The sequence below is a fragment of the Lissotriton helveticus genome, chromosome 12, assembly GCF_964261635.1.
Source record: "Lissotriton helveticus chromosome 12, aLisHel1.1, whole genome shotgun sequence".
NCBI lineage: Eukaryota > Metazoa > Chordata > Amphibia > Caudata > Salamandridae > Lissotriton > Lissotriton helveticus.
Genome location: NC_136073.1, coordinates 764446721 through 764590899, shown reverse-complemented (window position 1 = coordinate 764590899; position 144179 = coordinate 764446721). Strand labels below are relative to the sequence as shown.

At 44.7% G+C, this 144179-nt stretch overlaps 1 protein-coding gene across 1 annotated transcript; it reads right to left on the bottom strand.

Moving 5' to 3' along the window:
• Positions 1-57099: 57099 nt before the first annotated feature.
• On the bottom strand, positions 57100-127733 carry TMEM79 (transmembrane protein 79). Its single transcript, XM_078670757.1, has 4 exons — positions 127597-127733; positions 96257-97204; positions 82118-82331; positions 57100-61031 (listed from the first exon to the last, which is right to left on the bottom strand). Exons 2-4 carry the CDS (start codon positions 97077-97079, stop codon positions 60818-60820), a joined length of 1251 nt encoding a protein of 416 aa, XP_078526883.1. The 5' UTR covers positions 97080-97204; positions 127597-127733; the 3' UTR covers positions 57100-60817.
• Positions 127734-144179: the final 16446 nt, after the last annotated feature.

Below are 144179 nucleotides of genomic sequence, written 5' to 3'. Positions count from 1 at the left end.
TGCAACGAAAAAGGTGTGCAGCAGTGGGTAAAAGGTGTTGGATTTAACTCCAACACCTTCCCTACTGTTGCACACGCTGGAGTTAAAATAGAAAATTAATCTATTCCAACTTCCAGCGCTCCCCCGACAGAAAGTCAGGGTAAAGTTTGGCATTGCAACGGCATGCGATGTAATGGCATGGTTGTAACGTTACTTTTCTGTATATACTAGCGGTGGGATTGTTTTTTTTTTTTAAAAAGGTGTGTTTACTACCCGCCAAAATTGAGACACATCGTTCCTGGCACAGGCGGCAGTTGATTACTCCCAGCCCTCTTTTCTAAACTTCTCTTTCCTTACCCTAACAGCGTCCTTATAAAGTTTTCTGCAGGCTCTAATTTCCGTCGTATCCCTAGGTGACCTGTTGACTGCCCGTATCAGACTACTATATGCTTGTGAACAAGATTTGTCAAACCATTTTATGCACTTGGGAGCATGCCACGGCTGTGCTGCCTCCAAACGCTCAGTTACCCTCTTGCAAATTTCGGTAAAAGCCCCCAATACCGGGAAACATCCTTTACAACGCAACTTTTACCACGCAGTGCCTTTACGACGCAACTATTGTAACACATGTCATTACAACGCATTGCGCTGGGGGGCGCTGTAGGATAGGTAATAGTTTAATTTACTATCCAACACCTTCCCTACTATCCACGGGGACTGGAGTTGGAATAGTAAATTAAACTATTCACTATCCAGCACCCCTAAGCGTTATGCGTTGTAACAGCATGCGTTGTAAAAACTGCGTTGTAAAGGCATGCGTGGTAAAAGCATGCGTTGTAATGTCATACATCCCCAATACCACCAATGAATCGGGCTGAACACTTAAACATAGCTCAAACCGCTCCCTCTTTTCTTCTAGAAGTGGAGATAAGATCGCCTCAGAGTCAATAGCCCACCATTTGAGCCTTTACACCTCAATTTCTGGTGTACTCCATCGGGGGAACCACAACACTACAAACCGATGTTGATAGCCCTATGTAGAGGTCCAGAACCATTGGATTGAGACCACTCATAGGACTCCTCATGATTGAAAACGTCGCACCCTCCTTGTCCATACCTTTGATAATGCCATATAATCAATCAAAAACCCAGTACTCATTCCCGTATATGTTACCTGCCTAGTATCCTCATTGGGAGGCAGGTCTAGACTGAGGATCTATTGTGGGTCACAAACAGTTTGTTTAACATATCCCCACAAAGATTATGAGCAAAGTGTGAGTAATTTGGTGATTCCTTTTCTCCTGTCCCACATACAAGGTCTTTGGCAATGGGGCACAGTCTAGAATTGAAATGCCCCCCCCCATAATATAACATAGTCTTCACTCAACCCCGCCAACAACTTGCCAAGCGCATGAAAAAGTGACTCTATATTTAAAACATTTTTGCTGCCGAAATGTTTGTAATAAGATTGAATCAGGACAATAAGCTATAGCCCAACAAATGACACTCAGATTATCTGGAAATGAACAGAGTCCAAATAAGTTTTGGATACCTTGGCTGGCTTGATGGCACTTAATAGGCCATCACTGAGGAGCTCTGATGTCGACGGGGTGGCAGGAGTAAAGACCAAATAAAAAACATTTACATGTGTATTTGTCTGGGACTATGTCTCTTGTACGCACACAACCGGTGGTCAGCTATCCCAGTTATTGTCATGTTTGCTTGCAGTTCTGGCAACATTCCAGAATAGTAGACTCAGATCGGAAGCTACAGTGTCATTGCTTATTCCACATGTCAAAACTGTTCCTTAGTTGGGAAATTGAGCAGGGGCTCTAAGCCAGATACCTTCAATCTGTGGGGCGTGACCCCCAGGGGGGCTGTGGCCTCCTGGGAAGGGGGTCGCGGATTCACAGGACTAACTTCTTCCTGGTATACATAACGTGCCATTCATTTTGGACAAAGAAAACCGTGATCGTTAAAATGCTTCAGCTGATCCCCTTCCCCTTCCCCTCTTCTCTTCTCTCCTTTTCTTTTCTTGTTTTCTTCTCTCTTCTCCCCATTTTTCTTTCTTCTTACTCCTTACTTTTAAAATGTTTTATTCCATTACCACCTGTTTTAACACCTTAGGAGCTTGTAAATAAACCTCCCCAGTGCTGCGCTGTCCATTATCCAGTGCTGAACTGGACGTCCAGCGGTCGCACGCAGCACTGGGGAGGTAGTGCCCGTGACGACCGTTGGCCGACGGCAGCACTTAAAGGGTTAATATGTACCCAAACTATTCTTACTCATTTTCTCATTCATAAGATGGTTTCTTTACCCCTTTTTCTCATTATCTCTGTATCAGATTGTTCCTTGCTATAATATCTTTTGATGATATACGTTGTATCACTCTACTGTTCCATCTTATGTTTTTCTGTTAACTTTGGTACTTTATTGTTATACCAATAAAAATTGTTTTAAAAAAAATGCTTCAGCTGAAGTAAGTTGAGTATCATGTGCTATAAAAAGAAGAGGCAGAGCAGACAGGTAAAACAATCCTTCAAACAAGCCTTCTTTCCAGGGTTCCTGCTTGTCTGAATGAAATGCAGATGTGTGCTAGGCATTAATCTGCAAATGCAAAGGATGCTTGGGAGGGGTTCTGGCTTTAATTGCTCGAATTTCTCCGAGCATTGTGATGGCAAAGATGTGTTTTTTTTTATATTGTGGTTAACAAATGGGATGTGAAGTGTGTCTTTTTAATCATAACTGTATTTACACAGTGCTTAGGACCCCTGAGGAGGAGTTGAGGGACAGTTATGCAAAAATAAATCCATTACTTATGGTCTGACATTACTCAAATCTACCTTTTTGACGCTCCATTTTATCCTAAAACTATTGCACAGTTTGTATCGGTCTATCTTTTAACATGTGTAATGCAAGTATAAAATAATGACTTATACATTCACAGTGCTTTCTGTCACAGGCTGTGACCTCATATCAGTAAAAATACAAAAGTCACTATTCTCCACTGCACCAACCAAATGTAATTCTGTGGCTATCTGGTTACACACAGACCTCCGCAGTGCATTAACCCCTTCGACGCTCATGACGAGCTGGGCTCGTCATGAGGTAGCCTCCTCGCACGCTCATGACGAGCCCAGCTCGTCATGTAACATGCTCTTTCGCAAAATCCAGCGTACGGGGGGGAATCATGCCGCACGCATGCGGTTAAATAAAAGAGGTTTCATAATGTACTATATAGTAACAACTTTTAAAATGTATTTTTCATTTAAACTACCCATTATTTTATATATATATAGCTACCTAATGGTGAAAGACCTACAAAACGAACAAAATATTTTTGGGGCGGATTTATGAGAGGCTTGCACCACTGGAGCGTCACTTTTTTAAAGCTTTGGCAGCACAACCATCCCAGCCATATCTATGAGGTGAGGCAAAGTCACCCTGCATGGCTTTACATGGCCTCATAGGTATGGAGTAAGACAATGCAGCGCAAGTCGCTGTGTTGCCTTACTCTATGTCAAGTTTGCGTTCCATAGGCATTGCAGTGGGTGTTCCCACGCAACACCCATGGATTCTGACGCTGCCCCTGATTTGAAAACCATGTAAACCTGGGGCAGCGCCGAAACAATATGCCTCTCCACAACCGGCGTAATGAGAAATGGGGCATCGCCTTATTCCATCAGAAACAGTCTGTGGCCTTAGGGATGGGTTATATTGCTTCAAACTCCCGTCTTCTGTAGTGACTGCACTGGGCTTGTTATTAGGGGAGCAACATTTATTTTGAAAAGCTTAGAGGGCAAATAATCCATATGGTTATCAGCACTATCAATAGACAAAATACATTGGTCTAAACTGTCATGGCCTGCAAGGAAGGATAAGTATTTATGTTAGGAATGGCACAGTCTTGTCCATGGCATCATCAAGTAATCTTTGACTACTGATGACATTACAAGGTTGACTTCTTGTCCCATCTTTAGCTCTTCAACAACCTCCTATTTGCAGCTGAGGGTCAATTGGAGGAGCTCTTACAGCCCTGTTTACTTCATGTTCCAGCAGCTGCTGTCAAGGCAGCCGAGACCATGGGTAACAAAAGGTAAGCCTGGGGAAACAGCTAACTTGACCACTTTATTTTTTAACACTTCTTTGTATCCATTTTATAGTAAAACAAGCATTGGAAATGCCAATAGGTCTGGCTTTAAAGGATTATAGCATGGTAATGTGAAGCACTACAAGTAAATGGAATGGGAATGGGTATTTATTTGTGTGGAAGCACAGAACTGTAGAGTACTATTGGTGGAGGTTAAAAGGTCAGATGACAGTTTCACTGTCAAGCCAAGCCTAAATATCCTTGCTGGTTAATAACTGCCCTCCTCGTATCTGTGCAGCTATCAGGGAAAACATTATAAATTACCTAGTTATCTAAGGCACTTTATTAGCATTGCAATGGCATGTGTGTGCCCCTGAAAGTTCAAGCTCAAATAGCTGGATAAGTAAACAAATGATCACAGATGTGTGTAGGGCAAGACTTTGTTTCTGGAAGTACACAACTTCTGCCCAATAAAAACATACTCCTGGCTCCCAATGTATGGGTGGAGCCATAGCCCCTCTCCTGGTAACTCTCCAATAATTGTCAAGTGGCGGCTGCACTGTCAAGCCGAACCATAAAAACCTCTGCACTCTAGTATGGCGACTAATCACTACCCACAAAATAGAAATTAACTCATGAATAAGTTGGGCTTAGTGGTTGCTTTACTCTCCTACCACAAGGGGGTGGTATTGTAAAGTAACTTCAACTGCGATTCACAGGAAAAAGTACTAAGGGTCAGATGTACAAACATTAGGAATACCGATTTCCTAATAGTGATTCTCCCAGAATCTTTGGAAATCGGTATTCCTAATGTATAAAACTCATTGAGTTTCATTTAGGGATTCCTTGCTGGTCACAAATTGACCTACCACATGAATCAGACCACCATGTTTGTGATTGCTTTTTAATAAAGCAATCTTTTTTTTCAATGCAACTCATTTTCCTTATAGGAAGCTTTTCATCCTTCTGAGGATGTTGTATGCAATGAGTACTTTCGAGTTGGGTAACAATAAACATCTGTTATTCAGCGCCAACACACCTACGGGTAAACGTGTGGTTTACAAATACACATGTTATGTTCCTTTTGTAAATACTGGCCTCATCTGCTGCCAAACTTTTAACACTTTAGTTATTTTTCCCATTCTGGCTTCCTCTTCCCTGAATTGTGTTCTTTTGTTTGGAATATCTTTATTCGGCAATTTATCACCATAAAAGAATACATATACATAACATTTCAAAATACCAATAAAAGATTACAAAATACAGTAAAAGCATGGACACCTCATTCGTCAATTTACTAGCAGTAAATTCGTCCTCAGCTTGTGGAACCTCCGGAGTGTAATTTCAGTAAGCGGGAACGTGTCATCCACGCACTTCCCAAAAATTTAGCCACCCCACAGATCATACTGGCAGATGAAGAATCTGTAGAGAGGACACGTAGTGCCTGGCTATGGCACCTCAGCCCTAATTCCCTACAGACGGGTTTCAACCAGAATTTCCGCGCCCCTTTATAGGCTGGGCAGGCAAAAAACAAGTGAGCCACCGATTCCTTAGGGGCCGCACAGCCAGGGCATGCACGCGAGCGGGCATCTGTATTCGACCATCTCACCGTAAAGTCATGAACCGGGAGCGTCCCATATCGCAATTTTAGGTACAGCGCTCGATCCAATGGTTTAGTTATTAAGTCGAGAAAGGGTTCCAATTTTCGCACACACTTAATTGTCAAAAATTGGTCAGTAAGTGAGCCCACATTCGTAAGCCTCGTAGCGTTACTCTGTACCCAATCCCAGTATAGTTTTTTTATAACATCTTTGGGTGGTGGTGATTGCAACTCCCATGCCTCTCTTAGACCCAAGCTGAAAGCCAATTCTTTCAGTTTATTTAGCCATCCTATTTTTTTACATGTGTCCAGTAGTAGTAGTTCATCCAGCCCTTCTGCATACTTAGCGAGCTCCTCAGTTCTTCTTAGGCGGGACCAGAATAGCAACGGGCGTAGCCTCACCAAGTCCTTTACTGTTTTTCTGCCCAGATCTAATCTTAGTGGGATCATTGGGGTGGAAGCGGGAAGAGCTACCACTTTCCTTAAAAAATTGTTTTCCGCTCGCATCAAGTCCAAAACCCCTTCGAACCCCCAAAGTTCGGAGCCATAAAGTGCTGCGGGAAGAATCTGGCCCTCATAGATGGTCATAGCTGGGGAGACCGGTTTACTGGTTGATTCACGGATCTCCTTCAGCGTCACCCCGGATACTCTTCGATGGTTTAATAACATTTTGGAAAGATGATCCTTCCAGGTCATGCGGCTGTTGATCCTGACACCAAGATAGTCAAAAGACTCGACCAGCTCGAGGGGGGCGTTGTTGAGCACAAAATTATTTTTAAATCTTTTTGAGGGTGCAAAAGCCATCAATTTGGTTTTTGATGTATTGATTGTTAAGCCTCGGATAGTGCAGAAGGAGCTAAACCGATTCAAGAGTTTTTGTAAGCCCACCGGGGATTTGGAAATTAATAGGGTGTCGTCAGCGAAGAGAAGTGTGGGGATTCTCTCCCCCGCCAAGGATGGGGCATCCGACTCCTCCCCCTTTAGATGGTCAACCACTCCGTTTACGAATAAGGAGAAGAGGGTCGGAGCCATGACACAGCCCTGACGTACTCCTCTCCGCACTGGGATCCTGTCTGTTAGTTGCCCCTGGGATCCCCATCTAACCCTTGCATAGTTCCCCTCATGCAGCTTTACGATTAGGCTCAGAAGACCACTGGGAAAACCCATCTCTCCTAGAATTTCTCAAAGTTTTGTATGAGGGACCAGGTCGAATGCAGTTTTGAGATCGATGAAGGCCATGTACAAACTGCCTTTCATGATGGTAACCGCCTTCCAATAGATGGCAAAAAGACGAAAGACCTGGTCCATCGTGCCTACCTTCCTTCTGAACCCCGCTTGTAAGTGGGAGAGGATACTAGCCTCCTCTATCCAGTCGCCTACTCTTGAAATGATGACCCTGCCAACCACTTTCTGGATTATGTCTATCAAACTGATGGGTCTGTAGTTCGCAGGGTCATCTCTAGCCCCCTTCTTATACACAGTAACTACCTCGGCCCCTTTCCAGGAGTCTGGAACCTGGTGTCCCCTCGTGATCAGATTCATTATTATCGCAATTAGTTTGGCCCAGGCCTCTGGCTCCGCCATCAACAGATCTCCAGGGATCCCATCCTGCCCGGCGGCTTTCTTAGGGGTTAGGTGACTAATCGCCATCACTACTTCTGCGGTTGAAAATAAAAGGACATTATCATCTACGGGGTCCCCTTCACCCAGGCTATTCACCCCAGGACTAGTTGTTTCCTCCGAGTCTCCATATAGGGATGAAAAATGAGTAAACCATTGCTGGCAAGTTATATGATCAGCCAATGGTTGCGATTTGCTCTGCCTTGTTCTATTAACCAATTCCCAAAAAAGGTTCGTGTTCCTACTGCTCACAGCCTTGGAGAGATCCTGCCAATGCTGTTCCTCCCACTCCCGTTTGGCCAATGATAATGCTTTCAGATAATCCTTCCTGGCCGCTCTAACCAGTAAAGGGTCCCCTGAGAGCAGAGCTTTTGTCAATTTTTTCCTTTTGCTCTTACAATGATCATTATACCATGATTTACAAAGAGTAGAGGGTATAGCAGGAGCCCTATTACATTTCCCCTTCGAGATAAAAAATTGGCCAATTTGATCGATTGTGGTTTTATAGGCAGAGTCAAGGGAGGGTAGTTGGCAATTGACGGTCCGATTTTCACCAACCCAGATTTCTAAGTTGGAAGACAAACCCTCAACCATCGCTTTGATGCTTCCTATATCGCCCTCATTAAGCTTAGCCTTATCCCATTTCAGTCTACGGTTATTGTTAAATGGGATAGCTTCTTTAGTTAATTTTAAGGTGACAATTGCTCGCCTGTCATTCAGAACACCCCAATTGAACTTGCAACACAGGGGATTGTGGTCACTATCCTGGCTTGGGACGACCTCCATATCAATTAGGTCCGGCCAGAATCCAACATCCATTAGGATGTAATCGATTCGGGACGGCCCTGAGAGTCTATTAAAGGTCAATGCCCCTGACTGATCAGATATGGTCCTGCCATTAAGGGCTCTTAATTTGTGGTCCCTTGTCAGTGCATTAATTTGTATGGCCCTAGGTGACCACTTCCTAATAGGGGGCAGGGAGAGAGTTGGGATGAACCATTTTGAGTCCTCCTCTTCAATTCCTAAGGGGTCGTCTCCGAGGAGGGGTTCAAATGTACAATTAAAATCACCCCCCACAAGAATTTTAGCTGAACAGGGGCAATTGGCTAAGGCCGAATCCAGGGCTGTTAAGGTCAAAGAGGGAGAGTCACCCTGTGTCCCTCTCGCATAAACATTAAAAAGGTCAAGCCTGACGACATCCTCCCGTCCTCTTGCTGAAAGGTGGAGTATATCATTACACTCCACAATATGGCTAGTGACCACCCAGTTCAGATCTATTTTTATCCAAACTATGAGACCGCCCGATGGTCTGCCCTTTCCCTTACTTACTGCGGGCACAGAATGGGTGGAATACCCCGATTTATGTAGAGGAACAAGACTCCATGTCTCCTGGAACAGGCAAACATCGAACTGCTCAATGAGTGTGTGCCACTCCGGAATTTCTAGCTTCCTCTTTAGCCCAGCAATATTCCACGAGAGGAGGTTTATTACCCGCCTTCCTCTAGGCATAGAAGTGTAACCCACCTTGGGCAAACTCTCGTTAACCACCCTAGTCAAAGGGCTCCCCCCCTCCTGGGCCAATGAAATGGGGGTTGGGAGGCAGCCAACCATACTCATCACGGGCCCAGCTAGCCTAGAATCCTCAGTTATGTCATTGGTGGTCGCCATATGGTCTGCGGGTAGACTAACTTCTTCAGTATATATGCTACCCCAAGGTGGACGAGGATCCTCATCCCCAGGAAGTTCAATATCATTTCCCCCCCCCCCCCCCTGCCCCCAACTTCAATCGCAGTCTTCCAGCCCTGACAGCTGGGAAAACCGATTGTAGGTATCCAACGGGGTAAAGGGTCTCAGGTGGTTCATACTGGGGCCCTGGTTCAGCCTATGTCCATGGGGGACCATGGACCAGGCGGAGTGTAGATCAGGCACCCTGGTGAACTGATGCCCATACTGGGAATGATTATTAATATAGGGTAGTGTGAAGGGCGGCCTATAAGATTGTGGTCTGTTTGAATATTTAGAGTTAGTGACTTCTGACCTGGGGTAGAAGTATGTTAAAGCCCGTGGGATAATACAGGTTTCCCCATTTCCAGGTGGCCAATTTAGGATGTAATCAACTGCCCGAGGGTCTCTAAAATTGACCACCACTAGGTCCCCCTCGATATCTTTAGATCTACTCCCCAGCCAGTTGATCCGTCTAACAAGAGCTATGTCCCCATCGATGTTAGGTGCTATCGGCCTGTGCAACCGCAACCAATGGATAATTTTGTTCTTGAGGTCGGCATATCCCTCCTTCTTATTTTCTGTTAACTGCGGGACCCCCGTTAAAATCACCACGTAGGGCACAGCTTCTGGGGGAATCTCTACTTGTGGGACCCTTTTATGAGGTATTCTACTTTTTCCACCATCCCCATGTGCGATCTGATTGTTGCTCGTCGAGGCCTTTAGGGATAATTTGGTGGGGCCCGCTCCCAATTCAGTGGCTGGTGCTTTTGGTTGTATAGGCGGCGGTGTGTTGTGAGTTGGGGGCACAGCTCCACCCGGAGGCTGGCGAGTTTGCTTAGTCAGAGCGGGGGTAGAAGGAATTTTAGATTTCCTTTGTGGTGTAGTAGGAGGGGGTGTGGAATGCACCGCCCCACTTCCTTTATTTTTGGTAAGGGTAGACATACTAGTTATGGCGGCTTCCAATATGGTTAATCTAATTTCCACCTTTTTAATAGACTCATTGATGGGTAAAAGGAGAGTTCTCAACAAAAATTCCAAGTTCCCTAACACTGTGGGGGGAAGTAGTGGTGAAGTAATAGGTGGGGTGGCTCTATTGTTGTTATCAGAAACCTCATCTTGAGTGGTTGCTAAAGATGGACAGTGAACCGGTGAGACAGCTACCTGTGGTGTATAATCCTGCTCTACTACTGGAGGAGTCTCAGTTGTAATCGGAGTTTTTGTCCCTTTACCGAAATCAGCGTGCGATGTTTTGGCTTTACCTGATACCACCCTTTGTTTCCTCCTTTTTTTACTAGGGGGAGGGTGGTGGGTCTGGGCTGCAGGAAAAAACTTAACTTTCTGCTCCCTAGATTTAGATGTGTCAGCCACACGACTACAACTAGGAGTGGGTGAAACAATTATAATATTATCTGAGGGCAAACAAGGAGTGGCTACAAAATCACGAAACAATAGGGGGACTCCATCTTGACTTACGTTATCCTCACTTAGGACATTCGAATCACCCTCCCGGTTCAATTCAAGTAGACTATCAGTGAGGGGTCTATGTTTCATATTCTCAACGGAGCGACGCCGCTCTGCCCTGCGCTCTGCTAGAATGGAATCCTTTTCTCCCTCGCTCCTCTTGGGAAAGTAATTCTCCAGGGAACCGTTACGTAATCTGGATTTTTTACCCGGGGTTTCTTCTTCTGTTGCCATATCCATAATGTAATGAACAATGTCCTCCGGACTGCAAAGAAAGAGGTCAGGCCCAGCCCGGCCTCCTCCGGCCCCGGACGGCCACAGACGGTCCCGCCCTTGTCCCGGGCTTCTCCCGCGCGCTCCCGCGCAGCGGGAAAGACTGCTCTTTTTAAAGATGTGCAAAGGTGATCTAGGGGGCGTGGCCGGCAGGGAGAGGAGCCCAGCTGACACGGGCGCGCGGGGACTCCTGGAACTTAGAGTCCACCCGCTCTACCCTCGCAGCCCTGCCGGTGTCCCAACAAGCCCCAGGCAAAATTCCCCACAACTGCTAAGACCGCGAAGCGGGACCCGCGCAGCGGGTCCGGCGAGCAGCAGCGGCTTAGCAGGCAGGATTCAGCAGCAGAGGTCCGTGGCGTGGCGAGAGTCCAGGTCAGTTTCCCGCTAGTGTGGGGGCTGGAGATGATTAAATGCAGCTGTGATGGGGGCACGGCCGGCAGGGAGAGGAGCCCAGCTGACACGGGCGCGCGGGGACTCCTGGAACTTAGAGTCCACCCGCTCTACCCTCGCAGCCCTGCCGGTGTCCCAACAAGCCCCAGGCAAAATTCCCCACAACTGCTAAGACCGCGAAGCGGGACCCGCGCAGCGGGTCCGGCGAGCAGCAGCGGCTTAGCAGGCAGGATTCAGCAGCAGAGGTCCGTGGCGTGGCGAGAGTCCAGGTCAGTTTCCCGCTAGTGTGGGGGCTGGAGATGATTAAATGCAGCTGTGATGGGGGCGCGGCCGGCAGGGAGAGGAGCCCAGCTGACACGGGCGCGCGGGGACTCCTGGAACTTAGAGTCCACCCGCTCTACCCTCGCAGCCCTGCCGGTGTCCCAACAAGCCCCAGGCAAAATTCCCCACAACTGCTAAGACCGCGAAGCGGGACCCGCGCAGCGGGTCCGGCGAGCAGCAGCGGCTTAGCAGGCAGGATTCAGCAGCAGAGGTCCGTGGCGTGGCGAGAGTCCAGGTCAGTTTCCCCTAATTGTGTTCTTACCTCAGATTATATTGTGCACAGAACCCTACCTTTCATGGTCAGTAACTGAAGGATATTGGATCAGTTCCTTCACTGAATAGGCTGAATCACTTCATTTCTCTGTCTCATCTAGTGCTCAGAAGTAACCAGAAAGAGCCATTTAGCACTTTCTAAAACAAACTTTAAAAAATGAGTGTTATATTCCCTGTAGCCCCTGGAGGTGAAGGTGTAGTAATAGCACTTGGGATAGTTCCTTGGCACCCAAGGTGCCAGGCAGTTTCAGTTTGTTTTGCTGATGATCAGTTTAATTAATAATCTATAATCTGACGTCAGATTAAGTGCTACAGAAATGCTAAATACCACTAATCTGACTAAAGGCCTTTATCAGCGGTTCTTGACCGGGTGTCCGCAATGCTGACGCAGCGGTCCATGAATGTTTAGAAAATGAAATAATATTAGCAGATTAAAAAAGTATATATACTTACTAAAGGAAAAATGTAAAACTGAAAATTATAAAGCACTATGTAAATGTGAAATTATCTGAAATTCGAGGCAAAAAATTAAATTGGTTTCCTTAGCTTGAGTTCTGGAAGCTGTAAAGGTTCAGCAAACGGAATCTAGCATCGATGATTGGTGGCCTCAATTTAAGAACTGGTATGTGATGAGAAAAAGGGTCAAATATTAGAAAAATAAAAGACAAAGCGATATGTAGAATCTAGCATTTTACTGCATATTGTAGAAATAAAACAACATTTTGAAATGCGCCAACTTTTCCTTTAAAATTAAAATTTTGATGTTAGTATTTTTGTTTTGCTTGTGAATTAAAAAAAATTACATAATTTCTATATGCACTTGATGTTTACTTCTTTCTGGACCTCACTGATTCCTTTTGATTGTGCAAAAGTGTCTGAGTTCATACTCAAGTGCAGCCTCTTCATTTTACAGTAATTAGTATGGCGGGCATGGGAAATGGGACCGCCCGCAATGCGAGCGGAGGTCCCGCACATCCCATTAGGATACGCCCGCCACACTGACAGGTGCATTCCACATTTCTAACATTGCGGAGCACCGCCCACTGCAATGCCAGAAATGCAAGTTGTGCATTTGACAGTACAATGTGACAGGCACCGTGCGGTGCCTGCCACGTTGTACTGTCAAATGCCAGGGGGTACCATAGGTACGCCCCACGTGCACCCTCAACCCCGAGAATCCCTGGGGGCCCGCTACGGGCCCCCAATGTTGAGAACCGCATGCCTTTCCCGCCACGGAAAGGCAAAACCCCATATGCATCTTAATATGGATGGCGGTGTCTACTAGACACCGCCACCATATTAACAGCTTTTACGCCCCTTCGACTCATCAACCAGGCAGAAAACCGGTGGACGTTTTTTTCCGTCCGCCGGGGTCCACCCCACCATAGTAATATGGCAGGGGTAATTGGCATGTGGGCGGGCAAAAATGTCGGGCAGATCGCCACTGCCATGCGAGCGGTGCCGATCTGCCCAACATTCTAATGGGCCCCTAAGTTTGGGTCCTGAGGTGTGGCGCAGCGGCCAGGGCTGCTTTCTCCGATGGTCGGGCCTCACGGTTTGATTTCCGGCGCTGGCGGCAGCTCAGACCAGCACCCTGTGACTCTGGGCAATAGCTCACTTAATTTCCCCGACGGGCCCCATCGGCTTGAGAGCCTTAAGGGTGATTAGTTTGCGCTTTACAAATAAGAGGTTTTACTTTTTTGCAGAGGCTTATTTCCCATGTTAAAGATTTCACCCGTAGCAAGATCGAGAGAAAGGCAGAAAAGGAAGTTTGAAAAACAGTGAAAAAGTGAGAAAGCAGTGATAAAAAAGAACTTTCAAATTGGAAATGAAGAGACCAGAAGAGTAAGGTTGTGAAAGAAAGGGGAACTTGTAACCTGCAAGTGTGAAAGACCATAAATGATGGGTGGGAAAAGAAAGAAGCATGTGTTGGCATTAAAATTAGACCGCAATGATATTGGCAGCAGCTGCCACTGTCTCCGTAGAGCCCATACACGTATTTGTGTTCAATTTATAAATTAAGCCTTGCCACGAATTATTGCCTGCCCTACAAAACTACCAACAGTGGCCACGAGGGGGCGGAGTTGCGATAATATAGGATTTAATGCACAGGGTTAACATAGTTTTCTTCTTCTCTTTACCAAGATTAGAATGAAAATAATGCATTTCACTGTATAAAAGAATTCTGATCACTGATGTATATATTGGAGTGTGATTATTTAGGATGTAGTCCATTCTGTTTGAAAATAAAGCTTTAACATCAGCATTTTTACTACATTTTCTATTTCAACATACAACTTTTGATGGGGCCTATTTAGGTAAAAATACATTTGCAAAACAAAATACTATACACCCCTGAGATGCAAAGATACAACAACAAGAATTGACAAAGGGAATGGAACAGGTGACAAATTGATTAAGAATGAATAAGAGTAGGAGAGGATGGTAGAAAGGAGGAGTGATTTATTTAAAATAACAGTATTTGGCGTAGGACATAAAGCAAAAAGAATAAAGGCGAGTTAAGATAGCCTTCAAGGATTTTTTATTTATTTAGGAATTGTGTTAGCCAAGACCACTTGAATTTACTAAAAGTATATGTATAATATACTTATTAGGGCTTTTAGCCAGCGATCTTCCTCCATTGGTCCATTGTAGCTAGTGGTCAGAGCTGAGGGGATCTGAGGGCCATTACGTGCCCATACCTTTTTAATGTTAGAAAAACTCTTTTTGTGAAAAGACAACAATGAGTAGCGACAGAAAACTTTTTCATCAATTTAGAATAAGAACGCTACCACTGAGATCGTTCACACATAAATGGAAGGGCGGGTCTGGGAACTTGTGTCCATGGTGTAAAGATCAGGAGGAATCTGTGGACACTTCTTTTTTGTCTGTCCTGCATATGCCGCCCCACGGGAAAAATGGCTGAAACTAATTTGTAGAAAGCTAAATACTAGAGGGGGCAATGAGGCCTTACGGTTGTTAGGGACGGTAACATCACTCCCAGTGGCCATAGCAGTAGCTACATTTTTAGGCTGGTCTTGGGTCATTAGAGCTAGGTATCCACAGCGCTAGTCTTTGAATATCCTATGAGTGAGGTTTCTCCCTCATTTTTATATGCATATTGTTAGACGGGGACATCTCCGCTAGCTTGCACTCGTGTTCGTATGCCAGTCTTTTTTCTTCGAGTTCTCTCTGTCTCTGCTTTTCCTCTCGCTCTTCTTGGAGCCGTAAGTGTTCTAAGTTCATCTTTTGTTCTGCCAGTTTCAATTCTCCGTCTAATTTGAGCCGTGCCAGCTCTAACTCGTGTAGTCTATTTTTCTCTCGTTCTCGGATCTCTTCCCGGGAGAGATCCGTTCTCCTTTCTTCCGTCAGAGTGGTGTTTGTTTCCGGGGCTTCGGGGTCCCGGGGTCCGGCGATATTTGTCTCTGCCCAGGATTCTAGGGCGTGTTTGAAGTCCTCTTTCGTGCTCAGACCGGTGGTGGCAATGCCTAGTTCTATGCAAAATTGTTTTAGCTCTCGGTGGTTGTACTCTTCCAGTTTTTCCATCTGGAATTTCTCTGCAGATCCGCTCTCTCTGGTCGTCATTGTGGATTAGTCGTAGGGTGAGTTACTCTCTGTACGGTTACGCGTTGGTTCGGATCGCGCCGCTGGCCACCAATGTTAGACGGGGACCTGGAGGGTCGGCCGAGCACAAGGGGAGAGGCCTCCGGTGAGGGCCGTCTCCAGCGATCGTACAGACAAGTAACTTCCCCCCCCCACAGATGGACACCACACGAAGATCAGATTAACACCTTTTATAGGCAGTTCTTGAAGTAAGGTAGTACGATACAAGGAGATCAGGACACGATGATCCTCTCAATTCTAGTCTCTAGCAGGGGAAGGGGGTAGCGGGACAGTCTTGGTACCTACGGGTACTGAGGTGAAACGGCGGTAGCTCACAATCCTCGAGCTCGGTGGTCGGACGGGTCGGACCGCGGCAGCGCCAGCAGGTCCCGAAGAGATCGTAGGTGGCAACGGGCCGCGGCAGCGCCAGCAGGTCCCAACGAGGATGGAAGGTACAACGGGCCGCGGCAGCGCCAGCAGGTCCCAACGAGGATGGAAGGTACAACGGGCCGCGGCAGCGCCAGCAGGTCCCACGAGGATGAAGGTTGCAGAAGGCCGCGGCAGCGCCAGCAGGCAGGACGATAGTTCACAAGGCAGGGCTGCGGCAGCGCCAGCAGTCCGTCAAGGATGAGTTCTTCTCGGTGTCTCTCGACTCCAGGATACAACTGCCTTCCTGCTCTGGGGCTGCCTCGGTTATAGGTCTGGCGCCCTTTGATGTCCGGACCCTCGCACTGGGAGGTCGGGAGGTCCGGGATGAGGGAGTCCAGACACCCAGCAGGGGGGTGGAGCCAGCACCCGGGGAGGCTGGGGGCGATCGGCACCTGGCGGGGGAGGCTCATCGACACTTCTTTCTCCCATTAGCCTGCCAAGTGGTCCGTTCACCTCCTGGATGGATGGTGGTGCCGGGATGGCGGGGCCTGGCCGGGCCCAGGGTTGGGGTCGAGCTGAGGCCACGCGGCCGCGTGGTGCAGTGTCCAAGATGGCGGCTGGGCCGGGCAATGGGGCTGACGGGGGCCCGGGCCCGCGACACAGAGATATCCGGGAGCAGGCGTCCCGGAGGGGACGGGTTGCGGGTTGCTTCTGCGGGTAGCCCCCGGAGAGCCGGTGTCTGGGCCCTGTCGTGCGGGGAGGGAGCGAGCCCTTCGTGGGGCCTGTCCAACACATATATATATATATTATTTTTTTTATTCTAGGGTTATTATATGTACGTCTTTTTGATAAAATTTAATTAGAGTTTTTTAAATAAATCCTTTGGTTAAATACAATCAGACAGTTTCCATCCAAAATAAGGTCTATGATGTGATCTTGTATTATGTAATTTATGTATTGTGTTTTCTTCTTCTTTTTTTTAACGTTTTAACTGTATTTTTGTGATGTCTTTTATGGTGAATTTTACCGAAATAAAGACGTATGAAACTGAAAAAAAACTGAAAAGACAACCACACAGTTAATTCCAACAGTTTAAATGCTGCAGCTGTAGTGTAAGATTAGTAGCCTCCTATGCTGGGAAACCGAGAGAGGGGCAGATAGTTAAACAGGCCTTCTTGCCATGGTGCCTGCTTCCCTGAAAGAAATGTAAATGTGCGCAAATGGTTAATCTGCAAATGTAAAGGGTTCTTGGAAGCGGGTATTGACTTTACTTGATGCAATCACTTGAAGTTTCCTGATGGCACACATTCATTCTTATTGAGAGGTAGAGTAATGTAGCTACCAGCTAAGATGTGAAGTGTGTGCCTTAAAAAGACAGTTACAAATAAAATGTGCACTACATACAGTCTGGATAATACTAACGGATGTACGACGGTACGACGCATGGTTTTACCACGCGTACCGTTACAACGCGTTTTTTACAACGCAAGTCGTTACCACGACTTGCGTTGTAGGGGTGCGGACGTAGGAATTTTTTAATTTACTATTCCAACACCAGCCTACGTACAGTAGGGAAGGTGTTAGATAGTAAATTAAATTATTCCTTGTCCTGTAGCGCCCTCCAGCGCAAGTCGTGGTTACGACTTGCGTTGTAAAAGACGCGTTGAAAGGGTACTGCGGTGTAAAATCCGCTTCGTAAAGGATGTTCCCCAATACTAACATCTTTATTTTGGAAGCATATTTTTCTCTTAATCCTTTCTGTACATTTTGTAGCAGCCTATATTTTACTGTGTGTAATGCAAGTTTAAAATAATGACTTACATGTTCACAGTGCTTCCTGTCACAGAGTGGGACCTCGTAGCACTAAACATACACAAGTCACTATTCTCCACTGCACCAACCAGGATTTAATTCTGTGGCTTTCTGGCACAGTGCATTAACTAATAAAGGTTTCATAATGTACAATAGTGCTTTTCTGACATGACTTGAATATAATTTTCATTTAAATTGTGCTTTATATTATATGTAGTTACCTGAAGGTGAAAGACTGAAAAAAGTGACATAATTATTTTTTTTAGCCAAGCCTTTGACCACGCCCCCACACTCACCCTGCCCCAATGGCATGAACATCACAATTTCCTTCCTTTTTGTATTGCACTTCAACCACTGGTTGTAGTGCAATTCCCATTTTTCTTCTCTGCATTAAACCATATATTATGAGCCCACTTAAGATATTGGCTAAGTTCAAGGTAAATGATGGAATACTGCCCTTTAACAAGAAACACATCCGAAACCAAGTAATTGCCTTCCATTACTACAGACTACTATGGTAACATATGTTTTTGAGATCAAAAAATATTTTTGCTGATCGTAAATGTATGTTTTTGAGATCCACAAATATATGTTTGCTTCTTTTAGCCAATGTTTGTTTCTTTTTTTAATTGATGAGGTCCCTGCAGCTTTCCCCAAAGGTTTGCAAAAATAAACAAACCAAAACAAAAAAGGCGTTGACAAAGCCAGAAGGCTGGCAGCCAACTTCACGCTGAGGTACAGATGTACGAGGAAGTGGCGGAGTGAGGCGTTAGCCGTCATGGCTTAAAACTTCACACTACCAGTTCAGAAACGCAAGCCTGCGCCATGTATACAAGGACATGGTGCAGCCTTGTGATCCCCCTGCGCTGGCTCTACACTTAGCAGTGTAGTGCCAACGCAGGCACCCTTGCACCATAGTGCAAGGGTGTCTGCGTGCAGGGGAGGATTGTTTATGTGTAGGAAGGTGTCCTTTCCTGCACGTAAACCATCTTAAAATGCCATTTTGTCACTTCTATATGTGCTGCTTAATGCAGCCCACATGAAAGTTAGAACATTTCTTTTTTTTTTAAGGATTGGTTATGTGCAGGAAGGGTCACCTTCCTACACATAAACAATCCAAGGCTTTTTTGCATTTTCCATGTGTGCTGCACAAGGCAGCACATGTGGAAAAAGCAAAAACAAGAAGAAATAAAGCATTTCTCCTGGTTTCGCCAACTTAATACCAGGTTTTCCCTGGTCTTAAATTTTGGTGCTGCCTTCTATTTACGCTGCCCTTGTACATAGGGAGCAGCGTCAAAATTAGTGGGTGTTGCAGTGGAACGCCCACCGCAACACCCACTGCCCACCCCTTTCACGCTAAGCATTGCATGAATGGAGGCCTTATTTACAAGGCAGCGTTAAGCCACGTTAAGTGGCTTAACACTGCCTTGTAAATAAGGCAAGGTCCCTTTCGCCACAGGAAAGTCACAAAAAGTGACACTCTCGTGGCGATAGCGGCTTGTACGTATGCCCCAGAGTTGCTTTGACAATGCTTGTATTAGTGTTGCTCTCGGACTTCACTGGAGACGCAGAGGACCTGGAGCGGTGTTTTGTCGGTCATCAGCATATGTAGAGTGCTTTCAGACTCCAGGAACTCTTTCCAGAGTGTTCTAGAGTTCACATCGACCTGTCTTTGTTTAATGAAGTTTGGTCTGCCCAATGCTTTGGTTATAATGGCTCGTACAGGTTAATGTGGAAAACAAGATGTGTCAGATTCTGTTAGAGAAATTTGCATTGGGCTATATAAAAAAAAGGGAAATATATATGGCTCAATCCTTCTCAGGCCATGCAGCTAGAATTTGGAACTCCCTTCCTCCAATCCACCGCCTCTATCCGGACTTTCAAAACAGATCTTAAAACAGTTCTCTTCCAAAGACACTTCCAGGAATAATTCAACCCATTTCATGACCCCCACAGCCGCTTGGCAATCACTTGACTCAACTTTGTAAAAATGTATTCTATACCTGTATTAATCTAATTTTGCCACCTTTATTTTTGTAATAATCCCGGTTGTATATCTAACTTGTTAGTGTGTAAATCTCCTTATGTAACTTACTTGGGGGCATATCCGCAAGGGCCTGCGAAAATTATCGCTCATCGCTTTTAACGCGAGGATAATTATCGCAGGCTAACGCTGTATTCTATCGCGGAGATAGCGTGCTATCACCAACGCTTATCTCCCAAGCGATAGGAATCCATGCGTTAGCTGTAAAACAGTGGGATTATCAATCGCACTGCGACCGGCGATACCTTGCTGATAGGGCAGGGAGGCCTTAGCCATGTAATCCACCTCCAATTGGATTACATGGCTAAATCAGATTACAAGCAGGCGTAAGGAAAGTAGCGATAACAGTGGTTAGCGCTACTTTTCTTATCGCTCTGCTTGTTTGCGTGCAGCTTGATAATTGGAGAAATGTCGGTTAGCGACATTTCTCCAGTTATTTTGGCACGGAACGCCCACTTTGCATCTCGCAAAGCTGGGCATTAGTGTAAGGGGCGCTAAATCAGCAAAAAATGCGATAGCGTGTCTTTGCTGATAAGGCGATGAAATTAATGCCGCTTTTCGCCAGAAACAGACGCAAAAGCTGCGATAATTTCATTGCGCCGCCTTGCTGATATGCCCCTTGGTTCTATTGTAAAGCGCTCTGACACCTTTGGGTAAAGTCCGCGCTATATAAAACTGCATTAATTATGAACAGCTGCAAGCTCCGAGGGACTTCGTCTTTCGTTTCTTTTCACAGGGATGAATAGTCAGCCTGCTGCCAGATTGTGTAAACTGCTGTCATCCATATCCAAGTAATCTCTTGGGTGAAATGCTGTTGACACGAGGGTGTGGTTTGTTGTAGCTACCTGTTTCTAAACGGTTGTGAGATGTTTGTGACGTGTCCAAGGAGTGCTCCGTCGAGGCATTAGAGCCGCTCTGAAGAAGCGATATTCTACCACGTGCGCCTAGGCAATTGCGTGAGATTTGTTGCAGCACGTTGGTGCCCTCTGCTGGTATGCATGCAGTATTACCTTGTTTTGACCCCATCCTTTATCTGCCTGTGACAGGTGATTTAAAAGTTCACCTGATCGGCATCTTTGTTCAAGAGAACCACACAGTACTCTGTTTTTAATGGCAAAAACACTCTCTTTTAAAGAATCTTTGATTTTCAATACCGCAACAAGGACCATGGAAGTATAGTAAGAATGTATTGAGCCCCCTGTTCCTAACATTTAGACGTAGGTGTTTGAAGTTTGAAAGCTACGAGGGAGATCAGACTGAGTCCACATAACATACAGAAAAGACTAGAATGGCAGATTTATTTAAATGTTTTCGATAGTACTATTTTCAGTAATGACCTTCTATGAAGAAGTTGAGAGTTCGTACGCCCCCCCCCCGGAATGGGGAATAACAAATGGATTTGGGCACATTAGATCCAATTTCGCATATTTTGCAGCCTTACAGTGAGAATTACCATACCCAGGGCTTTAAGTGGGCAGGGTCCTGCTGGTCCTGAAGGCAGGTTGCTGAGACGGGTCTCTATCGGGCTCCCCATTTTTGCCCTCATCATGAAAAAAAAATCTTAACTCTGCAACAGAACCACCCATCACTGCCTTTGATGTAACCAGGGCTCGAGTCGGGGTACTACGCGGGTGGACGGTGTCACCCCACTTATTTTACCGGGGGGACGCCGTCCCCCCTGCCAAATAGCTGGACTTCACTCTTTGGCCTCTCTGGGACGAGGAGGTCGGCACCTTTCATGATGTCACTTCCTGTCGTGATGTCACTTCCTATCGTGACATCATTTCCAGTGACAGCGTCCCCCCACTTCTTTTTGTGCAACTTGTGCCCTGGATGTAACTTCAGAGACTCGTTTAGTTCTTTCACAGTCTGATCATTTCAGAACTGAAGCATTAATAATATTCTTTATGACAAAGCCATAGTTGTTGCTTATTTATCTTGTGCCACTGGCATAACGAAAATTGAGGGGGCCTCCCTGCAAGGTATGTAGAGGGACCCCTTCCGGGCTTAATTAGGAGCTCTCTGGACAGAGTGCAGTGTCGAGGGGGGCCCCTGGAGCTTCGAGCCCCCCCCGCACCACATGGGCTGTGGGGCCCTGTGTTACGCCCCTGTCTTGTGCAACTAACAACCATTGTCAAAGACAATAGCCCTGGCTTGTTGTAGGTGTAATGTTTACTTGTTGTCTTGTATAAATGTATGCAGTGACAGGAGCAGCAAAAATGCCAGTCAGGTGGCACACTATGCTAAACCAAGATTTTCAGTTTCTGTGTTTTAAGCCAGGCCCTTAATTACATCAGCCACACCCCTTAAAGAGACCCCCGCCCAGTTTTTTAATCTCACTTAAAGTCCTGACCATACCCACACATAATTAGCAGTAGCACCTGCTTGGCATTGATGATACATGTTTGTGGAGGTTCTATTTCAGTCGTTGTGCAAAGTGGGGCTGGGCAGTGAAGCGGCAGAGAGGGTTTATATTCAGTTGGAGAGCTTTTTCTGCACACCGCATACAGCAGCAGGCACGCAAAGCCCATAGGGTTAACCCGTTTACCGCAGGTGTTATTTTGGCGCAGTGCGGGCGTTTTAAGGAGTGGGCAGGGCCGCGTCGGCCGTTGGCCATTCGCAGCACCAGCCAGGTAGTGCTCGCGATGGCCAACGGCCGACGGGAGCACGGAAGTGGTTAAAAGGGCTTCAGCACCCCCCTCACCCCCCTGGTCGTGTGTCTTAGCCCGGGCTACTGCAGCTCGAACTGCTGTGGACTTGGCTAGGCAGTGTCTGGAGTCTTATCTACAGCAAGCCGGAGTTTTTCACAGGTCTTTAAAGACCATTTTCATATTTTCATACCTTTGTAAACTGGTTACTGAGGCTTAGTTTTATTTTCTGGTTCCAGTACCCCCTGGGTCCCCACTCTGCTTATTCCTTACTTTTCTTTTTACATTTACCCCCGTAGTGTGAGAATGCATTTCATGAAAAGGAATATAAAGAAGGGTTGGCAAAAGAAAAATGTCAGCCAAGTGTTTGAAGAGCCTGCAAAGCTCTTGTCTTGACACTAAATAGGTTATAAATAAAAAAAGTATTTATTCATTTGTAATGTGACTTTTTGTCTTTGTACCCTTTCAATATCAGTCATAGGTCATTCAGACAGCCGTAGAACACAATTAAAAGTGCCTTCTATTTATATTTGCTGTTCTAAGTATGCACAGATAAAAGCTGAAAATAGGCTTTCAGTGACTGTTTATTTTTGTACCGTGTGGGACATCAATATAATGAGCTGGCAACCCTAATCATAAGATTAGAAGTTTGTTGCAGGATCAGCACATTATTTATTTCCTCTACCCTCAATCCCAGATTAATGCCATAATAGCAATAGTTTAACTTACATCTGAAACCCTACGCCGCCGTCAATAACACACTGAGCTACTTCAATTGTCTGGGAATGCACCCTGCATTCATACAGCTCACTCCTCATTCTCGACCTTCACTTTTACACTCACCCTGTACTCACAGCGATCACAATGCACTCACACTGATCACCATGCACTCACACCATTCACCCTCTGACACTGCACTCACAGTGATCGCTCTGCACTCACAATGCACTTGTTCTATTCATCCTGTACCTCAGCCTGCAGTCACACAAGCACACTACACATCCTGCAACCGTGACACTTCAGTCACCTGTTCCTTTCACTGCTCAATCTGCAACCTCAGTCAAATAAGCCCATCACTAACCATGCATTTGTTCATCCCACTCTGCACTTACATCTGCACCCAAAATCATATGGTCACCTCAATCACCCTGCAGTCACTCCTCTTACCCTACTCTCACACTGGTGCATCACTTACCATGCACTCACATGGGCACTCCTGCCACCCACACAGTGCAGAGGGTTAATGTGCCTGCTACAAAGAACGTGTACCATGCAGATCAAAGCACCGAGTGTGAGTAAACTATGAGCAGCGCTATAAAAAACTGAAATGTTTGTCAGAAAGGTGTTATAGAGAGATGAGGTGTGTTGTTGGTGAGTGGTAGTGAGGGAATTCATGGAGAAGGAGGAAATGGGGGAGGGGGTGTCATGAAGGCTGTTTTGCACCGTGTGCGACCAGTGCTAGGGCAGCCCTGGCGAGGAGTGTTAGTCTCCCCCCCCAAGTTCGGGTCTGGTTGCGCCCCTGTACAGCAGTAAGAATGCGCTGGGGGGGGGGGCAGGGTTTGTGGACCTGACAATCCCCGGCCCAGAGACACCACAACCACACTAAGAATGGCCTGGGGCTCTTCTCCAGACCACACGTAATAGGGCCCTCGATGCCTGTCTCCAATGCTTCCCTATGAGGCATCATTTTTTTTCTTCATACATTTTAATCTCTTCATTTGATTTCCTTCATTTTGCGACACTTTTCTTAATAAAACGCTTGCATTTTTTAATGTCTGGTTAGTGCCGTTTAAGTTTCTTATTCCTAACAGTATTGTTGCTGCATACATGCTACATGTATGTTCTAAAGGAGAGGCTTGCTTCCAGAGCCATGTTACCGAAGGTATGCCTGAAATCTTTGCAGAAACCAATTTAGCTTTAAGGGTCATATTGTATGGGCCTTGTGTGTGCCATAATATCCAAGTCAAAGGTCTTTATTTTGGCTCAATGGCCATAAAAGAGCACATTAAAGCACTGAAGATAAAATAAACAAAACAATATAATAATTTCAGACTAACTTCCAATTCATATAGTCTGACATACAAATTAGACTAGATGCATGTTGTAAAAATCCAATTTGTACAATAAAAAAAACTGTAGCACGATAAAATTACATTTCAACATTTGAATTAAAAACAGAAGAAAAACCCAAGTCATCAGCTAAGTAACCTTTTCTAAGTCTCTACATGTGCATCAAAAACCAAGGCAGCAAATGCAAAGCAATGCATTGTCTAGTATCGCTTCTTAGTATTCTAAACGCAAGCTTACGATTCCTGAAACCCATATTATTATCGCTTAATTCAGTTAAAATTTTAAAATCATAAAAACATGCTGGAGACAGGAATCAGAGCCTGGAGTGGGAGTAGGGAAAGGCAGAGTGGAATTAGGAGAGGTAGGGGGTGGTGAAGCACGTAATGAGAGTGTGGGTGAGTGTCTGTTATTGGTCAGCGGATAGGAGACAGCAACTAGGTCTGGGCCCTGCAATTACCAGCATTATTGAAATCTACCATTAGACTCTAACAATTTTCTCTTAAAACAATTATAAAGACCCATCTAAACTTAAAATACCCTTGTCTTTCATATCCCTGCTCAGTTACTGCTCACACCAAAACTGTCACCTCTTGCTCCTTCACCCAAAGACTCAGATACCCACACTTCAAGATGCGCTTTTAGACTTTCTAGATCAGGTGAATTTTTTAGAGCGAAGAGGTTTCGATATGGGATCAGTCCTGCCAGGCAGAGCTACCCTTCATATACCACAGATCTTACAGTCTCTGGCAGGTCCGTGAGAGATTTTAGAAGTCCAGGCTTTAGTTGATGTCATTGGGTCGCAAAGATCATATAGGCTCAGACTGTAGAGTTACGCAATGATATGGGACTTTTCAGGCTTTGGAAGACAAACATATCTTGTCAGAATAGGTCTTACAGGTTAGGGCCTCAGACAGAAAAGTTATCATTCAGGTTATAAAGCTCTCACAGGCTAGGTTACAGCAATGGTAGGGGCTGAGGACCCGCGGTTGCTCCTCGAGCTACAGTGCTTGTACAAGTTCATTATTTCCTATAGCTGAGCTATCCAATGTGCCACTATTTCCCAGGTTCCATACAGCAAACCTACCCTTCAGATGATGGAAATCTTAGTGTCAAAGGATGTTTACTGAAGAACTATCCATCACGTTCTACAGACCTCACGAGCTTAGCTGCCCCGCAGTTCCCCGCACACATACATCCTTCAATGGTAGTCCCTCAGGTTAGAAAGATCTGATAAGCTTGGAACTGTCCTTCAGGCTGAAGAACTAGCAAAAGTTCAGTCCTCAGGGAGAGGAGCCATCTTAAAAGTTATACGTTCCTCCCAAGGTTTACAACAAATACAATCCGAAAATAATGGTGATCTTACAGGATAAGGTTTCCTAAAAACAAAAGATCTGTGAAGTTACCCAGATTTCATAAGCTCCGGCTTCAGAGAGCTGAACTACCCCTAGTTTATAAGAACCAAATTTGCACAGATTTAGGATAGCAAAGTCGACTTTCAGGTTGCATCTCTTAAAAGCTCCCGCCAGAGAGGTATTAAAGGCTCAGCCATATGACAGCAAAGTTATCCCTCAGACTAAGATTTTACATGTTCTTGATCAGCAGCAGGGCCATCTCTCAAGGTACAGAGCTCTTATATCCTTGTGCTTCTGAAAGCAAATGCAAAGTAAAGGGGCCCCCTGATACTGATGAGAAGTACACCTAGACAGGGAAAGTACAATAATATAAATACTCTAGGGCTACTTCAAACCTTTAAATCCCTCAAATCAGAAGAACAACAATAGTGACACTAGAAATTTAGAACAATATAAAAAAAATGTTTATTTATTAATTATCTTTATCTTTTTGGGGGGTAAATATAAAAACATCTTAGAAAAAGATTAATTCATATAGAGACTGGCAAATACACAACATTCTGACCACATTCATTCACAACCACAAACATACCACATACACATAATCATATTGATATATGTGATCTTTTTGTCAATCATGATAGGATCTATAACGGATGTAGCGAAAAAACAGCAACCTCACATTGATGAATGATTGGCTCTTTTGGGTGGTATCCAAAATGACTTCTGAAAGCAAAGCCATCCTCGAAGTTCCCAAGATTTACAAAACTTTCTAATGAATTAGGCAGTACTTGTCAAAGTCTGATTGCAAAGCTATCTCTCAGGTTATACACACATTCCAGGCTTGGGCCTAACATAGGACAGCAGAGCTATGCATTGGTTATGACATAGTACATCATTACTCTGAGGTTACACAGATGTTGCAGCCTCCGGATCTTTACAGCAAACCTGTCCTTCAGTGTCTCAGACAGATCACCTCCATCATGTGAGAAGGATTTCACATGCTACAGATCTTCACATTTATAAATTTGGGAACAGATTTGTTTAAGACCCAGTAGCTAACAGGAAAGTTGCTCTCAGGTTACAGTACTCTTACACTCTCAGGTCTGTGACAGAAAAGCTATCCATCGTGTTCAATAATCTCACATGCTCAGGCTTCTGAGAACAGTGAAAGTGCAGGTACAAGCAGAGACCTGGTTACCTTCTGGATGCGGCTCCTGAATGGCTCCAGTACAGTGTTTCCCAAACTGTGGGTCGCGAGTCAATTTGTGGTGAATTGGGAATGTCCAAGCTTTGCATAAAGATGCCTTTAAATTCTGTGTTTATCTTGTTACATGTGCTGGTGCTTTAGGGACAGAGGTCAAATGTCAAACTGTGTATTCTGACTAATTGCTGCTTATTCTTTTAACATCAGATTGATATTTACTTTTATTTCTCTGACTGCAAAGTAGGACGAGTTTTTAAAGTAAATTATGTGACAATCTTGCTGGAATACAGGAAGTGTGAAAGAAAACAACATTGTTTTTTGCAACACACACTAAGATGTAAATACCTGTAGGTGAACTGTATGCATTCAGCAGTTAGTGAAGCAAAAACTAAGCAAATTCTTTAGTAATTCTGAAGTACCCTGGAAACAGAGATTTAAATAGGACTAAAACAAAGAAACTTTACTTGGTGATGCACAAATGAAGTACATTGACTGAACATCCGATTTCCACACATTATCATTTGTGTGCAATATAGTTTTATCAGTAAAACTGTAGGTCTGTGCATATTTCACTGGAAAATGTGCTGCCTGTAAATGAAAACGTGCTACCACACGCCCCATCTCATGTGGTAGTGGGTCACAAAAGTTTGTTGTTCTAAAAAGTGGGTCACGATTCTAAAATGTTTGGGAACCAGTGCTCTAGTGAAAAAGACAACCTCTGCCTTAGTCAAAGACAGGAAACAAGAAACCTCCACCCCCGAAAAACAAAGGCCTACTTGTTACAGGGAATGTCTGACATTTCTACAGCCTTAGAGTGTGTAGTGAAAATGCTCTAGCACATACAATGTACACAGGGACCAAACACAACAAAGAGAATCTCACTTGAATAAAAGGTGTTATGGATACCCAAACTCTTCAAACAAACTCAGAGTAAAGAGAGAGTTGATTGTACCTAAATACTATGCAAGCTGAACACTGTAGGAGGAGGTCTGTAATCTAAACTATTTATGGCGTTTTAGCACTTTTGACAATTCAGTCAAATGATCAATTTATATTTTATGGCACATATGGAAGTTAAAGCGCGCCCAGGACAGTGCCACAATTGTGACAATTGACTAGCTCCTGACCTTCTGTATGTAGCTCATTACCAAGTTAAAAGTATATCAGTGCAATGCCAAGCTCTGGCTTCTGCATACCTTAGATGCACATGGGATCATTATTCATGTACAGCTGCATAAAGGCACAGTTTTCATACAGTGTTTGCTTGAGCAGAATATTTGGTTTTGTAGCACAACAAACAAATGCTCCTCATCATTTCTATTGAGGTTGCTCAGTGGATTTACGCACCTGCTGCATAGATTCATGTGTAATCTTTAAGTTACAAAGCTGCACCCCGGTGGAGCCAACTCTAGCTTTCACCCTTAAATTAAATTTGATTCATATGCTATATGTAGAATTACTAAGCCCAGGTGGTAAAACAGCAATTGCTATGTGAAATAATGCTGCATTCTTGCATAAGTGGCAGTCTAAGTTTTCCAATGGCCCATCAGGCATTGTCCTCCATGTAAACTGACTTTGCTTCACAGACAGTTTTCCTTTGTCTCAGCTAGGTAGTACATTGACATTTGTTGTATTTATTAGGAATAAAACAAGGTCTCTTTCAGAGAAACTGGGCAGACCTGTTACCTAGAATAACCTTGTTTAGAGACTTTTAAAACATACCTTTAGTATGCTTTAATGTCAAATTATTGTTTGTGTTTTAAATATATTTAGAATGACATTCCTGCACGATTTATACATTGTTAACCACTTTTTTCCTGCTAATTATAAATGTTACAACTGGTTTTAATCAAAATTATGGCTTTGCAACACTATTGTGCTCCATCACCTGGCATCTGAAAATATATTTTTTTATTTTCAGGCACTAGAAGTCCTGTTTATTTGATAATGAACCTGTTTATGTGAATGCACCTGCAGGAGAAAACAATCACAAAGTTATCAGCAGGTCATAAAAAATAGAAAACCAACATAAAACAAGACTTGAGGTAACCTAGTTCTCTATTCATCATCATCATCATCATCTTTATTCGGTCATATTAGAAAATAACCATAAAAGCACATACAATTCGATCTATAAAAAAATGTTGTTACAAAATATCATTTAAAATTCTGAATATTTCTTCACAATCTTAAGCTGAGATGGGAGTGTATAAAAGACTAAAAAGAGATTAAAAAAATATAGGAAAAACATTTCATATCATGGGTCTATTTACATTGAGATTGCTAATCAAACTCAATTTACTGCATATCATCCCCTTCCTTTTTCTCATGCAAGCCCATAGGAAAGTTGCTACAGAGAAGCAAACCAAAGGACCTTGGAGTGTTTTTAAAAAGGATAGTGCTACCCTACACTGCCTAAAGCCTATTTTCTTTAAAATTGGCTTCAAGTAGGCCTTCCGTTCACTCTCGTAGAGTTTGCAAAATAAAACCAAATGCAGTTCAGTCTGAAGGAATACGTTATCACACAGTCACAAACTTAGATTAGAGTGGTTATACATTTTTTCAGGATAGCCAAGCATTAGGGGAATCAAGTTGGTACGGAATCTTAACAATAAGAATCTATGTTGTGAACGGTTTATGTTGACCAGGTAAGAGAAATCTCCCTCCATTGACGGTGGGTTAAGATAATAGACCTGTGCTACATGTTTCTCTTTATGGTATTCCCTAGGCTTATATTCAGCCATCAACATAAACATAGCAATAACTTTCTGCTTGGACACCCTCTTACGGACCACTTTATTATTGGGGAAACCAGAGAAATAGCCTTAAAAACCAAGACACAGGGGTCAGGCTCAACACCATCTGATGTATTTGATGCGACAGCGTTCACCCAGGGAGGAATACACAGATCGCTAGTTCCCTGTGCTGCGATTAACCTTAACAAGAAGGCCACAGAGGCCACCACAACCTCAAAGATGAAGCTTGTGCACTTTACCCCTATCCATTAACAATTATACCTACATCTACAGCAAAGGATAGCAATAAGGACAGTGGCATCAGCAAGGGCGGTATTCCTAAATCAGTAAAGAAAGCATCAATAGCTCATTACTTTAATAAAAACCATCCCAGGCAGTCCAGCCTCACACCCCAGACTCAAACTGGTCCGGGGTCATAGTTGATACAATTTCTTTTTAATTATTTCGCATTATTAGCTTCATTATTTTGTTAGTATAAAAAGTGTGGTGCGCCAATTTAACTTTCAAGTGGTGGGTGCTGAGGGCTTGTTTGTACTGTCCTTTGCTGGAGGCACTGTATTCTTTCCGCCAGGCACGTTCAAGTTTTTTTTACAAAATGTACTCTCATCTGCAAATTCCCTAGTGAACCAGGGAGCAGAGGGAATGGCTCTGGTGGTCCTGTTGGTGGCATTGGGGGCGGCTATAGGCGGCCTTATGAAGCCAGTTATTAACCCTGCTTACGCCAGCCGTAGTGTGACCAATAAGAGTAGGCCTGGTACCAACCAAGCACGATTAGTGGTCAGAAGATACTTCCCAGCCTGATTTCCCAGGCCCAGGACCAAGAAAATGGTAGAAAAAAAGTGATCAGACCATGTAGCCTCTTTTGGATTCTCTAGGACCATAGAGCGGAGTTTGTAAAGATGGCATCAATTGTGTGGCCAGCTTTATGTGTGGGCAGTGTGTGGTCGTGAGATCTGCATCAGACTAGACAATCCTAAGGACTAATAGAGGCAATCTCTATTAGTCTTTAGGATTGTCTAGTTGGACAGTAAAGTCGCCCAAGATAGTAAAGTTAATGTAATGAGTAGTTTTAAGGCCAAGTGCAATGGGATTCGAGTTGAGGAATTCTCCTGCATAGCCTAGGGGGCAATATTCAAGAACACCAGAAAAGGCACATTAGGCATCGGGTGAGATAATTAAGCCTAATTCTCCAGTGCCAACTAACTCCTGAAAGGTGGTACATTTGAGGTAGCTTTTAAACGCAATTGCCACTCCACCACCTCCCCTGCCTGTGCAATCTATATGTAGGCAAGAGTAATCAGGGGCAGTGCTAGATGGAGGTCAGGACAAGAGTCTTCGTTCAGCCAGGTTTCTGTTATGAAGAGGGAATCGAGTTGGTCTTCATCTATCAAATTATAAATGTCAAGGACGTGCTAGGGTAGTGAGCGGGCATTGATAAGTACGGCTTTGAGAGGCATTAATGAATAATTATCCCAAATGAAAATATTATTTTACTAATGTAAACCACATGCATATTTTCCATATATTTAGGAGTTGATTTTAGGAATGAGTCAAAATGATATTTTAAAACAAGTGGGCACTCTTGAAGTAAATGTTATGCCTTGAATGCACACACGCCAACATGTTACAAGCAGAATGTGGGAGGTTTTGAAAAACAAATCAAGAGATGTATTATCCTCATTGCCATACATTGAAATGGAGGCAATGTTAGGCAGAAGACAGCTGAAATAAAGCCATTTCGACTTAACCCCTTCCATGCTCATGACGAGCTCAGCTCGTCATGCAGAACACTGCTCGTGTGCTCATGACGAGCTGAGCTCGTCATGAACCATGGAAACCTGAAAAGTTCAGCACCCAGGAAAATCTCCTGCAGCATTGAAGGTGTTAAATAATGTGTAGTCTCCCTTCTGAAATGGGTCTGTTGGCATGTATTTGAATGTGGTTATGCTTGGGCGTTAAGGGTATAAGGGCTGGCTCTTAATTGCAGAATTATAGCTCTCTGACACCGCATTGCAATCAGCTTTAATAATGCTGATCACTCTTTCACACCTTATGACGTCTTTCTGCATGAGCCTCGCGCACATTCAACCAGTACACAATGTGAAAGGTCCTTGCCCAACCCTTGGGCACCACCGTACAGGTAGGGCCATGTTTCACAAACCCTTAAAACCTGGCATCTAGGCCTGGTGCCTCATCTTTTGGCAGACACATTGGTTTGTTTGCTTCTGCAAGGATTTGATGTGATTATCCACACAGCAGGACTGCACAAGGAGCAACAAGTATACACACACTCTTCTCTCCGTCTGCATGCCCAGAGCTGGCATGTGCTCCGTGAGCGGCCTGGTTGAAACCAAATATGGCGCCCTCTCCCAGTTGTCCTACTTAACTGTTTGTGTGTTGAAAAAATATGGGAGGGGTTGGTGGAAAGTCACGAGAAAGAAGAGCTAGAAGAAAACAAGCATTTGCAATGCAATTGGTCTTGCATTAGTGAAAGTTAGAGCTATAGGCGCTGCAAATGACGTTTCTAAGGGCCAGTTGTAGGTGATCTCAATTTAACTATTCTTAAATACCGAATTTTACCGATTCGGTATTTAAGAATAGGTAACTGGGATGTAGATAATTTTCTGTAAAAATTACCGAATCTGTAAGATACCGATTCAGTAATGGAGGCCCATAGGAATGAATGGGAATGACTGATTCGGTAAATACCGAATCGGTAATAGGGGGAACCCTTTCAAGGGAGGCAGGGTGTCACATGGACACCCTGTTGCACCCCTGAATAGTGCATGGGTGCACATGTGGCACACATACATGCCAAGGGCATGTATGTCTGCCACATGGCATTGAATAAAAAGCAAAAAATTGCTTTTTAAAGGGAATTCGTCATTTACCACCAACTAATAGTTGGTGGTAAATAACGAATCCTTAAATGTAAGAAGCACTCACTTGAGAGCTCCCTACATTTCAGGATTCGGTAATTTACCGAATCGGTATTTTAAGAATTCGGTAATTTACCGATTTCTTAAATTACTGATTCGGTAAATTACTGAATCCTGAAATGTGGCCTCCTACATCTGAAAAGCCTAATACCGGTCGGTAACGGCCGAAATTCGGTAATTTCGGCCGTTACCTACCGGTATTGGGCTTCCTACATCTGGCCCCTAATTATGTTTTTTTGCAAAAAAATATCCCAGCAGTAGCATGAGCAATAAAAGAAAATCCAAGAAGCAAGGAAAGGGTGCAGTAGCACACACTGTTACTAGGTACCCCTCTGAAGTTCTAAAGGGACCTCTATTAGCCAAATAAGGTACTGCAACCTTAATGCAGCCTTCTAAAGGATGTTGTTTCGGCACTTTTTTCTGTTGAATGCAGTATCATCATTTCAATCTTTATTCGGTTTAAAAAACCTTATAAGATACAATATATTCAAACATAATACATCATATCACAATTTAAATAATAAGAAGGTTGCGGGTGGCTAAAAATATAAACACACTTCCTTTGCATATATACATAGAATTCAGTTCATTTCCCAGTTTTTTCCACTTAGGGGTGACTTGATCTTAGTTGGCCCCACTATGTACAAGAACACTGAATAAATATACGTGATAATAAAACAATAAATTAAACATCTGTTTTTGTTAAAAAGTACACCAGAACAGTAGAGCAGGCAGCACTTTAGCAATTAGCAAATGACTCAGTAACATGAAAAAAGCTAGCCTATTTCCTTACGTTTTTTGATCTTTCGTTTTCCTAATCAAGGCCACGCATAAAAGGAAACGGCTCAGGCTGAACACAATTGGTTGGGCAGTGTCTCCCTTGAAAATTCTTAATCCAACCTTGATTTGACGAAAGCCTAACTTTTTACAGATTGGCTTTAACCATTTTTTCCTGGCTTTAAGATATGCTGGGCATATAAATAAGACATGGGACACATCCTCTTTCAGCCCCATCTCACAAAGCTCACATATATCGGAACCAACGGCCCCGACCAACCCCTTATTGCAATTCCAGCTAGATGTCCTTTCTTTTAGTTGCAAAATACCATACCGGAACTTTAGGTATAAGGTTTTGGCCAGTGGAGGGTAAATTTCATCCATGAGGAGCTCTAATTGCATTGTCACCTTAGATTCAAAAAATTTCGAGGTTAGAGTCCCTGTTCTGGGGTTTGATAGCACTGAATCTCTAATATAATCCCAGTACCTTTGTTTCAAGATTCTTTTTGAGCTATTTGTGAGAGAGTCAGGGTCAAACCAAAAGTCACTTAACCCTAGTTTTTCTAGCCATTTTTTGACGTACTCTAACCATGGCAAATGCGTAATATTCCTTATGGTTAATATCTCTTTCAGTGCTTCTCTATAATCAGTCAGCTCCTCAATGGACCATAAACGGACCCAATAGAGCAGCGGGCGAAGAGAAGCATAGTCATCTGTACGTCGAAAGTTAAGGTCCCATAATACGGGTGTCATTGGTGTTGACCCCGGTATCCCTAAAAGTTGTCTAATAAAGGAATTTTCCCTCACTCGGAAAGTATCCTTTGAAGCATAAGCCCAGAGATCCGCGCCGTAAAGTGAGGATGATTGCACTTTATACTTAAATAGTTCAATGGCTGGTGAGACTGCTTTAAAGTGGCTATTCTTATGCCTCTTTATAATCGGACACTGGTTTTGAGTCAACCTTAGTTTTGAGCTCTCCAATTGTGTTTTCCATGTGACTTTACTATCTAAAATAATACCCAGGTATTTAAAATTGGGGACTTCTTCAATAGGTTCATTATTTATCTTAAAAACTTTGCTAAAACTTTTGTGAGGGTTGATTGTCATAACTTTTGTTTTTGAGGAATTAATTTCTAATTCCTTGTCATGACAATACAAACTAAATTTATTTAAAAGATTTTGAAGCCCCCTAGGTGTCTGAGAAATTAAAATAGTATCGTCTGCAAACAATAGTGCCGGAACGGCTTGCCCACTCAATTTGGGAGAGTCATGCTCGCAGCCCAAAAGAGTGTCGGGGATGTCATTAACGTATAAGGAGAATAAGGTAGGTGCCATTACGCACCCTTGCCTTACCCCTTTCGCTATTTTTATCTTCTCACTGACTTCTCCATTTGGTCCCCATCTAACTCGTGCATAATTATTCTCGTGGAGTTTAATTAGAATTTGAAGGATGTTTCCGGGGACGCCCATCTTGTTTAATGTCTTCCATAGTGCTACCCTCGGAACCATGTCAAAAGCTGCCTTCAAATCAACAAAAGCCACGTATATATGGGAGCTTCTTATAATCGTATATTTCCAGACTAAACATAAAAATCTAAAAACCTGGTCTATAGTGCTTATCCTTGATCTAAAACCTGCCTGGTATTTTGTATAGATAGAGTGTTCTTCAATCCAAGTGGAAAGCCTGTTGAGAACTTGGCGGGCAAAATTTTTTTGCAACACGTCAATTAAGCTGATAGGCCGATAATGCGAAGGATTTGACCTGTCACCCTTCTTGAACAGTGTTACAATCTCTGCCCCCTTCCAGGTTTCTGGGACGGGAGCTCCTCTAGCAATATCATTTGATAATAAATTGATATAAGGAGCCCAAATATAGTTCTCGTGCTTCCAAAGATCACCTGGTATACCGTCAGGGCCTGGCGCTTTCCCCGACTTAACTGCCTTGATTGCTAGAATTGTTTCTGCCAAGGAGAAGACAAGAGGTATATCATGTGCAGCAAAGAGAGACTGCAAGCTGTCCCGGCCTTCAATCTCACCAGAGCTTCCGCTAGCATATAATAAAGTAAAATGCTTGACCCAAATTTCCTCCTCTAAGAATCTATCTTTGCATTCAGTCGCCCCCCTGGTGCCTCTAGCAATGAGGCTCCAAAAGGAGGTCTGGTCTTTACACTTACATGCATCCAACAAATCTGACCAAACCCTTTCGTCCCACTCTTTTTTGGCCATTATTAGTATTCTTTTGTACTGGGCTCTCTTGGTTCTCACAATGTCCGCTGAATCCCCCCTAACTGCTGTAATTAAATCTGTTTTAGCTCTCCGGCATTCCTGATTATACCAGGTGATCCCTGTTTGTTTATTCTTTTGGGCGTTATGTGATCTTTTTACAGCCCTGGTTAGGATCTCGCTAAGTTGATCAATTAAATGATCATGGGATTCTATCAGACAAGGATTTTCAGTGACAGTACTATTACCTAAAAGAGGGGACATGTGCCTCACAAATACATTATAGATTTGACTGATGGTTGTTATGTTACCTAAAACCACTGGCCACTTCAGGGATCTACGATTGTTTGCCACTAGAGGGTCCTGTGGTGAGGCAACAGTGCTTTTGGCACTTTTGACAGGGGTTTTAAAGATCTGAGTCTGGACGGATAAGATCAATGGGTAATGGTCACTTTCCGTGCGGTCATCCACCATTAGATCGATAATCAAGGGCCATAATTTCAGAGAAACTATAAAATAATCTAAATGACTAGAGGTCGCCCCCCTGGTAAAGGTTGGTTTTCTGGGGCAATCTGAGGGCAACCGCCCATTGCACGCACGAAGGCCTAGCTCGAGAGTCAAATTCAATAATTGTAGAGCACTCACTGTACAAGGTACTTTATAATTTGAGTCAACCAAGGGGATATTATTGGCGCTATCCTCGTCCTTATGGATGTCTTCTAGGCCTATTATAGGTTCGAAACCTCTATTAAAGTCACCGCCTATAATCATTGTTGCATTTTGAGCAAACCCCGCCACAATATTACTCAAATGGGTTACAGCTGATGATTCTTTACACGATTGATGTGGTCTACTGTAAATATTAATCACGTAAATGCTACAACCCTTAGTATTTTTTAACTCAAGTAATAAAATGTCGGGATTGTTTGTATCGATTTGCTTAAAAGACAGGCCACTTGTAATTTTCACCCATGTTACTAGGCCGCCAGAAGGTCTTCCCCCATTTGTGTTGACTGCGGGGATGAAAAAAGATCTATAATCGACCTTGAAGTAATTCTCGAGCCCCCATGTTTCCTGAAACATGATTAAATCCCCCCCTGCCAGATAATCATGCCATGCCGGGTCTGAAAGGTTTTTTTTCAAACCTGCAATATTCCAACAGATTATTTTTGTTATTTCTGGAACATCTGGTATCCCTGTTACCTGCTGTTGTGTAATAGACCCATTTGTATCTAAATGTGGTGTTTGTGCCATTATATCAACATAGTGTGTTAACTGTTCAGAATTTTTAACAGGTGCAATCTGCTTTGGTACAGCTTTGAGATGCGAACTAGGGTATGTGTATTCTATGCCACATGACATTGCCAAGGCCCCACCATCAAGTCAATCACAGTCAGCTAAACCCGCCAGGGCCTCGAACCTATTTGAGGTGCTAACTCCCCAATTATAAGATGGGGCCCCAAGACCCCAACCATTTGCTGGTGCATTCCATCTAGGTGCAGGCGTAATAGGATATGCTGTATTCAGGTGGGCACCCAACCATTCTCCATTTTGATTCCCATTGCCTATGGGTGCAGGAGTGATAGGATATAATACATTCTGCTGCACCCCTGGCCACCCTCCGTTGTAGTTGCCATTACCTAATACCCCATAGTTGTTAGCAGATATGCCCGGCCCTCGTCTGCCCATTAAATTCCAATTTTGCCCTGGAGTGGTGGAACAGGGGATGTTATGTTGAATAGCTTGCCATGGACCAGTCCTATTATTAACAGTATAGTTTGTATCATACATTTTAGGTCCCCCACCCCATCCATTATTTCTTGCTAACCAAGCTGGCTTCAGGGGCTTATGACTATTGGCTTTTTGCGACTCATTGTAGAAAAATTCTAATGTAAGGGGGATTATAGAACTACTTCTTCTTTGTGGTGGAAAAATATTGGATAGAATATCGGGAAGAGCAGCTGGGTTTGAAAGATTTAATATCACACAGTCGCCCTTCCATTTTTTTGCTTATTTCCTATCCGTCTAACCCTCCTTGCCATTTTGATTTCATCAGCCAGCCGCTGTTCACCCTCCTGTGCTGTCCGCATATTGTTTGACAGCCAATGTAATGCCTTGCTTTTTAGAGACGATGTTGACTCGGTTTGACCCGGTTATAGGGTTGGTGTATTAGCTAAAACTAACACCAATGGCGATGCTTCAACTACGAATTGTGTTGGGTCTTCTTCAGAACTAGAGGGCACTGTAACATGTAGTGAATCAATTTGTTGAGCAATTGGGGCATTTAATGGCAAATCATTGATAATGGGGCCAGTTTGCAGAGATTCCGGGAAGGTTGGCCCTGGTGGAGTAACATCTGGTGTTAACCCAGATTCGTTGTTTTCCTTTGAACAATCGTGGCCCTTGTTAACATTGCTTAAGACATTTCCTATCGCATCTGCTAATGCATTTTGTGTACCTCCCAATTTCTTTATGTCCGCAGAAAGTTTATCAATTTTACTAATAAGGGGCTTAATAAGAGTCTGAATTTTTATTTCTAGCAGCTCTGCAATTCTTGATAATAGGTCCTCATCCAATATCTCCCTCGAGTTGTTCTCCTCATGGCTCTGGCGAGTATTTTTTATCTTTGGTGGTGACATAACCTTGTTTTTCCCGGAGCGAACCCCCCCACGTTTGTTTTGTATTCTACGACAGGCTCTGATTGCCCTCGTGGTCTGCTTTGCGGGTGGTTCGTCCTCCAACTCTTCTTTTTCTTCAACCATAATGATAGCCTGTGCATCTAAATCATTGTCTACATGTGGCTCAGTATCCGCCATGTTTGCTGCACTGGTAACGATACTGACATTTACTGGGGAGTTTGTTTCCTGAACATCATTATCAGAGTCTAATAACAAAGACTCATTTGTTTGCAGGGGAGTAAGTGGACTCCCAGGAGGGAGAATAGGTGACTGGGACAGTCCCAACGACTGTCTACGCTCACTGTTTATTTTGGTAACCACTTGAACAAGATAGTTTTCCATGGTGTTCTTTGGTGTTTCAGATCCCATATGATTGTTTTTTTTTGGCTTAATTATACAAAGGGGTGTGATCGTCTTATAGTCACAACTTAATAAAATAACAAAGTATAATTCTCAAAGTTTTAAAAGCAAATATCTTTCTACAGTGCCTTGAACAGGTATCCAGCGCACTTCTTTTCCTATTTCGTAGTGGTGTTTGTGTGTGCTATCACTTCTCACCGAAGGCGCCCTCCTCTTCCCAGGCTCCTGGGCGATTCGGTGGCAGCTTGTACAGACTGCTTACCGACTCCCATCTGGTAACTAGGACTTGGGAGGCGGTCAACCAGAGGCGTTAACACATCCACTGACGATGAGCTAGCTAGCAATAATCCCTGGGGCACAAAGGAAGTTTTTAGGGAGGTGGCCTAGCCTGGCCTAATCGTGCCGAAGAGGGCCGTAGAGGGCCCGCCCTTTGCCCAGGCTTCGCTCCGGGCGTCCCGCGAGACGGGGGTGACGCTCTATTTCTGCGCCTCCTGGCGCGCAAATGACGCGGCGTTCGCCGCTAGGGATGCTGGGTCACGTAGTTTTTGCCCTCGAACCGCGCTCCGTCCAACCGCCAAACTCGAGGATGTCAAGGGAGTCGGGCGGCGGCAGGCGGGAGGGCTGGCACTCACAATCAAGAAAGTTCCCAATCAGGCAAGTAACAGCCAAGTTTCCTGCAGCAAGCGTCTCTCACTGGCATAGATCTCCCCCACTCGACCGGGGTGACGCTCTATTTCTGCGCCTCCTGGCGCGCAAATGACGCGGCATTCGCCGCTAGGGATGCTGGGTCACGTAGTTTTTGCCCTCGAACCGCGCTCCGTCCAACCGCCAAACTCGAGGATGTCAAGGGAGTCGGGCGGCGGCAGGCGGGAGGGCTGGCACTCACAATCAAGAAAGTTCCCAATCAGGCAAGTAACAGCCAAGTTTCCTGCAGCAAGCGTCTCTCACTGGCATAGATCTCCCCCACTCGACCGGGGTGACGCTCTATTTCTGCGCCTCCTGGCGCGCAAATGACGCGGCGTTCGCCGCTAGGGATGCTGGGTCACGTAGTTTTTGCCCTCGAACCGCGCTCCGTCCAACCGCCAAACTCGAGGATGTCAAGGGAGTCGGGCGGCGGCAGGCGGGAGGGCTGGCACTCACAATCAAGAAAGTTCCCAATCAGGCAAGTCACAGCCAAGTTTCCTGCAGCAAGCGTCTCTCACTGGCATAGATCTGCAGTATCAGAGGTGCAATGCTTGTAATGTATCTCTTAAACAACACTCATGCACATTATTGGAGCCACGCATATTACCTCCCTGGTTCTGCTAATGTGATTTAAAGCTCAACATGCAATGCTTTAATGCAGCGGAAGCATGGAAGGTGCCCCCGACAAAGCAACTGAGAGAGCGCCATTTAAAGTGAAATTTGTAGGGGTGCAGCATATGTACAAGTAGTCAGCACCCGCATATGTAGAGGCCTGTTAATCATGTTTAGATGCAATGTATGAGAGAATACTAAAGTAAATTGGTATCAGAAAACGTGCAGAGCCAACGTTACAAGGTGCAATTCATGCTTGCTGAAACAGATGCTTTTAAAATGAAACCTTTTCTTATGCAACGTGTGTTTAACAATGCAATTGAACTTGAGATCCGCTTTATATGAAACGTTACGGTCCACTTACCATATATATATATTGATTTGCTTAAAGTAGAAAATGCATTTGCTGTTTAAGGTTGGAGGCCTAGCGAGCTGAGAAGGAGGAATGCAATGTAAAACGTTGGGCCTATAAAACAAGCAGTGGCTTAGTTCCTTTGGAATTGGGGTAGGCCTATTTGAGAATGCCTAGCTTGACATATAACTGTAGAAATGATTTATAACTGACCTTTATAAAATGTTGCAATATCCGTAGACTGTGAGCTGCTTACGTATATTCCTTTGCAGGCGCCTCATCGAGCAGATAGTAGAGTAGAAGGGCCCATTGTGTGTGTATGTTAGGATTCTAGACCCAGACATGGAGGAGTAGACCAGGAATTCAAGGAGGCAACTTGAAAGGATGAAGAGCCTGAGACCCAAGGACGGCCGAATGGACGAAGAGGGACCCACGCCATATGGAATTTTACAGACCCCAACGCCTTCTAGAGGGGCGTTCCTATAGGCGTGTCGTTAACATTGTGGGGTTTTGTATTAGGGACAGTACCCCGAGGGTGGAGACAGAGCAGATGGCTGAGGAGCTAGAGAGAGCAGTCGCATGGGCAAGGAGCTTAGCATCAAAGATGGAAATTCTAGTCTAAGAGAGAAGGTGGCGAACTTCTTAGGAAGTCACCACGGCTGACACCTTTTGGTTAGGTTGGACTATGGTTGAGTAGGGATGTCATCTAGCATAGTGTAGGGACAGACTAATCCGAATTTATGTCTTATATCTTGATGAGTACCAGAACTCAAGTCATAGCTATTCTGTTTAGTTTAATGATTTTGGAATTGATTCTCGTTCTGTTCATTAGCCGGTTGAGACTTTTCCGTAGGATTATGTTTGTATTAGTACCTGTTTATCTTCTGAACCTCTTGCTGAGGTGCCTGTATCTCCAGTTATTTTTGGTTATGTAATAAACCTTTTAAACTCAGTCTTTAGTCAGTGGTTCTTTGGGGGAAGTAATTTGGCCTGTAGGAAATTGAACTGTTTAGTGTGATTAGATTACCTATTTTCTCTATGACAGGTAAAAAGGTCCAGTCGACCTGTGACGGGATTCTGGAGAATGGTAAGCAGACTCTAGAGGTGAAATCCCGCCTTTTCAGTTGGTAGCAGAGGATGGTTTATCTTCTGGAGTAAGGGTAATCTAGAAGTAGGTTGAGATTTCCCCGAGGCCCATAGATAACAAAATGGAGAGCGTCCAGAGAATCACAGACGGAGGATGGCGTTCCACGGAAACTGACGGAGAGTAACAGTGCGGCAGAAAGCAGCAGGTCGGAGGAGAGTGAGTATGAAAAGTGTCATGCGTTGCTAGATTGCGGTGTTATGTTGTGTCATTGTGTTGAAATGTCTTGCGGAGCTGAATGCCTGTAGTGTGAAAGGAGATCAGGTTGTGAGTGCGCGCAACCGGTGAAAATCTTAAACTCAAAAAGAGCTTAAGTGGTTCGGGTGTATCGAACATCCAAAGTAATTGTCAAATGTTGTGAAAGGGGGTCATGAGGTACCATTGATCGCCCGAAGGAGTGTGTAGGTAACGGACGCTGGTCGGAAGTTACCGGGTGACAGTTGAGGTAATTGTCTGTTCGCTCGCGGACAGGCATTTGCCGGGAAAGGTGACAATTACAGTTAGACTGTGGCCGTACAGTCAAAGAAGTGGTTGCTTGGTCGGAAGTAATAATTTCTAGTGTATGATTGGGACGCATGCGTGACCGGCGAGACATCGGAGAAAGGAGGGGAACTGCTGCGAAACGGAGGCGAGTGACGTCAGAAGGAGCCGCGCTGTGATAGGGCGGTTAGTGTGGAGCCGCGCTGTGATAGGGCGGTTGGTGTGAAGCCGCGCTGAGATTGGTGGATTGTCATCAGGAAGTAAACGAGCGTTGTAAACAAGGAAACGTTGTGGGTTTCATCATGAAATGTTTTAAAGTATTGCGGAAATGTTTCAAAGGAGAGAACAAGATAGAACCTCGGGGCGGGGAGGAGGCTCCACCCGAGGATACTCCAGCTTATTATATGGCAGCGAACGTTGGGTTGCATACCATATTGTGGCTTGATAATTGGTGTAAGATGACAGATGGAAATGAGGAATTGACTTTTCCTAAATATGGAACATTTAGACTAGAAGTGTTATACCAGTTGAAAGCGATTATGGCTGCATTGCGACCTTTGCCCAGACCAACACAGTTTGAAGCGCTAAATGCATGGATCAGGGCAGCCCACGACAGGAACAGAGACAGGAGACAGGAAAGAGTAAAACGATCGGTAAGGGCGGTTCAAGAAGCAAGATGCGATGCCATGGAAAAGAGGTGGAGGGTACAGACCATTGCAGTAGATAAGTTGTATCCGTTGCTGGAAAGTGCTGGGGATGGGCAGAAAAAGATCACAGAGGATGAAGACAGTGAGACAGACGACAGCCTAATAGAGAGGCTGTTGTCAGAAAGGCCACCCCCATACAATCCAGAGCTAGAGGGAACGCAACCATTGAGAAAGCACTGGGAAGCCCCAACAGGGGAAGGCGGAGTTCCAATGGGGAATGGATGGGAAACCCCAGGGGACAAGTTTACCCCAGATAAGGGAGAAAAGGCACCTCCACCCTCACCGGTAGCGAGAGTAGTGGGAAGATTTACAGTACAGAAGGTACGGGTGGAAGATGGTGTCCATTCTCAGAAACTGCCAGATGCCCTTACAGTACCGGTTACCATAGATCCCATAGTATCAGTGTACAATCCAGAACAGACACAAAACGAGAGTCCACCCGAGATGGGGAGTGAGAGAAGTGCAGGCCATGGCAGAACTCATGTGACAGATGGGTGGAAAACATTACCTAGACCTGTATCACGGAGCACCCCTTTGGTGGCATCGGCAGACCCTTCGGAAGACAGAGGGGGTTGGAGGGGATCGATGGATCTGAGAGGACCGAGGCTGAAGTCAATAAAAGAATTAAGGCCAGATTTGAGAACTTGGGAAACAGTTGTGGACACCCAGAGCGACAAGTCAAAGAATGTGTTTGGGTCAGAGAACGAAGAGAATAGGATGGTTTCTCACTGCGCAGCTAGCGAAAGCAGACAGGAATGGGAACACGGCGGTATGGGAAGCAGGGGGACGTCCCACCACACCTCTGGAAACAGCAGGCAGAAGTGGGACTGCGAGACCTGTGAGGGTAGAAGGGGTCCTCCTAATACACCTGAAGAGAACAGAAGAAAGAGTCAGAACGGCAGCGGGAGGGACTCTAAGGAAACTTCTAGCCAAGGTACACTGAGAGCGGCAATAAAAGCAAGAAGGTTAGACGTGCTGAGACTAAAGTCGGAAGTAGAGGAAATAGTGGAAGGTACACTGCCGCTAGAAAGAATTGAACTTTACGAACCAGATGAGCTATTGTTCGTGGCAAAGGATGTCACTCGGAAGGCTAGGACTGCTCATGAGAAACTCTCAGAATTAGCGAACAAATATGAGGTGGATTTGACAAGGACAAAGGCTTTGCAGGGGGGCCATAGCCTACAGTATTCAGATCAAGACCTGGAAGAAAAGAGGGTGATCGGGTTAAAAACCCTTATCAGGGAGCTGATCATGGGAATTCGAACATGGTCCAACTTGGAGAGATGGGAGGAAAGGTGGTCAAAGAAAAAGACTGTTAGGCGGAGTGTTATTGGGACACCCCCGGGAGGAGGGTTGATGCATGCCGAAGCGTACCCCTTGCGGGAAGTGGCCCATGGGGGATATGTACATGTACCCTGGAGCAGGGAAGATCTGGCTGCCTTTACAAACACTTTCCCAAAGTTGCGAGAGAGCCCAGTGGAATGGTACAAGCAGGTAGAGAGGTTCGTTAAAATCTCAAAGGTACTGTGGATTGATTTAAACACACTGTTTGACATTGTGGTTCCAAGTGATTTGTGGATAGCGTGCAAAGTCAGTGTCGAATGGCCCACAGCGGAGCCAGAGAGAGATACAGCCACAAATGGGCCGTCACCTAGGGTAATGGCAAAGTACGAGCAGGCGATCACGTGGCTGAAAACTAAGGTACCACCACAGGACATAGACTGGGTAAAAATAGATCGGACTAGGCAGGAACCGAAAGAGACGGTGCATGAGTACTATGAGAGGCTATTGCTGATTTTTAAGCAGTACAGCGGATTAGATGTGATGGATCCGAAGGATATGGGACAGTTCGTATCCAAGTTCGTGTTGGGATTGAGGCCTGATATCTGCCTCATGATACAGCAACATTTGATCTGTTGGCAAAACAAGCCCCTAGATGAGATTCTGAGGTATGCGAGGTACTGCAGTGATGAGATAGACTCGAAGACAAAGAAGCTCAAGGATAAACTGATGTTAGTCCAGATGCAAGCAGGAGGACAGGGCCAGTCAGGCAATGGCACCATGAGTAGGAAGACAGGGGGACAGAAAAAAGACAACGAAGAAGGTCCGAGACCTAGGATAGACATAGCGACTCTGAAAAAGACGACCAAGTGCCATCAGTGTCATGAGGTCGGGCATTGGAGACGCGAGTGCCCCCATAATCCGGACAATCAGGTGCAAGAGGAGGAGGAGGAGGAAGTTGAAGCCCCTCCGATACGGAAGGTGACAGTGACTAAGCCCCAAATGACAAAAGGGGGGACATCGGCCCCCCGGGCTCCGGTTCCTCAACCACCTAAGATTTCAGCAGGGAACAAGGTTTACAGGCAGATGCCCTTCATGGTAGAGGGAGATGAGCACTATTTCTTTGATCCAGTGTCAGGGCAGTGCCTGAATGGGGAGGAAGACTGCACCCTTGGAGCAGTGCTGGAGGTAGATCAGAGGGGACCCTTTGTAGAGGCTGACGTAGACGGGCACCCTACTACTTTCTTGGTCGACACTGGTGCTTCCAGATCTACTGTGCGGTCTGCAGTAGTCCCAAACTTACCCCTTTCAGGACAGACTATACAAGTGGTAGGAGTAGCGAACAGAAGGATGACGAATCCCCTGACCGAGCCAGTCCCGGTAAAGATAGGAAGTTTCAGAGATAGACACCAATTCGTAGTGTGCGATTCCAGTCCTGTATGTTTACTAGGAAGAGATCTTTTGTGTAAACTCAATTGCACCATCTATTGTACCCCCAAGGGAGTAGAATTACAGACTAATGATGACGATGCTGATTTTAAGGTTGCAAACACACACATGTGCATTGAATTGTACCCTGCCATAACTGTGGAAGAACTACCCTGGGATTTGAGAGATTCAGTCTCACCGGAGGTGTGGGACTTTACGGGGGAGGAGATAGGACTGATCAAAGGAGTAAAGCCTGTCAGAATACAAGTGAAACAGAATGCTGACTTTCCTAGAACACCACAGTACAAGCTGACTCCAGAGACATTGGAAGGAATAAAGCCCGTGATTGAGTCCATGATTAGACAAGGGATTCTGAAGGAGGTTATGGGCAGTCCTTGTAACTCTCCGATAATGGGCTTGCAGAAGCCAAGTGGGAAGTTCAGGATAGTACAGGACCTACGAAAAATTAACAACATAGTCATCCCATGTTGTCCAGTGGTACCGAATCCATCAGTAATACTGTTTCAGATACCGTTCCAAGCTGAGTGGTTTTCTGTGATTGATTTGTGTCAAGCTTTCTTTTCCATCCCACTGCATGAAGAAAGCCAATTTATTTTTGCGTTCAAAATAGAGAGTCGCGTATTAACATGGTGCCGTATCCCTCAAGGGTATACAGAGAGCCCATCGATCTTTAATCAGTTGCTGAAAAGGAATCTGGAGAGTCTGGTACTGCCCCAGAACTCAGTTCTTGTACAGTACATAGACGACCTCCTTGTTGCGTCAGACACCGAAGATGCTTGTAGGATTGACACCATCGCTTTGTTGAACCACTTGAGAGAGAATGGACACAAGGTATCACCTAACAAGTTACAGTACTGCCTGCAAGAAGTGCAGTATCTGGGTCACAGAATAGAGCAGGGAAAGAGGAAGGTGTCACCTGACAGAATTGAAACGATCATGAGAATGACTGTGCCCTCGACCCAGAGAGAGGTTAGAATGTTTCTGGGCATGGTTGGCTACTGCCGACAATGGATTGCAAACTTTTCCCTGAAAGCGAAACCGACGCACAAGGACGTGGTTGATCCGGTACCATGGGACACAGATTGTATGATGGCTTTTCTTGAGCTGAGAGAGGACTTGTGTCGTGCTCCAGCGCTGGGGATGCCAGATTACCACAAATCATTTGCATTATTCTGCTGCGAGAGGGAAGGATGTGCTTTAGCTGTTCTAGTGCAAGATCATGGAGGAGTCCGTAGACCAGTTGCCTATTTTTCGGCTACCTTAGACCCAGTAGCCGCAGCGTTGCCCGGATGTCTCAAATCCGTTGCTGCAACAGGTGTCAGCATTGAAAGATGTGAAAGCATAGTGATGGGATATCCACTGACAGTGCATGTACCTCATTCTGTGGAATTGTTGATGACTAGGACCAGGACGCAGCACTTGACCAACAATAGGCTCACACGCTACGAGCAGGTTATACTTGCTGCGGAGAATGTGACCCTCAGGAGGTGCTCTGTCTTGAATCCTGCCACTTTGTTGCCATTACCAAATGATATAGATGATGATTGGGAAGACCATGATTGTCTTGATGTAACTGAACTGTGCACCAAACCTAGGCCGGATATTGTTGATGTGCCATTGACAGACCCCGATGAAATTTATTTTGTCGATGGCTCGTGCATAAGAGACAATACTGGTCAGTTGAGAGCAGCATTTGCTGTCTGTACTATTTCTGGAATAATTGAAGCAGCCTGCCTGGAAGGAGTACACTCCGCTCAAGTGGCTGAGATCATCGCGTTGACGCGTGCCTGTCTGGCAGCCAACGGAATTCGGATTACCATCTTCACCGACAGCCAATATGGGTTTGGGGTGGTTCATGACTTTGGACAGTTGTGGTCGCAGAGGGGTTACATGACATCATCAGGCTCCCCAATCAGGAATGGAGAGTTCGTCGGGTTATTGCTGGAGGCGTTGCAAGGTCCTGCCGCAATAGCAGTGGTAAAGTGTACCGCTCACACAAGAGGCACGGACTTCGTGACAATGGGGAATAGTTATGCTGATGAAGTTGCACGCTATTGTGCAGAGCAGGGATACTCCTTTACTGAACAACACATTGAGGGACCTAGGGAAAGAACTGAACTAAGCATGATGCTTGAGGTGGCAGATACCTGGGAAGAGTTGAGAGACATGCAAGGGCAGACGTTAGATTATGAGAAAAAGGTGTGGGAATCGGCTGGTTGTGTCAAGGAAGATTTGGACATGTGGGTTTCAGCTGATGGAAGAGCTGTGTTGCCGAATGAGCTGGTGAGTGCGATGGCACGACAGATACATGGTCCTGTACATCTGGGAAGGGATGCGATGTTGCGTGTGTTCAGACAGACATGGTACAACCCTAAGTTTAGACAGGCTGCGGAAGCAGTATGTCAGAGATGCGTAACGTGTCAACAGATAAATGTTGGGAAAAGGACACCAGTTACACTGAGTCACATTGGAAGGTCCGGTGGACCTTTTTACAGGATGCAAATAGACTTCATTGAAATGCCAAAGTGTAACAGCCTTAGGTATGTCTTGGTGATTGTGTGTGTGTTCTCCAGATGGGTCGAGGCATATCCCACTGGTAGGTGCGATACACTCACGGTAGCAAAACTGTTGTTGAGGGAATTGGTGCCACGATTCGGGGTTCCGACCTCTCTGGAATCGGACAGAGGAAAACATTTTAATAGTGAAATTGTGAAGATGCTCTGCTCTGCTCTGAACATTGATCAAAGACTGCATTGTAGCTACCGTCCAGAGGCTTCTGGCATGGTAGAGCAGATCAATGGTACCCTAAAGGCCCGAATGGCAAAGGTGTGCTCATCCACGTCCCTGAAGTGGCCCGATGCCCTGCCGTTGGTACTAATGAGTATGCGTAGTACCCCAGATAGAAGAACAGGGCTCTCACCTCATGAGATCCTAATGGGGAGGGCGATGAGACTGCCATCTATTCCTACAACTGCCTTGCTGAATATCACAGATGATCTGATTTTTGATTATTGCAGGGGACTATCTGATGTCATCCGTTCTGTGTCCCTTCAGGTGCAGGCTGCTGAAGTTCCGGCTGCTAGCGACCTTTGTCACGACCTGTGCCCAGGTGATTGGGTGTTTGTGAGGAAGCACGTGAGGAAGAGCTGCCTGGATGTACGCTGGCGCGGGCCTTTCCAGGTGATCCTCGTGACCACTACTGCTGTGAAGTGTGGCGGATTGCCGAATTGGGTTCACGCATCTCACACCCGACGAGCTCCAGCACCTGAAGAAGGAACAGCCCCTCTCGTGGATGAAAACAATAACGAAGAAGAGGATCCGAAAGAGGGAACAAGTCAAGCTGTGGGGGTGCCAGTAGAAGTTGGGAACTCCCCTGATCAAGCTGTGTATGATCACGACGACAGTGATACTGAATCCACCCCAGAAGACGGGAGTGGCGGAGAAGGTGATCAGAGTACAGAAGAATCGGATGGGGAAGACGAACAGGGAGTGCAAACAAGAGGCCGGCGAGCAAGAGGTGCAGAAGCTCATTGGCCCGAAAGACGGAGGCGAATGAATGTGAGATTGGCTTCCGAAAGAGAACTTGCCCCTGTGTCCGAAGAGTCCGATTTGGAGGGGGAAAACGAAGGAGCTGCGCAGAGTGGTCCGAGAAGGTCAAAGAGAGTGCGAGTACCTTGCCAAAGATATGCCACTCCAGAGTGGACCTATCCTTTCACAAATGTTAGGATTGCCAATGCCAGGGGTCCTGAGGTCCGGGAGGGTGAGGTCAGTGGAAGTGACCAGCACAATCCCCAATGTTAAGCTGCAAGTAGTGCTGTTGATACCTGGACTTGAAATTGAAGGTATCCTGACACTCACCATTCCTAATCCCCCTCTCCTAAGCAAGATACGGGATTTACTCCTGGAAAGACTGGTATTTCCTACCTTTGTCCCGGACATGCCAGCCTATGATGTAGTTGTGCTTCGCATGGAACTTTTGGATTATGTGTTGCAGGCAATCGGATCAAGTATAATCATAGACTATTAAGAGCCGTGAACTGAACTTTAAACTTTTAATTTGATTGACTTTGTGCTTTGCTTTGAAAAGAACTTTGAAAAGACTGTTGTGAATAGCTGTTAAACTAACCTAGAGCCGAGTGGAAGAAGAAGAAATTTAGGGACTTTCCACAGAGGACGGAGAAGGATTAGGGCTGTCTGAAAAGGAGAACTGAAACAAGAACTTCTGTTGCCAGGTGTGGTTCAAGAAACTCAAGTAACAAAGAAAAGAGACTTTGGGTGCTTTCCGAGAACGAACTGCTTGAGCCGAGACCCTGGCGCCTGGAAACCCGAATCGTAGAGCCAAGTGCATAGTAGGCACCCTTCTAGCAGGAGTGATTCTCCTTATAGTTATAGTAGTTTCAGTTTCCTATTTTTCACCACATGAACCAGTAGAGAAGGCTGAGGGGACACAGACACGCCTAGTCAGAAGGAAGAAAGAGAAAGAAGAGAAAAGGCTTTACTGGCTGCAGAAAGTCGCAGGTTACATACAGATCTGTCTAAAGGAAATTTTGGGCAGAACGCATATGCAAAGCTGCTGTATGAATACATTGATGCAATGGATGCGAAAGACTGTTACGTGTGTATGCAATTGCTAGCTTCAGTAGATGAGGGTATTAGATACCATCACCTTCCATTGACATATGGAATTTCATGTAGTTTGTTGATTAGCATATTGTATGGTAGAAATCATTTTGAATATTATTTTTCAAATTATAATGCTGTGTTACCAGAAGTCCCAAATTACAAGCACTTGAATAAGTGGGACTATTATAAATCAGAAGACAGACTGGGATATTTTTTCATTCCCACACAAGAGCTAGACACCCCGTACGCACACCGACACAATTTGACTTGTTCATTGTCAGAGGTGGAAAAGAAGTTCATTGAGCAGGTAGAAGACCGATACACGAAGCAAAAACAGTTGCGAGATTCAGGACAATGAAAGGTAGACTGGACCGAAGAAGAGAAGAAACACAAGTCAAGGGGGAGTTATGGTCCAATAGCTCTAGATGAGGTACAGAAGGGGAAGCTGTGCCTGCACAGACCACAGACTTATTATGAGAATGTGTATGTAGGTCATACCACGTGTGAACACACCTTCACATTAGAATACTATACCAAGGACTTCTTGAAGAGCGTGGTGCAGGTGATCCCTACTGTGTATTTTGTCTGTGGAAATAATGCGTATGTGAGATTGCCAGAGAAGTGGTATGGAACGTGTTACCTAGCAATTATCTTTCCCAAGATTTACCATACTGAGGATTTTGCTCTCTTGGAGGGAGGGTCCCAGAGGAGGGTAAAGCGGGGAGAGAATGCTGGAGCAATTATTGGAGATGTGTTTGGAGCAGCGATACCTATGTTGGGAGTCATTTTGAATGACATCAAGATAAGGCGATTAGCAACTGTAGTGGATGAACTGTCAATGAATACAGCCAAGTCATTAGTGTTGGTCGAGGGTGAGATGTTGTCGATAAGGACAATGGTTTTACAGAACCGTCTTGCCCTAGACGTCATCCTAGCAAAAGAGGGCGGAGTCTGTAAACGTTTGAAGATTCAGGAATGTTGCACTTATATACCAGACAACTCTAAGGATCTGGAGACTTATATAAGCAACATTACTGCTATCCATTATGAGATTGAGGACTTGACCCAAGAGAACGCATGGGAGACCGTTGGCAAGGGATTTGGGAAGGTTGGAAACTGGTTTGCCAACCTAGGAAAGGGTTTCCTTGGATTTGTACTGAAACCCCTTATCATAGCAGTGGCATGTGTGATTGCCTTGTGGGGTTTAGTGAGGATGTGCAAGTGGTACAAGGCCAATAGATTGGCGAGATCAATGAGAGTGCAAGAGATGCGAATGGAAAGACTGCAAGACAATCAGTACCGCAGTTTGAGAGCATTGGAGATGCTCAAAAGAGGGAAAATGGCCACAAGCACTGTTTAGATCAGTTCTTACCCTGAGGATGATGTGAGGGTGGTGATGACACGGGTCATCAAAGGGGGGAACTGAGAGAGCGCCATTTAAAGTGAAATTTGTAGGGGTGCAGCATATGTACAAGTAGTCAGCACCCGCATATGTAGGCCTGTTAATCATGTTTAGATGCAATGTATGAGAGAATACTAAAGTAAATTGGTATCAGAAAACATGCAGAGCCAACGTTACAAGGTGCAATTCATGCTTGCTGAAACAGATGCTTTTAAAATGAAACCTTTTCTTATGCAACGTGTGTTTAACAATGCAATTGAACTTGAGATCCGCTTTATATGAAACGTTACGGTCCACTTACCATATATATATTGATTTGCTTAAAGTAGAAAATGCATTTGCTGTTTAAGGTTGAAGGCCTAGCGAGCTGAGAAGGAGGAATGCAATGTAAAACGTTGGGCCTATAAAACAAGCAGTGGCTTAGTTCCTTTGGAATTGGGGTAGGCCTATTTGAGAATGCCTAGCTTGACATATAACTGTAGAAATGATTTATAACTGACCTTTATAAAATGTTGCAATATCCGTAGACTGTGAGCTGCTTACGTATATTCCTTTGCAGGCGCCTCATCGAGCAGATAGTAGAGTAGAAGGGCCCATTGTGTGTGTATGTTAGGATTCTAGACCCAGACATGGAGGAGTAGACCAGGAATTCAAGGAGGCAACTTGAAAGGATGAAGAGCCTGAGACCCAAGGACGGCCGAATGGACGAAGAGGGACCCAAGCCATATGGAATTTTACAGACCCCAACGCCTTCTAGAGGGGCGTTCCTATAGGCGTGTCGTTAACATTGTGGGGTTTTGTATTAGGGACAGTACCCCGAGGGTGGAGACAGAGCAGATGGCTGAGGAGCTAGAGAGAGCGGTCGCATGGGCAAGGAGCTTAGCAGCAATGATGGAAATTCTAGTCTAAGAGAGAAGGTGGCGAACTTCTTAGGAAGTCACCACGGCTGACACCTTTTGGTTAGGTTGGACTATGGTTGAGTAGGGATGTCATCTAGCATAGTGTAGGGACAGACTAATCTGAATTTGTCTTATATCTTGATGAGTACCAGAACTCAAGTCATAGCTATTCTGTTTAGTTTAATGATTCTGGAATTGATTCTCGTTCTGTTCATTAGCCGGTTGAGACTTTTCCGTAGGATTATGTTTGTATTAGTACCTGTTTATCTTCTGAACCTCTTGCTGAGGTGCCTGTATCTCCAGTTATTTTTGGTTATGTAATAAACCTTTTAAACTCAGTCTTTAGTCAGTGGTTCTTTGGGGGAAGTAATTTGGCCTGTAGGAAATTGAACTGTTTAGTGTGATTAGATTACCTATTTTCTCTATGACAGGTAAAAAGGTCCAGTCGACCTGTGACGGGATTCTGGAGAATGGTAAGCAGACTCTAGAGGTGAAATCCCGCCTTTTCACACACATCTAGAAAGCAGAGATTTGCCACCGCGCCACACACTTTAACGAAGCTGTCTCGCAAGCAGCTGCCGTAGTCTTTAAGCCAACAGTAAAAAAAAAAAAAATAGACTATATAAACACTGCTGCAGTTTTGTGCCTGCCATCCTCCTTCCCCTGCCAAATAATGTGAACGCAGGTATTCAACTCAACACACAAAGCACAGGTTTGTTTCTTGCATCAGTTTGCCCTTAAATATGCTCACTCGTTTTCTTATAGCTCATTAGACACACGCACTAACTCATTTTATACATCGTCACCTGGAAATGCTGTTTTTTCACAATGAGTGCAAAAACAGACAGGAAAAAAGAGTTTGGAAATCTGGTCATCAAGTTTGTAAATTGGAACCTTGAATTGTAAAAATAGTGTCACACTTTCAGGACTGGTTGTGGGTATCAAAACTCATGGGCTTTCTTGTAAATATAGGGCAGCTGCAAAATCAAGCAGAAGGACTGGCTGGTGTGTCTTCACGTGTAGGGGTTTGCTCCCTGTTGGCACTGTTCATTTGTATTCCACAAAGAGTGGCCCCCGGCAGTCACGGGGCACTTTATCTAAGTTTTACCTTTGGCTGAAAAGCAAAGTCTGCAATCACATTGGCGCTGTGCACTTAATTACTGATTACCCAGCAGGAAAGCTGGTATTGTCAGAACCACAGTCTGCAAAATTAATTCAGCTCTGAGACTGAGGCGGCAGCAGCTACTGGGAGGCAGGGATCGGGTGCCAGGCCGTGCTTTTGAAGGCTTTTGAACTGTAGGTGTGGTGATTTTGTGGCGTCTGTCTCACTGTTTGTTATTTGGGCACCACACACTAATTGTAGATTATCCAGTAGAAAAGCTCATATATTAATTCAAGATGGAGGAAGCAGCAGCCAAAGGAAGGCAGGAACCAGGATGCCTGGCCATGCATTTGAAAAGCAGGAGGAAGGAGGAGGCAGATGCAGCCGAAGAAAGGGACCGAACAGGGAGTATGATGAAGTACCTGCAGCAGAGGAGCAGGAGCAAGCGCAGGCACGTGCGAGTTCCTGAGCTTAAATAAGCAACAAAAAAAAGTGTGCTCAGACAGTAATACATAAAATAATGATTAAAGAGCACATGTAACGGGCAGTTCTCATGGATGGTTACAAAAGTAGAAAAGGAGGGACTAATGAGCTTATTAACCAATGGAAAGCAACCATTTATGAAGGACAGTAAAAGGAGCCAGTTGGAAAGATGGGTGGTGCTTAAAGCCCATATTCTAGATGCAGCAGGCGCTGCCTAGGTGAGACCTAAAAAAGCAGTCAAACGGCAGACATGGGCACCAGAAGCCTCCAGAAACTGTTTAAACACACATTTCATTGGAGCCACATTGGAAGAAAACTGTTGCAGGTATCTCTCTGCAAGTCTGAGCATCTGCGAGGTAACTGAGCTAGCTTGTGAACTGCAACAAACTAAAGAAAGTTAACAGATAATATCTCTTTATTGCGGGGCTGGTGAGACAGACTGTACACTTAACAATGGCAGCTTGAAAGGAGGGAAGCTTGAGCAACTGTCCACTTTAGTGATACTAAAATAAATGGGTATTCGCAAATATTTGTCATGGGGCCGCAAAGTACGGTCTGTGGTGTGACCGAGGGCCGCACTGATTCCAGCAGGGTGGTGGTAGGGGGTCAGGGTGGGTCATGGATTGTGTGAGGAGGTCTAAAAAAAAATGTTAAATAAATGGACAAGGTATTATTTGTAGGTTAATAAATGCTTGGTGGTTTAAAAAATGTTTCTGAATATTAGTGATCAGCAACTAAACCACAGATCGTGCTCCTGTTCACCAGGAGTGTCGCGTGTAAAGGTCAAGAGGGCCGCAAGCGGCCCCTGGGCCGGACTCAAGAGTATCACTGCTTTCCAACATCTCAGACTGGAACACTGTTTGCAAGCTGAAGGATTCTTTTCTTAGGTTTTATTTTTTTTTAAGAATGAAAAGTAACAATTAATTTTATACTAACGCTTTACTAGTATTTTGTGAAAGCAATGGTCAGTTTGGTGAAATAGTAAAGCCTATGTGAAATTGAGAACAAAATATCAGATTCCTCTTCTTTTTTCAATTTATCCAAATCTGAACCATTCTTCCTATCAAAATAAAACACACACGTGTCAACACATTCAGAGGTTTAGGATTTCTTATGGGTGCACATTTTTCAACCAGAAATAATTTTTCAGTCTGGCCATTGAGTCCGCTTTAGCTATCTTGTCAGTCTATTTTTTCCAAAATTTCATACATCATGTACATAGAAGGGTTTTGCTCACTAGGCTTCAACCACTGATTGGTCTATTGAATTGCCATTCACATTTTTCCCCCATAACAGCACAGGGCAATGATCAGCCTAATTTACCCATTGGCTACTTTCACTTTCAGTGATTGCACAAGGTTTGTGCACACTGGTTACATCCACTTAAAAATAGTACACTTTTTAAATTGTATTTTTGTGTATTGTTTTTAATTTATTCAACATCAGGTACTAAGTTAGATGTTAATGTATTTACAGTCTCCTTTTTAAGAGGCTATTATAAAAAAGTGTTCATGTAACATTGCAGCTGCCTTCAATTGGAGTGCTTCTTAAGGGACTTTTTGTTCTTGCCACATTCATACAAAGTGATAGTAAAATGCAGTGGCGTAGCTAGACCTCTGAACGCCTGGGATGGTCCAGGGGCGAACTTCTTGAAGAGCAGGGGAGAGGTGGGGGATGCTGGCGATTCTTCGGATTGCTGCAATGAAGATTCGTGGGGGGCGATTGCCGCCCACCCTTACTACGCCACTGGTAAAATGCATGCCATGACTGTAAAGCCTGTTTTTTGTAAAATACAGCACTAAAAAAATACACCAAATCAATGATTTGCTTTTTTTCAATTTCACATTTTAATTACAATTATATGGTAGCCACATTCATGTGGAGCTCCATTCCATTCCGGCATATACTTGCAAAAAATGTTTTAAAAAAAAAAAGCATTGAATCTGCATACCAAAGCCAGACATATTAGCATTGCCAATGTTTGTTTAGAACTGCTTTAGCCAAGACCTCTTGATTTTATGAAAATTGCTATATTTAATATACCTAGAGGCGCTTCAGCCAGCCTTCTTCATCCATTGGTTTGTCATTGAGACGCTCCCATTTTCTTCCGTTCACTATAGCATAAAACCTAGGGCCGTGAATCAGTCCTGTTCAGTCATAGGCGAGCTATAACTTCCCTGTGAGTGACAGCATTCTGCTCTTTCACAAGGAAACATCCACACAATGTACTTCCTTTCACTACCAGATGGCAATGTATGTTTTCTGAGGCAAAAAATGTTTGCTTTTAGACAAGGTTTATTTCTTATATTGGTGAGGACCTGGCAGCTCCACAAAAATAAAGTTTTACAAAAAACAAACAAAAAAAAACAAGCATTGGCAAAGACAAAAGGAGGCAGCCAACACCATATGTTGGCTTTGCTAATGGTGGTTTCAGTTTCCTCAAAGAAGGCCACTCAATTTCCAATTTTTGACACTGTAGAGGCAGACAAAACACCCACTCTTCTGCGATTGCAGTCAGAAAACACTCCATAGTCCTTGATGTGGATGCAAACTAAAATCAGTGAAGCAAATAGAATAATCGTATTGGCAGCTTACAGTTTGGACTGATTTCACTCTAACATCTCATCTTTAAGCAACAGGTCATCACTTTCTTTATCAGTCTTTCTTCCATTTTATGAGGTTTTCCCACAAGCGAAGGAGCGGAGGAAGATATGGATACCCATGAACATTTGCTTTCAGCAGCTTTTCAAAAACAGTGATACACTTTGTTGCGGAAGTGCGCATATATATTTTCTCTCTATTTAGCATGTTTTACCGTTGCAGAAACATATTTCCTCTGAAACCACACTGCATCAGCATTTTTTGCATCATGTTTTTGGGAACTAGATTTGCAAGCACATGAATGCCCCACTATTTTTTGGCAGTACATAATGAGACAGGTAGATTTATATTTAATTTTAAAAGCACATCACTAGCCCACTATTCTTTGACAGTACATAATGGTACACATAGATTTAAATTTTAACCCTTTGCATGTGTCGGACGGCCCCCGGCCGTCCGACGTCACGGTGGGTGTGTGCGGAGGACGGCCGGGGGCCGTCCGAACCACGCCCAGTCATAAATCACCCGCACCGCGGCGGAATTCGCGCCGCGGTCAACGGGTTAAAAGCGGCAGTATATAATGAGGCAGGTAGATTTGTATTTCATTTTAAAAGCACTTTACTGCCCCACAATTCTTTGGCAGTACATAAAGGTACGCATAGATTTCAATTTCCGCAACAGCTCCCATTTTCACACAAGGCCAGAAATGAAAATCTTTAGAGGCTTTTATTGTAACGAAAATTAGACCAGGTCACGTAGAAAAATAGTATTGACTTTATTAAAGAAGACAGATTTAAGGTGGGTGAACACAAAGCCCCAACAAAAAAAACATCGGCCCTGCTCAGCCCATCATTATTGTCAAACTCAACCAATACCGTGACATACCCAACATCCTATGACATCATCATACCTAGCACAGCAAGAAGCAACAGTGAAACATATAGATTTCCTTTGATCGTTCATGGTGCGAAACTACTCAATGTTGCACATTCCCTGGAGCCCCAAGATACTTTACCATCCTTGATTTGATTCTTAAGTACAATGGGGCTACATCCATAAGAAACTATAAACAGGCTCAGATTTCAAATTGTATTGGTCTGATTCTGAAATCTAGAAGTTTAGAGAGGCCAGTGGCCTGTAAGTGATGGAGGATTAAAACAAATTCACCCACAGATGACATTTATAGCCACCTATGGGGTTGGGAGGCTGAAGGGAGCTGACCTCCCATCATATTTAATTTGTATAAAGCAGTCAACATGTTTCTGGAGGTTTTCAACCATAAAATGAAGTACAGATGGGAAACACAACCTGTAGGCACACCCACCTGGTCACATCCAACCCTTTTACTTTCACATATAAAAGAGCCTGCCGTTCAGTTATTTCCCTTCATGTAAATGTGACTGGAGCCAAGGCTGAGATTTTCGACACATTTTAAAAGTATAAGTTGAAAAATGTTCAGTTTCAGTTCCCCAAAATAAGGCTTTTCAAACTCAGGGAATATTGCTTATATTTGAATGCTGGCACGCGCTGTCAAGTGGCAACTCCTGTCATCATTAAAGAAGTATGTTGTGATATGTCCATGGGCAGCTTCATGGCGCTGCATTATAATTGGAATAATATGCTTCGCTTACGTAGGAATTATTCATTAAAGAGTTTGACCAATGGGGTCTGAGCAGTCTTTCTTGGCTAGGTTAAGACATCCCTTAGTCTCAGTACATTTATTTTAGGCATATCTCCATACAAAATCACACTCACAACATCTATTAAAAAATAAACATTTTAAAACACAGATCATAAAAATCTCCTTATTTACACCATCAACGCAGAGTAAAAAGAAATACTAAATACAAGATTGTACCTGAAAAACCGCAGAAGTTTATAATGAGGGGACTCGTGTTCCACATTATCTTGGGTGGGGGGACACATTTTAGAATTTTTTTTTAACTTAGAAATGGAAGGTATTTTGGAGACAACATTATTAAAATGAAGGCACAGAATTTCCAGATTGTAATACCAAAGGACTGGTTAAGGGAGTAACACACGATGTACAATAAATATTATAGTTTAAATTAAGGACAGAATTGTTTGGCCCTCACAAAGATTTGGTACATTTTTTTAAATTGGAATGCAACATCGGATGATTTTTAATATAGTGAAATTACAACTATATCTTTGAATAAGTAGTGGTAATTTTAGTTTTAATTCAATTTGGACCAATGAAATATGATTGGATAAAACTTGCTGTAAAATTAAATAGAATTCCATTACTCACTTCTACCTTGAAGTCAAATCACCAGTATAATAACTTTTAATAATAATTTGTTTTAATTTAGCGTTCATACCTCAACTCCCATTGTTTTTAATTGCTTCAAAATGCCGATGCCACACTTTCCTAATTTTATAACTTTGCGCATGTCAAATTGGTAGAAGGCTAAGTTGAGTCTTCTGTAATTCAGACTCATGACCTGAAGCTCGTTGCATATCTCAGCAGTAGATGCTGAACCCACTGAGTCGCCAGACCAGAATACAGGCGTGCTGTCTATTGCCAGTGCCGCCCCAGGTACTACTTCTTCTAACCCCCTTTTATCAGTTTTTTCATAGCAGCCGCCCACAACAAGGCACTTTGACCACCATATTCACACTGGATAGCTTCAAGTGATCTTCTGAAATTGAGGCGGGATATCCCAGGATCCGGTTCTCACAGCACTATACTCCCAACAGGCCCTCTCAACTTTTGTGAAAATCCTAATAAAATGTTATCCAAATTCGAATTTCCTGTCGCGGGATGCACTGACAAACATTTCCCATTAAATGAAAATGTGCAGTATGCAAAAATGCTGCAGTTCCTATAAATCACTTATTATGCAGGCGTGTTTCCCACGTAGACACTTATGAACCTTGCGCATCAAGCCGGTCAAAGGTTTCTATTGCCCCTGTTTAACTCAACCTTGTACAATGGATAAAAGGAGTACCAATTAAAAGTGCTACCAATCCACAAGACTGTTGCAGCAAGCGCTATACAAAGAAAAGATTCATATACTGGCCTTGTTCTCCAGGTTCTTTGTGTTTTTCAGGAGAAAAAAAACAGAGGGACTTCGAAACAAGGACTCCCCAGATGTTTGGAGCCCCATTTGTAAATGCCAATGCCGGCCACTACTCCTCTTACTCAGCATCTTTTCTTTCCACAAGGCACTGGAATTAATGTAGGTGTTTGGAACGTGTGAGCGGAAGTTGTCAAACTGAGGCCATTGTGGCCTAGAGGCCTCTAAAGCACTGCTAGCTTCAGACGAGTTATACCATGGTGTTCCAAACCCACATAGGTGGGTTTATACTAGACTCCCATTCATTCCATGGCCTCTCTGATGTGGCTTCTACAAGTAGTATGCACATTACGCCAATTGTGATGGTTCTACAGAAAGGTGAATGGCAGAAGACATGTAAACAATGCAGAGAGTACAGGATTTACTATACTAAATGGCACAGATGTTTCAGTTCTTTCCAAGTGGAAGATGCCATTGCTTAGGGTTTATTTCAAGCCGGGAACAAACTTTCACAGGGTTTTTCTGCTCCGTGCCTACTAAATGCGTGTTCGCAACCAGTTGAACATAAGTTATACCATTTCTTTTTTTTAAAAAAGTAGACTTAAATGGTTATTGTGGCACATGGTAGCAGTTACACGGTAAATCTGCTGAAGATATGTTTTAAACCACTTTCCCTCCACGCATTTCACTGAATACACATGAAGAAGTTCATAAAATATAACAAGGGCCCGAGAAGGAAATTTACATGCATTAAAAACACTATGTAAAGGAACTCAACAGAATCCAAGGTATACCATGTCAGATGTGAGCAGTTGTTAGAGTTCATGTTTTCACACTTTGCTTTCTAGTGCTTCAAATCAGCCGAATGAAAGGAGGCCAGGGCTAGAAGGTTCAAAAATGCAGAACATATATACATTTAAAAAAAAACATTTTTTTTTTTTTTTAAAGGAATGTGAGTAATTGAGGCCAAGCCTGCACCATAACTTACATAAAGGGCAAATATGGGAATGCGTCAGCCAGTCCAGATGTATTTTTTCCGTTAACAGCACTTTGCATTCTGGGACTTGTAGTTGCACTTTCTTCATAAGTACAGGCTCTCAAGACCCATAATCTTAAGTCTGGCAGGCTAAAAGCCAGGCCCCTCCCTGATAGTCACATGGGACCGCTATGAAGGCTTCGCAGCGCTATACCTCAGTAGCTCATCATATGGATTTCCATCAGATACAGCAAGAACAATGCTCTCATCCATTTACATGACGTACAATCGAAAAGACCTGAAATAAATATAAGACAGGGAGATGCGCGTGAGTATTTCCACTGCTACAAAAAGAGATACTTCGTTATGAAAACGGGTAAGATGGGCACAACCGGCCATGTTTACAAGTGGTTAGCCCCACATCCTCAGCTTGGATGCCGGGGCAGGGGCCGGGGTCTCCGCCTCAGGGGACCCCGAGTTCTCCATGGCAAACATATTCTGCGGGTCCAGGATGAACATGTAGTAGAGGTTGGCCAGGAGCATGGCCACCATGGGCAGGAAGGTCAGGCCGTACCCGAAGCCCCGGAAGGATCGGCCCATGGCGAACGCCAGCCAGTACGTCAACCTGCGCGACAAAGGAGAACGAAGAGAAGAGTAAGTCACAAGCAAGAGACATGGGGTAAGAACTCAACTGGGAAAAGGCAGAAGAGGACAAGAGGAGGCTGCAGGAAGTTACTGAAATGAGCAAAAAAAAATATTAACCATCTAAGTAGGCAGTGTAGCAATAACAAATTCGAATATTTACCATTGCACGTAAATATGGATGTAAAATCTTTTAAACAAAACATGGGAATGCACATATCGGAAAGCAAACCTTTACTTATATAACACAAAACAATAGGTATTCTGAAAGGAAAAAGGGAACAAAAACACTGTAAGCAGACCAAGTAGAGGTAAGTCCTATAGGAAAGCTACTGATTCTGTTCCAGCTCTATCAGAGGCACAAGCCGGCCTACAACTTCTTAGGGTTCCTGCAAGGAACAATCTCCCTCTGGCCACTTAGATAAGAGTAGCAGAGTCCTCAGACAGCAGTAACCAGTCTAGATTCTATCATGGAAATCAGTCGCTTTGTAATTTACATCAGGATATGTTCATAAAACATTAGTCATGTTGGCAGAAGGGCCTTTTCTTCCACCGGGCATTTCCCCAGCAACCTGGAACCCTTGGAGACAGTTTGAAAGCCCCGGGCACCCCCCTGGTGCCACTGTGCCTTTCACTTGCTCCTCCCGGTTTATTACAGCAGACATGTGGAGGCTTCAGGAGGGGGAGAGAGAGAAAGAGAGAAAGAGAGAAAGAGAGAAAGAGAGAAAGAGAGAAAGAGAGAAAGAGAGAAAGAGAGAAAGAGAGAAAGAGTTCAAAGAGGAAGACAAGAGGAGGAGAGAGCGAGACTGGATAGAAAGAGAGAGATGGAGCGAGGAGAGGAAGAGAGCAGGCCTGGTTTGAGCATTTTTGCCATGGCTGCTTTTGATTCCATAGTCCGGCCCTGTTTGCTGGTTCAAATATTCAATTACAGGATACCTTACCGAGTAAGCAAACTTCAAGGTTTTAAAATCATCATTGGACAGCAGACGTTTACCAGGCTGAGCCTAAAGGTAAGGGAGCCCCAGCATAGACTGCTCTGTGCCTTCTGCTTAATAAACGCAGTGTGAGACCACTATCTGTTGAGTCATTCCTGGATCCATCTCATACGAAACTGTAGTAATCTGCTTCTTATGTAATGCATCTCCCTTTCCGTGGTTCTCTGCCTGATGCTCTAGCTATGTGATGTCATTTGGAATGTTATGGATGTTTGTACTTGAAGGGGGGCAGTTGGAGCAGATGGGCTGAGCAACCAGGAGGCTGCTCCTGGTGGGGCTTACATTGGAACTTAGCTGCAGTATCAAATAAGTGCAGGATATGGTCCTTATCAACACTTTCATCACCGTTGTCACTGTCAGAGGCGGACATTTTTTAAAGAGGACACAATCTCTCGCGTTACAGTTACCATCACTTTCATATTGTCGCTCATACAAATTTCTGTAGAATGCAGAGTGAAAATGGACTGTGTATCCAAAGAATAATAAAATGTCTACTTTCCTGTTGCCTGGGTATGGATACATGTTTGGGTTTGCAACAGATATTTGGTAAATACTCCTGTGGTGCAAAATTATTTCCGAATTGTAAAAAAATAAACTAGGCTTCCAACCTTTGACAAAGCAAACACATCACCTCCGTTTCCAAAGACTCGGGCTGTGGAAAAGCAAAAGGGGACGGATGCTGTGCAAAGTTGCCATTTTCAACTTCAAATGTACCAACGGGTGATGCCCGACTTCAAGTGTGGGTAGGGAGGTGCCATCCTTTTTGATAATAATGACCTCCCTTCTTTTTTCCTATAAAGCCAGCTTCTCAGCAGAAGCTGTTAAACTTACAGCTTATCTCCTCTATTAAAAGCGACATATGATCCCTCCTTATAGTGGCCTCTTTGGGTATTTTATTTCTAGGTTCGTGCAGCAATTTTTTGTCACGACAGACTCATAATGCCAAAACTTTCTTGCTTTATTCAACTGCAGTCAAGAAAAGAACAGAGAAAAACTACAGTTCCCATCAGGCTTGAGAGACACGAACCAATAGGAAACAATCTGTAACCAACCAATGAACACCAAACCGAGACTAAACCAACACTGCAAGGGAATAATCTCATGGTTTCCTGGAAGGAGTGGTGCTAGGATTGGAAGAAAAGGAACACACTTAGGAATGTTGCCAATGCTTGGAGGGGCCAGAACCTCCAGGGCTCTGGCCTTGTAGGCAAACTCAACCTTGAAAGGTGTGGAGTGCTCTGCTGTCAGCCTATCTTGCTAGCCTCTATACTCATATAGCTATTAGAGGTCACTTTAGAACCAGCACTCCCTTCCTTAAAGGTCATCCAATTACAATAGGTCAGTTTTGCATCTCAGTGTTTTTGGTGTCCCAGGATTGGTTCATACTCGAGGTTGACCGGCAACGAACACTTCCTTACCAACCAACCAACCAACCAACCAACCAAGCCCTCCCAATATGGCTGGCTTGAACAGGAGACTGTGAAGCCTAAAGTCCTAAGCTGTAATCACAGATGCAAAACAAATAGTGTGATTATTTAACAAATCGCTTTTGGCATAAGTGATTTTACAAAATTCGAAGCTCTTGGAAACAGTGTAATAGCCAGCATTAAACATGCCTATTCAGGGTCTGCTCTGATCCCATAACATGGTTTGACCCTCACAGGAATTACTGCAAAGTAATTGAAGAATTTTGATTGACCAGCCATGATGACATACACACGTGTGTTTTTAAGGCCAATTTCAAAATCACACCAATACATGTTCATGTGGTGTTTTCCTAGTAGCAGTAGAGTGAACAAAGGCTCAGTGTTCGGTAGGCGGCAAGCATTTCATCACTGGCACGTGCCTCTGCCCAAACCGGTTACGGCTGCTGATGATTCAAGGCAGGAAGGGAGCGGCTCGCCTCGATGGAAGATGCCACTTCAGAGACTCTGGCTGGCAACAGACTAACCTTGGTCTGGGAGATTCATGCCATAGTCGGCGGCGTCCTGGCCTCTGGCGAAACTGGGATCTTACCCAACAGGGAAGAAGGCAGCACACGCGTGAGTCACATGTCAGGTTGCTACTGGTCTTTCAGAAGCAAGGCAGCTGGAGAACTGCCCCAGCACCAGTCCTACTTGCCTTTCCGAGGCATAGTACTATTTCAAAATGCGCTTCTCATAGAGCATAGGTCCTCCAGGATCTCTGCTCTGGACCCCCCGGTGGACAAGGGGGAAACATCTGTTGGCAGGTCCTATGGGCCACATTTTCAGACAGAACTCTGCCCCGGATAGAGGTTGTGTGGCGTGCACTGGTCCCTAGGGGTAGATCGTCCACACTCAGATGCTGTATCACATTATCACCTCATCCAGCCCCATCTACTAAAGGGGAAGCCATTGCTCTCTTTGGTAGAGCTGTGACGAGGAAGTCTTGGACTCACAGTAATGAAGCCCAGTGCCAAGTAGCCACCTGAAGCAACAGTCTTAGTACCAGGTCCTGTGGAACACTGGTTAGGGCCATGTCTCAGACTGCATTCACCTCGTAGTAGATGCAGGATCATTAGTTTAGGGACCTTCGTGGGGTCTGCCCAGCGGCTGAGTCCTACGACTCGGTCCTATGGTCTGGCTGCCTAAAGAAGTCTGGCAAAGTTCTTCCTGGAAGCCCAGCATCCCGGACCAAGATTGTGGGCAAGGACAGTTGTGGACAGGGTTACGCTGGCCTCCTGCCCAAGGACACAGGGACAGAGCCTTCTCTGTGCACACGCCACTCTGCAAAGGGTTGGCAGCCTTGAGCCTCTGCAGGCTAGGAACTCTGTGTGGAAATGTTTTTTAGTCCAACCACCTACATTCACAATGCTACACAACTTTTTTCAACCAAATTGTGGCTCTCTCAGGTATTCTGCATGCCGCCTGGTTTCCATGTTGTAATCTACACACATACTGCTGATCTTCTAAACTCATGAGTGTCTCTCTCCTGTCTCTGGTTACTCCTGCTTTATGAACCTCCCGATCACTTTGCTCTGTCTTCTGTCCTCTTGAGATGGGTCATTTCTCCAAAGCACAAGCATCGATAGAAGATGGCGTGGGCAATCGAGAGCAGTGGACGGTGGCTTTGACCATCCACTTTGGTCACAGAAGCCTCCACAGAGCTGTGCAGGTTGGGGGTGGGTGGGTGGACCATGAGTCGACGACCTCAGAGTACATGGACAGGAAGTGTGAGAAGCTTGACCGGCTGGGCAATGTAAAGTTGCTTAGGGGTTGCAAACAGTGTGATGTAGATTGCAGCACATGAACAGCACAAGTTAGTACGTGTGGTACATGGACAGTGTGAGTGACTCAGCCAACCAAGGATGGCTTTAACCCCCCCAAAAACTCAGTACCTTCCCAATGCACTTCAACCAAAGAGACTAGAAGCACTTCTACTCAGAGAGTGAGCTGTGATGAAATATCCCTGGCAAGACTACTTCTGTACACTTTTCACCAGCTGGGAAAAGTTCTATACGAAACTTTGCTTTGAAAGTCTGTCAATCTTCCCTTGTTACAGATGGGGGGGCCACGTGCTCTAGATAGAAGGCCACGTGCTGTGCTTATAAACAAGGGCCTATCATCGGAGTTAATAAGCAGCCATCATTAACTGACCAGTTAAATATTGGGAGAGACAGGTCCCGGGTACAGAGGGAATTTAGCAGGAGACTGGCCACACAGCTCACCCAGGGCCTGTGGTTATGTGTCACTCCCTGTACAGCCCGATACCCAAATGGGGTGTGTAATCGGATCAACAGGAGAAGCCACGCGAGGTTGGATGCTACCACATACTGCAACTTGCATAATATGGAAATTACACTTGCAAAACCTATAATTTTCATGAGAATTAATTATGCTAAGCCTAGTACCGGAATATCCTACTAAATTTGCTGACGATAGTTTCCTTGTGTTACCATGTGCCTGACATCAGAACTAGCCAACCACAGCTTGTTACATGCAGGTTCTGTAAGGGCAATGCCTGCTGCTAGAGCGAGGATGTGGAAATGTGCAGCAGTAACAATGTTGCAGCTAATTATTGACCTATTTTACTAGCCTGCCTCTTTTGGACCCCCCCCCCCCCCCACACCACACCTTTACCACTCTGATCTGCTAGCGGTCTAGTACATGGACATTTGCCAACCTCAGCAAAGTGACCTATGGCACTCCATACGCCCCGCCCCCCTCACGGATACTGGTGGAGGATCTATGCGATTACTGATTGGGGCATTTGGGCACAGTTTACCAGAGGCAAATAGGGCAGACAGAACTGACTTTGGCAAGTGACACTTTTAGCAACACCCGACATGCGCCTAACTCTGGTATTTTCAAGGAAGTGGCCCATCAGGTAATCAGTGTTTTCACATTGGCCTCGCCCATTTGGCCTATATTCTCAATAGGTCCAAAATAACGAGTCAAACTGATTCACCAATGACCAGCTCTTCTCAGTTAGTGCAAGCAGGTCACAGGAAGTCTGACTCGGCACGTGCCAGCTATTTGTTTGAGTATCTGGTCTGCGTGGGTGCCGTGACAGGACATCCTCAGCTCGTGACTCAGGGCGCGAGTTCACCTCCAAGTGCCTCGCCTTCACTGTGTGCAAGAGAAAATCCCTTCTAAAAGTGTGTAGTGTCTCTTATGAGGACTGCGTGTCCTGGTGGGTGCAGTTTCTCAACAATTGGTAACATATTACTGTATGTAAACCTGAGAAATAGCTTGGTGGGCTAATGCCTAAGCAGCAGATATGTGGCCAATTCAACCTTTCATCCTTTACAAGCAAAAGAAACAGTCAGAAGTGCTAAGGGGATGGCTAAAACAGACTACAAAGAAATAACTTGTAGCTTCTGATATGCAAGGCCGGACTGACCAATAGCGAATTAAGGCAGTACAAGAAAGGATAGTATAACAGGTCAGTGTGTGGGCCTTGTTTTTGGGTTGTGGGCCATTTCATGGTCTGGTGGGCTGGTTTTAATGGTCGATTAATGTGATATACCACAAGCATTACCAGCAGCAATCACAAATGCATGCACTCTCCCATACCTTGTAAAACACCTATACAGCCTGTCCTTTCAAGCTCAAAACTGCCATAGTTTGAAAATGTGGCCCACTTTCTTAGCAATCCGATTCGCTAATGGGGGCTACTTATTTTGGTTCCGGGCGTATTTTCGATCCCAGGCTGACACTGCCTGATAGGCTGGGCAGTGCAGTAAAAATCATTGCAGAAAACTCTTGTTTCTGACTCCCGGCAGCACACAGGCTCCCATACTCCCCTAAGCCAATCAGGCCGCTGCTGTCATGCTGGTAATACTATTACAAGCATGACAACAGCCTTGTGATTGTCTGAGCAGCAAACCAGGCCACTCAGAGCACTGCTTGGGTGCTTGGGACTGATCTCCACCGGCTATGCAACACATCCGGGTGGAGAAATGCTAAGTGCGCGTGAGGGTTTGGCCATCCTAAGACAGCCGGCCAAACTGCCATGCACATTTATGGTGCCCGCCACCCCTCCTCCGTGCTGGCTACAGCGGTCTGTCAGGATAGCAAAGCCCACCCGGCCCCAGAGCTAAAAAATAAAATGATAATAGCGTGTTATTATGATTTTATTTTTCCCGTTTGGAGACTCTCCGCTCCTCCACATTAATGAAGGGAAAAGCTGTAGGGCAGGACAAAGATGCGGAGTGATTTGACTCAATGAAAAGCTATGGGGGAGGGCAAAGATGACAAGCGACTCGAGACAATGAAAAGCTGTGCCGGAGGGCAAAGACGAGGGGCGGCTCCACTCAATGAAAAGCTGTAGGGCAGGACAAAGATGCGGAGTGATTTGACTCAATGAAAAGCTATGGGGGAGGGCAAAGATGACAAGCGACTCGAGACAATGAAAAGCTGTGCCGGAGGGCAAAGACGAGGGGCGGCTCCACTCAATGAAAAGCTGTAGGGGAGGGCAAAGATGACAAGCGACTCGAGACAATGAAAAGCTATGGGGGAGGGCAAAGATGACAAGCGACTCAAGACAATGAAAAGCTGTGCCGGAGGGCAAAGACGAGGGGCAGCTCCACTCAATGAAAAGCTGTGGGGGAGGGTAAAGATGACAAGCGACTCGAGACAATGAAAAGCTGTAAGTCAAGAGAAGGATGCGGAGTGACTTGACTCAATGCAAAGCTGTAGGGCAGGACAAAGATGACAAGTGACTCGAGACAATGAAAAGCTGTAGGGCAGGACAAAGGCGACAAGCGACTCGAGACAATGAAAAGCTGTAAGTCAAGAGAAGGATGCTGAGTGACTTGACTCAATGAAAAGCTGTAGGGCAGGACAAAGACGAGGGCGCGGCTCCACTCAATAAAGAGCTGTAGGGCACGACAAAGATGCAGAGTGACTTGACTCAAGGAAAAGCTGTAGGGCAGGACAAAGACGAGGGGTGACTCCATTCAATGAAAAGCTGTAGGGCAGGACAAAGATGACAAGCGACTCGAGATCATGAAAAGCTGTAGGGCAGGACAAAGATGCGGAGTGACTTGAATCAATGAAAATCTGTGGGGGGAGGGCAAAGATGACAAGCGACTCGAGACAATGAAAAGCTGCAAGTCAAGAGAAGGATGCGGAGTGACTTGACTCAATGAAAGACTGTAGGGCAGGACAAAGATGCGGAGTGACTTGACTCAAGGAAAAGCTGTAGGGCAGGACAAAGACGAGGGGTGACTCCATTCAATGAAAAGCTGTAGGGCAGGACAAAGATGCAGAGTGACTTGACTCAAGGAAAAGCTGTAGGGCAGGACAAAGATGCAGAGTGACTTGACACAAGGAAAAGCTGTAGGGCAAGACAAAGATGACAAGCGACTCGAGACAATGAAAAGCTGTAGGGCAGGACAAAGGCGACAAGCGACTCGAGACAATGAAAAGCTGTAGGGCAGGACAAAGGCGACAAGCGACTCGAGACAATGAAAAGCTGCAGGGCAGGACAAAGGCGACAAGTGACTCGAGACAATGAAAAGCTGTAAGTCAAGAGAAGGATGCGGAGTGACTTGACTCAATGAAACGCTGTAGGGCAGGACAAAGATGACAAGCGACTTGAGACAATGAAAAGCTGTAGGGGAGGGCAAAGACGACAAGCGACTCGAGACAATGAAAAGCTGTGGGGGAGGGCAAAGATGACAAGCGACTCAAGACAATGAAAAGCTGTAAGTCAAGAGAAGGATGCTGAGTGACTTGACTCAATGCAAAGCTGTAGGGCAGGACAAAGATGACAAGCGACTTGAGACAATGAAAAGCTGTAGGGGAGGGCAAAGACGACAAGCGACTCGAGACAATGAAAAGCTGTGGGGGAGGGCAAAGACGACAAGCGACTCGAGACAATGAAAAGCTGTGGGGGAGGGCAAAGATGACAAGCGACTCGAGACAATGAAAAGCTGTAGGGCAGGACAAAGGCGACAAGCGACTCGAGACAATGAAAAGCTGTAGGGCAGGTCAAAGATGAGGGCAGCTCCACTCAATGAAAAGCTGTAGGGGAGGGCAAAGATGACAAGCGACTCGAGACAATGAAAAGCTGCAAGTCAATGGAAGGATGCGGAGTGACTTGACTCAATGAAAGACTGTAGGGCAGGACAACGATGTGGAGTGACTTCACTCAAGGAAAAGCTGTAGGGCAAGACAAAGATGCAGAGTGACTTGACTCAATGAAAAGCTGTAGGGCAGGACAAAGATGTGGAGTGACTTGACTCAAGGAAAAGCTGTAGGGCAAGACAAAGATGACAAGCGACTCGAGACAATGAAAAGCTGTAGGGCAGGACAAAGATGCCAAGCAACTTGACTCCTTGGAAATCTAGAGGGCTGGAAAAGGTGCAAAGTCACTGGAAAACCAGGAGGCAGGACAACGCTGCATAGTGACTCGATGAAAAGCATCGTTAACTGATCGGAAAGTCAGAGGGTGGGACAAAAACCTAGTGAACTGACTCAATGGAAAGACATAGGGAAGGACAAAGATATGGAGTTTGACTCATTGGAACGCCAGAGGATATGATAAGGTGTGAAGAAACTTGATTCTATGGAAAGGAGAAGGGCTAAGTTTCTGTTTTCAAGAATTTAATTGAATGATCTTTATTTGGGTGGGTGGCGTGTGTGTGTCTGTTCTCTCTCACCCCTCACTCTCCATCCCTTTCCCTATATTATTGATGAAGCAAAGCTTCGCATATTTTGCGGCTTGCCGAAGTCAAGAACCTCGTTTATGTGTAATACGGTAACAAGTGTATGTTTTACTAACATTTATGTTTAGTTTGGATAAGGATCGTGAAGCTTGCACATGTGTTTTACTAAAATAATTTACTCGAGTCACCTAAAATGGCCGCTGCTTGTATTTTAGTTACTGCGCATGCGTCAGCCACACTCACGTGTCCTGACGCGTCTGCAGAAGTGGAGGGAAATTTATGCGCATGCGTAATTCATAGCTGTGCTTATCATGTGGTACTGCTCGTGCCACTGCTCTTGTACCCGTATCAATGTAGCTAACATTTAAACGCATAAGTTTATTTTTTGATGATGAGTTAAAAGTATAAACCCTGTGATGTGTTTTCATAATAACATTATTATGTATTAATTTGTTTTCGCTTACTTTTCATGTACCGCGGGGAATGGGGTTCTGTTTGTACCGAGAACCATCTTGGAGGTCCCTTCTGCGCCTGCGCGACTTGCCGAGGCACAGCAGACCTTGACTGATGGAACACAGCCAGTTGGCAGTGATGAGCAAGATGCTCCTGAGAAACGACCTGAAAACTCGGCTGAACCAATCACATGTTCTCGCAGTGCAACATTGTTAAAATTGCCATTGTATTTCTGCACAACTTCTCATGGGAACCCCAATCTAGTTAGGCGGTACCCTACTATGCAAATGTAGGCTTAAATTACTATGTTGTGATTGGTGTGTTACCCAAATCCTACCTAAGGACCAATCCAAATTGAGGGATTCTGACACTTTGCAACATTGGGGGGTGGTACACTGTCCCCAAACTGTATATCTACCCTGGGTTCCCCTAGGGAGCGGTCCGACTTGTCTGGTTTAGCTGACCTGTCACTGACCCAACGCACTCAATAGGTGACTGAAGATACAGAGAGCTGTGGAGCACTCTGTCCGAATTCGACCATAGACTAAGGTTCTACTGAACCTTAAAGTGCTGGCGAAGCACTTAACTGGGAGTTCGCTGACCCAATCGGGGTCTTGATCGATAGCTGCAGAGCGGGTGGAGCGCAGGCGTTGCTTCCGAACTGTGGGTTCCGGTCCTGTCCTGAGCGGTCCTGTCTTGAGGGTTTGCTGTCCTGTCCTGAGGGTCCTGTCCTGATTCCTATTCCGAGGGTATCCTGTCCTGTCCTGGGTGTCCATTCTGCACCTGCTGTCCTTTGAGGGGTATCCTTCCTTGAGGGTTTCCTGTCCTTAACTGACCCGTGGCCAGGGTTTGGTTTCCACACCATTCTAGGTAAATATTGCTCTGAAATTCTTAAAAATCTTGCACCTTCTGAATTTCTAACTTTTGCTTTAATAAAGTTCATCATTGCATATGTTATATTTTCCATGCCTTTCCGCAACTATTGAAAGTCAATTACATATTTTCATAAGTCTGTTCCTATGTCTTCTCACTTGTTAGAGATTATATTTTGCATTGCAGTTTGTAATTTTCTGATATGGTCTAGAACTTCATTACCTAGACTGTTCAAAGGCCCCTTTACTTTAAGTGAAGCGTGTTACTCATTATAGGCCCTCCTATAGTTACCCATACATAGTCTGCCCATGCTTAGATATTACTGAATTGCATAGTATTTTTCTCTTGCATTTTATATCAGTATTTCAATGATTACCCTATCATTATTTTTATATAGCTACATAATTTACATTATCTTGGTCATTGATTGTCTCATTCTTGTATACTTGATGCATGAAGAGAACGAACTTTAGATAAACATTTTAAAACTTCCAGTTGTCCGTGGTCATTTAAACAGTATTTGAACATTATTGGTTGGGTTTGTATTTTGCTGCCTTTTCTTTACAGCTAGCTCCCTGATTCATTGTGGTCATTAGGTACCCGTGTTAGTGGATGGTAAGTCGGGTACGCTGAAAACAAATAGTAGGGAACACACACACAAATTGGTAGAGCTCGTGAAGTCACCTGGTCAATGTGTATGGTGATTTGAAAGTATATGGGCCCTGAAGCCGGAAACGGCGAAAACTATTGGTCGGGTGGCCTCGCGCGCTCTATCATTATTAATAACGAGTATGAGATGTACAGAGGTGTCAAACAGAGAATTAGTTTACATACACAATGAGAAGATTTAGAATGGCGCTAGTGGGACGCATCGCCAGATGTGCTGCTGATGAAAGTCTATCACTGCTAAGTTTGTGCAGATGTGGCAAGTTATCTTGGAATATTTTCTACAAGCTTCGGGTATATTGAGGGTTAAAACATTTTTGTACTCCCAACTGAAAGAAAAAAAAGAATCAAAATGACCAGACTTTTAGTTGAATACAAAGCACCGTTGCCAGAAAAGAAAAATACTTTATCAGTTTAACCTTAATTCTGATACAGTTTACTATAGTGCCTACGTACCTTTCAGACAAAAAAAAAAGAATACAGAAACCCACACCTCTATGTGGGTAGCATATAAAAGAAAAGAATAAACACCTCGAATGAAATAGGACTGTTGGTGCTATAACTATAGGCCTATTTGCGTTCTCAACGTTATTTTTTGTTATTTTTCATTAGGTTTAATCTCCCATTTACCTTTCTCTTGCCGCTGAGCTTCCTTTTGTAAAGCAAGGGTGCACCAATCCATAAATTAAGCAGGTGGAGGCAGGCTAAAGAAGGCATGTCCGGGTAAGGTTACAGCAGCTCAAAGACTCCGTTGTTCGAAGCTCGCTTTGCTATGAAACCCAAGGAGTACAAAAATACTAAATGTGCACGGCTAAATATCTCAATTACACAAACCATCCTTGACTGTAGAGGGATGAAAGAGGAAGAACGCTCACTTGTATTCGCGTCCTCTAAAATATAGGGAGAACATGTTTTTTCAGTCGGTTTTGCAACGAGCCCAACCACAAAGTCTTCCTCAGTTGCCTAGCAATTACCCTGACTCTCTCCATTGGCTCAGAGTCTCAAACCATGGGTATAGAGTACATGTAGCAATTTTTAAACCACCATATGTAAGAAAGCTGTAGCATTGCTCGATCTGCAGATGCTTCTTGAGGTTATCAATAGACTTTCTTAATTTGGTAGTCTTTCCATCATGGCTTGTGTGCTCACCAACATTCGATCTTACTGACCCTCAAAACAACTCAGATGTCGCCCTTTAGGCTTAAATTGCATATCCCTCCCTGCTAACCTCCCCCCCCACCACCACACACAAAAATGGGTTCACCTTCCAAACACATGTCCCACCCTCTTAAGAGCGTCACCCGTTATGAGAAATGCCTTCATTTCAAAAGCCGACCTCAGTACGGAAATGATGTCAGGAGAAGGACAGGAAAAGTAGTCCGTAGATCCAATGCAGTGACAATGGTGCAAAGCAAAGGGATGCATTTACTTTTAAGTGAAGAGTCAAAGTGAAAGGCACATCTCAACTTTGCACGGTTGATGCTGTACTCGCTCTGTACCTTCAGCCCTACTGGTCTGAGAGGCTACAGGTAGTGCTGGAAACCAGTCAGAATAGGTAAATGGTTTCAGTGAGGGAGACATGAAGGTACGGTTATAAAAACCCACCAATCAGCTGTATTATGCTTTAGTGTACTATAAATGCTACCTTCCATGAGACTGAGCCACGGGAATCACAAAAATATTGGCCCCTTGGCATCCCAAGAAAAAAATGCCACAAATAGTTCATGAGAGTAAAATCTATTTCACTAAAAACACTGCCACAAAGTTGATGTTTCACCTTGTTTGCTTCCTATGAGATGTCTACATATGCCACCTTGAGCAGGCACTACCCAGGGGAAGTCTTTGTTGTGGAATAAGGCAGCAAGTCTCTGATTTGTATGCCAATAACACCAGAGGACTTCCTTCTAAAGCCCTTGTAAAACAATGCAGTAATATCACACAGGAAATTATAACTACCATAGGGTTACGTTTTTCCAGGATGATATATTACCAGATCAATTAAGAGTTCCAGAGGTCAGGCTGGAGGATAATATGGCAGATCAGCAAGCCCTCCTTCTCGATATAAAATGCAGAATATTATGCTCCCCAGATGACACAACTGCTAGACTTTACCTAGAATTAGTTTTGCAGCGAAAACCAACAGGTCACTGCAGTAATTGTGCACAAGTTGGTAACTCGATAAGAACTAAAGCCTGGATTCATCATATCCACAGGAATACGTGTTGGTCCTGTGGAATGTCTATGTCAAATGTGGGGCTGGTTTAAAGAACCCTTTACTGGAGCTCCTACCAAGCCAAAAGTCTACAATGCTTGTCAGCAGTAGATCAGTTGGTTCAAAACAAACAACTAGAGTTATCTAACTGCTATAATAAGTGCCACATCTGCAAATAAGGAATAATCTACTTTAAAAGTTTGAATTATTTGAATAAAAAATAAAAAAACACCTTTGTCGAGGTAAAATCGAAGTGTAAAAGATCCTCAAATGCGCACTATTACTCCCCGCTATAGTTGCTACATGCATTTTTAATCGGTGCTCGGTCTGTTTCGGATAGTTTTATGCTTCTTTCTCCACATTCTGAAATGTCCACTGACCAAGCCATAGCAGGTCACCAATAAGTAAAAAAAAAAGATATCTATTTAGAGGTTATGCCCCCGAGTCCCTCATATGCAATGGCAAACCATTTTTGTTCAACTCCTAAGGATGCCACAACCGTGGATAACCAAAGTTAGAGTTTATCTTTCAGATTCAGTACATCTACCACTTTTGTAAAACGTTGAATTTCTCCGTTAAGTTTGCTTCTTGTGTGGTCAACCACAAGATATGTGGTTTTACTTAATACAGGAAACATCATTTTCCTCAACCCATCTCATCCGGCAACTTCACAAGATTGGATTTCTTTCCAAGGGTGCTCATGTGAATAGGCCGCAAGAAATAGGTTGGCATGGAATGTTCTTGGGGTTTGTAGATGTGATGGGGATTATAAATATCTTGGTTCCCGTTGCCTCACTCACAACTCCCTGCCACAGCTCAGGTGGGACAGGCCATGCTCAGGTGGGACAGGCCGTTCTCCAGTGGTCAGGGCTCTTCTGCCCCCGCAGTGGCTCGCGCCAGGTCTGTAGCTCCAGTAAACACCGGGGGTTGGCGCAGGCCTTACACCTCCCAGCTGCAGCCGAGCTTCAGTGCAGCACTCTGGACCAAGTGCCGCTTCAGCTTCGGGCCCCACCCCCGGGACAGTCGGACCACTAATTCCAGTGTCCGAGGAGGTCACCGTCCACATACACGGCGGGCAGGCTCATGGTCACCGGTCTTGTCGTGGTGCTCTCTGCGGTCCAGGATCTGGCGCCCCAGGCCATCAGACACCGCTCTTATGCCGTATCAGTGTTTGTCAGTTGCAGGTCGCCATGTTGAGAGGCGCACCTCCAACGACAGGGTGATGCCAGGCAAAGCTATGCGTGACCTAATCTCATAAAATAAAACAATTTCTGTGTACTGTAGTGGACTTGCACACACTTCCTAACTTTTTGCTTAATTATTATGCTATATAATTTTTGATCATTGACCTGAGGCAGCTAGTCACGAAATATCACTTCGACTTGGATCTCAATCTTTAACAAATCGTTTGACCCCCATTTGGAGCCTTTAGAAATGTGTGGATGCCGCTTCATTTTGGATTGCGGCTGTTTAGTTTGTCAAAAGGTTGGTGCCGACCACTCACAATCCCCACCTCTGAAGTTTTTTCCCCCACGGTTTGCTACCTTCTGGAACACTCATATTGGTCTGCTCTCTTAGTTCAAGGTCTCTTTTCTCTGATCCAAATAAAGCAGAACAAAAGGGGGAGAAAACAGGAAAGTGAGGAGTTGGAACAAGTGGAGTGATGAGAAGGATAATGGAGGATAAGTGCAAAAGCATTAAAAAAGGGACAGGCAAAGGAATGGTAAGCAGGACACATTTGAAGAGGGGAATGAGACCTGGGCAGGCAGGAAATAGGCAGGGGGAGTCAAGTGTTACCCATAGGCAGGGATGAAAGACTTGGGGCTTGGCACGGAAGGGCGCTGAAACCTTGCCATTTGTTGCCGGGCCACTTCACAAACAAGCACTGGCGTTGCCAATAGGTCTCGCAGTAGGAAAGTTAGAGCTATTGGTTTTCTAAATGACATTTTATATTTTTGTTTTGTGATTTACAATGCCAATACTTTAGCATATGTGACACTTTTAGTATTTGTAATGTCACATGTTTTGTATTGATTTGACTTGGATGTATTGATATTACAATTAACATTGCCTTTTATTTTTTATAAATAATTAATACTTAAATAAAAGTGATTGTAATTCTTAATGGCAATAGCTTAAACTTTTGATGAATGAGGTGAGAGGATCAAGCAGGTGAGAGGATCATGTGAGCGGGGCAGCCGGACGCGGTCTCACATGGAGAAGACGCTGGACCAATGCCGGGTAAAAAGCAAAAAAAAAAAAAAAGCACATCCAGTTGACGTGAGGACGTAAGGGTAAATTCCATCAGAAACTGTGCCTATAACGGCAGACATGATGTAATGTATAAATAAGCGTATGAAGAGAAGCAACATGTAAAGTGGCATAACGTGTAACATTGGGGTTATGCAAATTGTGATAAGGACTTTGAGAAGGCATTGCAATGAATACAGAAAAGGGGCTGTTGGAGCATATTTAAACATGCACAAAGAGAAAAGCCCCAGAGATTGGACAGTAGGGAAAAGATATAACGTAAGCCAGGCATTGGAATGATAGAATGCTATAAAGAAACAATAAGGAGAAACAAGCGCGCGCTGGAGAAGCGTGAGCCTGGTGGGGGGGGGGGGCGCGTTGCGAGCGAGTGGGAGGGAAAGGGCCAAGCGCGCGCAAAGCGGCCACGAAATGAAATTAAAAGCTGCCGGGAAATGTTCTCGGCAAAGTGTGAAGCAGGGGGGAGCGGATCCCTTTAAAGTGAAGCCTCTCGTTCAGATGCCTGCAGGATAAAGACTTTCAGGTGGGGGGGTAAATATTAGACTGCAGAAAATAAATTCCAACTAAATGTTCGTGCCCTTATGAAGATGAAATGCGTGGAATCCTTGAGACACTCTCCTAAGTGTTACGTTCAAACAATGAGCCGTTACTCCTTATCTGGGACGTAACTGGAGAATGTGAAGTGACTCAATACCGTTATGCCCACCTCTGAGAATAAATTAGCATACGGGTGGTATTGAGTAGCGCCTTCAATGTCTTGCATGAATCTACAATAATAATGCGTTGAAAAATACTTTCTTCAATTGCATTCTTGCATTCAACTAAAACATATGTTAGCCGGAGGCACAGTGCTGGTTGGCAGACAAACTGCTTTTCTACAGAGATGACCACATGCGGGATGTAATCCGTAGACGAGACTGATTTGGAGACGTCCCTGGAGCGCCTACTTGATGCAAACTCCAAGAGCACACATGGCGACGGCAGATAGTATCTGAAATCCGTGCGGAAAAGGCCCGGGAAACAGGCACAGGGACATCTGTGGGTCTGCCAGGCCAAGAATCGCAACAGGGCCAGACAGGCAGCATTTTCACAGCATTTGAACGAAGTGTGAATTGTCACAGAGAGAATGTGAAATGGAGTGGTTTGCGAGCAGTGGTGTGCGCCTGGGAGGCTATGGTGGGGGAAGAGGCTGGGCAGGCAGCAGGAAAGTGAAGGAAGATGGGAAGAGAGGGCGGTAGAGAGAAGAAATACAGGACGAAGCAGAGAAGGTGGAGGGGGTAAATGGAGAGGCAAAGAGTGCAGCAAGGGACGAGTGGTGGAGAAAAGGAGAACAGACAGGGAGACGTGGGAGGGAGACAGTCTGCCCAGGAGCGAGACAGATAGAGAGAGGGAGGGAAGATACATTTAACGGAGCCGATGGCGCTCCACAGGAAAGAAAGCAGAACACCAGGTGTTGACAGACTTTAACACAATGATGGAGACCAAAAGGCGGCCAGGCTGTACAATGCTGTCACGTTTTGAAGGCATGAGTTTGGCCTGGGCTGGAAGCAAGGAGCACGGCGAGCAGGGAGCGGTCATGAACAGGGATGTAATTAGAGGGGAGGAGGGGGGAGGAGAAGTGGAGAACTGAGGCCGAGCAACAGATGGCTTTAACGGCGGGCAGGGGAGGGGGCGGAGCGGGGAGAGCGAGAGCGGCATGTGGGTGTGAAGAAGCCGGGCCTTTGAAGTGAAGCTAAGCTTCACTTCAAAGGTGTCGGAGGAATGCGGGCGGCTGTGCACGCGCTTTTAAGCTCAATGCACATGCACATTGAGCTTAAAAGTCACGGGCACTGCAAGGAATCGCCACGATTCCTTGCTTGTTAGTTAAAGCGTGGTTAGGCCGCAATAGGCTCGCAAGCTCGATGCGCATGCGCATCGACAGGCGAGACCTAAAAAGCACCTCAATTGTTCCCTCTTGCCCACCCACTACCTGTTGCATCATCCCACCGACCGGTATTTTAAAATGGCTTTTTGTATTTGCTCCAGGATTGCACCACATTGCCAACGCACTTTTGCACAAATAAAATGTAACCATCTTGGATCAGTAAAAAAAAAAAAAAATAATATATAAAATAAACCCACATACACATATATGGCACTCGTGCCATTCTGTAGGCATACTTCATCATCCATGCACGTGCATAGGTCATCACATGACATGCTTGTACGGAAATCGTGGCTGTGTCATCATGCCTTTTCTTTTTTGCCAATGCTGCACTGAATAGGCAAAAAGAATTGGCCAAGCAAATAATGAAATGAAAAGATATTTATAAAGCGCATGGCTTCCCGGGAGCGTCCCAGCGCTAAGAACCAACACGGGAGGGAGCGAAAGCTAAGGAAATAGAAAAGTCTTGAGTTGTTTACGGAAGGCCTGGTGATTTGGAATAGTGCAAAGGTGAGGTGGCAGGGAGTTCCAAAGTTTGGCAGCATTAAAGGAAAAAGCCATCTGCCACTTCTGGCCTTCTTGATTCTGGGGACCTTGGCCAGTTGCAGTTCATCTGACCGAAGTTTCCTATTTGCTTTGTAGGGGTGGATCATGGCTGAATTAATGGGGGGACCTCTCCCATGCATTGATTTCTGAGCTATGCACAAGGTCTTGAATCTAATGCGTTCCTGCACCGGGAGCCAATGAAGAGAAATTATTGCCGGTTTTGCTGATTGTCTATTAGATAATCCCGTCAGAAGTCTATCTAAGCTGTTTTGGACTGACTGTAGTTTGATAATTACTGAGGAGGGGGGAGCCCAGATATAGTGCATTCCCATAGTCCAGCCTAGAGAGTATGATGAATTGTACCAGTACCTTTTTTGCTAAGTGGGGGGGAGGGGGGGGGGGGGGAAGAGGGAGGATTTTGTGGGCCATTTTAAGCAGGCCGCTGCTGTTTTCCTGGCCTGTGTCCTGAAGCTCAGGACCTGGTCCAACCAGATGTCCAGGCTCTTGATCTCCGTCTTAGGGGCTGGGGGTGTGTCCATGCCGGTTGGCCACATCAAACTGGGGTTAATGCTGAGGGGGTTGCCCACTAACATGATCTCAGTTTTTCCGCCATTAAGCTTAAGCTGGGACGTGTCCATCCAGTTCGAGATGTCCTCTAGGCAAGTGTGGAGACTGTTGATTTTATTGTCCGCTTGATTGAGTGCGACCACCAATTGCGTATCATCGGCATAGGTCACTATGCAGATTCCCGAGGGGGCTACAATGGCTGCCAGAGGGGCCATATATACATTGAAAAGGGTTGGGCTAAGCGATGAACCCTGGGGGACACTGCTTGTCAAGAGGGTCGGTTCGGATAAGGTGTTTTCCTCAAAAACCTGAAAGGTTCTACCCTCCAGAAAGGAGCGCAGCCATTGGAGTACGGTGCCTGTAACTCCTATACTCCTCAGACGGCCGTTTCGGTGCTTTGACAAGGTCGAAACCCTGTTCGGGAGGAGTGGAGCAGATTGTAGGTTTCGAGGAATCCTGAAAGGGTTTGATTGACGTATTTCTCTGCCACTTTACCTATTCCCGGTAGAAGAGAAATAGGGCTGTATTTGCCCAGATCAAATGGGTCTAGGTTAGGTTTCTTGAGTAGGGCTTTGACCATGGCCCTTTTCCAGTTAATAGGGACCATTCCTGTGCCTAGTAATGCGTTAATCAGGTCCGTCATGTTAGGGGCTATTGTAGCACCTACTTGTTTCAGGACATTGAGTGGCGCTGGATCCCTTGGTGATCCGCTCTTGACAGAGGACAACAAGGTAAGAAGAGTTTCCTGGGACAGTGGGGGGAAGGTCTCTAGGATGTGTTCAGGGGGTTGAGGGTCAGGGTTGGTCTGGATTTCTAATTCGTCATCCCTCAGTGGCAGGGATTCCAGAATATGTTGTACCTTAGTGGTAAAAAAGTTTGCCAGTTTATTGCACCGTAGGCCGAAGGGGTCGAGTGCTATGCGTGGTGCAGGGGTTTTCGGTAGTTTTTTTTATAATAGAAAATGTTTCTCTGGTCGAGTTGACGGCTGATAGAATCTTGCCCTCGTAATAGGAGGCCTGGGCCTTTTTTGTTTTTGTTTTATAAGCACGGATAGCTGCCCTGTATTCCAATTTTTTTAAGGGAAGGAATTCTTTCCTCCACTGCCTTTCTTTAATCTGGCATTGCTGTATTAATGCGCGCAGATCGGAGGAGAACCAGGGAGAATTGTGAGACCCGCCAATCTTTTTTATCTTAGTATTTGGAAGGACAGAGTCGAGTGATTCCTCTATCCAATTAGAGAAGTCTTCATTGGCTTTAGCTGGGCAAGGATTCAGTCTGGGTTTGGTCCTTTCCAGTTCTTGGATCCACTTCTGTAAGGGAAGCTTGGCCCAAGAGCGTCCTTGGGTCGATGTTAATTGAATAGTGAATTTAGTGATCTGAGGGGACCAGGAAAGGGCAACCAAAAAATGGTCTGACCAAGGGAGAGGGGTAGGAGCTGACCCTTTGAGGTCCTCTGAACTAGAGAACACCGGGCCCAGAAGGTGACCTTTCACATGAGTGGTATGTAGGATTTTTTGCGAAAATTGGAGAGCTGTAAGGTCTCTTGTCAGCTCAACTGCATTAGCCGCTTGTGTGTCATCAAAATGGAGATTGAAATCTCCGAGAAGAGTAAAATTAGCTGCTGAGCTTGCCAGATTGGCTGCTGCTTCCAGTAATGACTCGTTAAAGGATCCTATTGCTCCCGGGTGACGATAGATGAGGATGCCTGTGAATGATAGGAGTGGCGTAAGTTCTATGTTGAAGTGGGCATTCTCACAGTTTGCGACTGGGTTCCCAAGCAGACGGCAGGTGAATTGTTCCTTGTGGTTAATAGCAATCCCGCCCCCTCTGCCAGTAGTACGATCTACCCTTTGCATCACATAGCCTTGAGGTAGTGTTTGTACAATATCTGGTTCGGAGCTGGCATTAAGCCAGGTTTCCGTGAAAAACAGCACATCTGGATTTAAGTATTTAAGGAGCATCCAGATCTCTGATATGTTTAGGGAGGGATCTGCAGTTTAATAGAAGAATTCTGAACTGCTCGTGGGATGTAGTGGGCCCTGAGCTATAAGAAGGAAATGTATGCATGCAATGTGGGCATCATTCGGGACAGTTTTTCGGTGAGATGGAGTGGGTTGAAATGATTCCGAGGGCTCGGTTAAGATATGTGAGCTGAGTGTTGGAGTAATGGTACTGTTTAGGGGGAAAAAGATGCAGGGGTACTGGCCCCTGGTCAACAAGGTGCGATTGATTGGCTTTGCTGATGCTGGTTTCGGCAATTCTCGCATTTCTAAACATTTTGTAGAAGGCGGCCCTGAATAATGTTCTGGGATTTCACTTGTTTCCTACATTTTGGCAATTTCAGTGTCTGTTTTAAATTCAGATCCAGACTGCAGTTGAAAATTGCACATCAAAAAAATGGCTAAACATGCTAGGAGTACATGCTTCTTACCGTGCTAGTGCAAAGAGGCCAGTCAGCAAGGGAATCAACTTCATGAGCTCCTGGGGCAGATAGGTTGCCAGCACGGCCAAGTTGAAGAAGTACAGGACGAAGAGGTAGACCGACTGCGTCACATAGCGTCGGTGTATCTCCACTTCCCTCTCCCTTTTACCAAAGGGATCTAAAGAGGCGGCACAGATCCGTGAAATGCCATAAACAATCAAGCCTATAGAAAGGAGAAAGAAAAAAAGTCAAGCACACACTTCACAGAAGGCCAGCGGATCGAAGCAGTCTTTACTTGTAACACTACAGGCCTCTGCACAAGTTAGGTGGTGGATCCCGTATTCGGTTGGAACAGAACTACAAGTTGGTTGGTTACCACATCTGAGAATACGTGCCTAGTAAATGGCCAAACCATACTGAAACTGGAGCAGTAATTCAATACACAACGTTATTCCACATTCCGGGTGGGGGGGGGGGGGGGAGAGAGAGTCAACGTAATGGCGAGGTGATATTGCACTGGAAGAGCAACTCCGGCTACAGACTTACCACGTCCGTTACCATGCAGATTGTGATAGATCCCTATGTCTTTTGTACCCGTACCTACTCTCGCTCATGCTTTATTTTTTCAGTTAACTACAAGCAGTTTAATAATAAAACATCTGTATAAAGAAACATTTTGATTAAGAATATTATACATAGAGGACAGCAAAGGACAACCCCAATAAATTAAATTGTAATGATTTTCTTTAAAGAAGAACATTTACACCCTCTCCTTTTGGATCTTTCCCTTTGTGACAATACTAGCAGCAAGAAAGGGAAGACTGAATGAAACCCTCATGTGAGGATTTCCAGTCTGCCCCCGCCTTCTCGAATTCCGTCAACACAGACATACATCGGGATGTGGCTCTAAACCAAAGGCTACTGGGCTCATATGATTGCGGATCAAATCCTCATTCCATGTGATGAGATGGTCGAGACGCTGGGCAATCATATTGTTCTGATTCACTTAGTACAGCTGATGGACAGAATGACACCAGAGGTGGCATAACCCCGGAGTCCACTTTCCGAACACTACCTTTTCAAATGTGGTGTAAAGTGATGCAGCAGGCTTACATTTGGCTGGCAACCATCCGTAGTTCGCAGACCAAACATTTCTAGGAAAAAAAACTTGCATCAGGTGGTAGATCTGATTAAATAGATCCCTAAGCCACTCCCAATGTCAGACATCTAAAAAGATTGTTCGGAAATAATTTTCCTCTGGGTTTGGGGGAACGAGGTGGGCACACTCCTGACAGAAGGTTGGTCACAGAAAGGGGTAGAAATACCCTATCCCCCTTAGACAACAGTCTATATTTTGCCACGAAGTGCAGCGACAATATCCAACAAAGTTTTTTCCAAAGACTAACTTATAGTTCGGGTTCTAAAGAGGAGACACATCAATGCCTTCTTACCCTAACTCTGCAATAGGTTCGCCATCGGAATATGTTGGTCAGAATAACAATTAACAAAAGCATCATGGCCAAAATAGCAATGAAAATAATAGTGTGAAGGGAAGTATACAAAGATAAGTGTAGGCTTAACTCCACATAGATCCATCCAGTGGCCAAAGTCATGCGAGAGTAGGATTCTAGGCACTTGATTAAGCAGTTCATAAAAAATAAAGTAATCAGCAAAACATCTGTTAAGCAAAGTTATGGATCTTAAATCGATAACTAGCCAATAACAGCCCATAAAAATTTCACGTAAAAAGGGAGATGATAAAGTTATGTCCAAAACATAACAAGCATTGGAAATGCAATAGGTCTCGCAGCATTAGAGTTAGTGCATTTAGAATTGTTTATGGGTTTTTTGTTGTAAATCTTTTGCATTTTTTTTTTTTTTTGCCAATGCTAAAGAATTACAAATCAAAAAAGCAATAAACAATTGTAAAAGCTGTAACTAAAAATCCTACGAGACCTATTGCACTGTGTGAGGGTGAGGTGTTGAGGGTGAGTGAGGGTGGGGGTGAGTGAGGAGTTGAGTGTGAGTGAGGTGTTGAGGGTGAGTGAGGTGTTGAGGGTGAGTGAGAGTGAGAGTGAGTGAGGGTGAGGGTGAGGGAGGGTTATTGCGAGTTAGGATGAGGGGTTGAGGGTGGGTGATGGTGAGGGTGAGGTGTTGAGGGTGAGTGAGGATGAGTGAGGGTGAGTGAGGAGTTGAGGGTGAGTGAGGGTGAGTGAGGGTGAGTGAGGGTGAGTGAGGGTGAGTGAGGGTGAGTGAGAGTGAGTGAGGGTGAGGTGTTGAGGGTGAGTTGTTGAGGTTGAGGTGTTGAGGGTGAGGTGTTGAGGGTGAGGTGTTGAGGGTGAGGTGTTGAGGGTGAGGTGTTGAGGGTGATTGAGTGTGAGTTAGTGAGGGTGAGGTGTTGAGTGTTAGTGATGGTGAGGTGTTGAGGGTGAGTGAGGGTGAGGGTGAGTGAGGGGGAGGGGGAGGCGTTGAGGATGAGTGAGGTGTTTAGGGTGAAGTGTTGAGGGTGTGGGTGAGGAATTGAGGGTGAGGGAGGGTGAGTGTGGGTGAATTGTTGAGGGTGAGTGATTGAGGGTGAGGTGTTGAGGCTGATGTTTTGTGGGTGAGTGAGGGTGAGATGTTGATGGTGAGTGAAGGTGAGGTGTTGGGTGAGGCGTTGAGGGTCAGTGAAGTTGAGGGTGGTTGAGTGAGGATGAGTGAGAATGAGGGTGAGTGAGGAGTTGAGGGTGAGTGAGGGTGAGGTGTTGAGGGTGAGTGAGGGTGAGTGAGTGTGTGATGTTGAGGGTGATTGAGGATGAGTGAGAGTGAGGGTGAGTGAGGATTTGAGGGTGAGGCGTTGAGGGTGAGGCGTTGCTGGTGAGTGAGGGTGAGAGTGATTGAGTGTGAGTGAGTGTCAGTGAGGGTGAGGTAGCGTCTTACTGATTGCCCGTGAAAAGCCCAATTATCTTCTTATATGTGAAAAAGAATGAAATGCGATAGGTACATTTTACAAAAAATATTTTGAGCTTATGTGTTGTATTTATTGTTATTAAATAGCACTCGCTCGGTAGGGAGGCTACTTCAGAGCTGATAAAAACAGAATTATACATTTAATAAACTGTCATTGTTCGTCCTGTGTGTTTAAGCGTAGTTGAGACATTGACAGCACGAGTCTGAAATATAAATGAAAACAACGCAGCAGGACCCGGCGCCTTTTCATCCCTAAAAGTATTTACCATTTGAGGAAGGACAAGGCGCGAACCCGAAATGCATCGAGGGGTGTGATGTACAAGTTGTCCATCTAGAATGTGAACGATTGTCCGATAAAGTATTTCAATCAATCATGCAATAGAAATATAGAAAATTATTTTCAGCTAAGAAAAGACAAATGCACCAGTTTACGTTGGGATGACTGAATGCCAGCCACGGATACAAGAAAAGTTATCAGGGATTCCAGGCTGCAATCGCGTAGAGTGTTAGGGGGTGTGAGGGGGGGAGGATGAGTGAAGTTATTTGCGTAAGAGAGTGTGTGAGTGTGTTAGTGTGAGGGTGAGTAAGTGTGTGTGAGGCTGAAGGTGTGTGATGGTGTATGAGGGAGATGTTGTTTTAGCGTTACTGAGCGGGTGTGAAAGAGTGTGATAGTTTTGTTGTGTGAGGGTGATGTTAAGAGTGTGTGTATATGTTAATAATAATTAAGTAATGTGTTGTTTGTAACAAAAGGTGTCACATGTCCCCTTTGTATTACTTCTGTCTTATGTGTATATTAGTATGTAATTTTAAATGTGGCTGGAGGTGGCATTGGAAATGCAATAGGTCTCGCAGCATTAGAGTTTGTGCTTTTAGAATTGTTTATGTTTTTTTTTTTTTTATCTTTAGCATTTTTGTTTCCTGTAGGCAATGCTAAAGAATTACAAAGAAAAAAAGCCATAAACAAATCTAAAAGCTCTAACTCAAATGCTCCGAGACCTATTGCATGCACCCATTCAGTTGTTGGCCTCTCAGCTGAGTCTGCCAACTAGACAACAAAGTGGAGGTGGGGCGGTTAACTAATGAGGCAGTAAAAAAAAAATGCGTTCTGAATTAGTGAGACCGTGGCAGAAGTGCAGGCTACCTGACTCTGAACTATCCCACAAAGTGGGTCATCACACTGCCCTCCAAAAACTAACAAAGGGAGCTAAGCGGCCCTCCTGTCCTTTACAAGTGACCCCTGGGTAACAGCAGCATTGGGCTGATGTGTCTCAACTCAACACCAAGAGATATGTTAAATAAGGGGGCATATAAATAAACTGTACTTGCATGTGTTCTGTCAGGCCCCTAGCCAGAAGTAAGTGTTTTGGGGGGATCATCAACAAACAACAGTGGTTGCGTGTGTGTGTGTGGGAGGGGGTCTCACATCAGAATAGTTTTTTGAAAAACCTTTCAAAATGGTGTGGCTTTGAAGAATGAAGTGCGGATGTGCTGCTGCAACCGCAGATTGGAATCCGGCCCAACTTGCCATCCAGCGGTGGCCCACGAAGCACCAACGTGCTTTAATGTTAACTTCCGCTCTCGGCGCCTTAAGATACCATTCTGTAGGTACTCTATAAATTGTTTTAACGTAGGTGGTCGCCTGCTACAAGATTCAATTCTAACCTGGAAGTTGTGGAAAGTGCCGCAGGGCAGTGGTTTCTCTGCTCTTTCTAGCTAAGATGATGGATGGTGCCGGTGGGGGAGGGTGGCACTGAAGATCTCTCCGGCCCCTGGAGTCATCAGGTAGCTTGCTGCAGGAGAGATAAGAAAAGGGGCGGCGTCCGCCCAGCGCACAAAGGCGGTGGATGAAGGCTCTCCACCAATAACCCCGGCAGGAGGCGGGTGAGGAGAGGGAGGGTTAGTCGATGGTGAGGGGGTGCAGTGGCTGCTCTGGGAGGTCCGGGCACAGCAGCACCCCTCCCGGCCAAGCTCCGGAGACAGTAGCTTCTCTTGGACCGGCTGCTGGTAATGGATTAATGGGCAGAGGGGAGGCGGTGTGGGAGGGGAAGATGAAAGAGGCTGGGCATGGGCGGGGAAGGCAGTCGAGACACAGAGCACACAGTGAAATAGAGGAGAGGCAGGGGCGAGAGAGCTGAGAAGAGGAGGAGGAATGCAGGAAGAAGTGTGTGTGTGGGGGGTTGTTAAAATAGAGGTGGCGTTGAGAGAGGAGGAAAACCCAAAGAAATCTCAAATTAAAAAAGAGAAATAGGCTTCTTCCGGCTGGATATGAAATTACAAGTCTGATGTTGAGGGTTTCTGCTGGTAGAAATCTGTTTTCAGATAGTCGGACAAATCTGACGGATGCTAAAAGTGACTAACTCGAACCAGGAGGCAGAGCCTATTTAGCTGCATCTCCGCGTATGTCCGCCCCGCTATAACGATGGGCATCAGGCGCAGAAAAGGTTTGTGAAAAGTATATTTTATTCATATACCACAAAACCCACAGGAACAGCTAGACCAACATCCCAACTCCTCCAGGACCAACCGTCTACTGCCAACCACCAAACCCCCACAATTCTAAATGACATCAAACAATTCTAAGAATGACATAAGCATGTTCTACAGATGATCTCACAATATACAGGTTGACAATACAGTAAATCATGGAAATAAAAGAAATAGAAGTGGCCTACTACCACATGTATCTTTTTACAAACGAAAGAACAAAAAAAAAAAAATTAAACATCCAAAACATAATCATCAAACTTCTTGGGAATTTTAGAAATCCTCTTGGGAATTTTAGAAATCCTTTTATGAGAGGAGGAATCGAATAGAGAGGAGGACCCTGAGAACTCCTGCATGTTAGGGACAGAAACAGAGACAGGAACAGAAGAAGTTCCTGGACCCTCTCCTGAAACAACAATTTCAGGAGAAACAGCAGCATCAGAGCCAGCATCATGGGCAGACCTATCGATAGATACATCTGCAGCACGAGACACCTTACTTTGCAAAAGATCATTCCACACACAACCACCATCCTCATCTACAGCAAAAAAACGTTCTTGCCCAGGTTTGAGAAGAATAACTGAACCCTTGCTCCACCAACCCTTCTCAGAAAGAAAAACAGCAGAATCAGTAACTTTCTCCACCTGGAACGGGTTGGAAAATTTAGAAGAACCTTTACTAGATAAAGAAGGTTTCACCACACGAACCCAGTCACCAACCTTAATAATCTTATCTTTAGACTTGAGAGAGGCATCATGATAGATTTTGCCAGCCAAACGCGACTCACAAATGTTCTGTTTGACCTCACCAATAATGCTACGCATATCGACATCAGCCCTGACACCCTTGACAAAGTTAGGTCTTAAAACAGATTTAGCATGTCTACCTCTCATCAGTAAATAAGGGGAAAACCCTGTAGAAGAATTAGGAGTAACATGGTAACTCCACAGTTTCTCTTTCAAAAATGATAGAACATCCAATTTGCTCTCTAGAGCAGCCTGAATGCCCTCTTTAACAAACCTATTGGCCCTTTCAACTTGACCATTGGCCCTGGGACAATACAAAGGAGTGGTTTCAGATTTTACACCAAACTTTTCCAAAAAATCTTTCATTTTCTTGGAAACAAATTGCACCCCATTATCAGACAAGATGAGATTGGGAGCTCCTTCCAAACTGAAAATAAAACTCAAAAAATCAATGACAGCATCAGTATTGGGATGTTCCACAAAAGTGAAATAAATCCACTTTGAAAAATTATCTATGACCACAATAGAAAACCTTTTCTCCCTACCTAAACACTCAAAGGGACCGGAAAAGTCAATGGAAATCTTATCCCAAGGACCCACAGCACCCTCTCTGAGGGATAATGGTTGAGTCGAAACTTTCCAATGTTTATCAGCTCTAATGCAAACTGAACAATCATCAATAACCTTCTCAATACCAGAATCCATGCCAGGCCACCAGTAAAAGTTCTTGAGGATCTTCTTGGTGCCAGAAATTCCGGGATGACCAGCATGAGCAAGCTTGATAAGCTTGTTTCTTAAATCTTCAGGCGGAATAAACAGATCTTGACGTAACAAAATATTACCCTCAATGCTCAACTCATCGGCAATCTGAGCAAAACTCCTCAACTTATCCTCCAAATTCCTAATGGGTGGCCAACCCTCACCAACAAATTTCTTGACTTTACTAAGCAGCACATCCCTGTCCATAGCTTCAAGCCAATCCTTCTCAGAAACACTAGATTCAAAGGAACTCACAGCATCAACTAGAGCAACAACACATTCATGCTGATCTAAAATGTCATTACTGTCTTCTTCAAAAGGAGGCAGTCTAGACAGACAATCAGCAGTAAAATTTTTACCACCAGGAATATGTTGTGTTTCGAAATTGTACTCCTGTAGTCTAGCAATCAGTCTGACTAGTCTGGATGACGCCTTACCACTCCTGACACCATCCATCATGAAAACAAGGGGTTTGTGATCGGTGACAAGGATAAAAGGCCTGCCCCACAAAAAACTCTTGAACTTTTCAACAGCCCAAACACAAGCTAAGGCCTCCTTTTCAATAGTACTATAGTGCTTCTCAGCACCACGAATAGCCCTTGAAATAAAAGAAATCACTCTTTCTCTACCATCCACCATTTGAGAAAACACAGCACCAAGGCCCACTGTGCTTGCATCCACAGTGACGAAAGATTTGCCCTGAGGATCAAAAGTCTTAAGACCAGGTGCTCTGGAAATGAGTTTTTTGACACTGGCAAAAGCCTCATCATGAACTTTGCTCCAAATAAATTGAACACCTTTTCTAAGTAGCTGTCTGAGAGGTTCTACCACTAGCGCATAACCTTTAACAAACCTAGAATAGTACTCTCCCAAACCTAAGAAAGAACGTAAGGTATCTTTGTCTTTGGGAGTGCTGATTTTATCCAAGGTATTGACTAAATCCTCTTTGGGAAAAATGCCATCAGCCGTGATACGATGTCCTAAGTAATTCAGCTCTTCAACCAAAAATTTGCACTTGTCTTTGCTGACAGTCATACCTTTAGAGCCAAGAATTCCAAGAACCTTATTAAGAATAACATTGTGCTGATCACCTGTTTCTGCAAAAATCAAAATATCATCCTGGAATGATTGAACACCAGAAATGCCATGAAATAAATTCTCAATAAGCTTTTGGAATACACTAGCGGCGGATGCCAAACCAAATGGCATCCTTAAAAATCTGTATAAACCAAAGGGTGTAGTAAAAGTAGTAAGATCCTTGGAAGAATCATCAAGGAGAACCTGATGATAGGCAGATTTGAGATCTATAATAGAAAAAAATTTGGCACCATTCACAGCTGACAACATGTCCTGAATGCGGGGTAAAGGATGTGTGTCAACAATAATATTCTTATTGAGAGACCTCAAATCAACACACAGCCTCAAATCTTGGTTCTTTTTGAGTGCCAAAACAATAGCCGACACCCACTCAGAACTATCCGTTGACTCTATAATGCCTTCAGAACATAAGGTATCAAGGTGGACCTTCAATTTCTCACGCATGCCTAGCGGAACTATGCGTACCTTATGTTGAACAGGAACTGCATTTTTCTTTAACTTAATTTTATGCATGTAGCCTTTGACCTGGCCAACAACATTTTTAAAAACATTAGAATGTCTTTTGAGAATCATATCAAGACTATATTTGTCCATGTAGACATTGTTAACATCAAAATCTCTGAGTTGCAGAGGACGTTCAGAACCAGGACACAAAATTACACCTAGTCTGCCTAAATCAAACCACCCAACTATGTTCTTACCATCAATGGCAACGTAAATCTTAGTAAAAATTTTCCTGGATTCAAATTCTAGTGAACTTTCAAAGTAACCTAACATGGTAATATCAAAGTTGCCGAAAGCCTTGGGGTTGATGTCAGATTTATGGAGATTCACGTTTTTCCAATTCTCTTTGAAAAACACATCAGATAAAATGGTAATCGGTGAACCCGAATCAGCCATGGCTTGGAGCGAAACGTCACCAATTAACACAACACCCAAGGGTGCCTTAAACGGTAGATTGATATTGTTCACAGAATACTTAAAAATATTGTCATAGATAGCTAACATCATATTCTGCAAATCCTCTTCAACAACATCAATATTACTAACCATTGAATTAGAAGATTTTGAAAAATTTTTGGGTGCATGACAAACAGAAGAAAAATGGCCAACTTTACCACAAGTAACACATTTCTTTTTGATAGCAGGACAGTTGGCATTATTGGCTAAATGTGTTTTGGAACCACACCTATAGCAAGAAAACTTATTATTAGAAACTTGTTTCAAACTCATCTTTCCTCTGTTGGGAAATTGCACAGTACAAACAGGTGAAATAGTTTTGGAACTTTCAGCAGATATGACTTTAGAGGACAAAATGGATCTCTCAACACCTTTGGCTAAATCAATAGCTTCACTAAGTGTCGGATTGCGACACGCCAAAAGTCTTTCCTGAACCTTTTTGGATTCGCATTCAAAAATTAACTGGTCTCTAATACAGTAATCAACAGTAGCACCATAGGCGCAATTAGCAGCTAGAACTCTTAAAGCAGCGACATACTCTTCAATAGTTTCATCAGGAAATTGCTTCCTCTTGTGAAAAGCATGTCTTTCAATAACGACATTAGGCTCATCTTGAAATTGTTTCTCCAATCTGGCTACGGCTTCTTTATAAGGGTTCCATCCTTCACCACCGCCAGTAGGTGGTGGAATGGGAATCAAGTTTTTAAAAATTTCAATGGCAGCAGAGCCCAAATAACTGAATAAGATGGCTTTAAGTCTTTCTGGAGAAAATTTAGAACCATCAATAGCTACAATGTAATTCTCAAAGCTTTCAAACCACTTCTTCCATTCCAATTTAGGCTTACCTGGAATTTGTAGGAAAATTGTGGGTTGATTACAGATTTGTGCATTAGCCATATTCTAAATGAATGGAGAAATGAAACAAAGTCAAAGGAGATATTGACAACGTTAATAGAATATGGTATAAATGCAAATGCGGAAATATGAAGTTGTAAAGCAATCAGGAGCCAAGTTCAAAATATCTGATAAGAAATCACCTTTCCAAACAGAGAATTAAATATGTGCTCACGTGAACAAGGAAATGTACCTCAAGAAGAAAAATAATGTTTTAAATGCAATCCAATTTAAAGTGTGCGCACCACTGAAAATGCGCTAAATATGTAACACAGATCTGCAATAATAGTAAAGATGAGGTGAACTATCCACGAAATGGTTAAAGTGTGCGCACCACTGAAAATGCGCTTGCAGTCATCAAGAGGATTGTAAAAGTGTGCGCATCACTGACGGTTGAAATTTTTGTTTGCGCAAAACGGCTTGAAAAAAATAATGAAAGGAGTAAGTGTGCGCGTCACTGATGTAGCGCTGTAATGAAGTATATATAAAGGAATCTCACCACAGTTCCAGTAAGCGTAGTGAAAAACACGCCGACACACAATACCGCTTTGAAGGTTGAAGCGACGAAGCGTGCTTGGTGAAATCACTGGAGCGCAGCGCTGACACGCACGAAAGTGATTGAAGATAAGATGGCCGCCCCACGTAGATGCGTGATGATGTCACTGGAGCGCAGTGTTGAAGCGCACAATGACGAAGAGCAGGCTTGGCAGAGCGCGCTGGAACTCCGAGGCACAGTTGAATTAACGGACAGATCAAAAGTGCCAGGAAGCTTAAAACAGGTACAATTACAGTAAAAATACCTTGTTTGTAGTAGAATTTTCGCCCAAAGGCTAGAATAAATTAAGAAAAATTGTGGAGAAGTCTTTGGGCTTGATCTCTGGATCGTGAAGAAAACGAAGTCCAGAAATTTCAATTAGCCGGCATGTTCAGTGGGTCTTGTCAAAGTTTCCCTCGTCGCCAATATAACGATGGGCATCAGGCGCAGAAAAGGTTTGTGAAAAGTATATTTTATTCATATACCACAAAACCCACAGGAACAGCTAGACCAACATCCCAACTCCTCCAGGACCAACCGTCTACTGCCAACCACCAAACCCCCACAATTCTAAATGACATCAAACAATTCTAAGAATGACATAAGCATGTTCTACAGATGATCTCACAATATACAGGTTGACAATACAGTAAATCATGGAAATAAAAGAAATAGAAGTGGCCTACTACCACACCCGCTTAAGCAGCACTACAAAGAAAGACTGAATATTTATTTTAATATATTTAAAAAGTAAGGGTTGTTGGAGAAATGGCTGTACATCCACCCACCCAATAAGAGTGGGCAGACAAATAGTCACCTGGAAAGAATACTTTCTAAACTTTAAAAAGTTGACAATAAGCAACTGGAAGGAAGAGATGGGGCTGCGCGAAGGGTCAAAACAATGGCAAGTCCCAATTGTGTGCAGATGGGTTTGGTGAGGCTAATTAATAAAAACATCGTTAAACATTGAAGATTACAGGTTTCGTACTTACGACGTGCAAAAGTCACGAAGTAGGGCTGACACTTGTTTTGCTCAAAACACAGACAAGGCAAGGCTAAACTGCTTGGAGGCGATTTTCTAAGCAGGAGTGACGGTCTTTTCTATTTGTGAAAGAGACATTCCTTTTAGCCAAACATGGTGTCGATTTCTCTGTTGATTCGACCCCTTCTATTCCTGACTCTGCTTGCCGGTCCATGCAAATGAAAAATCCCTTGTTTTACGCCCCTACCAGGTGTTTCTAAATGTTAATGTGCGTGTATATGTTTTATAAGACACAGCCAGTGAGATAACAGGAGGTTATCGCCCCGCCCCCACAAACACATGCTGGCCGGAGACAAAAGGCAGCTGGAGTATGTGTGACCCCGGATCCCTGAGTCCTGTTTGTTAAAGCATGTAGACTTTGTTTATGTTGGGCGCATGTTATCATGTTTTGTTTTAGAGAGCTCAAAGAGAACCCTGACACGCGCCTTACCAATAGCAGAGAGGTCTGGGTGGGCGAGATATGCATTTTACGATAACTAGGGTTAAGGGGCTTTCCTTTACGTACTGAAAGATCTGCGGCAGGAAGTTGTCAACGTAAATAAACACCTGGATACAAACCAAATTGTCCTATGCCTACTTTGTACAAACGTGCAGGTAAGAGCAGAAAAAGAAACACCTGGATGCATTAGCGACTTCGCAGAATTCTGTAAGAAGTGCTGCGACTGCTAGAGGTGGAAGGTGAATATGCCACAAACCGACCCGCACTTCCGACACAGTTCTGGGCAGTGAAGCGGAGGGCGGTCTGAAGTTGAATTGGGAAAAGCTTGTGCTGAGTGTTTGGTTACAGTTCTGGGCGGAGGCAGGAGAAGCTTGTGCTGGAGTTCCTAGGATGGGCGGTGCTGGCAGACTACCATTTACGTAGTAACAACAAGAAAGGGTGGAGGGGGCAGGGGAGGAGGGGGCAGGGGAGGAGGGGTCCGGGGAGGAGGGAAGGGCCAGAGGGACTTGATGGGAGTGGTGGGGGGGAGGGGGAGGGTATAGAGAGGGAGAGGAGGAGAGACAGGACAGGGGGAAGCAGCAGAGACACGGCGGGTAAAATAAACAAACAAGCCTTTCACCGTAACACGGCTGGCAGGGGAGGGGGCGGAGAGGGGAGAGGTGCGACACGGCAGTAGGAGGAGGAGGGGGGAGGAGAGTAGGGGAGGCACGGCCTAGCGGCAGGCAGGCAGGGGAGGAGAGGAGGAGGGGGGAGGAGAGTAGGGGAGGCACGGCCTAGCGGCCGTGCAATCAAGTAGTGAGGGGGCGGAGCTGGGGGAGGCTGTGAGAGAGAGTAGGCAAGGCAGGCGGCTGGGGGCATGTGCACGCGCTTTTAAGCTCAATGCACATGCGCATTGAGCTTAAAAGTCACGGGCACTGCAAGGAATCGCCACGATTCCTTGCAAGTTAGATAAAGTCTGGATGAGCCCCTATAGTCTCGCTTGCTCGATGCGCATGCGCATCGACAGGCGAGACCTAAAAACCAATACATTTTGTTATGATAAGCATTTCACAGATTACATCATATATCTCATCAATGACATCATGATCCAAGTTACTAAGTATTCAGTTGGAACAGAATTACAAGTAGGTTGGTTTAACCACATCTGACAAGCCGGATGTAGGTTTCTGCTCTGTGAGTATGGGGTTACAGGCCGAAATTCTACTGGGAGAAAGATGTCTTAATAAGCATCATTGACTACACAGCCTGGACCCACCCTTCTCTGGAGGAATGCAGGGAGGAGAAACATTCCATGCACTAACACCCCACACTCAATGCATATACTCAATTATGCAGATAAATTGTAGCACACAGGATATCACACTCCTCCCTCCCACCACAACACACACATCCCAATAACACTGCCGATATTTACCCTGGACCACTAATCTAGTTGCACTCCTACCATGAGACGCAATATGCAAAAACAGTGGCCAACCTACATGACAATCCAAATGAAAGTCACAGAGAATGCATATAACATCCATCACATAACCACTCGGGTCAACTGATTACCAGAGGGACCACACAACACTCTCCAGACAAGCCACAGGGTAAGGGTGTATCTGTTCGAGAGTATACGTTTCTACCATAATACTATAAGGATGTCATTTCATTCCAACTTTCAGACACCATGGGGACCTTCGACACTTTAGGCCCTCTCAGAGACATATCTGAACCTTCCACCTAATTTAGGGCAACTCAACCCCTTCCAGTGAGTTCAGGTACATCTCTGAACCTTCCCTGTAACTATAGAAAAAACCCTAACAATTTTAGTCGGCTCGGGTAAACCCCAGCCCTTTCCGGCCAACGTAGTCAAATGCAACACATTTCTGTGGCTCAGTTACTCCTCTGAACATGTAACAACGTACACCAGTTATACAATCATACCACCAAATCCCCACAAATCACAGACACACAGAAATAAACAAAATCAGGACAAATAAAGAAACTGGTATCATCCAATCCAAATATATCCATGGCATCTCTCATCAATAAAACAACCTATATTCTAAACCTCCCTCTCAACATCTCATGTGTACATTGATAATATGTTAACTTATTATCTATTGGCTCCATTAAATTTGAGCATCCGAATTTATTTGCAAGCAACAACTGGTGAGACCTAAATCAAATCCAAAAAACAATCCCTGCTCCACATGCTACTTCCAGAACACAGTTTGAACTGAGTGGTTCTACTTACCTATGATAATAGGAAATGTGGCAAACACTCCACACCGCATGGTGTATACCATCCTCGTGCCGACAGCAGGCATCAGCGGGACATCGAAAGGCAGGAAGACATAAGCACCATATAGGAAGCAAGGGAAGATCACAACAGCTGCGAGAAAGGAGGCCACAGCTTTCAGGCTACTACGGGTGCAGCTCTGACAACCACAGCATCTGGGGCTTGGGACGGCCTCTTCAACCAGGCTGTAGTCAGAGCCAGCTCTGCAGGGATGCATGCTGTACTGAGTGTCGCTGGTGGGGCTGAGGAATGGTTGCTTTTCTGAGTCAATGGGTCCCATTTCGTATGCCTCAAACTGCCCTTTCATCTTCTGCATGCTGCTCAAGGATGCTTGATCATGGTTCTGAGCCATGACATGTCTCCCGGGTACCACCTGAACACTCGGCACAAATACCTGACTCGCAAGGTCAGGCATCAAATTCTCTTCTTCTTCCTCTTGTTCTTTGGCATTTTCAGCCTGAATACCATCTGGCAGATCTTCTTTGTTACTGGACAAAGTGCCCAGCCCCTCGTCTGCACTGAGCCTTCGATCCAGTTCAGGTAGTTCCTTTCCTCCCTCTGCCACAACCGTGGCCAGCTTGACATCATCGCTCAAGGAGTTGTTCATGGTTTTCTCCCATTGCAAAGTACTGTTATTGTGGTCAAATGAACAGTCTTCATCAGCCTCCTGGTCTTGGTCACTGAAGCTCACTTTATGGCTCATGAAGGGACTTCTTTCCTCTCCAACATCTGGGCTTTCACAGCCGTGGGCAGGCTGAGGGGCAACAGTGGATGCCATCTTCCAGGTACCAAATGGGCTCTTCCGTCATAGAAAACTACGGTTCACTTATGTGCTTATTTTTCAAGATATTAGCTTCTGTGTCGTCTGAAGTTTTTCAAAACATGTTTAATGCCCTTTTCATCCTGCAAAAAAACAAAACATATCTTGAGTCAGTAAGAAATGGAAAACAATACAAGCTCATTATGCTGGCAACAATTGGCCTTAATGGGACAGACTGCCACAGCACTTGGCCAAATGATGATACTTTTCATCGCTACATACCCTCACAAAATCACCCAACTCCAAGGAGCCATCAATTGCACTGCAATATCCTACCCAGTCTCCAGAGACACTCAACAATAGCGGCTTATAGACAACACAGTTTATTTTGTGTGTGTCACAAACAACATACCCTTTGAAAGCTCTCCTAAAAGCCCTGCTAAGTGTTCTGAGGTGCCCCTCTCATGCAGTGAACTTTACCAAGGTTGTTTTTCTTCACACTTAGCGCACTGGTGGGTCATCATGCCGAGCTCCGTTGCACCCAACTTTCTACGCACTGCATCTAAAATGGCCTGCCCCAATTTTTTGGGATACTGCAATTGGACCACCTGTCCTTTTTACATAGATCTCTACCCAAGATTTCCATCACACATTCACCATGATGAATGAGGTCCAAGTATTTTTTTCCCACTGTACAAATTCTCTAACACACTCCCTATTCTGCAGTCCTTCCCACCCTACTGTGCAATCCCTTGATCAACCACTACTCTCTACTCTCTCCGATCCGACTGCACTTCCTCCACCATCTGAAGTGAACCCGGTCAGTGATTTTGTATTTCATTAGTACTAATTAAAAGGAGCTTGTGGGAGATGATGCAGTTGCATTCAACAACACGGTTTGGAAAAGCCAATAGGTCTGGATTTTTGTAAGGGGAAGTGTTTGGTAACGTTGGCGCTTTTCTTAGTGACAAATTCAAAGGATATAAAGTGCATCTTAAGAAAGACCTGGGTGCGGTGTTAATTTCCTGAGGATTTTGGTGTGCCACATAAGACCCTGGTCAACAAATCAATACATTCAATAGTATGTGAAGAACATTTGTCCCCACCAAAAGGACATACAATATGTTATCTGTAAACCATAAATGTTCATTATAATAAAGCAAATTTTGGGTTATTAGCATCTTCTTATCAGAATCATAAGCATCAAATAATATTCAAATCAGATTCAATCAAAAGTATTATAAATAAGAGGACGAGCCCGCACGGGGTTGCCTACACAAGGCAAAAGGAATGGCCAATGCAGAGTGAGAACACCTTTCTCTCCCAGGAAAAAGAACATTGTGTTCAACAATTAGAACTCCAGCTTACCTAGAAATAAAATGGCCCTGTGTCACAAAGCAAGATGGCAAACAACATTAAACTACATTAGCTATCTAAATGTAGATAAACACAAGTTCTATCTAGAAACATTAGTGCTTGTTGTGTGAACGCAAGCATTTAATATATGAAAAGACTTCCCCAGTAATATGCAACTTATTGTGTGTTGCCCACAGCAATCATTGAAAATAAATTACATAAAAAATAAACATCTTGGGCAACCACAATAGGAGTGGTGCCCACTTTCAGGATAGCCCTCATCAGCAGGCAGGCTGAAACCTCCAAGAACAGTATTATGAAAAGGAATCAGCAGATGAAGTTATCTTTGAAGGTGGTAATCCAAACATACATACTAGATACTTTTGATATGGTCCGGTGTTTCGGATGCATTTTTAAGGTTATGTGAGAACAGGTATTTCCTTTTTTGAACAAAAAAACTGCAAATCCAACTGGTGACAGCAAAGTGAAGCTAATGAGCGAGCAAGGGTGGTTTGCGAGTACCGTGGTGTCTACGCGACGACCTAACACATCCAAAGTGGATGCACTTCCTAAACCAAAAAGCCATAAATCCGCAAAGTAAATACATTGAAGAACTTACACTGAGTCTTAATCACAACCTACCGGTCATATCCCATCAGAGCGTAACAAAAGGACAAGCTGAAGCACCATCAACAAAACCTAATGTGGACAGAAATGGCACAAAGTAACCATCTCCAGAATCCCATGGAAATGATGGAGAGCCCATCCACGCAATGACAGTTCGATCAGCTCTGGCAGCCACAGGACAGACAGGGGCCGCTGAGCTCCAACCAGTATTCCCTCAAATGCTTTTTTTCCTCTGTGTGCAGAAACCAAATCTATTTGTGCACGCTCGACTACAATCTGTGCAGAAACAACCCTAGTTGCTTTGGGAGTGTTCAAAGTGAGCAAGCTGTCCCTTCTGTGCCAGATCAGTATGGGGGAATTATCCAAGTTGTGTCTAACTCATGGGTATGTTCTCAGCATCCGAAGGCTCTTAAAAGTTAAATAATTTAGAACCCTATCTGTGGTGAAATGACCCGACCACTGGCTACTCAATAATTAATGCTTCCGCACACCACATTAAGAATACCTCGGGACCGATCTGCTAAAGATTCTAGATATGAAGTCATTCCGGCTCATGAAAACAATTTCTCAGGTGAATTTAATCCAGTTAACTACCCAGAGACAGCACTCCCCAATAATTCAGCTGAGGGTGACCATGTACATTAAATGTTTAACAGTGTTAAAAATGAAAAACACTCACATTCACTTCCTACCAGACTCTTCTGGATTGCCTTTCACTGTACAATGATCAGGACAGAGTTGTCTCAGCCAATGCCCATCACAGCACTGCAAATGGATTAGTTAGAACACGCGTCATTCTCCTGAACGTCAGTAGAGTCCATAAAGGCGTGGCCATCTGATGAGTGGGAGGGCTATAACTGGGTGGCAGGGAATGATAGACATTGTGAACAGAGGCTGCAGTATTCTCTCCTGATGGTGGAGGCCAATTTTAGGTCGAGCCTGGGGATTGCATGCGCTGCTCTGCGAGGCATGCTGTATTGGAGTATGGAATAGAAGCCCCGCCCACTCTCTGCCAATATTTGTCATCGGCTTGTGCCATTGTCCTTCGTAAATGGTGGCTTCTGATTCGTTAATAGGTTTGTTAGTCCCTCCTTAGTACCGCCTTGTCTTCATTTGTAACCTCCCATGAGGACTGGGCCTTTTACTTCGGTTGTTACATGGTAGTCTTTTTTAGTCTGTAAGCACGGTTTCCTTTAAATAATTTCTTCTACTGGAGGTTTGCAATTTCCTGCAACATGCCCACTTTCACTTTCTAGAAGCCCAGGACAATGGCGGCCGCTTCTTTGAATAGGTCTCACATTTACAAGAGTTTGAGCTATTGACATTGTAAATGACAATGCCTTTTATTTATGTGCTCATTACCAAAACAGATACATAAAAGGCATTGCTATTTAGAATGCCAACAGCTTAAACTCTTGAAAATGCTAGACATATTGCATTGCAAATGCTTTTTCTTCTCTGTATAAGAATAGTCCAAAGTAGTACAAAACTCAGCTTCATGTTAGGCCATCATTAAGATGATTCTAGAAGGGTGTGGAGAAACATGAATGAAGGACATACTGCATTGATCTGCACACACCTGAGGGATCACTGCTGTATACTTGTACCACACAGATCTGTTCTTCTCTACCGGTTCTACGTCATTCAGATCTGTTCTTCTCTACCAGTTGTAGGTCATACAGATCTGTTCTTCTCTACCGGTTCTATGTCATTCAGATCTGTTCTTCTCTACCGGTTCTATGTCATTCAGATCTGTTCTTCTCTACCGGTTGTAGGTCATTCAGATCTGTTCTTCTCTACCAGTTGTAGGTCATACAGATCTGTTCTTCTCTACCGGTTGTAGGTCATTCAGATCTGTTCTTCTCTACCAGTTCTATGTCATTCAGATCTGTTCTTCTCTACCGGTTGTAGGTCATTCAGATCTGTTCTTCTCTACCATTTGTAGGTCATTCAGATCTGTTCTTCTCTACCAGTTGTAGGTCATACAGATCTGTTCTTCTCTACCGGTTCTATGTCATTCAGATCTGTTCTTCTCTACCGGTTGTAGGTCATTCAGATCTGTTCTTCTCTACCAGTTGTAGGTCATTCAGATCTGTTCTTCTCTACCAGTTGTAGGTCATACAGATCTGTTCTTCTCTACCGGTTCTATGTCATTCAGATCTGTTCTTCTCTACCAGTTGTAGGTCATACAGATCTGTTCTTCTCTACCGGTTCTATGTCATTCAGATCTGTTCTTCTCTACCGGTTCTATGTCATTCAGATCTGTTCTTCTCTACCAGTTGTAGGTCATACAGATCTGTTCTTCTCTACCAGTTGTAGGTCATACAGATCTGTTCTTCTCTACCGGTTCTAGGTCATACACATCGGTTCTGCTCTACTGGTTCTATGTAAAAATATTGTACATAGTAATTCATCCCTCAAGGTTACTTTACTCTTTGTACAAGGCGCAGACATAGTGTAAGAGGCCTTGCTTGTGAACAAGCCACAAGAGGAAGATCTAAAGCTGTGTTAAGGAGCAGGGGCATTTCAAGAAGGCCAGGAGCAGGCTATAGCGTAGCCATGATGCGTTGAACAGTCACAAACACAGTGGTTTTATACCTGTGTGGGTGAATTTTGAGGTACAGAGATGATGAAAACGCGCCAGTCCTAAGGATGGACTTGGACCCCACTAGGGCAGAAGGGTAGTGTATGCTAGACCTGATATCTTAATGACCGATTAGAAAGACAATGAGTTCTGTGCAGAAGTACATTAACATTGATAATGTTTCCAATGAGTTTTAAACTGGATGTTGAAGTACAGAATAAGGGGCCTGTGTGCAACATAATTATTGCACCAAACTCAGGACCATATTGTGTGTTTTCTATATCCTCCCCAACACCCCCCTTTTCAGGGATGCTGTGGTGAAAGCGTCTTTGTTTACAATTACCGCGTTGAGCAAGTATACATAATTTAATTAAACTCAAAATAGAAAAAGTGAACAATGATCCTCTGCATAAGACAATAGCAATATATAAACTCCCAAAACTGCAGATTTGGAAATAAACACTAGAGAATGGTGCCAGGATAAATCGCTGTAAATTCAGAAATTAAAACATGTAAACTCTAGGTTTCCAATGCCTGGCCCTTTAAACTAGCCATGCTGACTTTGCACCAGAGTCTATATTATACAATGATTTTCCTACATTGTTTGAAATGAAGGGAACCTGTGTCCACAGGGAAAACAACCACCTTTTTGCACAGACAAAAAACATGTTTACAGTGAAGCGACCGACCGAATGTTGTAAAGTTTTAGATTTGTCTTTGTGCACGATCCAAATTACTCTGTGTGCGGCCTTAAGACTGAAGCTGGGTGGGTGTGCACCTGCAAATCTTACAGAGAACTGTAGCTCCAACAACTGTAGTTGATGCCATTTGCCACTGGTGTCCTGGGATTCGTCCTACTAGGTTACTGAAAACTGGGCTAAATGCACCCTTTCCGCACTCGGATCTCAGGGTGAAGAGGTTTCTCAGGGAGGTAGTGGTGATAGATCTCAGAAATCAACAGTCAACCAACAGGCAGAATAATGTATTATCCAGCCCAGAGCTTATCTTTTACTTAAGTAAGTTCTTGTATTGTTTAAAAATTAAAGACTACAGAGTTCTTCTCATTTAAGAGTTAGTAATTGTATTTGCAATCTTTGGTGAGGTGCTGCACCGCTCAATGTACCCCCCTCCCCGCTACTGGAGCTTCCAAATGTCAAAAGTCCCATAAGTAAAGTGTAGGTAAAAGTAACTTAATTTTTAAAACAACAAGTGTGGATGTGCAAACTTTTTCTTAGAAGACCTCGGCCAGCAATCCAGGATGTTGAAGTTGCCAAATGCCAAGGCTGTCTAATTTTTTTTTTTTTAGAATAAATGGAAATATGATGAAGAATATATTCCCTTTAAGTAACCGATTAAGGAGTGGTATCAATATATGGGCGACATTTTAATGATGAGGGTCGGGACTGAGGAACAACTAAAGAATTGTTTGAACGACTAGACCACCCTACCCCAGATCTGAAGTTTGTAAAGACCTTCAATTCAGCCAGGCTCAATTTCCTAGACATACAAGCACATGAGAACATTAGGACGGTTAATCGGTTTACCGAACCAACAGACCGTAATGCAGTATTACATTTTTTTGAGTAGGCGCCCACGGTCTCCAAAGGAGAATTTGCCAAATGCCGATTCTAAAAATGGTTTCCTCAAAGAGAACTATTTGTGAACGCAAACATCCTTGCAATGAAGTTAAAACAGAGAGGCTTACCCTTAGAAATTAGTTTGATTCACCATGGTTTACCTCCAGGGAGACACTACTCGTCTAAAGTTAGAGACAGTACGAACCCTTTGACGTGTATTAACTTTCAATCCAAAAGCAGAGATCAAAAGGATTATCAAGAAACATTAAGAACTTCTTGCAATTTGTAATTGACCAGAGCCTTTATTCTCTTTCACAAGAAAAAAACTCGTGAGATTCCCTGGTGAAAGCCACGAGACCAAAGCAGGCTAGAAACCTTTCCCACATCTTAGGCCTACCTAAACCTGTGTGCAATTTTAGGTGCTGAAACTGGCATGTAAATTCACCAATGATAAAAAAATGTAACATTTAAAATCAATTAATGGTATATCAATTGCAGAAACAGAATTTTCTAACTGCAATACGAAAAACATAATTAATTGTATTAAGTGCCCCTGTGACGAGGTATATAGAGGCAGGACAAAACAGTCCCAGATGTAACAGCATAGGTCAAGAATAAAGTGCTGCACTCCTGGCTCTCCGCTGGTTCAACATTTCCAAAAGATGAACCACATGGAAAACCATCTTGAATGGTCTGTCCTACTTCTAACAACTGGACAAGAAAGGGGGATCTGTATCCTCAATAGTAATTTTTTTTAAAGAAAACAATCCATGAAGGATTTTAAAATGTTACACTTCAACCTTGGGCCTGAATGATATTGACGAAATGTGATCTTTGATTGGTTAAATCCTTTCCATAGCAGTGTAGTACAGTCCGTTCGTTGCAAGTTGGGTACATGGTCAGGACCGGTGTAGGTTAAGGTCCCTACCCACATGCAGAGAGCCAACGCTGTTAATGTCCCTACATCATGTAATTGTTATTTTAGAGGATCTCAAGGAGTAATTTGAATTCCATAAGATGCGCTTCACCCAATGTGGTTTGATTTGTATAATTATCAGTAGTTACTTCAAAATTCACTAATACAGCGATCTAACCTTAGTGCTGAAGTTTGTGTCAAAGTAAATGTGAATCCTCCAGCAACATGTTAAATTTTGTTCTACTTCGGTGGAATGATTGTAATTATGCAAGATATATCACATATAAAACTAAGGAATTGGTACACCTTAAGATGGGCGCGTCTGTTGCATGCATTCACCTGTTTACCTTGACACTACCCTGCCTCCTTTGAACGCATGCTTATTTCCCAATGGGCACATCAGCTTTGAGAATAGAGGATGACTGCATCCAGGAGGATTAGAGTGTGCCCAGGTGGCGGAGAGGTTTCAAAGGATACTGTGCGGAACTAAAGATACTCAACACCAAGAGCAGGTAAACATTCAGGTGTCCACAGTATTTGAGTCAGGTTATGCCCAGAGCGCTTAGGGAGGAGTTTATTCTTTCCTGGTTTTGTGCATTTGTATTCACCAGATGAAAAAAATCTCAGAACCAGTGACAACTTTGCTAAACCTACTGTGGTCAGAAAGGTTTTGCTAATTGACTGGCATGGTGTGTAAGTAGTCACAGTTTGGGTTGACGCAAGTGTTGGCGCACACTTGTCTTGCATAACGCACAATGGTAACGGAGACGTGTGGTTGCAAGTCATTCACTCTGATATTTATATTACACGTATATTTCTCTTCTATCTCTGACACACATGCGGAGATCTGCTATGAGAATATATACCGCATTGGTGCAAAGCAACAAGGTGGTATATTCTTGGTGTTCTCATGTATGAAAGACAGATACAAGACATCATGGACACTACACTGTCACTACTAATCCACTATGATGGTGGAGGCCTAGAAATGTTGGTGGCAAGCCAACTTTTAAGCACTTTAGAACAGAAATGAGGAACAGAGTTGCAGGTTGCTCACTATGGTGATGTTTAAGTTGTACACGGTATAAAGGAACAATGTGACTCTTGACAATGATTGTGACAAAAGTTTCTGTTTGATCTACACAGATAACTTTGTCTTTCCATGGTCCGAAAGAGGCTAATAATGATTGAGGCTGAAACGCGTCAACCTATTATGTAGGAACCTATGAATGAAAAACAATATGCATATTAATTATGAACAAGACATTTAAAGAAGTTTGAGTGACTGTTCCCCTTTGTATTCCCTTATTCATTAATGGACCACATCCCGGTGGATTTGGTTTTGAAACGACATTTGCACCACAATAGCTTGGAAATTGCTCACTTAGAGACAAGAAATATATATTGTTTGTTAAGTCTATTTTTATTAATAAAGGTGTATATAGTTGCAGGAAAAAGGTGCTTACGTTGCATCAGAATTGATGGTTTATGAACAGGTTACGTTCCAATAGAAAAGTGCAAATCTATTGGACTATTTTCTGTATATATTTGTCCCCCAATTGGGCCAGTCCATATGTAACTGTTTTAACAGATCCCAGGCTCCGTGGGGTTATGTGGACCAAACCCTTATCTTTGGTTATAATCTTGATTCCACCTCATGCCTCTTTCGTCCACTACCTTACACTTTCTGCACCTTTATTTCACTATTACATGTTATTTTTTCTCACTGCTTTCTCCCTTTGCCACTTTTTTCTATCATTCTCTTATTCCCATTTACTGCTTTTCTGCCTTTCTCTGTCTTGTTCTGGGTCAGAGTCCGATGAGTAAAAATAAGTGCCGGTGGGCCGCAACTGCAATTATCAGCTCAACATAAACACTGGATATAGGCATGCATTAAGCACAGGTGATGTTCAAAATACCCCAATGTCCAGATAAGCTAATCAGTTCAAACATCTTTCACCAATTCAGTTCAGTAGAAAAATACCTTTATTTCGGCTCAATAGCCATAAAAGCACAAACAATAATCATACAATAAAATCAATAAACCACGCTATAGTAAAAATACACATAAGATATAGTACCAGACTTATAGTTATAACAGCCTTTAGACGAGGCAGTCTTACATGCAACGGTTGCCATCAAAACTTTGAAATATAAATATGTTTTTGCCCACTTAGCAGTGAATGAGTAGAGGCGTAAGGTCCTATATTGAAAAAACAATCACAGACGCCTAGCTAGGGGCGCTCTAACTCATTCAGGAAGTCTCCTCCAATGAAAGAGTCTCGGACTAAGAGAAAGGCATCTATCAAGGGGCATTGGCTCGTCTGGCGGTGATGTAAAGAATCTCTATGCTACCAATAGACTCATTTAATGCTGGTCTTGGGTGATTGCCCGGCCTCATCCGGGGCGCTCCACAGATTGTTCATCCCAATTTCTCCCAAGGTGGTTTCGACACTCTTGATCCAGGGTATGTTACGGGAGCCCACTAGACCGAGTCTTTCTTCTAAAGCCTTCCCGATAAGAGGGGAGCTCTGGGGTAGCCCAGCTCCTCCTACAAAAAAGGATAAGGCCTAGGACAATTTTTGTCCGATTGGGCTCACAACCCAAGATCACATCTGAGGCGGAGTAGGGGAGGGCTTATAGGAACGCCCAATAGCTGATGCATAAATACATTTTCTACTATATCTAATGTGGATACATCCAAATGACCCCACAGCTCTGCTCTTAAGGAAGCTGACCCTACGGCTTGATGTTGTTAAACCAGTAGAGCCGGCTGTACAACGTAGGAGTAACCCGGCTAAACAGCTTTTGTGAGCTGTCGATGAGACTTATGGGTCTACAGTTGACTGGCATTTCAAAAGTGCCCTTTCTATATATGAGAAGGACTTCAGCCCTGCCCATGTCAGAGGCAAAGGTGTCCCTTTAAAAAAAAAAAAAAACGTTTTTCAAACATCCCATTATGAATCTCAGAGATAGCCCACAGTGATATTACGGTGACCCCTTCCGAAGACTGGGACACCACTTCCTCCATACATCGGCCACCAGACAAGAGATCTGACTGAATGCTACTGCATTTGATCCTACGTCTGGATACTGGTGACTCTCAGTCTTCTGCTCAATGGCTCTCCTGTGTTATCAAGTTAGCCTTTAACATTTAAACATAGCTTGAGAGCCAGGGCATTATGGTCACTATCTTGGTGAGGCATTACTATCCTATCCTCCAGGCATGGCAATAACTTAAGATCCAGCAGGATGTAATCGATTAGGCTAGTGGAGTTTGTGTGATTAAATGTGTGAGACCTTGACTGATTGGAGTTGGTTCTGCCAATTCAGGCGCGTAACTCCTGGTTTAGAGGGAATGTGTTAATTTTTATTGCAGTAGGTGTCCATTACTTGATGGAAGGAATCTCAAGAACTGTGACTGACCATAAGTCGTCCTCATCTGTTTAGACGGATGGAATCCCATAGCTCAATCGTTCAAACTGGCAATTAAAGTCACCTCCACAATTCTCCCTGCGTTGGTTGGCAGTGAAGCTAAGTGTGCGTTTAGTTGTTCTTTTACAACTGGTGCCTTGTTGTATCCAGCAGATCTACAATACACATTATAGACGTAGTAGGTTTCACCATGGGGAACGGATAGGCATACGGACAGTAAATCTGGGGAATCCACCTTAACCTCTCAGCACACCTGACACTGTCGTCCTCACCCAAATTGTGAGTCCCCCCCCCCCCCAGAAGGCCTACCCTTTCCTGCGGTGACATGTTCCTTTGAGAGGTAGGCATAGCCTGCATTGTCCTGGGGTTGCAGAGACCAAGTCTCTTGGAAGAGACAAAAATCATAGCGCTCAATATATATTCCCACCACTCCGGTCAAACTAGTTTTGGGGCCAGGGCTGCTACATTCCAAAAGATGAGCTGGACATGAGTGTCCGGAGCAGCAGCAATATCTCCCCCCTCCGCACCGGTCCTTTGGTGTGGTGGGGCAGAAAGCCCTGTCAATTCCTGCTATGTTAATTGGCAGATTGATGGTATTACTGTGCCTCCTGGAGTTAAAACCAACTTGGCTAGCACTGTGACCAGTTGTGCAAGTTTTCGGACTCTCATAGTGATCTACCTGCTGCCCTGCCACTGTTGGGTATGCTGTGGGGCAGTCGTTGCTACTATCATGACAAAAGTCTGTGTTCATGAGCCTCTCTTTGTGCCGCCCCTTGCCAAGCGGAACTTACACTCTGCCTTGGAGTGTGGGCCTTGGTCACTCCTAATGTTATTCATATGGGGGGGTGGAGTTCCTGGTGGACCCTCTCTCTGTACTAAGAAATTCCACAACATTAGGGCCAGGGACTGTCCACTGCCTTCTCACTAGGCGTATGTCTACCCCTGCCAAGCAGTCAAAACGATTGTGTGTCAGTATAAAAAAGGTGTCACCATTTTTTCTCTGGTAGGGGCAGAACATAGTTGACAGAGATGGTATATACTCTCTTTGCACTTGCTGGTAGGTTTTAGGATGTTGCCAAATAGAGGAGGGATAGAATTAGCCTAAGGGTTGGGGCTCTATATGGGTCCCTACTAGTGGAGTACTGGTGCGGCCAAATAAGACGCTTTGGGCCAAGGATGGAAATCAAAAATGAATAATAACAATCGCCTTCTCAATCCACCCTTTTGCACCCAATCCAAGCCACTTTTCTGGTAAACAGTATATTATTGGATTGTGCGAGAGGAAAACCGCTGAATATTACAAGCCAGCCCAAGGCTTTATTTTTGAGCCCATCATATGCCTCACTTTGTCCTTCCCGCAAATGGGGGACTCTGGTTAGGACAACTACATTTGGGCAAGATGCCGGAGGAAGATTTATCACCGGCAATTGGGGTTCCCCTAGGGTTATGTAATCTAGAGTTACCAGGATGGAAGGATCCATCAGCAATATACTCCTCCTTGCTGCAGCCTGTGCATGAAGAGGGGCTAGAGTTGTTACAGTCTGGACCATGCCGCCCCTGGGCTCGACAAGGGGGGGCCCCGGCTGCTCTGACCTTGTGGCGCGATGTACTGGAGGGCGACCTCTGAGCACTCGGTATAGGATACTCCTTATTCCTAGCTCCATGCACAGCTCTAAGCTCCCTAATCACATTGGAGTTAGTTATATGGAGCGGCGCCTGCACCTGTCTACTGGCAGCCAGTTCCTGCTCTATAGCTGCTAGGCGGGCGCATATTGGGGTTAGATTCTCCACTATTAGATCCCCAACCTTGCACAGTCATCCATAAGTTGCTTAAAGCATTAAGGCAAAGCTCCACCTCAAAATTTTGCGGGGGTGCATTGAGCAACTCTTTCCCATGATATGACCAGGTGGTGGCCGGGGAACGAAGTGCCTCTTGGTTTCTACGGCCTGTCTAATTTTCTTGTCTCTCCCTCTGGGTTAGCCAACGCTATTTGTACATAGCTCAATAGCACTCGCAGATTTAATTTCTCCGGGAGATGGGCATGGTGGCAAGGGTGCGGGCTCTAGCACGGAGAGCGAGGGTGGATCTTGTTCAGACCCAAACTTAGCTGCAGTCTCTTAAAGTAGGGACGGCCAGTGGCGTAGGAAGGGGGGTGCGGTGGGTGCGCGCCGCGCTGGGTGTTATACCTGAGGGGCGGTGACAAAATGTCACTGAGGGGGGTGACAAAATGGCAAAATTCAATTTCCCCAGCTCTCACCTACCGTCTTCAGTGTTGCACCCTCGCGGGCGGCAATCTCCCCCCCTTCAATGAGTCCAGCCACGGGGCGGCAATCGCAGGTCTCAGGTCTAGCTACGCCACTGGGGACGGCCGCCATTCAGTGAGCTTGATCTCTGTGCTAATAACCCTGAATGCTCGGTGTAGCATCCAGTCAATGGATGCTGTCTTAACCGCTGGCATATGGGCGGGGTGGCTGTCTATAGCGGTCTCCTTACCCATCTTAGCTAATGTAACTTATTTCAGCAATTCAGCTCCCATCCCCCCCAAAGATATGTACAAATTTAAGGAGAAAAGTGGCAGGCCCAAGAGGCTACTGAACAAAACAGAAACTCTTCTCCCCAATGATGCCGTAGCCACTTCGGAAGCGACCAGGGCCACGATAGTCTGGTAAGGGCCCACTCCACTTGTGGTTCTCTAGTACGTTGGATGGTGCCTGGTCCCAGTGAAATAGTTAATTGCGGCCCAAAAAGAACTGCCTCTTACTGAAGATCGTATCTTATAAATTCCAATAATCCCTTCCAATACCAGAACATAACCCAGGGTTTCTCTCTGGCTTAGGGAGGTTTAGATATTGTAGACAATGGAGCAGCCCCCGATTGATATAGATAGTATAAAAGGACCTGTCCCACCATAAGTATACTGTAGGTATGGCAGGCCCGATGGCTAAGCGAGTGCTGTAAAACCAAAGAGGGGTTGCCCGGGCTGTGATGGAAGAAATAACAGTACTTTGCACAAGGAGCCAAAGGGGGTGGCCCTGCCTTGCCGCTTCCTGGTACAGGACAGGCCCGCCCAGACATTAATGCGCTATATAAATAAAATTAACAGAAAAGAACAACCACTGGTCTTCCATCAGCTCTACACACAGACATCCATCCACACAGCAAGCACTCATAACCCCAATCCTGAATGAGCCAGATACTACAAGGTTAACTAAAAATGTATGCTGCAATGTATGCTGCAATGTATGCTGCAAACTTTTTAATGAAAACAGTCCATATAGCAAATATCACTGCAGACTTTCAAAAGCTTACAATCAATTCAATATAAGAGGTCGACACAACATTCTTTAAAAATGCATAGCAAATGCACTCAATCAATAATTTAAAAGAGAAAACATACAAAATAATGACATCTATCATTGATGTAAGCTAGTTTGTAGGAATCAATAAAAAATAAACTAAATCATGACAACGAACAACTCTTTCTAACGTGATCATCTGTTCCTCACACTTGGCACAAGAGGTGGGCGCAAGTTTGAGGAACAGATGAATACTTGGGGGCAGATTTACGTTAACTGGCGCATCCCCAGGGATGCGCCAGTTAATGTGCGCCACAGCTCCGCCACCCATGGTGCGCCGCATTTACAATGTGGCGCATCATGGTGCAAGGCAGGGAAGATGCGTGACGCATCTTTCGGCGTACGGGCGGCGCATTGCTGGAGTCATGTCGCAAGTGCGACATGACTTCTGCAATGCACAGGGGCCACCCCTACATTGCATGGTGCATCACCCTTACGCCTGCTTCAAGCAGGCGTAAGGAATTGACGTAGAAAGTGACTCCGTGAAATCTTGTAGATTTCACTGAGTCACTTTCCAGGGGCGTTCCTGCGACGGAACGCCCACCCCTGCACCGTAACGCCTACATGAAACCTGACGCAGGTTTCATGTGGCGCAGGGCCTTACACCGTGACGCATCTCCATAGATGCGTCACGTTGTAAATGCCTCGTAGGGATGCGCCACGTTTACGCCGCCTTGCGTGACGCAACAGCGGCGTAAACGTGGCGCAAGGGCCTCATAAATCTGCCCCATAGTTCTTTCCTAAAACTACCACTTTGACTGCACCTGAGAGCGATGATTAATACGTCGCAGTATATATACACCAGGAGATGACGAGAATGGAAAACGCCTTTCGTAAATATTCTTAAAGGTCTCATAAAGATGGCAGTGATATGTGCATGCGCTTCTATTACACAGGGAAAGGGATTCGCCCTTTCGAAGTAAGAAATCCAGGCAAACAAGTATCCCATTACAAAAGGATTCTTTTCTAGTCTCTTTAAGTATGTATTAAAGCCCACGAAGCCACTGGTCTTCGACTTAACAAATAATAAACTGAAAACAGTGCATGAATCCAATTCCAATTTCTCACCACATAATTATTTTATTCTGCGTTCCCCTTTTATTTGTGGGGTGCCTCAAAATGTATTTTGCGTAATTAAGTCAAATTCCACAACAATTAAGCCAAACCGACATTTAGTGCTATATCTTACCGCGAAACAGGGTCCATTATGACGAGAGCACCCATTTCGGGCTTAAAAAACATTTTACAAAAAACATATTAAAAAAACACCCACGAGTGCTGTGACCAACAGCCGTTCGAATTTTTTCAGTCGTTTCCGTGGCGTAATCATGGTTCAAAAAAAGTAACGCGAAATTCTCGAAAGTATGCACGCAGGGGCGGCTGGTGACATTTGAAAGTGGTGAGGCGTAAACTAATTTGCATCCATCCATACATCATTCATGCATCCATCCACCCATCCATCCTGCATCCATCATTCATTCATCCACCCATCCATCCATCCATCATTCATGCATCCATCCATGCATCCACCCATCCATCCATCCTGCATCCATCATTCATTCATGCACCCATCCATCCACCCTGCATCCATCCTGCATCCATCATTCATTCATCTACCCATCCTGCATCCATCATTCATTCATGCATCCACCCATCCATTCATCCACCCATAATTCATCCTGCATCCATTCATGTGTCCACCCATCCACCCATCCATCCACCCATCCTGCATCCATCATTCATTCATGCACCCATCATTCATTCATGCACCCATCCATCCTGCATCCATCATTCATTCATCCACCCACCATCCATCCACCCTGCATCCATCCTGCATCCATCATTCATTCATCCACCCATCCTGCATCCATCATTCATTCATGCACCCATCATTCATTCATGCACCCATCCATCCATCCTGCATCCATCATTCATTCATCCACCCATCCATCCACCCATCCAGCATCCATCATTCATTCATTCATGCATCCATCCATCCACCCACCCATCCATCATCCATCCTGCATCCATTCCTGCATCCACCCATCCATCCATCCATCATGCATTCATTTACCCATCCATCCACCCTGCATCCATCCTGCATCCATCATTCATTCATCCACCCATCCTGCATCCATCCTGCATCCATCATTCATTCATGCATCCACCCATCCATTCATCCACCCATCATTCATCCATCATCCATCCATCCACCCATCCTGCATCCATCATTCATTCATGCACCCATCCATCCACCCTGCATCCATCCTGCATCCATCATTCATTCATCTACCCATCCACCCATCCTGCATCCATCCTGCATCCATCATTCATTCATGCATCCATCATTCATTCATGCATCCACCCATCCATTCATCCACCCATCATTCATCCTGCATCCATTCATGCATCCACCCATCCTGCATCCATCATTCATGTATTTTTATGACCATATAACTTGCACACAGCTTGTCAGTGTTTAATACCAGTCTCGAACCTTGTACTCCAGCACCAATGATACATGATTAATATTAATTGTTTTTAAAAACATGTATTTATTCGACACCAATTTCACACCTTAGTCGGAACATCATTTTTATTTGTTTTTTAAAATATCTATTTATTTAACACCAAAGTAAATGCACGCGTATGCCAATGAACAGGGAATTTCGCCCAGACATAATTTTAACGCTTTCGTGTTGTGCTTTTTTTGAAAGAGGGTTGGTCTCGGTTTGTTTATATTCTCCTTTACCTGTATTTATTATTCCTTTTTTTGAATCCATCTTTCTTCTGTTAGTTTATTCGCTCAAACTTCGCCGAAGTGTCCAGGCTCCCTAAACTGCTCCCTTTTTACGCTTTGAACAACTCATTTCAAGTCCTGCTCCACGTCACGGACAAGCCTCGTTTGGATCAATTAGCCACATGCAGCAAAGCTTTATTGCAAGACAGGTGGGTGCCTGGAGTGAAATTCGGGCACCCCACTGATGTTTACCTTACAGCCTACAGAAACCTCCCCAAAACGGCCAGATCGAATTAAGTGTTCGACTTCCGGAGGGGTGAGGGGTTTCAAGTACCGCTGCCGGATAACTTCATGTCATCAGGTTTCAGCATTGGGCATTCATTTATCACCAAGGTGCATTCTGGGGTCTGTAGTTCTGGTTTACATAAACTGACAACTTTAGTGTAAAGGTTTATATATACCTGCTGCCAACTTGTAGAACAATGGAACAATGTCACATTGTGAGGAGGGGGCGGGGCCTCGTGCCGAGAAGTACCTACTAGGCACTTATGCACCCCACCACGCCCCAAACCCCCCTTCGACCCCCCCCCCCCCCCCAAAAAAAAAGAAAAATTGCTGAGGCTGGTATCGATGTTCTGGGTGACCCCCCTGAAGGACATCGCCAGTTCAAAGCCTCTCGAAAACGAGCTGGACACCACAATTTACAGGGGTTTCGGCTCGTTTTCCCTGCTCTCCGCTCTCCACCGTGTGAAGTGAGCAGATATCAGGTCACACTGTGGCACCGTGTGAGTTGGCAAGTATGGGTTATAGCTGGAAATTGGAACAGGAGACCCTGACGATAGGAGTGCCTCCTTTTACCCAAATTCGACACACTTTAAAAATGATCTGTATTTGTAATAAAGATAGCCATCTAGTGCGTCTCTTCTTTTGCACGAGAACCAAAAGGGCCAACATCTACAAATTCAAATAATTTAATTACTGAACTAGTTACATTTTTTGTATTATATATATATATATATAATATATATATATATATATATATACATACATACATACATACATACATACATACATATACACACACACACAAGCCCAGTGAGGTGGGCTAAACGCGTCATCCTGCCATACTAACAATAATAAAGTAATTCAATAGGAAGAGGACTCCGTGTCCCATCTCCAGCAAAGCAGCGCTGTGGGATTCAAATTATATATATATATATATATATATATATATATATATATATATATATATATATATATATTCACTGAAAAAACCATAGGTTATAGACCATATATAGTTAGGAATTAGCATTTAAAAAACCTTATTTTACTCACAAAACCATTGAAATTCCATATATAGTTAGTTGCACTAACTATATATCGCGCACCCGCAATCCACTGCTGATGATGTCACATATTACATCATTCATGACATGGTCAGTGACATCACTGATGACATCACTGATGACATCTCAAATGACATCACTGATGACATCACTGATGACATCTCATTTTACATCAATGACCACATCACTGATGATATCATTCATGTGACAATACAATGCATCTCCTCACATTTTAATATAACCTCTGTTTCACCCAGTGTTAAATACAGAGTATAATTTTTGAAACCATTGACACACCAATACTAGTTACTACATACGTACTCACTGATTCCTACGTCTACACACACATTCACTCATTCACCCATACAATCATTCATACATACAATCACTCATCTTTACAACACTATCATATGCACTCATACACCTATACAGACACTCACACTCTGCCACTCATCCATGGAGTTACTCACACACCTAGTCAGTCCTGTAAAGAATCAATCACACTTCCATTTTCTTGTCTATACAGTTAAACATAGAGCACCTTACATTTTCAAACATATACTAACACATACTTACTTTCTTATACAATCATTGATACAAGTACACATTGATCTGCACATAGTCACACACCTCCCAGCCAGCCACACACACACTCAGTCTCCCATACAAATACTTGGACAATCAATCAATAACCCATATAGTTACTCATATAGCTACTGATCAACACATGCAGCAGTTTACAGAACAACAGACATAATGATGCACAAATTAAGACAGTTTAGTCACTAACCCATGCACTCAGTGAGACACATTTAATCACTCACTCATACATTCAGTCATGCACCTACTAAATCCTTCGTCCAGACAGTTATACATCTACTCATTCTTCAATATGTAAAACATATTTAAACTTTACAGAAACACACAGTCACTGGATGATGTCATCAGTGATGTCATCAGTGATGTCATTTGAGATGTCATCAGTGATGTCACTGACCATGTCATGAATGATGTAATATGTGACATCATCAGCAGTGGATTGCGGGTGCGCGATATATAGTTAGTGCAACTAACTATATATGGAATTTCAATGGTTTTGTGTGAGTAAAATAAGGTTTTTTAAATGCTAATTCCTAACTATATATGGTCTATAACCTATGGTTTTCAGTGAAGTTTCAAGGTTTAGTAAATGCTAATTCCTAACTATATATGGTCTATAACCTATGGTTTTTTCAGTGAATTTCAATGGTTTTTTTAATAGCAAATATCATAAGCTGTCGAATGTCAAGTACGTGGTAAGTGAAAACATTTTCGTGTTTATGCACACTGATCTGCTTTGAATGGTGCCCCCCCCCTCATTTCTATTAGGAGTACTCTCTCTTTGCAGATAGTGAAAGGTAGTTAACGCAGGCCTTTGCCCCCGTTGTAATCCGTCGTGCCTGCTTCTCTCTCCATTTGATTGATTGTTATCCAAGTATTTACTGTTTTAGAATTAGTTCTCTTTGGTTCATTCTCTATTTACAAACAAACACAGAGTCGCAATACTCTGTTTAGTCTTTACAGATAACGAAAAATCGTGTAAAAAAAAAAGAAAAGGAATCGAGTAAAATCAGTAGGCCACTAATGGGATCTCTTTTTGACCTTGCTAAAATAGAAACATTAGGAACAACCCCTCATGACAAATACAAAACTAGTGAGATGAACTGAACTCCACACAATGATGGCTGCAAAACAGCTCGGCTCCGCCACCCACCCCGCCCAAAATAACGATAAAGAGCGGCTGCCATGATTGGTTGCGGAATGGCCACAACGGAGCTACGAAATGGTGGTGCTCTCATGCTAACCCCAGCTTCAGTCTGAAACATCCAGAAACACTGTAGACTACCAATTCGATCAGTTCCGGTAGCGCCCCAATGTAACCCGGTAGAGAAGAACTAGCCCTCCCCTCTTTGACTGATGGTTCTTGTTGCCTGTCCCTTCTGTTGTCATTTAACAGAACTATTTAGCCTGCTGAAAGGGGTTGTGTTTCGACCGCTGGTTGGTGGAGACATTTTGACTATATTCTGGACCTGCGTTGTCGCGTAATGCGTCATATGACACGCCGCGTTAGCGCATCCGGAAGTCATCCGGGGCGCGCAGCGCGTAACGTAAGCATAACAAGTCATGTGACTTGTTAATAAAACTTTTCATTGGTTCATTTTACTTTTCTTATTCTAATGATGAAAGCCTTGGTCATATCACCTAAAAATTACGCTTTTAATTACTTCCGAACATTATTTTTTCTTAAATATATGTTATAATGTTCCAGGCTAATGTACTTTCGCGGAAATTTTACAACTGTCCTGCAAGTAAAATATATTCTTTTTTCGAGAAAAAGAGCGTTTCTTCGTCCCATGATGGAGCCGTTGAGCAAAAGAGGGTCGACCTGCTGTCTTAGTCGCCGATACGCCTGAATATGAGATTCTTATCGATCACTTTATGTTGCAGGAATAGAAAACACAACAGCCCTTGACCATTTATCTTTACTGCGTTCCTTCGTATTATACCTTTTACCCTTCATGTAATTGGTCTGCTTTATTTCACTTGCCTTTTAATGATTCTAAAACAGTGACTATTATTAAAAACTTTACCAATGTATATTCTACTACCATGTTTTCTTTTAAAAACCTTTATTGTGAAAATTTCATTATACAAATACGAGCCTATAACCACGTGGGCCTGCCACGGAGCAAACTGTAATCGTATATGATGAATAGACATTTACACTGTAGAGGAACGTAACGGGCGGGCCATTAGGTTGCAAGAACTAAGGTGTCTAACAGTTACGGAATCGGTGGACGTACATTTTATAATTAAAATACGACAGGGCCAGTTACAATAAAATTATCTAGATATACATTTGCGGGCAAGTACCATGGGTGACGTTAATTCGAATTTTCAACAGTACAGTAATCAATAACACATCAGAACTTAATATCAATAGGGATGTCGAAATATTCAATCAATTCTCGTCCCCGCCCGCCATGTGCTTCAAAACTGCATACGTATCTCGTGATTTCAAGGTTCTGCAACCAGTACACAACAAGGAGTTACGAGTCCCATTTATTCCGGCGCCATTTTGGGCGAGGACGGGCAGGTCCAGGATATAGTCAAAATGTCTCTACCAACCATCGACTATGATGATGTTCATATGCTGTATTTATTAGAGTAACACTCATCTGTCCACATGAAATTAATTTACCACAATCTAAACATGTCATTTTAATCTTTCCAAAGTTCTTCTAAATATTTGGGACCGTTTCCCTTGCCTCTGAAGCTCTCAGTGCCACTTCTTTGATGAATGTACTAGCAGGTCAGGGGTTCTCCTCCAAATCTCTCTTTTATGCAGCACTATAATTAATTGGTGCCACCTCTCCATATGACGATGCATGGTATAGTTACCACAACTATATTTTTTTTTCGGTTCCTCTGGAGAGTTCATCGTGGCAGATAAAGCGTGTAACGTACCGGGCATTTACCTTTTTTTGCATGTACAGGAAAGGAAAAAAAAAAAAATCGAGCGTCCGAGTTCTAAGGTGTCCCAGGGCCATTTTAGTGGACCAGGCCCAAATCCAAAGAACAGGCCGCCATTTTGAGAGTCCTCTTGCAGCCGCCTGTCGCTGTAGCATCAAGAGCAGCCGAAACTCAGCTGAATGGCAACTGAAACGGTAAATGGGCGCCCCACTACATTTCGGCATTGTAGGATGACCACACCAGTACAGCAACTTGCTAGACATCACCTCGGTGCCATCCGGATCTCGGCGCCCCACTGCAGATGAAGTGCCTCTCAACTATGAAACCACCACGGTGACATCCGGATCTTGGCGCGTTGTGCTGCCTTCGGCCTATTCGCACATCGGTCCGCTACTGACGCCATCTCACAGGCTAATGGGGTGACCCACGCCGAGTTTCAGCATTGTAGGATGACCACACCAACTTGCTAGACATCACCTCGGTGCCATCCGAATCTTGGCATCTCAACGCCTAGTGGTATCTTCCATACAGAAAATATTGTTACGCTGCCTTTGGCCCCATTCGCACATCAGTCCGCAACTTAGACATCACCTCGGTGCCATCCGGATCTTGGCATCTCAGCGCCTTGTGGTGTCAGTCAGAAAATATTGTTGCGCTGCCTTTGGCCCCATTCGCACATCAGTCCGCTACTGACACCATCTCACAGGCCAATAGGGCGCCCCACGCCGACTTTTACCATTGTACGATGGCCACACCAGTGGCACAACTTGCTAGACATCACCTCGGTGCCATCCGAATCTTGGCATCTCAACGCCTAGTGGTATCTTCCATACAGAAAATCTTGTTACGCTACCTTTGGCCCCATTCGCACATCGGTCCGCAACTTAGACATCACCTCGGTGCCATCCGGATCTTGGCATCTCAGCGCCTTGTGGTGTCTTCAAATCAGAAAATATTGTTGCGCTGCCTTTGGCCCCATTCGCACATCGGTCCGCTACTGACGCCATCTCACAGGCCAACGGGGCGCCCCACGCCGACTTACAACATTGTAGGATGGCCACAGAAGTGCGACAACTTACTAGACACCACCTCGGTGCCATCCGGATCTTGGCGCGTTGTGCTGCCTTCGGCCTATTCGCACATCGGTCCGCTACTGACGCAAACTCACAGGCCAACGGGGCGCCCCACGCCGACTTTCAGCATTGTAGGATGGCCACACCAGTGCGGCAACTTGCTACACACCACCTCGGTGCCATCCGGATCTTGGCATCTCAGCGCCTAGTGGTGTCTTCTATTCCGAAAATATTGTTGCGCTGCCTTCGGCCCCATTCACACATCGGTCCGCTACTGACGCCATCTCACAGTCCAACGGGGCGCCCCACACCGACTTTCAGCATTGTAGGATGGCCACACCAGTGCGGCAACTTACTAGACACCACCTCGGTGCCATCCGGATCTTGGCGCGTTGTGCTGCCTTCGGCCTATTCGCACATCGGTCCGCTACTGACGCAAACTCACAGGCCAACGGGGCGCCCCACGCCGACTTTCAGCATTGTTGGATGGCCACACCAGTGCGGCAACTTACTAGACACCACCTCGGTGCCATCCGGATCTTGGCGCGTTGTGCTGCCTTCGGCCTATTCGCACATCGATCCGCTACTGACGCAAACTCACAGGCCAACGGGGCGCCCCACGCCGACTTTCAGCATTGTAGGATGGCCACACCAGTGCTGCAACTTGCTGGACACCACCTCGGTGCCATCCGGATCTTGGCGCGTTGTGTTGCCTTCGGCCTATTCGCACATCGGTCCGCTACTGACGCCGCCTCACGTGCCAACGTATTTTCTCCGCATTTTACACCCTATGCCGCATAACAGGTCATGTGACTTGTTTATAAAACTTTTCATTGGTTCATTTTACTTTTGGTTTCCTAATGATGGAAGGCTTGATCATGTGACCTAAAAACAACACTTTTCATTGGATGAAAACTTTTTTTTTTCCCCAAACGATGAAAGCCCCACCTTGTTTCTGGATGTTTCAGACTGAAGCTGGCGTCAGCATGAGAGCACCACCATCTCGTAGCTCAGTCGTGGTCATTCCGCGAGCAATCATGGCAGCCGCTCCCCACCAGAAGCCTGCAGGAGTCGGAGCCCCCAAAACTTTTGATGAATTCTCAAGGCGGAGGGGACGCTTTCGAGAATGGGGTCCAAGACCTAGCAGACAAGCGTCCGATTTCCAAGGTGTCCCAGGGCCATTTCAGTGGACCAGGCCCAAAAAGGAAACAGCCTGCCGCCATTTTGAGAGTCCTGTGACAGCCGCCTATCGCTGCACCGCAAGAGTGGGCGCAACTCAGCTGAATTGCGGCTTTTGACACAGTGGACCAAAAACGGACGGAATGGCAACTGAAACGGTAAAGGGGCGCCCCACTACAACAGATGACACTCCACCTGGAGAGGCCCGTTCACGCCGCCTCCCCCGGGGCGCCCCACGCCGTTATTCGGAGCAGCATTGTAGGATACCAAAACCAGTGCGGCAACTTACTGGACATCACCTTGGTGCCATTGTTCTGCTGCCTTGGAACTATTCGCGCAACAGTTTGCTACTGATGACCCACCCCCCCCGCGACGCCCCATGCCGTTATTTGCTGGGTGGCAACTTACTAGACATCACTTTCGTGTCATCTAGATTTCAGCGCGTTCTGCTGCCTTGGAACTATTCGCACAACAGTTTGCTACTGATGACCCACCCCCCGTGACGCCCCACGCCGGAAATCTGGACGTTGTGCTGCGTTGGGACTATTCGCACAGCCGACCGCTACTTCGTTGTTTTTCCCTAAAAATGTTTATATGTTATTACTATTTTTGTTTTCTTGTATATATTTATAAATTATTAAAGTTTTATAATCTTACTACTTTGTCGGAGTGCTATATATTTTTAATGTGACACATAATTGTAAAAACTTTGATGTACAAAGAGTCATCCCTGGAATCTTCCGCTTCAGGCTCGGTCCCCTCCCCAATCACAATACAGGATGGTTTTCAGATAATAGCAACGCTTCTGCTGTGACGGATCTCATCGAGTGTGGGCCTTGATCTACTATAACTCCTTTGAAGAGGGGTGATTCTTTACAGCTGTGGCCATAAACTACATCTGCAGGGCTAGCTGATACCCTAGGACCAGCCTGGACAATCGGACACAGAGGAAAAGGAGTGTCAGAGGGTGCGGTAGTGAATAGGGCGAAAGGGAGGTGTCGGGCGGGCACAGGGTGTGATTCTCAGGGAAGAGCAGCGCAGATGGGGGGAGGTTGATTACCCATGCATAAGACAGAGAGCGGGGGTGACCACTGCCTGGGGGAGATGCTTGCGAGGGTGGGGAGCCATGCTAAGGATCGACAGCGTGCACAGAGTGGGTCTGGTCAAGGCATCTAAAATGGCTGCCGTGCACGACAAAAGTGTGGCATTTGAAAAAAGACAAGATGGCGCAGACAATGTTTTTCAACACTTCCTGATTTCCTTTGAATCGAACGTTAACAGACGTTGGGGCATATTACCAAAGTTAAGCGATATTTATCCCTAACGATGCTTAGCAACGATTTTTTTACCGTCAGAAATTATCGCAGATAAACCTTGCTATTATCAAGGTTTATCGGAAATACGATAAAAAACGACCGCAATGCATTAATATCGCTGAAAACTCAGCGATATTCATGCATTACCGAGCTAATGCTCTTAGCCATGTTATCCACCTCCCATTGGATAACATGGCTAAGAACTGCTCAGGGCAGGTGGTAGCTTTTGGAGATATTCGCGCTTATCTCGAATATTTCCAAAAGTTGATAATAGGAGATAGCGATGTTAGCGACTGTTTCCAGTCGCTAACATCTTGGCATGCCCACTTTGCATGTCATTAGTGATAAATATCACTCACATGCAAAGTGGGGCCCAAGATGGTCGCTATCTTCTACTAGCCGTCGCTAACTGGTGTTAGCAACAGCTAGGTAATACACATATAATTTTATCTCCGCGAAGCGGAGCGCTGTTACAGATATATATCTTGTTTCTGAACGTTAATTTCTCAAAATGCACTGAAGCACATATATTGAGACCTAGCAAAGGCACATCGGGCTACCAGTCCCTACAATTTTGCCAAGTTTCGTGCAAATCCATTCAGCTGTTCGATCCTACCGAGAGACAAGATGGCGGCCGCTACGGACTGTTTGGAATGTTTACAGACACCGGAGAGCCAATCAGCTTCGCTTCGCAAAGCTCCGTAACGCGAAAAGTACGCGAAGCGGTGCGCTGTTACAGATATATATCTTTTTTTGAACGTTAATTTCTCAAAATCCACTGGAGCACATATATTGAGATCTAGCAAAGGCACATCGGGCTACCAGTCCCTACAATTTTGCCAAGTTTCGTGCAAATCCATTCAGCTGTTCGATTATTATTATTTTTATTTTTTTTTGCCCCGCGGGGCCCTTTTAAAACCTCCACATCAAACCTAGGGGGTCAGCGACAATGTACTATGCCCCCTTATGGTCATTTGCCCCTTCGCTTTGGCCTCCTCTTGTCTCTCGATCCTACCGAGAGACAAGATGGCGGCCGCTACGGACTGTTTGGAATGTTGACAGACGCCGGAGAACCAATCAGCTTCGCTTCACAAAGCTCCGTTGCGCGAAAAGTACGCGTCCTGGGGCGCTGCCCGGTCCGCTGTTACAGATATATATCTTTTTTTAAACGTTAATTTCTCAAAATCCACTGGAGCACATATATTGAGACCTACAAAAGGCACATCGGGCTACCAGTCCCTACAATTTTGCCAAGTTTCGTGCAAATCCATTCAGCCGTTCGGGCTAAAAGTGAGGCCAACCGCCCTATGGAAATTAACATGGGAAAAACGCGTTTTGGGACCCCCCTTTTTTCTCGGCCCCCCCTTGACGAACCCCCCCAAAATTTTCAGGGGCTGCTCAGAAACAAAATGTGCCATTTTCCTGAAAATTTCAACCAATTCCGTCCACAAACGCCAAAGTTATTAGACATAGAATTTTCAAAAATCCCATAGGGAAAAAATCCTAACTATATATACGCCAGTAGGTAATATGTAATATATATATATATATATATATATATATATATATATATATATACACACATATACACACACACACACATATATACACACACATTCATTTATACACACACACATACATTCTTCCTACAAACGCGTCACTTCCGCTCTAAGGATCGGATTTAATATCCACAACTGCTGTGCTGCTCATAATCAGACTACTGCTTTCCACCAAACAGACCACACAAGACGCCACCACTCTGGCGAATCTAAACACCAGGTTTGCTAAAACAATAAAACACGTGCTGCTGTACGCTTCGCCGTGAAAGTGGGCGCTTGCACGTGCCTAAGACCCGTTAACTCACCTCGGGCGCATTAGGACAATCGATTTGCAGGATAAATGAAAGGCGAGCGTCCATTTTTTGGTCCATACAATTCAATGGTAAACGGGGTGTGCGTGAGGGGGGGGGGGGGGTAGAGACAACGTGCCCCACACCAGTGCGCGTGGCAGCGAACACAGTGGCAACAGGTTATGGTGGCAGAAAGGCGAGGTGCTGCTTAGGTGAAACGTCCTGACTGTTACCCCTGCTGGCACAGTACCACCCAGAGCGTCTCAGCAGGCCAGAGGCGCCTGGAAGTACCATTACAATTCTGTCAACATTACACTTTACAATTCGAAGTGTGAGCGCAGACGGCGCCTCCCCTTTTAACCAAAGTGCCTTTTCTGCATTCTTATACATCGAGGCCTCCCCGCCTACCCCATTGCGTCTTATTTACCAAGACACGTAAATAAAACCAGTTGAAGCAAGAATGGTTCTTCGTTGTGGCGCCTGGCCTCGCTGTGCATGCTGACAAAGGAGCGTAATGCATCTTTGTGGTCAGCTGGAAATTAACGCAATCAGTATTTTCAACATGACAAAGGCCGGGGCTGCTGGGCACCGCTTATCACAGTGCCCTGTGCAGAGAATTACATTTAGGGAAAGGTGCAGGCAGAGCTGCCTTTCGTTTTATTTGTTCTTCCTCCCACAGTGTTGCCAGTTTCAAGTTCTGCCCTTAGCCAAGCCCTACTGATTTTACAAAATGAGACGTATGGCATACTTACCTCAAAGGGCTAGCCCTGTTCATCTCTTGTTGTCTCGCATACATTTCTCTTCCGCCCACAACATCGGACACTGGATCAGCCAACCACCCTTGAGTGCAACACCACCTGAACACCTGGCTGACAACGGCAAGAATTTCCTGCTCTGTAAATTTGTGATTTTAGAGTTTATGTGTTTGTATCTCTTCCTTGAGTGACTCTATAACTTGTACATTTGCAATATTTTCCTCCTTTCACTCCACTTGTATATATAACTCCAACCACTAGTATATGTAGTAGACCTTTGTACTTACTACATTCCTATGTGATTTTAGAGTTTGTTTGTATCTCTTCCTTGAGTGACTCTACAACTTGTACATTTGCAATTTTTTCCTCTGTTGGCTCCACTTGTACATTTGAACATGTTTTTTTCTGTTTATATCCCTCATGTAACTCATGTAATCCAAAGTCCTTATGTAACGCAACTGGTTCTTTTGTAAAGCGCTCTGACACCTTCGGGTAACGTTCGCGCTATATAAAATCGCATAAAATAAAAAAAAAAACTAAAAAAAACAAATGACTTCACTGTGAGCATTCGGCCCTTTCACAAAGAGCACATCCGCGCACAAAGTAGTTGCCTTCAGTGCTTTGAGACTAAGCACATTTTCAATTTAAGCCAACATAACCAAACAGGGAGGCCTCCCTGGTGAGCTCATCTGCCCATCGCGACGTCACTGGATTTTAGGCCAGAAATAACACCACAGCAGCTAACGGGCTCCCTGTCGAGTGCGACTACTTAAGGCTGATCTGCCATTTTAGCCTGCATACACTGCCTTCTTGGACATGTAGTTTTGCCGTTAACTTTGAAAATACGGCCTCAAATATCTCAGCAGGACAACTGCTGTTGGCAAAAAAACATGGATTGGCTAAAGGTGACATGTGTGGCCACTGGGCAGCTATTACCCCGAAACCGGTCCTAGGAAGCTTGTTTCCGGTCCAGGGAAGACCTGGCTGGGCAGTTCGGGCTGGACTGTTCCCATGAGGCACATGGTCAAGACAGATTTGCATGTGTCCAGGTCTAAACTGGGGTGGCATGGTGAGCAAAAGAATGATGGATTTAACCCAGCTCTCGACTGGGGGTGAAAGTTTTGATTTGTTCTGTATTCCGTCCATCAATTGTGTGTCTTTTGCTTTCTCGCCCTAAGTGCGCCAGGTATGCCCAGACGTGGGTCCCGGGCTCACTGTGCCACTGGATTCAAGCTATCCTGGCTGAAGAGGGGTGAAACTCCGAAACCGGTCCTAGGATGCTTGTTTCCAGTCCAGGGAAGACCAGGCTTGGCAGTTCGGGCTGAATTGTTCCCATGAGGCACAGAGTCAAGACTGATTTGCATATAGCCATGTCTGAACTGGGGTGGCAGAGTGAGCTAAAGAACGATGATGGATTCAACCCAGAACTGTGACTGGGGGCGAGTCTCCGAAAAGTTTCAGCGCTCGGTCCATCGCCTCCTTGTGTTCTCTGGGCAGCTAGGTCACAGCAGACAGGCAAAGACCTCCAACCCGGACACAGACCGTATATCTATTGCAAATGCAAGAACTTCTTGTTTATTTTAAACGTCGCTGCTCTCACAGCCTTGAAGCTTCAAGGCACTGTAAATAGTGAACTATTTTTAACTATATTATACTCATTTGGTGCATCAACTCAAAGTGTGCTCAAATACGTTACCAACAGTAACCAGGGTAGTAGCTATAAATGGTGAAGCAGGTGCAGTGACACCAGGGCCCAGGGCTTTGAGGGACCCTCCACACACCGGTTTTTACGATTTTACTCCCCATGGGGGGGGGGTCAATGTTCAAAGCTTGTATTAGAATCCATAGCACCCTTGCTACACCACATACTGTAAAAAGGCCTCTGAAGCAGGAGTCCAGTTAGCACACTTGTTGACTGGAAGAGATCAAACAAGGTCAATATTTGTACGTTTACACTCAGTATAGTGGAAAAAAATACCAACAGGATCAGTACATGTGTGATCTGTGACGGGGGAGGGGGGTGTACAGTTCTACATATCGATAGCTGAAAAAATAAAGCTGGTGTACGCTAAACGTTCGAAAAACAACTTTCAGGATTTGCTTTTTAGAAACAGAACTCAAACCATTGCTTTATGATCTAGCTTTAAAACAAGTTCTGAAGAAAAGAAGAGGAACACTGTAACCCAAAGGTGAGTAAGCACATAAATCCATTGAATATTATTTTGGTGAATCTAGAATTATGTGGCGTTTTCCACATAATTATGCATTTGGATCATAATTTATCATCTGAAGACTTTAACAAAAAAAATGTGGCAGCCTGTGCCCGGGAAATAGAAGGCCCTTCTCAAAAGTTGACATTCTGTTGCTTTTTGTTACATTTCGTTGTTAAACATGTACTAATGAGATGAAATCTTGGCCCAGTGTTAGGTAGCACGAAAACAATTAAAATTAAACAAATTATGCAATGTTACCACAGAATGCCGCATAGATTGCCTTTTCTTTCCACATTTTTTAGTTAACGCTGCCGCATAAAATAAGGCCTTCCCTGCCGCATAATCCCAGAGGCTCATAATTATATATGTATATATAAATACAATTTAAACCAGTACTCTTATCGGGTTTTGTTTTGAACTCTAATTATAACATTATCTGTTACCAAATTTCCCAAATCTGGCGAAAAAAAAACACTTAACTAATTAAGAAGAATATTTAAATTTACGATTTCGACAAGACCGCACCTTCCTCCTGGAACTTTCTAAAACACCACATGATACGAGCACAGTGTACCAATAGGGATCCCTGTTAATACCTCACAGGGGCCTTTTCAGATCTAGCGTAGATTGGAAGCACTAGCCCCTCTCATGCGGACTTAGCAGAGTGCACTGCCTCTTTCGCCCCTTTCCTGCCCTTACCTCTCTCCTCTCGCGGCGCCTCGCTCTTCCAGACTGTTTTCCTGCTTCCTTTCCCCTTGGCTCCAAACCTGCTGAACCAGAGCAGGTGTGGCAAGCCTTAAAGGCGCAGGCGAAACCGCATCTCTCGCCACTTCCCGTCCTCAGACCCAAAACAAACACATACCAGAGCGCCCGCTGCGCTCCTGCCTCTTAAAGGGGAGGCCTGGCCGTGACCTCACCCTGCTATCAGCAGGGAGCTTCAGGCCTCGGCTGCTTAATATTTAACGGCCAAGCCTCGCCAGAGTTTGCTTTTCATTAGCACAGACAGTCTTTCTGTGGATTTCTTTCAAATAATTAACTTTTTCAAACTCGCATATCTTTTGTAACTTCGGCGTATCCTGTAGTGTCTACAGGTACGTTATCTGCGCAAATAAAATGAGATGTTTATCTCTTCAGGCTCTTTGTATAGTCCCTCTTCGTGGGATAAATCCTAATCTAGTGGCTGAATTGTGTATTATACCAGTGTTAGAATCCTGATGCGATCACTTTGCTAAATTGTGTGATCCTCGGCACATCACTTTATCTCTGTGTCATGAATCTCTGCGCAAATGAGATCACTTTGAATGAGGGTGACAACAAGTACTAAATAGGTCGTGCTTTGATAATGAGAGTGCAACGTTATTAACTTTGCCAATGCTTGGTAATGCAGCTTTTTCTAATTATCATTATTTTTTTTAAAAAGGGGGAAGAATTAAAATCCTAGAGGAAAAGCAAACACATACCATAAGGTACTCCAAAGCTGTATATTGGATTCATTATTTTCCGTCTTTATAAATGGCATTGTTTATTTTTCAAATTCTTTTCACTCAAGAAACTGTCAACAGAATGAAAAAAAAATAAGCAAGCATCTGAAACAATTGCCGCTGCCCAATTTTCACTCCACAGGCCTAAGACCTGAAACAAATGCTCTTCCACTTGGTCCTCTGCAGTAGCCTAGGAAGCAGATTTATCACCTTCCAGGAGAAGAAACATCTCCTTTTCAGTCATGCTAAGTAAATCTTCTGCCTCAAAGACCAGCTGAGTGCAGCAGCTAGCCCCTTCCTCCGCGCCATTAAAGCCTTCGTGTGCCTATACTGTCATGCAATATGTGGAATGCAGGAGCTAAAACAAAAGCAACCCATAGGGACTTATTCCAATGAGCCCCGGAAAGCCTTCCATGTCTTATTGCGGGTATTCACTTTTGTCCGCCGCATTACGATGCAGGCTGTCAAAAGTGAAACCGGCCGGTCATTCCGGTTGGATTCCGATGGGCTCAAGTAGCCCGTCGGCCAGTCGGAGGCCTATCCATAATCCCTAAGAAAGGCTTTACCGCCGTCGGGACTACGATGTCGGCTTCTAACAGGCTTTCCATGTGAGGAGAAAGTTGCTTCTTCAATTAGAATTTTTTTTCAATGCAGTTGAAAACTATTTGTAAGTGCTTTTGCACATTGAGAGCACATTTATTCTTCTGTAAATGTACACCTGCTAGATTTATGTATTCAAAAGAATCTCAGATCTGCTCCTGGGAAATTGCAACTGGTTCCGCTTCACAAAACTAGTTTTGGAATCTTGTGTGAATTCCTAAAAGAGCTACGCAAACAAATGATAGACGGAATGCTGAATAAATCATACATTCACCCCCAGTCAAGAGATCTGGGTTAAATTCATCGTTCTTTTGCTCCCATTGGGCACAGGGTCAAGACTGATTTGCATATGGCTGGGTCCAAACTGGAATGGCATGGTGAGCAAAAAAACAGATGGATTTAAGCCCAGATCTCTGTACTGGGGTGAATGTAGGACATTGTTCTGCATTCTGTCCATCATTTTTAGGTCTCGCCCGAGCCAGCGCATGCGCTGATCTGGCGAGACATTAGTGAATGGGCTTTAGAAATCCGACCACACGCTTTTGCTTGTGGCCTAAAGCTTGCGCTTACGCGCACAGCCGCCATCTGGGTTTCCTATCTCTTCCTCATTAAGCGCATCGCTCAAGTACATCACTTGCAGGCACCCTTAAAGCGCGTGCACCATATGGGCCTTTAGCCGTCGCTCTTCCAGGCACGCGTGCACGCACCACTCACAGGCTCACCTCCTGCTCCCCCTCTCAGTTAATAGTTAACTTTCACGGCCACGGGGCCGCGCTTGTGCTTTATTTTTCTTTTAACTAGAGCTCATTTTCCAGTTGCGGCGCCCGCTTCACGCCACGCATGCTAGTTTGATATAATGTTATTTTACTCAAGCCGCTTTCGCAGTGTGGTCTGGCTGGTGCTGCTGCTCTTCCCCTCCTCCCGGTGCCCTCAGTAGTCCTGTGTCCAGCTGCTGCTCTGGTCTCCTCCCCTTGTCCTCTCCAGTCACTGGGTGCGCTCTCTGCCTGTGTTATTGCTTTTCTTTCCACCCACTCAGTAACTTTACCCCGTTGCGGGTTCTCCTCTTGTTAATTTTGTGCTTGATCTAGATCCTGTTAGCGTGGTGACCCATACTTTACTGAGACTTTGTTTAGAAACTGGTGCCCTCTTCCACCATGTCCCAAAACTGACTTTGCAAAAGTTGCACAAAATGCAAGCCCCTACTTTACTGGACTTTGTCGGTAGACTCTCAATTTATTTTCACTTTTGTTTCTTGGAGTACTTTGTTAAAATATCTGTTTTCACAGCTAATGTTTGTAGCTGGAAACATGATTAGCGCTTCAAGAATAGAACAGTGTGACTTGTACATCAAAAATCCTAAACCGATTACAAAAAAACAAGCAAGCAAACCTGAAATAGAAAAGAACAGCTTGGGGCTTATTATCACCCTATATTGCTGAAATGGGACTAAGTGTGTTCCATAATTTTCTGGCTTAGTTAATACTAATTTACTGTTCCAGACAGATTAGACAGGTACTTGTGAGCCGTGCCCCACCTTAACCAACACGCTGCATCATTATGCTGGGGTTCGGTTTCTGTATATCAGGGTGCTCCCAAGAGTTTAATAATAACTCTGCACCTTGTAATGCATACACAGCTCGTAACTACTCCTCCTCTGCCACTTGTAAGCACTGAAAGTATGTGTTATATGCTAGATACAGAAGGAAAGACAGACTCTGCTGAGCGAGCCTTCCTAGGACGCGAACTCAAGGCTTACAGGTCACGCTAGATGGCAGCAGAGAGCATTAGCTCACTGAGCCATCTGAGCACCCAAGCTCCACTTCAAAAGGAAGTGACCGAGGCAGCAATCACGAGAAATATCCTGCTCTAAAATACAAACAAGGCAGGATCACCATTTTACTTACTCGTAGGCAACAGGACAATATCGGTCACTGCAAATATTCAATTCGATACAGCAATAACATTTACATTTTGTAATCACTAATCAGAAGATCCCTGAAAATACAGTCCTACGAACACAATTTGAACTATTTCTGCCTTTAGGCTCCAAAGCAGTGAGCCAAGTAACCGAGGTACCTTTCTTCGGTTTTTAAATTTTTTTTTTTTTTTTTTAACCGTACTCAAAGCGCTGAACAACTTTCCAGGAATAAACATTAGCAAAGTCAATAGTTCTTGCCTATGTGCGAGCTATTGGCTTTGCCGTGTTGTAGAGCATCGTGTCTGAGTGCAGCATAACTAAAAGTGATTTTTAAAAAAAATGCTATAAAAGTTATTTTAAAAAAACCCTGCTATGATGACGGCAGCTAAAAACAGAGCGCATAGCTTATTTTTCTGTTATAACTTTTAGCCTCTACAACATGGCTGAAAGACATTGTCAAAGTTCACAGACCTCACACAGGAAACCTATTCACTGCTTGTTTTCAGTTGGAGAACTCATTATGTCCCAACAGGCTACCTCTCCTCCACAGGATAATATAAAAATATATATGTTTTATTGTCCTGGCAGCCTGATAAATTAGTGAAGGGATCTCCACTATTCGTCAGCAGACGGACAGTGAGGTTTCTACTGCAGCCTAATAAATAACCAAAGTGTTTTGCTATTAATCAAAATAGTTACATGTTTTTGAAAATCAGTATATTGTTCGTATAAGTAAAAAAAAAAGGGGACAGAGACAGGAAAGCATCGGCATGCTTCCGATTATCCGAGTTCCCTTTACAAATGCGCGCATTGGACATGCTAAACATGAATCTCATCCAATATTACAAAAATCAGCCAGTAATACTGCAACCTCCTTGCCGCCTCCAAGCCAGCTGCCTTCGAAAACAATGTAAAATGTAAAATAATAGAGTCTGTTTTCAAAATGAAATATGCAGGAACAAGAAAGGTTTGGGGTGGAGGAAGAGCTGTGATTTGCATCGGTGCAGCCAGGGCCGGACTGAGAACCAAAACCGGCCCTGGCAAAGTGCTCGACCGTCTCCCCCCCCACCCACAGGGGGGTTGGGGGTACTGCCGAGGCTCTTTGCCGGGCCGGTTTTCGGCCGGTTTTGTTGCAGGGCCGAGCTATGCTGCAAAAACAGCCCTGCAACAAAATCCGCCCCCATGGGCCCCAAAACCGGCCCCCACCAGTGCGGTGCGCTGGGGGATTGCCCGGTGCCCGCTACGGCCAGTCCGGGCCTGGGTTCAACAAGCCACTGCTGCCGCCTCCCAGAGTCTGACAACTGCAAACATCATCTAAGAAAAACTCCAAGACATCTGCCTGATGCTATCAACCCAGGTTCAGCTGGGGTGAAATAACGTTGGTAGAAAATGAGTTCAAGCTAAAATGAAAGCCTAGCTGGCAGCAGTAGTGTCCCTCCCCTTTTATTTCCCTTTTGGTTTGCATCGTCCCCCTCCCACCTCCTCATATTTCACCATTAAAGTATTTAGAAATGTGCATTTCGTATCATTAGCAGTGATTTTGCTAACATCATGCGGAGGTACAATTTAGAGCACTGGAACGTTGCAATGGACTCAGAGGGGGTTAAAATTCAATGTTTTTTCCACGCCTCTTTGACAGCCCCCATCACACCCCTGCCCCTCACAACAAAGTGAAGCAGCAGCTACTGTCAAAATGGTACATTTCAAAAGGCACTGAAATCAAAGCGCTAATGCTAATAGCCAAATGCGCTTCTCGTTAGACAACACACATCGAGAGAAGCAGAGATTATATTCTTTCTATATACATATAATCAGTTCCGGCTTGAGCGCTGGTGGCGCGACAATCTTTTTGGGCGCATCCACCCACATTCCCTCACTTCCACCCAAAAACAAGCATTGGCATAGCCTATAGGTCTTGCCTTTGGGACCTTATAAATATTTAGTTATGCAGCACATTATCCTTACTGCAACAACATTAACTGTTGCATGGTTAAACACTTATAAAGTCCCAAAGGCGAGACCTATTGGCTATGCCAATGTTTGTTTCTTTTTGCATTTGTCACCCCGCGTGGGAAGGGTATGCCCAGATATGGGACCCATGCTCTCCATGCCACTGGAGTCAAGCTATCCTGGCTGATGAGGACTGAAAGCCCGAAACCGGTCCTAGGATGCTTGTTTCCAGTCCAGGGTGAACCTGGCCTGGCTGTTTGGGCTGGACTGTTCCCATTGGGCGCAGCATCAAGACTGATTTGCAAATGGCTGGGTCCAAACTGGAATGGCATGATGAGCAAAAAAAAACGATGGATTTAGGCCCAGATCTCTGTACTGAGGTGAATGAATGACATTGTTCTGCATCTGTCCGTCATTTGTTCTTTTTGCATTTATCACCCCGAGTGGGACGGGTATGCCCAGACATGGGTACCGTGCTCTCTATGCCACTGGAGTCAAGCTATCCTGGCTGATGAGGGATGAAAGCCCTAAACCAGTCCTAAGATGCTTGTTTTCAGTCCAGGGAGGACCTGGCCTGGCAGTTCGGGCTGGACTGTTCACATTGGGCACAGGGTCAAGACTGATTTGCTTATGGCTGGATCCAAACTGGAATGGCATGGTGAGCAATAAAAAACCCACAAAAAAACCGATGGATTTAGGTCCAGATCTCTGTACTCGGGTGAATATATGACATTGTTCTGCATTCTGTCCATCATTTGTTCTTTTTGCATTTGTTACCCAAGTGGGGCATGGGTCCCGTGCACTCCATGCCACTAGAGTCAAGCTATCCTGGTTGATGAGGGCTGAAAGCCCGAACCTGGTCCTAGGATGCTTGTTTCCAATCCAGGGAGGACCTGACCTGGCAATTTGGGCTGGGCTGTTCCCATTGGGCACAGTGTCAAGACTGATTTGCATATGGCTGGGTCCAAACTGGAATGGCATGGTGAGCAAAAAACAAAACACAAAAAAACCCCGATGGATTTAGGCCCAGATCTCTGTACTGGGGTGAATGTATGACATTGTTCTGTATTCTGTCCATCATTAGTTCTTTTTGCATTTGTCACCCTGAGTGGGACAGGTATGCCCTGACATGGGTCCCGTGCCCTCCATGCTACTGGAGTCAAGCTATTCTGGCTGATGAGGACTGAAAGCCCAAAACCGGTCCTAGGATGCTTGTTTCAAGTCCAGGGCGGTGCTGGCCTGGCAGTTCGGGCTGGACTGTTCCCATTGTGCGCAGAGTCAAGACTGATTTGCATAAGACTGGGTCCAAACTGGAATGGCATGGTGAGCACAAAAAAACAGATTTAGGCCCAGATCTCTGTACTGAGGTGAATGTGTGACATTGTTATGCATTCTGTCCATCATTTGTTCTTTTTGAATTCCAAAAAGTCAGAAATTAAAAAACATGTATGTAAAGTCAAAGTGAGAAAATTAATTTTTTTTTCCAGAAACGCTCTTAGTGTGAGAAAGAAGGGGAAAGTGGCAGTTAGAAATGTCGAAACTATTTTTGTTTTTTAGCTCATTACATTCAACTAAAGTGAAAGAATTACAATTAGGGCTCCCAGTTTTATGGTATTTTTTTTTGCCATTATCCATATTTTTTTTTTCTAATTTCACACTATGCACTGGCCCTGTTAGAAGTTAGAGAAATGAATGTCACTAGGAAAATCTTGTGGCTAAGGTGTGTTAAAAACATACTTTGTGAGATGGGGATGAGCCACCTCTGGACAGCACCTGCTGAAATTATATTTCCAACTAAAACTGAGTTAAAGGCAGCGTACTGGAACATGATAATTATGAGGCGGTTCTCAGCTTATACTGAAGAACTGTAATCTTCATTCTCAGGGAATACTTACTAATATAACAAAGAACTTGGCACAGAAGCTGAAATATGAAAAGACATCTTTATTAAACTTAATTAAGTGAGGCCACGTCACACAGAAGCCGTAGCAACTGAATGAGGTAGTCTGAGGAATACAGAGAACAGAGGCCTTATATATGTTTAGGAATACAAAACTCAGTATAAAAGAAAGGGGCAGTCCTTGCTTTTGCAAGCATGCAAAATGCCTAACATTCCTTCTTACACAAGCCGGCCAAACCCATAATAAAAGACCACAACCCATATCGTAAACAGGTCATAAAAGAAGGAACCGAAACAGATGAGAAGTAGGATAAGGGGTGTGTATGTGCATACCAAACTTTACAATCTCCTGTGCTCTGATCCTTAATCTTGATCAGCTACTGGGCAAGGAACTGGCCTAACAAGGTCAGCTTCAGGGAACAGGGTCAGTTCACTCAGGTCATCTAAAAGTCAGCTAAAGTCATCGGCCAATGTGAGGGCAACCACAAAATGGCTGCCATGCACAAAATGGAACCCAAGGGTTCAGAACGAAATCTTCAAATACACAGTGAATCCATCGGTGTAACATGACAAAAACACTCATACTTGCTGAGCTCACTGTTTACGGTTTGCTGTTACCAAAATCGTAACAGAACCACGACCTTTATGGCCCAGGTTCAGAATTCACGGAACCTCAGACCCTCCTTTTACCCTTACATAGGCAATAACCTAAACTCACGTCAATCTGAATCCAGGTCTATATTCATCAGATCATCAAGATGTTACTGGAGCATAATCCTATTACTTAGCAACTCTCTTCGGGACAGGTCTCCTTACACACGTAGTAGCACAAAGGCTGCATATGGCAGGACAAAATAGGGAATACCTCTATCTGTAGTATGTGGCATAAGACCACACACCCAACAATTAGTGATGTTCACTACTAACTGGTGTTGATGCAAAAGCTGTACAAAGGAATTATTAATAAACTCTGACCTCCTAACCAGTTCATGTTCAGGTAAAGTATGGAAAGAATGCAAAGAAGTAGTAGTAGGAAAAGACATAGGTTGGGAGGTGGGTACAGATGTGAATTGGGTAGCAAAAAACAATCTCACCCATAAAAGGCAATGTCATGTTTAAAAACACTAAAAAACACGTTGTTAAGAACATATAGACAACAGGAGAAAGTAGTGACCGCTATTACAAACGAAATCATAATTTTTCACAACCCTAAGCAAAAAGTAAATCCTAAAATCATCTAGTAACATTTTTAGGGCTCCTATGCATTTCAGTAATTTATTATATGTTCAGGTGAAACAGTGGTGATCCTCATCAATGCTCTGAGGTGAAAAGGGGATATTCTTCCACAGAAAATGGACTTTATTCTGCTTTTACTAAACAGAATACTACTTTAAAATAATGCCAGCAGAACAATAAGAATCAGTCTCCTAACACCTAGTCTATACAATCACACGGAAACCTCTTGTGAAACCAACTATGCCCAGAGTCCGTTCAAAAAGCCTCTCTGGCAGGCTTCTATTGTCCATCAAGTCTGCTCCCGTTGTTGCATGGGTCTTTTGATTCAGTCCTCCCATGAAAAAAATGCTTCTCAGTATATGTTGGAGTGCCCTCATGGCAAACACTCAATGCTCACTTAAAAGTCTCAATGTCTCAATGCAGTGCACCAGTAGCTCTCCTCTGCGGCAGACACTACAGATATTGTGCTCTTCATTGGTCATGGGCACAGATCATCTCGTGCAGACCCGGGACCATTCTCAGGCTCCAACACTCATCATTCAGTGTCAGAGGACGCTCAGGCTGCTCTTTCATGGGCACGAGAATGTAGTGCCTTTTGCCAATCTTGGATCCTCCGGTGCACTGCACTTCCGTTGGAGCAAAGGAAAAAAGGGGGGGGTGCGTGGCCAAAACTCAGGCCAAGGGGCTCAAGGGACTGCACACTGTCAGAGGTTACCAGTACATTACAGGCGCTCTTTTGCACTGAAATTCTGGTTCTGTGGCAAAACCAGCTCCTCCTTTTTTTTCTGATGTTGAACGCCTTCTGGTGAGGCAAGTGCGATGCTTTAAACAGTTCATTGTATAACAAGGGGACTGCAAACAGGTGGCCTGCGATCTTCAAAGGAGTGGCCACACGCCATGGGACAATTTTGGTCTAGAATGCACTGTCATTTTCAAAAAGCAATACAAATATAAAGGCAGTAGGCAAAACAGTGCCTCTAGGCTTTTCAGTTGGGTTTCCGTTTGAGAGCATATCCTCCATCATCTAAGGGTAGATAGCGACATGGGAATTCTATCTAAATGGATGTCTTCACACAGTGGCATCGTCTAATGGGGTAAACGCATTTTCTTTTCTCAATGATTACATATAGGTGTTCCTAAATTCCTTATCTAGAACACCTCAAAAGAGAGATCACATAATACATATTATCAGGGACATGTAGATACCTCCCTTTAATAATTGTGCATCAGGTGGACTATGCAATACAAAAGCTAATGATCAAGATGTGGAAACAAAAAGACAAGAACTAGAGAGTCCTGGTATTTCCATTATTTAAAATACATCTGGTCCATCAAAAATTAAAGCAGCAGAAAAAAAGGAACTAAAAACAAAATTAGAATAGGCATTGAATTTGTCATATTCAAAAAAACGTAAGTTGTCTCCTATTGAGGTGGAAAACTTATCTTACTATAGCCCGAGCGACCCAGCCGCCGCTGAGCCGCCCGCCTGTGCCGTTTTTCCCGCCGTTTTTCTCGCCGTTTTTCCCACCGCTGCCCCCTGCGGCCCCGCCCACCTTCACCCCATTGGCCGCCCCGCTCCCGCCACCCAGCTGACCCGCCCTCCCGGCTCCTGATTTATGACGCCCACAGAGCGACCGCGCAGCGGATGCGCGCAGCGGGAGCACCGAATGAGCGCCGAAGGTGCGCCAAAGGTAAGCCCGTCTGCGCCCGTCCGCGCCTGGCCCGCGCCCAGTGCCAGGACCCCTGACCCCCACCGACGGAAGCCGACCCGACAAAGCTACGACGCCACCGACCTCAACGCACTCAACACCGGCCGAACCCCGGGCTGCTACCGAGCCACACCGAGACGCACCCACGGACCCTTCAGCTGCCACTCCTGCAAGTTCACCTGCATCCGGACCTGCACGGCACCAGCACCCACCAAACCGAGCACCAGCAGCACCCACCTGAAGTGCATCCTGCTCAACACCCGCTCCGTCCACAGACACGCCGTCGAGCTCTGGAACCTGATCGACACCACAACCCCAGACATCGCCTTCCTCACGGAAACCTGGATGAACGCCTCCTCAGCGCCCGACATCGCCATCGCCATCCCGGACGGCTACAAGATCATCCGGAGGGACCGCATCAACCAGACAGGAGGAGGCATCGCCATCATCCACAGGAACACCATCCGCATCATGACCGACACCGACGACACCCTCGCACCCGCCGAGCACCTGCATTTCCAGATCCACGTCAACCCCAAGACCACCCTCAGAGGCACCCTCATCTACAGACCCCCGGGACCACGCACACAATTCAGCGAAGACATGGCCGACTTCATCAGCCCACACGCCCTCCCCTCCGCCGACTACATCCTCCTCGGGGACCTCAACTTCCACCTGGAGAACAACAACGACCGCAACACCACCACCCTGCTGGACAACCTCGCCAACCTCGGACTCAAGCAACTGGTAGACACCCCCACCCATTACGCCGGACACACGCTCGACCCGGTCTTCTCCTCCAGCAAGGACATCGCCTTCAGCCACGCCACAGGACTCCACTGGACGGACCACAGCTGCGTCCACTTCAGCTTCAGAAGGACCACGCTCCACCATCACCAGCAACAGATTCCCCGCAGAAGCTGGAAAAAGATCACTGCAGACCAGCTCGCTACCTCCCTGAGCAAGAACCCTCCCACCAGCACAACGAACCCCAGCCAAGCGGCCACCAACCTCACGAAATGGATCAGCGACTGCGCAGACGACCTCGCCCCTCTGAAGACCCCGCCGAGCAGACCCGGCAGCAAGAAAGCCCCTTGGTTTAACGACGAACTCAAGAACTCCAAAAAGAACTGCAGAGCACTCGAGAAAACCTGGCGCAGAGACCCAACACCGGACAACATGACTGCCCTCAAGCTCGCCACCCGAAAACACCACCAACTGATCCACGCCACCAAGAAAACAGCATTCAAGGAACGACTGGACAACAACGCACACAACAGCAAGGAACTCTTCAACATCGTGAAAGAGCTCTCCAACCCCAATGCCGGAAACAACGACACCACCCCTTCGCAAGACCTCTGCAACTCCCTCGCCTCCTACTTCCACAACAAGATCGCGGACATACACAACAGCTTCAGCACCCAACCGACGCACGCCACGACCGAACCACCGCCCCCCACCACCACCCTCCGAACCTGGACCCCGATCAGCACCGAAGACACCATCCGCACGATGAACTCCATCCACTCCGGATCTCCGACAGACCCCTGCCCTCACCACGTCTTCAACAAGGCCGACGCCGTCATCGCGCCCCACCTGCGGGACATCATCAACACCTCCTTCGACATCGCCACCTTCCCGGAGAGCTGGAAGCACGCCGAACTCAGCGCTCTACTTAAGAAACCATCAGCCAACCCCACCGACCTAAAGAACTACCGCCCCATCTCGCTGCTCCCGTTCCCGGCAAAAGTCATCGAGAAGACCGTCAACAAGCAACTGGCCGCCTTCCTCGAGACGAACGGTTCCCTCGACCTCTCGCAGTCTGGCTTCCGGGCCAACCACAGCACCGAGACCACCCTGATCGCAGCTACCGATGACATCCGAGCCCTGCTCGACAACGGAGAAACAGCGGCCCTCATCCTCCTGGACCTCTCCGCAGCCTTCGACACTGTCTGCCACCGTACCCTAGTACAGCGCCTCAGCAACGTCGGAATCCAGGAGAAGGCACTGGAGTGGATCATCTCCTTCCTCGCCGGAAGGACACAGAGAGTCCGCCTCCCCCCGTTCAGATCGGAGGCCACCGAAGTCATCTGCGGCGTACCACAAGGATCGTCGCTCAGCCCCACGCTGTTCAACATCTACATGAGCCCCCTCGCAGCCATCGCACGCCAGCACAACCTCAACATCATCTCCTACGCCGACGACACCCAGCTGATCCTCTCCCTCACCAACGACCCCGCCACCGCCAGAGCCAACCTGCACGAAGGGATGACAGACGTAGCCAAATGGATGTCGAACAGCCGCCTGAAACTGAACTCGGACAAGACTGAAGTCCTCATCCTGGGATCCTCACCCTCCACCTGGGACGACTCCTGGTGGACCCCCGCCCTGGGCAGCGCACCCAAACCAACAGACCACGCACGCAACCTGGGCTTCATCCTGGACTCCTCCCTCTCCATGACCAGACAAGTCAATGCCGTCTCCTCGTCGTGCTTCAACATCCTGCGCATGCTACGTAAGATCTTCCGATGGATACCCACCGAGACCAGGAAGACGGTCACCCAGGCCCTCGTCACCAGCCGTCTGGACTACGGCAACTCCCTCTACGCCGGAACCACCGCCAAACTCCAGAAGAGACTCCAGCAGATCCAGAACACCTCAGCTCGACTCATCCTGGACATCCCCCGCCGCAGCCACATCTCCGGACACCTGAGAGACCTGCACTGGCTCCCGGTCAACAAGAGAATCACCTTCTGGCTCCTCACCCACGCACACAAAGCCCTACACAACCAAGGCCCAGGATACCTCAACAGCCGCCTCAACTTCTACGCTCCCAAACGCCAGCTTCGATCGACCAGCCACGCCCTCGCCGCCGTCCCCCGCATCCGAAGAGCCACCACAGGAGGAAGGTCCTTCTCCTACCTGGCCGCCAAGACTTGGAACTCCCTTCCGACCCATCTCCGCCTGACCCAAGACCACCTCGCCTTCAGGAAGCAGTCAAGACCTGGCTGTTCGAACAGTAGCGGACCGCCCCCCCAGCGCCTTGAGACCCTCCGGGTGAGTAGTGCGCTATACAAATGCTTTGATTGATTGATTGATTGATTGATAGTATTGAGTCAGTTAATCAGTCCATCACTACCCTAACAGTCAGACTGGAAAACATCAGAGTAGGCCTAAAGAAAATTTTTGAAAACCAGACTGGTCATACAAAAGGGAATTATACATAATATGGGGTCTCTGGTACATTACTGCAGTCTGGAAGCGTGAACCTGAGCAATACAACAACTGGTGAAAGGAATTTGGAAAAGGGAAATGGGACTAGGTAAAAATGAAGCCTTGTTTCCTTTATGGTACAAAGCCATACACTACTTAGGAAGCAGAACAAAACTGACTAATATAGAAATTAGGTCACCATGCACAAAAGTCACAGATCTATAATTTATCCTTACGTCCAATTCAGGATACATAATTTTAGGGCTGCCTGTTCCTTACAGGAAAGGGGGCAGTAATGTGACTGTAGGTGAAACCTTGTTTCCTGTATATCTTTTTTATTTTCCTTCAAATACCATTAAAGCCAAATTTGACATACACTGATGAAGTGTTGTCTGTCTTTCTGTGAAATTTAGTGTCAAAGCAAATCTACCCAACTGTTTGCAGGATACACATCGTCATGTATATCCCTTCACAACACAGGTAAACTTGTAATAGTATCATAAGCAGCAACATAAAACATAAAACATGCAAAAAAAACGCACAAAACGGACATGTCAAGCCATCAGATATACTCGCTGTAAAACAATAGCATATATAAATGAGCGGTGACGCATAATACCGTGTCAGGTTTAAAATCCTTACCCTCCTTTTTGACAGTAGATCACCAATTAGCGGATATCTGCTGTCAAATACAACTTTCAGACACACAGAACCAGCAAGAACAATTCATGATAGAACCAAATACACAAATATGAATAACGCATGGACATTTCTTTCCAAAGGAGTTACGCAAAAAAAACCCATCTCATTTCAACCAACCAAACTCACGTGTCTTGTCAGCCTTAAAATCACCCAGAACAATCAATGAATGATCTGCGGGCAGAAGCAGGAAAAAAAAACACAACACACAAAAGAGAGACATTTTTCATAGCAAACAAATATCAATTACAACTTTTAATCAGAAGACAAAACATAATACACATTAACAGACACAAAAATAAATTTCCATTACTTAACTGTTACCATCTAGTCAGTCACCTTGCAACATGAAGCCCTTTTAACTTTCCAAAAGTATAATTCTTTCACTGACACTCCATGTTAGCCTTGCCCCACAATTCGTTCTCACTTGGGCATGTAGCCTTCAACATTTGAATAAAGAGCTTTCTCTTATTTATTTTCTGTCTAAAACTTAATGCAATGCCTCATTTTCTGTCAAAAATAAAAGCAACTAGCTGACATCATTTTTTAGAGCAGAAATACAAATGTATCATTTCTGCAGAGCATTTAGCATGTGTTGGGACTTTCAAAGAAACCTTTTTCATATTTTTCTCTTTGGAATTAAGTTCTTTAATTTTGTGGAGAAACCAGAAACCCTTCCTTTTAGAGGCCTGTTTAGCAAGGTCATTCTGCATTTCACAGAGACAAGTCCTAATTTAAAAGGTCACAAATGTCAACATGACAGCCTCCTTCCATTGTTTACAGGAAAACTAAAGATAGCATCTTAGCGCAACTTGAGCAGCCTGTTCCGTATTCCTCCTAACCTGCAATAATTCACTCTATTTAAAACCCATTTTATATATATTACTCCTGTTAGGGGTTATAATTTATTTCTATACTTATATTATTAAAACATTTACTGTGAATAATTCGCAGAACATAAACACACATACCAGTTTTTAGAACAAATCCTTGTTTGCAATTGTACTCATTTCATTAACCTTAAATAGATGAATGTCTCAGTTAGGTCTAGCCAAAGTTAAAAACCTTCAACCCTGATATTAAACTCAAACATCTGCCCCAGGCACATTGGCTCACTGAGCCATTAAACGCAACCCGAAATGGGAACAACCTGCAAATTTGTGTTTTTTACCTAAATGTATGCATTTACTGAAGCCTAAAGCACTTTAAAGCTATTTTAAATGGCAAAAATACCCAAATTCGACTTTGATGTTTGGGGCACTTAAAAATAAATATCCTATACTTGTGATACATATTAATCATCCTCAGAATGTTCTTTACAAATTACAGACATTTTTAATCCGACATATCCCATGTAAATCTTTAGAAAAATGAGTTTTCTACGCCTGCGTTAAGTGAAATTCTATATGTTAATGTTCTCATCATGCGGTATAGCACAACTTAAATTAAATCTTAATGCTAGGATGTCATAGTATGAGCATTAAGCTTCATGAATAGTAAAAAACGAATTTTGTAGCACTTATTTTTAATAATTATTTTTCATTATTAATAATTTTTTTAATAAACCCAATTATTTTTTATAATTCCACATATCAAAGCGAGCTGCATCCCTTGCCTATCATTTTAGACGCATTCATTTATAAGCCTAAGCACAGGAGCCTAACTTATAACATGACAAAATGTTTGCACCATTTTTTCTTTCTAAAAAGGAATATTTTATTTAGCAACAGACCCAAGAATATGCTTACAAAATGTTGCTTAATAGACTGAAAACATCAAGAAAAACCACGAACAGACATTGAACTCATTTCAGACATAAACAGAAAGGGGTGAAACACTCAGGACACACAATACGGCGCGCTTTTAGCCTTGCATTTCATGAATAGCGCCAACGCTATTCACTTACAGAAATTGCACTAATGGGAAACCCACATAGACATTTAAACACACATTTAACCTACAAACCAATACTCAGAACAAAAATAAAGGACAGCCCACAGACTGTACTTAAACCAAACAATTTGTAAATATTAGTTGTAAGTCATATTTACAAGAAACGCTTCTCAATTGTGTTTTAAAAAGACTGCAAAAACAGCCCAACAGACTGATGTATGTCCAAGAAGCGAAAATACACTCAATTCACTAGCTTTGGTTAGCAGAACACCAAACAAAATCGTTCTGCATATCTTCATTCATAAAACTGCGCAGAGCAAAGGATCCTTGTTTTGTATTATGTCATATTTTAATTCCCTGGGGATACAAAATCACCAAGGAAGAAATATGTTTTTAAATATAAACCTATTTAGATATTCCCTTTAGGGGAAGCCGGCTAATCCAAACGTATACAAAGTTGGCCAACACAAAGCTCCAAATTTGCTAAGATCAGGCATCTTATAGCTCACTAATCTAGCTTCCAAACTTCAAGGGGCTATCTCTATCGATACACTCGTAAATATACAAGACCCTCGGTTTTTGAAAATTGCAATCTTCAAATAAAAACTAAGGACCAAACAAACTAAGAACCAAACTAAGGACCAAGAACCAATCAAACTAAGGACCAAAGAACCAAAAACTTG

What these genes read in the sequence shown, in the direction of transcription:
- TMEM79 (XM_078670757.1), bottom strand. Translation starts at nt 97,079, where the DNA reads ATGGCATCCACTGTTGCCCCTCAGCCTGCCCACGGCTGTGAAAGCCCA. An exon ending in CACATTTCCTATTATCATAG is followed by an intron (nt 82,332 to 96,256) that starts GTAAGTAGAACC and finishes TCCTTTCTATAG; the next exon opens with GCTTGATTGTTTATGGCATT. An exon ending in GGCCTCTTTGCACTAGCACG is followed by an intron (nt 61,032 to 82,117) that starts GTAAGAAGCATG and finishes TTTGTCGCGCAG; the next exon opens with GTTGACGTACTGGCTGGCGT.